The following is a 144,179-nucleotide window of genomic DNA, read 5'->3' on the forward strand; positions in this document are numbered from 1 at the left end:
TTTTTAACTAATCTTTACGCCTATATTGATTTTTTAAACATGTGTGCAAAAAAAAAACCCCACAAAAAGGCTTTGTCAGGTAAAGGGTTAAAGCGTACAAGTGCCCTACATCTGGGTTATATGATACGGGCCTACAGCTTGGTATAATTTGGGTTCTGGAGATGATGCTGGTGTATAAAGTAGGAAAACGGTCACCTTCATGTGTGAATTGTACACATGTGCTGGAGGTGAGAAGAACGCATGCTTTTTTTTTTTAGTGGCAGCCGTATGATGTCATCCGGGAACGAATTTAGTGAGCACTTAAGATCACAGCTGGCGAGGAGCTAAACACTGCTGTCCCCTTGGAATTGGCGCACATTTAGATGCTGAACAGATAAAGCACATGTGCTCTGAAATGGTCTGTTTGCATTAAAGGCTGCCGTAAGCATGAAATACAACAGTTGTGTCAACTCTCACTTTGATATTAACCTGCTCTGGTATAATGCAGTGGAAGAAACAAGGAGACCTGGAAACCAATATGTAAACAATGACCGTTACCTACTGTTTCTTGGCATACCTCCATTAACTTGGATTATATGCCAGTTTGTGCCCGCAAGCTAACCATCCTGCACCCCTCCCTCCTACCCAACTCTAACATTAAAATCACACTAACGAAACATGACATAAAAGCTAGACATGGCACACCATAGCGAAGGCCAAAAGAAGCTGCTCTACTTCATTACACCTAGAATTGCCAAATAGGGGATTGGGCAAACCCTAACCCTACTCTGCTAGCAGCTTGGTTTTAGGGGAAGGCTAAAGCCTCGTACACATGCAACGATTGTTGGCCGTGAATTTTCGGGCCAACGTCCGATCGGCCGATTATCGGCTTGTTAGTATGATGATTCCGACAACCGACTGCGACTTTTCGGCCGAACAAAATCTGGTGTGCATGCTATAAAATTTTTGTTGGCCGTCAACAGAACGGCCGATTGTTCGTCAGTCAGTACAGATTTCGGCAGACAAAAATCAGATGAGCAAGACTGGGCATGCTCAGAGAAGAAAAAACACACGGAAAGTAAACCAGAACATGACATCACTTCTGAAGTTGGTTGTTGTTGGCCGAAAAAATTTGTGTGCAGTCTAGAGCACATTTCAACCAACACAACAACACTGGACAAAAGACGGCCGATCAGTCGGCCAACAATCGTTGCGTGTGTACGAGGCATTAGGTTAACTGTAAGTACCCAGAATGCTGGACCAAGAGAAGAATCTGGATGTCCTGACTCATCAAAGGCTTGGTAACAACATGCAATGGCAAGTCACAGCTTTTAAAGTAAGCAAGATATTTTCTTGTATTAAAATATGCATCAGACTTAAAGAGTTCCACCCTAAAAAAAAATTTTTACCTAAAAATATTCCCGGGACAGTCAGGGCTAGTGCATTTAAGCAACTATAGCCTCTGAACTGTGCCCTGTTTCACTTACCTGTAAGAAGAAATACTTACCTTGAAAATGTCTCAGATGTGGGCAGCTGAAGCCGGAGCGTCCATCTTCGTGTCCTCTTCGGTGAAGTTGGAGTCCTAGAATGCCCCGCTCGTCACTTCCGGGGCAGGTGCGTCATCCATGAACAGCTTCTGGGCATGCCCAGAAGCTGTTAAGCAGGGATTTACTACACACCCGCACAGCTGGCTCGCATTTACCCGGGATATTCTGCTGGCAGTGCTCACATACCCCTGCAGATTTCGGGCACATTTTCTGAGACTGCCCGGTGGTTCAGGATTTCTGGACTGCTGTGCTGGGCTGTATTGAGGAGGTGGCGACGGTACAGGTTCCTAGAACTGTGGACGTTTGCCTGCTGGAGTTAGTTGACAATTTGATTCCCACTAGGGCCCTCAGCACGTTATTGAGCTTGCTGCTCTTTTATGCTCGTAATGCCCTGCTCCTACGCTGGAAAAGACCGATAGCTCCAACCGGCCTCTTTTGGAAGGGTCTGGTGAACAAGGTGACTCCGCTCTATAAGGCTACATATTTGAATAGGGGTTGCCCGCGCAAGTTTGATATGGCTGGACTCCCCGGCCTCGACCTCCTGATGACCGGTGAGTATCCTATTTATACTGTCTGTCCAAGCTGCTGTTAAGTATCTGCTGCTGGACAATTTCCTCGACTGAATGTTGCACGGTGACGGGTATTGTATTTTATTACTGTATCCAAGGGTGGGTGCTGGAATATGCTGCCAAACAAATTCTGCAGGTTGCAGAGTGCCGTGAAGTGGCTCTGCAGCTTACACATGCGTTTGCAAATGTGCTAACTAAACCCCTGTTTTTAACACTGTTACACAGTTTTATTCGGTTGGTAAGCAAACTGGTTGGTACATTTAGCTGGGAATTTTTTTCTTTTTTTCTGTTTTTGTCTCGCATGCGTTGCCCTTCCATGGGCTCTTTGCTATGGAGGCCAGTTATAAGTGGGGGCAGGGGACATTTTGTTTGTTTTCTGTTCTAACAGGACATGGTTTGGGGACTGTGGAAGAAGGGGAGGATCAGCGAAGACAGGATCAAACAGCCTTTTTGCACAATGCAGATGATTAACCCCTTAGTTTCTACATTGAGTAAAACAAGCATGCTTTTTTTACTGCATATACAGACTGATTTTACTGTTGTGGGTTTAGTAACACTTTAAAGGAGAATTCCAAGTATTATATTTTTTCATAGTTACATTGGTCTTAAACCAGTGTAGCTATGCATACACACCTGGTCGATGCCCCTGAAAGCTGAAAATCACTGTAGAAGACACCAATACTTAAATGATCCCCACTTGCTTACCTAGGCCAAGCAGCTGTCCTGCTGCATTGTGAAACCAGGAGGTTGACCACTCAGAGATTGCTTTGCATTTTCTCAATGAAAGCTTTCTCTGACTGGATGAGGTGGAGAGGCGGGGTGGTGATGTCACAATCTCCACCTTATCCAATTAGAGAATGCTTTGCCTTCATTGAGAAAATGCAAAGCATTCTCTAAATGGCACCCATGCCAAGCTGGTAAACTCCAGTGTTCCATGGCCATGTATGATATATACATAGTTACATTGGTCCAAGTTGGAGGTGGTGGCAGGCGGTGATGAAGTTTCTGTCGGAGGGGTGGATTAGTGGTTGTATGGTCTATCCTTTTAAGCGTCAGGGTCCCTATGTGAGGGCCCGCTGTGTAAAGAAACCCTTGTATGGGCTGGGCCTGGACCTGGGGTGTGCAAGGTCTCAACAAACTTCCCTCCATGCCTTCGGGTTGAAGCAAGTAAAATGTAATTTGTAATGTGTGAAATTAGCTGGTGGGGGAAAGTGAGTGTCCAAAGCTATTTCCCTCAAAATGACTCTGTAGCCAGTGTTGGAACAGGTCTCACTGGCAATTGAAAAGACATTATCCTTTTGGTATGGGGCCAGGTGGAATAATTTGGCCACCCTGCAAAAAAGGGGTGCTAACTCCACATTGGCCATCCCACCATGCTAACTCTTAACATAAGTAATCATAGAAAACTGACAGCATGCGGTTCCCCCATACTGTCAGCACCCTCTACACCAGACTGTTATCATCATCCATCATCCCTATTAGAGATCAGTATGATTTTCAAGACGTCAGTAGGGATGATCGAACGGTTCGGGTCCACCATCGGTTCGACCCGAACATTGGGTGTTCGAGGTTCGGCCGAATGTAGAACTTTTTGCCCAAAAAGTTCGGAATTCGGCAACCAGAACCGCCCAAAATGCAATGCTTCAGGAAATGGGCTTTAAAAGGCCGTGATTGGACCAGAACCATTAGCAAAAGCCAATTGAGGGGGCAGGAGAATGCTAGGAATGTGATTGGAGTGACTAGGGGGTCCCTAGACCAATCATTAGTGAATACGCCCCCCAGTATATAAGATCGCCCCCGCCATATTCCTAGCATTGTTATACTGGACATGGAAGAGAATGGAAGCAGTTCTGTTAATTTTACTTTAAAAGTGTCATTAACTATTTTTAGTGTGAGGAAAGGGATATCTAGTGTAGTTAGAGTGCTCCTTTACACTTAAGTTAGCTTCAAAAATTGAGTTTCTGTAGGGAAAGTGTTAAGTGTAAGGGGATCGTAGTGTAGTGTAGGGTTAACTGGCAGTGACTGCTATGGCAGGGTGACAAAACCCTTCCATAGCAGGGTGACCGCTATAGAGAAATGATCATTTCTCTGAATAGCTTCGTAACTGGAATATGGCTTCCCACCAGCCAAGCATTTTTTATGCTGCAGGGGCTGCCACTGCCAGTGCTTTTTTGAGGACATGTTTGATGTCAGACATGACATCTGAACATGTGTATAGGGGGTATATATAGACATATATGTCTGAATATATACCCCTAGACATATATAGGTGTGATAGTAGCAGAAATAAATGCTTGCGCTAATGAAATAATTTACAGTAATATATTTCTGCTACTATCACACCTATATATTGCTAGGGGTATATATTCAGACATATATGTGTATATATACCCCCTATACACATGTTCAGATGTTTTGCCTGCCTCAAAAGAACCCCAAAAAATGCCAAAAAAATGCTAGCGTCAAAAAAAAAAAAAATGCCCAGGTGTGTTTTTGCTGGCATTTTTTGGGGGGTTTTGGAGGCAGGCAAAACATCTGAACATGTGTATAGGGGGTATATATAGACATATATGTCTGAATATATACCCCTAGACATATATAGGTGTGATAGTAGCAGAAATAAATGCTTGCGCTAATGAAATCATTTACAGGAATATATTTCTGCTACTATCACACCTATATATGTCTAGGGGTATATATTCAGACATATATGTCTATATATACCCCCTATACACATGTTCAGATGTTTTGCCTGCCTCAAAAGAACCCCAAAAAATGCCAAAAAAACGCTAGCGTCAAAAAAAAAATGCCCAGGTGTGTTTTTGCTGGCATTTTTTGGGGGGTTTTGGAGGCAGGCAAAACATCTGAACATGTGTATAGGGGGTATATATAGACATATATGTCTGAATATATACCCCTAGACATATATAGGTGTGATAGTAGCAGAAATAAATGCTTGCGCTAATGAAATCATTTACAGTAATATATTTCTGCTACTATCACACCTATATATGTCTAGGGGTATATATTCAGACATATATGTCTATATATACCCCCTATACACATGTTCAGATGTTTTGCCTGCCTCAAAAGAACCCAAAAAAATGCCAAAAAAACGCTAGCGTCAAAAAAAAAAAATGCCCAGGTGTGTTTTTGCTGGCATTTTTTGGGGGGTTTTGGAGGCAGGCAAAACATCTGAACTTGTGCACAGTACCACTATACACAAGTTCAGATGTTTTTCCTGACTGCAAAGATCCCAAAAAAATGCCTTCTATTAAACCGGCAAGGTGTTACAGGAGCGAAGCAAACCCCCTGTCAGAAAGTTTTCTAATACAAACAATCTTTTTTTTATGGTTCTGGACATGCTACAGAGCTGAAACTTCACATGCACACCTTTTAGACCCCCCAGATACAAAATCCAAAGTAAAAATCAAAAAATCTCTTTTTTTTTTTTTTAATTTTTCAATAATTGGCTTTTTTTTATCAAAAATGACAATTTTTAAGAACTTTTTTTGTGTGATTATTAGTTAATGGGGCATGACCCAGAACCCTAGGCACTTTTTAGGGGCATTTATTGGGTTTTAGGGCTTCAAAATGGTGTTTTTTGATTACCGAAGTTCGGGTCCCATTGATTTCAATGGGGTTCTGAAATCCGAACCGAACTTTTGGAAAATTCGGGTGTTCTGGTCGAACCGAACTTTTCAAAAGTTCGATCATCCTTAGACGTCAGTAGCTTGAATTTAACTTTATATATTCCTGGCTAGGAACAGAACAGAACAACTGAAAGAAACGTATGAAGATTTGATCATATTTATTTATAAAAATGTTAAACCACAAATACACAAGTTAGCAACAGCTAGTAAGAATTTGTGTTATAGATGTTAGAGTCAAGGTCCATTTACTGAAAATGTTACTTGAATGGCATCTGATACATCAAGTGCACTTATCCAATTTGATTTATAAGTTCAATAATGCAGAAAAGCCTGTTCCATAGAGATACGTAGTTGTGAAGGGAACCAGAACGTTTATTGCCAAGTTATGGTAAGCTCCAACCTGTTCTCAAGGAAATTGCTTGTCCAGCTTTAAAAAAAAAAAAAAAAAATCAGCTTTCTTTCTTGAGTCTTCTTAGAAGCCTTTAGGCCCCTTTCATACAGACTGGATCCGGTTTTGCTCAGCAGGGGATTTGTCCACTGATCCCCTGCTGAGCTGAGTGGCCAGATGACAGGCCTGTGTCCACTCCGCTTATGCAGAGTGGAAACGGAAACAGCCCGCTCTGCTCTACCAGAAGTCGGATGTAAATGGACTAGCTGTCCACTTACACGTGACTAACCATGGAGGAGAATGGAGTGTTCGATAGGGTCTACCTGAAAAAGGATGAACAGACCTGATGGGTCTCTTCGTGTGAAAGAGTCTTACTGCAGTGGTTCCCAACCAGGGTTCCGTGGAACCCTAGGGTTTCTCCAGAGTTTGCTAGGGGTTCCTTGAGCAATGAGCAATTTCTGCCTCTTAGATAAGTTTCCCTGACACCATGCATCCATTTCTTTAGCATGCATAAAGAAAGGGATGTATTCCAGAGATAAGTCTATAATCCTTCCACTTTATAAAACTCTGGTCCGACCGCATCTGGAGTATTCTGTCCAGTTCTGGTCGCCAGTCCTCAGGAGGGATGTGTTGGAGCTGGAGAGAGTCCAGAGAAGGGCAACTAAACTAATTAGGGGATTGGAGGACCTTAATTATGAAGAGCGTCTGCAATCGCTTGATTTATTCTCCCTGGAGAAGAGACGCCTGAGGGGGGACATGATAGCAATTTTTAAATATCTCAATGGGGATCTCAGCTTAGAAAAAAAGCTATTCAGACGAAGGGATTGCATGAGGACTCGGGGGCATACAATGCGATTAGAGGAGAAGCGTTTTAACCTCAGGCAACGTGGGGGGTTCTTTACTGTTAGGGCTACAAGATTGTGGAATTCTCTACCACAAGAGGTGGTTTCTGCGGGTAGTATGGTGGCTTTCAAAAGGCTATTAGACGTACATCTCGGGGATCAGAACATTCAGGGCTATGTGAGATGATTACGTCCACACACACCCACACAGGTTGAACTGGATGGACTGTTGTCTTTATTCAACCTCACCTACTATGTAACTATGTAACATTGATCTTTTTAGCTATCTGGAACAAGGTAATTCTTCCCAATGTCCACAAGTGTAAGGAGCATTCATCCCACTGACCATCACACTAATGTATCATGAGTTGTAAATATAGTCATTTTTTAGCAGGGGTTCCCTGAGACCTTAAAATTATTTCAAGGGTTCCTCTGTGTTGAAAAAGTTGAGAAAGGCTGCCTTACCAAATGGCCACTCATGGTAGATTTTTCATATAAGAAGGGGTTCATGATCCAAACAGCATTAATTCATTCTAATCAAATTATTAGATTCTATTTTTTAAATTATTCCGAGATCCCGTCTCTTATTCCCATTGTTTGGTTCCCATATCCTCCGAGAGTAAAGAGAGTAGAATGTTGATCCAGGAGGTAACAATTAGTCTTTAGAGAGCAGGAAGGATTTCCTTACCTGGCCTGGATAGAGCAGAGAAACATTTAAGCTTCTGTCAGGTTTGATTGCCACCTGTGTCACTATTTCGGACATTTTCCTTTCACTTCCATTTAGGACATGAATGATGGGAATTTTTTCTATGGGGGATACAAACAAAAAAACAAAATTTAGTAGTGTGGAGAAGGCTAAGAACGTCTGACAATGTTTTTATAGCTGCATATTCTAGTCCCAGCGGCGACCATTCTCCCCATTTATTGCAAAGATGTTCCAAGGACAGGAAAAGGGAAAAAAAAATCTTCCTAGCGGGGTCACAAGATAGACATTGTAACTTTTTTACCACTTTGTGCTAAACTAAAAAAAAAAATGTTTGTATTTAGAATTTTAGAAAAAGTTTTAAAATTTCAGTTCTTTGCGTTAAAATGTGGAAAACATTTTGTAATCATTTTTATCCACCTTACCAAAATGACCTAAGAGGATCTGAGCACACAGAAGAAATGATGCCGGATCTTTGAATTTTTGTATTGCAGTGAAGCGGAATGATGTGAACAGCAGATATAGAAGTGAATTGGAATTATCTGAGTAATGCATCTTATATGTGGCACAGACTTCCATTGCTAGTCTTATCCAATACGGGGCTTCATACAGATAGCCAAGCTCTCCACATGTATAATTGATTATTTATTGCCAATTTACAGTTAGATGACAGGCACCATAGGATGTAGAAGTACCATTACCCTACAGTGGGCTATTCTGTTACTCCCCACTTTCATATTCTTCTCCATGTCAAGTAGTTTGACAGAAGATTTAAACATTTCCTGCATGCAAACTCATATAATAAATCAAAAGCTCGTTGACAGCTCAGTTTCCTGGTGAGATGTCTTGCTGACCAACAAATCCTGGAAATTTATACGGATTGCTTTGAGGTCTGAGGCTAAGCTCCATGCTGGGACTCATATAGAGTCTTCTAGATGGTGCAACTTGTCTCTATCTCACATAGATAAATCCTAAAGCTGAATACATTTTTTTTAAAAGATGCAAAGATACATAGTTTGTAGAGGCTATAACTTTTGCGCAAACCAATCAATATACGCTTTTTGGGATTTTTTTTTCCAAAAATACGTAGCAGAATACAAATTGGCCTAAACTGATAAATAAATTAGAGTTTTGAAATGTTTTATTGGATATGTTTTATAGCAGAAAGTAAAAAATATTGTTTTTGTTTCAAAATTGTCGGTCTTTTTTTTGTTTATAGTGCAAAAGATAAAAACTGCAGAGGTGATCAAATACCACCAAAATAAAGGTCTATATGTGGGGAAAAAAGGACAATTTTGGGGGTACAACATCGCATGACCGTGTAATTGTCAGTTAAAGCAATGCAGTGCTGTATCGCAAAAAATGGCCTGGTCATTAAGGGGGTAAAATCTTTCGGAGCTGAAGTGGTTAATGTCTAAACCGCTGGCAACAAAAGCGAGTGCACTCCTAAGTGAAAACATCCAAATTGGGCCCAATTAGCCATTTCCCCTCCCCGATGTCATGTGACTCACTATTGTTATCGCTCTCACTCTCTTATACTTGTCACTGGAAGTTCAACATGGCACCTCATGGCAAAGAACTCTCTGAGGATCTGAAAAAAAAAAAAAAATGTTGCTCTACATAAAGATGGAAATAATAAACTTATGCACAATTTTGAGGTAAGCGATCAGGCGGATCTTCCCAATCAAAGAAATCGATGTGGAACTCCTCCAAGCAAGCAGCTGATTCTGATAGTGTCCCCACTGATCACAACGTAATTAAAAAGTTAAAGAATCAGCGCTCAACTCTCAATGAGGGGGACCACTTAATCTAATTCCAATGTGTATTGAACAGACGTGTCTTAAGATAATAAATAGTGGTCAAATTAATAAATGTGTCAATGAAAATATGTCAAAAAATGGGGTGTATAAAGTGATGATAGAATGAATAGATATATACAATAATTCAAATGAACATCCAATCAAAAAGTGAACCAAGTGAATAAAGTGCAATGCTGAGTGACTATTCATGCAAAACAAAATCATGTGCAGCTCTAATATGATCAGATAAACACAACTCCTAAAAGTGTTGAACATGAGCAAAGTGACCGAAATAAAAACACCTAAAAATATAGCAATGATGTGCTAAAAACGTGCTTCAACAGTCCATAAAATGCATATAATAATCTAAAAAATATACATGATGATAGTCCCAAATAAAGTGAATAAAGTGCAATGTGCCAAAAAATTCTTCTATATATGGTGGTCTTTCCAATCAACTCTAAAGGTGAAATGTGCTCTTCAAACACAGCAAGGTGAGTGTGTCCCGGTGAGCGCACAATCCAGACACCGAGTGCAGTGGGCACTCACCTCCACAACACTCAGATTGAGCGTTATATATAAATATCCTGGCAACCCTTTCAACTCGTTCGCCAACAGCCCAGCGTGCTCCAGCAGCAATGGATCAAATAATGGGAATATAGAAGCATAGGAAGCTCAAAAATGCCTTAGTTCCTGTGTTGGTGCTTAAAAAGAGAGGCTCTCATGGTGCAGAAACGTAGGGTAGTATTTATTAAAAAAATAGTAGTGCAGGCTACTCACATTACAGAAGATACAACAGTGCAGACAGTGTCACAAACCGCCGATGCGGTGCGATCCGAAGCTTCGGATCGCACCGCATCGGCGGTTTGTGACACTGTCTGCACTGTTGTATCTTCTGTAATGTGAGTAGCCTGCACTACTATTTTTTTAATAAATACTACCCTACGTTTCTGCACCATAAGAGCCTCTCTTTTTAAGCACCAACACAGGAACTAAGGCATTTTTGAGCTTCCTATGCTGCTATATTCCCATTATTTGATCCATTGCTGCTGGAGCACGCTGGGCTGTTGGCGAACGAGTTGAAAGGGTTGCCAGGATATTTATATATATAATGCTCAATCTGAGTGTTGTGGAGGTGAGCGGCCACTGCACTCGGTGTCTGGATTGTGCGCTCACCGGGACACACTCACCTTGCTGTGTTTGAAGAGCACATTTCACCTTTAGAGTTGATTGGAAAGACCACCATATATAGAAGAATTTTTTGGCACATTGCACTTTATTCACTTTATTTGGGACTATCATCATGTATATTTTTTTGATTATTATATGCATTTTATGGACTGTTGAAGCACGTTTTTAGCACATCATTGCTATATTTTTAGGTGTTTTTATTTCGGTCACTTTGCTCATGTTCAACACTTTTAGGAGTTGTGTTTATCTGATCATATAAGAGCTGCACATGATTTTGTTTTGCATGAATAGTCACTCAGCATTGCACTTTATTCACTTGGTTCACTTTTTGATTGGATGTTCATTTGAATTATTGTATATATCTATTCATTCTATCATCACTTTATACACCCCATTTTTTTGACATATTTTTATTGACACATTTATTAATTTGACCACTATTTATTATCTTAAGACACGTCTGTTCAATACACATTGGAATTAGATTAAGTGGTTCCCCTCATTGAGAGTTGAGCGCTGATTCTCTACATAAAGATGGCCTAGGCTATAAGAATATTGCCAAGACTCTGAAACTGAGCTGCAGCACGGTGGTCAAGACCATACAGCAGATTAACAGGACAGGTTCCACTCAGAACAGGCCTCGCCATGGTCGACCAAAGAAGTTGAGTGCACATGCTCAGCGTCAAATCCAAAGGTTGTCTTTGGGAATTAGACCTATGAGTGCTGCCAGCATTTCGGCAGAGGTTGAAGGGGAAGGGGGGTCTGCCTGTCAGTGCTCAGACCATACGCGGCACACTGCATCAAATTGTTCTGCATGGCTGTCGTCCCAGAAGGAAGCCTCTTCTAAAGATGATGCATAAGAAAGCCTGCAAACAGTTTGCTGAAGACAAGCAGAGTAAGGACATAGATTACTGTAACTATGTCCTGTGGTCTGATGAGACCAAGATAAACGTATTTGGTTCAGATGGTGTCAAGCATGTGCGGCAGCAACCAGGTGAGGAGTACAAAGACAAGTGTGTCTTTGTCTGGGGCTGCATGAGTGCTGCAGGCACTGGGGAGTTACAGTTCATTAAGGGAATCAGGAATGCCAACATGTACTGTGACATACTGAAGCAAACATGATCCCCTCCCCTCAGAGACAGGGTCGCAGGGCAGTATTCCAACATAATAACGACCCCAAACACACCTCCAAGACGACCACTGCCTTGCTAAAGAAGCTGAGGGTAAAGGTGATGGACTGGCCAAGCATGTTTCCAGACCTAAACCCTTTTGAGGATCTGTGGGGCATCCTCAAATGAAAGGTGAAATGAAAGCGCAAGGTCTCCAACATCCACCAGCTCTGTGATGTCATCATGGATAAGTGGAAGAGGACTCCAGTGGCAACCTGTGAAGCTCTGGTGAACTCCATGCCCAAGAGGGTTAAGGGAGTGCTGGAAAATAATGGTGGCCGCACAAAATATTGGCACTTTGAGCCCAATTTAGACATTTTAACTTAGGGGTGTACTCACTTTTGTTGCTAGCAGTTTAGACATTAATGGTTGTGTGTTGAGTTATTTTGAGGGGACAGCAAATTTACACTGCTATACAAGCTGTACACTCACTACATTACTATGAGCTCTGGCATTAATGAGGTGCTATGCTTTAGATAATTAAGCATCTCTTATAAAGTTTTCTTTTAGGATATTGTGAAAAAAAAAAAAAAAAATAGGATGGAAGTGGATGGCTTGTTGATAGTGTGCTAAGAATTATAATGAATTTATGCCAGCGTTACTACTTTGAGATGTTACTACTTTGATATTGTTAAAGAATTAAAATTTTAAAAGTAACCTCCTGCGGTGAATTCAAATAGTTGCCAAGCCATCTCTTTTCATTCTAAAGGTGACTCATTGCCCAGGCTTTGCATATAAATGGTCCTTGAAGTCAGATCCTGTGTCTCCAAGGCTATTTGTTTTCAATTTCCTGCTTGGTGTCACTGAGCAAACTGTGCAATCTCTTATAAATTTATGTTTGCATGAGTACTTACTTCTAGCTGTTTTGTGTGTCTCTATGTGTCCATGTACACAAGACAGCTTGAATTTCACTCCCTGCTGTTCAGTGATCACAGCATCTTAGCCATGCAAGGGATTCTCAGTTCTAGGTAGCTGCCTGCTTGGGTGAGTCAGAGGACTGCAAGCCAACCCATCTCCACCTTTGGAGGAATACAAGGCAGTTCAACCCCTCCAAGGGCCCTCACCATTGTTGCATGCGTAGACATGCTGTGTTCTCCCAAAATAGTGCCATTAGGTATCCTTCCTGTCTTAAAATTACCTGCCTTCCTGTAGGCCCTAAACCCTAGTGCTGCGACTAGCATTTATTTTGCTGCCTGCCTGAAGGCCAGAAGCCCAGTGCCGCAAAATACTCCTGCCATTCTTGTAAAACTTGTATTCTTGTCTCTGTACTTACCTGCTATTCTTGCTGAAGTCAGAATGACTCCAGACCAAGTACCAAGCGATCTCCCCTTGAAATTTTGATGGGGAGACCCGTCTCAACCCCATTTATTCTCATATCTAGAGATTTTGCAAGAGGAATATGTGGCAGAATTAATTGGAAAAATTAAACAGTGATTATGGTGATATTTCGCTCTCGTTTCGTTTGCCAACAGGTGCACCAAGCCACCCATTCAAGCCTGGAGACAGACGGAAGCCCCACCCCTGGACCAGACGAATGACTGGAGATTGTGACGAGCACCAGACGAATGACTGGAGATTGTGACGAGCACCAGACGAATTGCTGGAGATTGTGACGAGCACCAGCCGAATTATTGGAGATTGTGACGAGCACCAGACAACTTACCGGAGATTGTGACGAGCACCAGACAAATTCCAGCTGGATCTAGACAGACACATTGGTATAATGCTAACGGACACCCCTACTCCTGGAAGACTTCGCATTTGTGCAACAGTGGTACGCTTTGTAGCAAGCTGAGCACTAGTAGCCACTGTTTGGTTACTTGCAACATGTGCTCACCACCCCGAGAACCTCTCCTCATTTTGCCCTTGCTCACCCCAGGAAAAGAGAGAGACATGAGACATTCATGTCTCCACTTTACAGTCGAAGTCAAGCCGATTGGACACAAAGGACATTGTTTTTACGTTGTAGCCGCCAGGGACTTAGTCTGACCGCTCTGATGACGAGGGTCGAAAGGGAATTTTTTCCTCCCATTGAATTTGGGAGTTTATTTTTGCCCTTTCCTGGCAAAGGCTTTAGGACATGTTGAAAAATCACATGCCATAGTCAACAGGTGGTATGTTTTGCCATGGTCTATTTGTAGTGACTTTATTGCCAAAATAATGGAGTTGGATTTTTCAGGCCATGGATTCTTGCAAGCTATGACCCTCCCCATTGAACATGTCTGTTTTTGATTTGATAGAATTCTAAGAAGTTATATCCCTATGTGCACACAACCAAGTCACCAGCCTACATACACTTTAGAATATAATGTCACCTGTTTTTACCAAAGACATACACTCATACAAGAACACAACCCAGGTATGTCAAGAATGTCCAGCTCATTCATAGTTGGACATATATCCCAGGAGGGCACATAGTGCTATTCACAAGACTCTAAGTGATCCCACCGTTATGAATAAAGTTGGGATCAAAGGTTGGGTTGAAAGATTGTATTAACATGCCTTATTATATTTCATATATATTTCAGTTTATGCCCATTCTGTGATGGAGTGTGGGCCCTTGCATTTACATAGTAACGAGTCAGACTGACACTCATTCATCCACCCTGGACACCAGACAGTTGGATATTTTGCATTTAGACGACATGTTAAACACCTTTTCATTCATTCATTTGGACACTTGACAGGGTTAAGTCTGCGCATGGAAATTACTGACACCACCTAAACACATTTGACAATTGCTTGCATTAACACATGACAACTGAATACAGACGGGGCGACTCTGCCACAAAACACAGATTCAGATACAAGAACACCTCATATTGACACAGATGCATAGCAAAAACAAAAGCCCTTTCAGGTACTGTTCTGTGAGATATGTGCTATTGTTAATTTGACTGATGAAATGTAACCAGTTTGGAGCAGTCTTTCCCGCTCAAAACATGCCTTAAATATGAGCGAAACTTGCAATAAAATCAGTTGTGTCTGCGCTAAGTTTGAGTGCTATGTGTCGTCACAACTCCCAGCTGGATGAGGGGAAATTCACTATCTAGGGGGGTTAGCCACTGAAGGGCCGTATATCATCTTTTAATTGCCTCCTGACAAGATGTGAGCTAACAATTACATTGTAGCAAAGTGTCATTTCTTTAGTGTTGTCACATGAAAACATATAATTAAAATATTTACAAAAATGTGAGGGGTGTACTCAGTTTTGTGAGATACTGTAGCACACCACAGTTAAAATATAACAAAAGTCAAAGCTTGACTAGAGTAATAAAGATGGCTTGTTTCTTTTCTGCTTGACATAACTTCACTCTTTAGCCACACTTAAATAACCACACATGACAACTTGGAGTTTAATGGCCATAGAAGTCCTTTATTAACAAATTGTATAAATGACACATAAATAACATGTCAACAATAAACCCTGTATGATTGAACCTCCAAGGTCCTAGTGTGCCTCAAATGAAGCTAGCACCTCTCCCACTTAACGGTATGCTCCAGCCTCAAAACCTTCGCCGCCAAAGTCATATCCCTCCGCAGAGCATTCTATTGTCCCACCTAAATATTCCTGCTCTGCGTGCCATTGCAGTGCCTGATGTCGATTGTCCAGCTCTATCTCTGGCTGGACCAGCCTGTCCAACTCGGACACCCATTGCTCCTGGGGCCGCTCTCACAGGAATGCCACCCACAACTGCAGTTGGTCACTGGCCCCTTGCTGTGAGGTTGGAAAGTACTCGGCATGATATATACTAGTAACCTGGAGGGCTCCAGTCCAGAGGCCCACCCGAATCCGCTGTCTGAGCTTTAGGTATTGATCTACAGGTACAGTCTGTCCTGGAGTATGCTGGAAGGGTGATCTGCAGCACTCCCTCGAACTCTGATGCCAGGTCCATATCTCAGCTGGGGCGACTGAAGTCTGCTATCCTGATCTTGGATCCTGATGGAGGTTTCGATGTCCCAGCCTGCAGGAAGCATCCCACCGCTTGCCACCAATGTGACAGAATCATCCAGCACCCAGTTGTGGTGCTTCCGTCAATATACAGCTTTCTCCAGTCTGGACATAGGAACCAAATATTATCACGGACAATACAAGACTAGCTAACAAATAGCTTGTATGAGAACTGGAACCGTTTATTGAAAATTCGCACAGAATTTATATACCAAAAAAAAAACAGATCAGGGTTAATTATATTGCCCTAACATTACAAACTGTAAACAGTAAGCTAATTAAACAACCTAAGTGACTCACCCATATAATAGGGTGATAAATCAGAGATCCCACTCCAGCTCAGACTGCCGCCACCAAGCTCACAACAAAGTATATTACACATAACATCCACAATAGTATGCTAGCAGACAAACAGAGATAATATGTCTTAATAAACACAATTAACAATAGGAGAGGCATACTTAAAGAGGTTGTAAACCTCAGGAAAAAAAACCCTGAAAGACAAAGCATAATGAACTAGTATGCATCGCATACTAGCTCATTGTGAAATACTTACCTTAGAACGAAGCCCCCACAGTGCCGCCCGCTCACCGATAACACGACCGACATGTTCAACCGTCTTACTTCCAGGTTTGCTCCATCCGGCCATCTGATTGGCCGGAGCCGCGATGACGTCACTTCCATGCATGCATGCGGGAGCTGCCGTTCACGGCACAGGGCTCTGAAGGAATGGCACCGGCGGCTGTTCCTTCGGAGCGCATGCGTGGCTGATGTAATTGGCTGCATGCAATGTAAATATCTCCTAAACGGTGCAAGTTTAGTAGATATTTATAGCACCTATAGGTAAACCTGGGGGTTTACAACCACTTTAACAGAATAACACATAATACCTTAATAAACAGACTATAGCACGAGGCCACCTTCCAAAGAGTAGTGTTCTCTTAAAACCCAGAGCCCATTGATTTCTTAAGGGATATTGATGATAAATATTTCTGTCCCATTTGAAGTAATCAAAATCATGCTCTCAGCGTCCATTAAGTAATTGTCCATCACTTTCTCGATCACCATGTGCCCCTAATAGACATAGGGTGACGTACACAAAAGAGGGGCCTGGGGAGCTGAAACAGGAGTTTCCCGACCCTTTTCTAAAGTAAGCTGGGTTTCACAAGCTCCCCGCCCAAAGTGGCTATTTTCGTCACAGATATATAGACAGACAGACAGACAGACAAATAGATATATAGATAGAACTTACATGCTATACACCGAGGCCATATACCACAGGTTGCAGGAAAGACATCTCAATTCCTCCATCAACACAATCAGTGTAGTGTATTTAACCTGGAGTCCCGCTATCAGGGCTTGTTCATACCACCAGACTTGTGTTGCATTGCTCAGTGCAGTTCCAACACAGGGACAAGGCAAATAACTTTCTAATTTTCTATGATGTAAGTTCATACCAATGTGCAGATTTTGTGAGTGCTGAAAAAAAATTGGACAGGTTGCATTTTTACGAAGTGTGTGGTGAAAGGAAGAAAAGGAACGTATGCCAGTATCTGTGCATTATGCACAGGCTAACACATGTGCTGCAGTGTGAATGAGACCATGAGGTCCACTATAGAGAAAAATATTGTATTCGGAAATCTGTTGGAGTTAACACCTGTAGTGATAGAATTTAGCATATGAATTCATTTTTTATTTCACATGCTTTTATTACTATTTTTCTCCAGATGTACTGCAGACCAAGTTATCTAGCAAAGGTGACAATTACAAGGGTATTACTTAAAGTGATACTAAAGTATTGTTTTTTTTTTAATCTTAAAAATATCAAGCATGTTATCCTTACCTCCTCTGTGTAATGGTTTTGCACAGAGCAGCCCAGATCCTCCACTTCTCGGGTCCCTCTTTGGCGCTCCTGGCCCCTCTCTCTTGCTGAGTGCCCCCACAGCAAACAGCTTGCTATAGGGGCAACCGAGCTGAGCTGCCGCTGTTTGTGTCTATTTAGACATGAAGCCACGGCCTGGCCCTGACCCCTCTCTCTCATCATTGGCTCAGTAACTTTGATTGACAGCAGCCGGAGCCAATGACACCCGCTGCTGTGTCTCAGCCAATCACAAGAGAGATTCCTGATAGCCGAGCCTCTTTTGCAACATCGCTGGATCGAGATGGGCTCAGGTAAGTATTAGGGGGACTGCTACACACAGAAGGAGGTTATTTATTTTTCTTAACCACTTGCGGACTGCCGCACGACTATTTACCTCGGCAGTCAGCCCCTCACAGGCAAAGTGACGTAGATCTACGTCGCTAGCCTATGAGGGTCTAGGGAGCGAGCGCGCGCCCCCGGAGGTGCGCTCCCGCTCCCGAGTGGTCACGGACCCCCCCGCACGTGTGACCGGCGGACCCGATGTCCGCCGGTCACTCTGCGATCGTCGCTGCAGAGGGAGAAAGTCAGGCGGCTAGTGTAAACAAGCCGCCTGTCATTCTCCCCTGTGTAGAAACAGTGATCACACGGTTCTACTATGTAGGACCATTGATCACTGTTTCTACAGCTCAAGCCACAGCCAATCACAGTTAGAATCCCGCCCCTAGGGACACACACAGCCCCTCCCTCTCAAATAAAGTTAACCCCTTCACTGCCAGTGTCATTTTGCAGTAACAGTGCATATGTATAGCACTGATTACTGCAGTAATGTCACTGGTAACCCCAAATGTGTCAAAAATGTCAGTCAAGGGTCCGATCTGTCCGCCGCAATGTCGCAAAAAAAAAAAATAGCAGATCGCCGCCATTACGCGTTAAAAAAAAAACAACAAAAATTACAAAAATCTTTCCCTTTGTTAGTAAATGCGATAACTTTTGCGCAAACCAATCAAAATACGCTTTTTGCGATTTTTTTTTTTACCAAACATATGTAGCATAAAACAAATTGGCCGAAAATGTTAAAATATTTAGATTTTTACATTTTTTTGGGGGGAATTTCATATAAAAAAATTTGAAAAATCATCTAGCTAACACATTTTTTCCAAATGAAAAAAAAGCAAACCGATTGCTGTATCAGTTTAACCCCTTAACGCTGGCATCTGTATCATATTACCCACTGTGATTGGCTCTTACAGTGGTCACATGATTGGGAGTCCGTCTGATTGGCTCCCAATCAGAAGCCTTGATATTACCTTGTAAAAGTAAAAGTGACATCTTCACTATGCTAAACCTAATCTGTGCAGATAGATGGAATATGCTACAAGGATTTACCAAATGTAAATAGTACCTACATCCCGAACAATCAATTGAACTGGAATGATGTGGAGGCAAAATGGGACTTTCACTGTACTACATAGAATGTCTATCAGAAAATATATATAAAAATATAAAGTTTATTTAGTACATATAAAAACAGTACATACAATTTGTGCTCAAATGAAAAGCCACATAGGACAAAAATACAGCAATAGTACAAAACAACAGACTAAACATTTTGAATAAGACTATACATGGTCCAGATAAATTGAATGAACCAAAATACCCTACTGCTCCTCTCAGTTGGAATAGGGTTACCAATACAATACAATGTATTGTATACCAATCTGTTGTATTGTATCGTATACTCTGCTTCTAATCGTATAATGTTTTTCATAGACATTACAAACCCCCTGAGGAAGACCTTATTGTACAGGTCGAAACACGCTGGGGTCCACCATATTGGGTGTGATGATTCTTTGATCACTGTCCATTGTTTTTACCAGTTTGTGATATTCAATATGATGGATTTATATCTGTAACCAAAGCTCATATTTTACAACTTGATTTTTATTATGAATATGTTATTATTTTCTGAATAAAGATGAATATTTTTACAAATCCCTAGTCTAATTTAATTTGCTGCCTGAAAACCCCTGGGGGCTTTTTCCTTTTTCTTTTCATAAACCTTTGTTACAAGAGCCTATGAACAAGAAACACAAAAGCTGCTATGTCTGTGCATCGTATATGTCATTTTTAATTTCGCCTAAAGTTCCACTTTAAGTGTATATTATCATAATAAATTGACTCTAGCTTAGTTCTAGCATAACAAAAATAAATCTAAAATGCATGTTTGGGGGAAGCAGGGCCATATCACTGGGTTGATCTCATCAAGCAACAGTTAAAGAGATCCACGTGTCACTTCAGTAAATATTTAATCCCCATGTATTCAGTGATTTAGTTACGTTATGCTTAATGCCAAACTTTCCACAGCAGAGCGTTCGGAGTGCGTATTTCCTCTATAAAATAATATGAACCATATCTACAAGCCTGGGATCTATAGAATTTATTTTTCATTGTAATGTGTTTAACCGCAAACATTTAGCTTTTCAATCCCGTGTTTTGTGAAGCATTGCTAATTCCTTTACTGCTCTTCTGTTTCCCCATGTTTGCGGTACACTTGGTCCAAATGTAACAGCTTTCCCCTGTATAAAAGCACATATAAAAATGAGAGTTTATTTTCTCCCTTGGGATCACTGACACCACAATTTCACTGCTAGATTGGACTAGGAATTAAAAGGGTTGTGAAAGTATGATTACGCCGTATGGGATGAAACGCAACAGAGGGAGGAGCTTGTGTGGTTATACTTTGAGCAATAACGTTTAGTGGAGAACATATCTTGGTGTGCGGCTGCCATACTTCAGATGGTAATGAGCCTGGTGTCAAAATGAAGGGAGAAAGTCTGAAGGGTTAATGAGCCTATTCTATGGTGCAGATTTAAGAATTTTTAAGTATAACTAAAGGCAAAACTTTTTTTAAATAGAGCGGAGAGGGATTAGTACCCCTGTCAGTTTTTATTGCTGTCTGTGCCCTCATTAGGGAGTGTATCCAGGTGGTGATCTACAATAACATGGAGAAGGAGGCATTGCTCTTTATTTCCCTCTCTCCCTCTACTGCAGGGGCAGACTGGGCTGGGGGGAAATTGCCCCCTGGGCCACTCTGATGCCCTTTAAAAAGGCTGCAACTGCTCCCGCTGCAGACATACCTAAAGGCTTCCTGGTGAAGAGGAGTAAATAGTCCCCACCAATGTTCTACCGAATGCAAGAGGAGGATGAGGACAGAGTGCAGGCCGTTCCCCCCCAAGGTATGGATGGTGCACGCCGTGTCCAAGAAGAGGCCAGCTCATTGCCTCACCGGAGGCTCTCCTCTCTGGACCAGCTCCAACCAAGTAGCCCTGGCTCCCCCCTGCAGCCCATAGATGCCCCCTTGCCAGCCAGTTAGTTAGGGCAGTGGTCCTCAACCCTGGTCCTCAGGGCCCAATAACAGGCCAGGTTTGCAAGATAACTAAAATACATCACAGGTGATATAATTTGCTGCTCAATGACTGCAATACTCTAGTCTGCATCTCCCCAAGGTAATACTTAAAAACTGGTCTGTTAGTGGGCCCCGAGGACCGGAGTTGAGGACCACTGAGTTAGGGAACCTGAATTTGGTGCAGCGGGCACTGTCCAGCTCGACCTGTCCGGTGAGAAGAGAGTACCTGGAGCAGAGCTTCAGCCTGGGATGGGGGTCAGGAGGAGGCAGGGAAGAAGGAGGTGCACCATGGGCCTCTGAGTTGTACTTGCCCCCTGGGCCAGAAGTTGTCGGTCAGCACCTGTTCTGGGGGAGAGCTACAGCCAAGCAAGACCATAGACTTCTATGCAGAGTGCTGAGAATGCTAGGAGTTGTAGTTTGAGACAGCAGCCATATAATGGCTACACTATAATGGTTACACTACAGATCCTAATACACACTGTGCAGTAGAAGGAGTGGAGAGAAGATTTTCATTAAACTTCTAAATTATTAAAGCCAAACAAGGCATCAACAGTTCATCTGCCCCAAGACATTTCAATCTCCACAGGAATTGGCCAGACAGTTCTGTTTGCATTAGAGGCATTGATAAGTGAGGTTCACTACATCTTTCCTATGGCCAGGGGTCTCCAAACTTTCTAAACAAAGGGCCATTTTACTGTCGTTCAGACTATAGGGGGGCCGTACTTTGGCCAGTGGGGGTTAACAATGCTTTAGGCTTGGAGGTCAATGAGAGTTAAAAACATTTACATAGTGCCTGTTTTCAGTAGGAGACCCCGCCATTGGTGTTGTTGGAGAAAAATGTCCCCATCGTTGATGCCAGTGGGAGGAATAGGGACCTGTCATTACTGTCAGTGGGAGGAACAGTGCCTGCTGCTGGTATCAGTGGAAGGAATAGTGCCCCATCTATGGTGTCAATTGGAACAATAATGCCCCAGCAGTGGTGCCATCGGAAGGAATTATGCCTCATCATTGGTATCAGTGGGAGGAATAGTACACCATCATTGGTGTCAGTGGCAGGAATAGTACACCATCATTGGTGTCAGTGGGATGAATAGGACCTTGCTGTTGGTGTTAATAAAAGGAATAGTGCCCCATCTTTGGTGTCAGTTGTAACAATAGTGCCCCATCAGTGGTGCCAATGGGAATAAATGTGCCCCATCATTGGTATCAATGGGAAGAATAGTACCCCATCATTGGTATCAGTGGGAAGAATAGTGCCCCATCATTGAGGTCAGTGGGAAAAAAAGTGTTTCATCATCTGTATCAGTGGGAGGACTTACGCCCCAGTGTTGGTATCAGTAGGGGGAATAGTGCCTAGTAATAACAAGGGGAAGAGTGCCCCAGGGACCAGATAAAGATAGGCAAAAGGCCCCTAGGTTGCAGTTTGGAGACCACTGGTTTATGCAAATGGGGGAGAATCTTTGAAACCCACCAGATACTGGGGGATTTACTAAAATCTGGTTCAGCTCTGCAAGAAACCAATCAGTTTCCAGGTTTTATTGTGAAAGCTTAAAGAGGTTGTAAACCCACCTCACAAACTTTTACCTATAGGTAAGCCTATATTAAGGCTTACCTATAGGTGCTACAAATATCTCCCAAACTTGCGCCGTTTAGGAGATATTTACAGTGCATACTGCCGATGACGTCATCGTAGCATGCGCTCTGAAGGAACGGCCACCCGTGCCGTTCCTTCAGAGCTCAGTGCCGTGAACGGCGGCTCCCGCGTGCACGCGCGGGAGTGATGTAATCGCGCCTCCGGCCAATCAGATGTCCGGAGGACGCGAACCCGGAAGCAGGACGGCCGGACATGTCAGCCGTCCTGTCGCTGAGCGAGCAGCACGGCGGGGGCTTCGTTTTAAGGTAAGTACTTCATAATGAGCTAGTATGCAGGACCACCAGCCCTCTTCTTGTAGGGGGTCCGAGCACACAGGGGGGCCCACACAGAGAGTGGGATTAGTGATGGACAACAAATACAGAAATCTTCCTCCAGCACCTGAATCTGATCTGTCCCTCTCCCTGCTATCAGCTTTTATCTGCTGAGAAAGAGACAGTTGTCCCTCACTAATCCCCCTCCCTTGTGTGGGCCCCCCTCCCAGCACTCAGGAGTTTATTTGTAAAATGTAACTTTGTTTCTCTCTCTCTCTCTGCCTCTCTGATCACTGAGCTCCAACTGCCCAGCCTGTATATTTTTCTCATCTCATCTTTTTTATTTAACAGTTTTTTTTTTTTAGATTTAGCAGGAATTATGCGAATTATGTTATATTTGTGTCTGATAATAGTGATTTTGTTGTAATTTTAGCTAAATATTTCTTTAATATTTTCTTGGGGGGGCCCTGCCAGGTAGTCTGTACGGGGCCCCGCGATTTCTAACAGCAGCCCTGCTAGTATGCGATGCATACTAGCTCATTATGCCTTTCTCTTTACAGGGCTTTTTTTTTCTCTTTTTTTTTTTAGGGACTTTACTTCCTCTTTAACTGAATAAGATGAAGTTAGAAGCTGATTGGCAACCGTGCACAGCACCAGATTCCAAGTTTAGTAAATCTCCCCCAATATGGGTACAATCCCTCTCTCTTTGTCAGGGTACGGATCCTGATTTCTATGTGCTCTCCACAGTGTCATTTTATAATTAGAAACATAAGCAGATTAAACAGATTTACTACTAAACTTGTTTCCCAATTCCCCTTGGGTCTCAAACTCTAGGACTTATTTATGACGTCCCATGTAAAGCACAGCAGTGATACAGGCTTTAGTCACTATGCTGTAATGCAGCTTGGCCGGTAATAACCTTTCCTAATAAACTTAGACAAATGTTCAGGAGCAGCCTGCATAAACCAGGATGTGTCATTTGTTAAGAAGGAACTCCAGGAAAAAAAGTCACTCTTCACTAAGTTATAACTTTACTCGCATAGCTAAAGCCCTATTTAGACTACATGTGGATAGGCTGTCTCAGGAAAAAGATAATGCAATTCTGTTAGGACAATCTTGTGACCCAAGCACCCCTGCCAGACAGCACAACTTAGGTAAGTGACCTTGCCTTTCTCCGCTGTAATTATGTTTTGTCACTGATACCCTCCCAGCCTGTAGATTGGATGACACGGAGTGTGATAATACTGATGAAGTCATCACTCTGTTCAGTCTTTTCTTCTCTCTGCTATTTCAGTTTGCATAGTTAGACAGCACTGTGCAAGGCACCAATCTGATTGGCTCATGTTACTTTTCCTCCTTGTCTTTGTCCTGATTCATGCTAACTGTAATTCAACCACTTCTGGACCGGAAGGCTTTGCCCCCTTAATGACCAGGCCGTTTTTTGCGTTAACTTAATGGACAATAGTGCAGTCCTGCGACGCTGTACCCAAATAAAATTGATGTCCTTTTTTCTCCCCACAAATAGAGCTGTCTGTTGGTGGTAATTGATCACCTGTACGATTTTTATTTTTTACGCTTTAAACAAAAAAAGAGCGACAATTCTGAAAAAACAAAAAAAATATTTTTCACATTCTGCTATATAACATTCCCCAAAAAAAAAAAAAAATGTAAAAATTAAAATTTTTCATCCCTTTAGGCCAATTTGTATTCTGCTACATATTTTTGGTAAATAAAAAATCGCAATAAGCGTATTTTGATTGGTTTACGCAAAAGTTATCAGGTCTACCTACTACGGGAAAGATTTATGTCATTTTCATTTATTTATTTATTTATTTACTAGTAATGGCGCCGATCAACGATTTTTAGCAGGACTGCGACATTGCAGCAGACAGATCGGACCCCTAACTGACACCCACCGTGTGCTGTGGCTCCTCCCATTGGCTCAAGAATCCTTACAGGATGTGTGAGTCAAGGGGAGAATCCACAGCGTGCTGCAGGGGTAACAGGTATTCAACCAATCTTATTGGTCCACTACCTGCTGCGGTGGTAATTAAGCACATTTGCCTCTGAATGGGTAGGTATAATTCTTTTTTTTTTGGTTGAAATAATGTTGACCTTGTGATGACAGGACCACTTTAACCTCCCTGGCGGTATTCCTGAGTGTGGCTCGGGTGGAATTTCAGCGCCATTAGCGGTAACCCTAAGCCACACTCAGGGTACCGCCAGGGAGAAGTCGCTGGATCCTGGAAGAGGTTACTTACCTTGTCCCCAGGATCCCGCGATGTATTCCAGCAGTTTACGGCGGCCGGATCTTCCGTCTGATGCTCTGTGCCCCGGCTTCCGTTCCCTGCGATCGTTGTGTCATGTCACAGGGGTGTGGAACCAGTGGCAAATTCAAAAAGTAAAACACACAAACACACTGATATATTGTAATCCTATTGGATTACATTACTATATAAAATAAATTGACCTTAGTTTGCCCCCCAGTGCCCTTGCCTGCAGTTTTTCTGTACTATATATATATATACAGTGCCTTGCAAAAGTATTCGGCCCCCTTGAACTTCGCGACCATTTGCCACATTTCAGGCTTCAAACATAAAGATATAAAACTGTAATTTTTTGTGAAGAATCAACAACAAGTGGGACACAATCATGAAGTGGAACCAAATTTAATGGATATTTCAAACTTTGTTAACAAATAAAAAACTGAAAAATTTGGCACAGAGAGCATCATGAAGAACAAGGAACACCAGGCAGGTCCAAGATACTGTTGTGGAGAAGTTTAAAGCCGGATTTGGATACAAAAAGATTTCCCAAGCTTTAAACATCCCAAGGAGCACTGTGCAAGCGATAATATTGAAATGGAAGGAGTATCAGACCACTGCAAATCTATGAAGACCTGCCCGTCCCTCTAAACTTTCAGCTCATACAAGGAGAAGACTGATCAGAGATGCAGCCAAGAGGCCCATGATCACTCTGGATGAACTGCAGAGATCTACAGCTGAGGTGGGAGACTCTGTTCATAGGACAACAATCAGTCGTATACTGCAGAAATCTGGCCTTTATGGAAGAGTGGCAAGAAGAAAGCCATTTCTTAAAGATATCCATAAAAAATATTGTTTAAAGTTTGCCAAAAGTCACCTGGGAGACACACCAAACATGTGGAAGAAGGTGCTCTGGTCAGATGAAACCAAAATCAAACTTTTTGGCAACAATGCAAAACGTTATGTTTGGCGTAAAAGAAACACAGCTCATCACCCTGAACACACCATCCCCACTGTCAAACATGGTGGTGGCAGCATCATGGTTTGGGCCTGCTTTTCTTCAGCAGGGACAGGGAAGATGGTTAAAATTGATGGGAAGATGGATGGAGCCAAATACAGCACCATTCTGGAAGAAAACCTGATGGAGTCTGCAAAAGACCTGAGACTGGGACGGAGATTTGTCTTCCAACAAGACAATGATCCAAAACATAAAGCAAAATCTACAATGGAATGGTTCACAAATAAACATATCCAGGTGTTAGAATGGCCAAGTCAAAGTCCAGACCTGAATCCAATTGAGAATCTGTGGAAAGAACTGAAAACTGCTGTTCACAAACGCTCTCCATCCAACCTCACTGAGCTCGAGCTATTTTGCAAGGAGGGTTGGGCAAACATTTCAGTCTCTCGATGTGCAAAACTGATAGAGATATACCCCAAGCGATTTACAGCTGTAATCGCAGCAAAAGGTGGCGCTACAAAGTATTAACTTAAGGAGGCTAAATAATTTTGCACACCCAATTTTTCAGTTTTTTATTTGTTAACAAAAATTGAAATATCCAATGAATTTTGTTCCACTTCATGATTGTGTCCCACGTGTTGTTGATTCTTCACAAAAAAATTACAGTTTTATATCTTTATGTTTGAAGCCCGAAATGTGGCAAAAGGTCGAAAAGTTCAAGGGGGCTGAATACTTTTGCAAGACACTATGTATATATATATATATATATATATATATATATATACTTTAACTTATTTATAGTTATTTATTATATCATAATTTATGATTTTGTGTTTCAAACTTTATCACATCTGTGATGTCTACTAGAGTCTTGTTTTGCTCAGGTTTAAGTCAGTAATTACTAAGAATTGTAGGCCTACAATACATAACACCAAATTTCCATGCAAAAAATTGTACAGCTTTTGGTACAAAATTCCTGACATAATTATACCGCCAGGGAGGTTAATAAGGATTGCACACTGGATTAAATGGTGGTTTTTGTATATCTACCTGAAGATCATTAGTCATTTGAGCTTTCTATTGTCAATTTAGGATTTATCAGGCTTTTCTTTTACAGTGTTTCATGGCTACTTCATGCCAGCAGTACTAGAAATTGCCTGATACTCACAACAGAGATACTTATTGGTAAAAATCAGAACTTTCAATAGATTGGTCTGCTATAAACAAAAAGTTGTTAAGTGAACTTAACCTCCCTGGCGGTATGATTCTTTTGGATTTTAGGTGCTGAAAGCGGTACCATTATTTTAGGTGCTGAAAGCATGTAATTCTTGTGAATGAGCAGCCCAAACCAACTGTATACATTTATTATACATATTATATATATATATATATATATATATATATATATATATATATATATATATATATATATGTATGTATACATATATTATGTATACATATATTATATATATATATATACGTATATATATATATATATATATATATATATATATATATATATATATAATGTATACAGTTGGTTTGGGCTGCTCATTCACAAGAATTACGTGTGTATATATATATATATATATATACGTGTGTATATATATATATATATATATATATATATATATATATATACATATATATGTATATATATATATATATATATATATATATATATATATATATATATATATATAATATGTGTGTGTGTGTATATATATATATATATATATATATATATATGTATATGTGTATATATATACGTATATATATACTGTATATATATGTATATATATATATATACTGTATATATATGTATATATATATATATATACATATATTTACATAAAAAGTACAGTAAAACTGCAGGAAAGGGCACTGGGGGGTAATGTAATGTGATTTTATTTTATTTTGAACGATATCAGTGTGTTTGGTGCATTTTACATTCGAATTTGCCGCCGGTTCCACCCCCCGGCGGACGTCACGTCGCCGGAGACGGAAGCCGGGGCTCGCAGACGATCGGGAGAGAGCTCCGCCGCCGCACACCGCTCGCAGACATCGCTGGATCCCGGAGAAAAGGTAAGTAAAACCTCCTCCAGCATCCAGCGATCTTCCTAGCGCTACCCCGAGTGTGACTCGGGGTTACCGCTTTTGGCACTAAAATCTTACCCCGAGTCACACTCGGGAATACCGCTAGGAAGGTTAATATGATGGCTGTGTGTTCAACCCAGCCCATTGTAGGCTCCTTGCAGTTATTGATGACCTGAATTCACCCAACTGCTCTTCGGTTTGAGTATTGATTGTATATTCTGTTTTTATTTTAGTTAAAAAAAACAAACATGTTATACTTACCTCCTCTGTGCAGTTGGTTTTGCACATAGCAGCCCTGATCCTCCTCTTCTCGGGTCCCTCTTCGGTGCTTCTGGCCCCTCCCTCCTGTTGAGTGCCCCCACAGCAAGCAGCTTGCTATGGGGGCACCCGAGCCAAGCCACGGCTCCCTGTGTCCATTCAGAGATGAAGCGGTGTCCCGGCCCGCCTCTTTTTCTCCTCATTGGCTGACTGACTTTGACTGACAGCAGCGGGAGCCAATGGGGCCATGCAGCTGTCTCACCCAATGAGGAGGGAAATCCCGGGTAGCCGAGACACTCCAGCAACATAGCTGGATCTAGATGGGGGCTCAGGTAAGTATTGGGGGAAGACTGAGAGGGGCTGCTGCACACAAAAGGCTTTTTATCCTAAAGCATAGAATGCATTAAGATTAAAATAAAAACTTCTGACTTTACAATCACTTTAAATTGAATCACATTTTAGTCAATGGGAACTGAATCTTTAAAATCAATTTTGGCCGCATTGAAGGCTAATAGCCAAGGGATTGTCAAACAAAGGGCATGGAGAGCTGAGACTACCAATGCAAAAAACTAAAAAAAAAAAAAAAAACATTCCGTTTAGGAGGCAGCAGCTCCCCTAAAAATGCTTAATGTGAAACATAAAAAATACAAAATTCCTTTTCATGCTTGGCAGATATTCTAAAGTTCCCTGTGAAGTGGTGTATCTGTACAATGTATACAAAAAGTGACTTTTACAAAAAAAATAAAAGAAAACTGGTAAATTATGTTTCCCAGTCACCTCATTCTATTTGCAAACAAAGTTGCTTGGAATTCCCTTCAGCTATACCAGACCCTTATCCTACATGAGGATTTGATATAGATTTTAAGGGGAGACCCCAAACAAAAGAAAAAAAATGGGGTGGGGTTTGTTGTTATCTGTTGGCTTGCTTATAAGCTGGCAGATGGTGGGATAGTGGTTGCTAAGATGCCGGCAGCCGAATTCCCCTTAGCAACCAATGACACTGTGCAGCCTGATGCACAAGATATTGTATATCTGTTAAGACAATCTTGTGACCCAGGTACCCCTGGTAGCACAACTTGGTCAGTGACCTTTCTTTTCTCCACTGTAATTAGATTTTGTCACTGCCACCCTCCCAGCCTGTAGATTGGAAGACATGGGAGTGTGACAATACTGATAAAGTATGACGAACTGATGATGTTTTGCAGGCAGGCAAAACTCCATCTCAAAGCTCCACCCGCCAGTTCCGGCTCCTACTTCCAAGCTCCCAGTGCTCCTGATGGGTAAGGATTATTCCCTAAAATCGCTGGAGAGGAGCTACCCTTTTATACATGTGAATTTCCATCTGGGTTGATCGGTGCCATAGTGCTTGGGAACATCTGACCTTGGTTATTGGCTGTATACTTTCAACCCCTGTAGGGGTTCTTCCATCCGGTGAGTTTGGTCCTATTGGGGGAGCAGCATTACACTACTGCACCTATCTGCACGGATTGACTTTGAGAATTATGGACAATTTTTTGCACTATTTTTGCACTTTGCACCATTGGGATTATTATTATTGTTATTAATATACAGGATTTATATAGCGCTGACAGTTTGCGCAGCGCTTTACAACTTGAAGGTAGACAGTACAAGTACAATACACTTTAATACAGTAGGAATCAGAGGGTCCTGAGGGATTATCTGGACTTTATCATTTATTTATTTATGTGATACGAATTCAGAATTGGCCTTGTGTTTTTTTTTTAGCACTGTTTATATATTTATTACCATCGGATTTATTGATTTTATTTATTTATTTATATTTATGATTTTGTACATATGATGAATTGATCTTCCGCACTACGGATCATTTTTGTACTTTTGCATTTTTTGCACATTGAGACTATTGGACTTTATGTTTATTTATTTGATATTGATTCAGTATTGGTTTTGTATCTATTTATTATTAGGTTTCAATTGATTGATATTTATTTATTTACATTTATGATATTTTCAAGGCACATTTGAACACACTTTTGTTCACACACATCACATACAGAATTTTTTTTTTTTTTTCTCTGTTCTTTTTTGCATATACCGTATGTCAATTTGCCTTTAGGCAGCACCACCATACCTTTTTTTATTTTTATTTTTATTTTAAAACTGATAAAGTTATCCTTTTTTTATTGTGTGGGGTCTCTCTTTAACATCAATATCAGATCTTCATGTAGTATAATCGTCTGGTGTAGATTAAGGGCAGGCAGTGAGATAGTGGTTGCTAAGACGCCAGCAGCTGAATGCATCTTAGCAACCAATGAGACTATGAAGCCTGCACAGTGGGAAGTAGTCATTTATTGGTGGTAGGAATACTAACAATGAATAAAGCCTGCTGGAGAAGCAGCAAGACCTGCAGGCTGATGAACTGGTGATATGGCTGGTCTTTGAACGCTGAACATGCAACACTGCATGCAGTGAGCTAGGCCTGAACCTCATCCCTACTTGCCCTATCAAAGCTAGGAAGCTTGCACAGCACAGTCATGTGACATAAAGCTGTATTCTCATGCAGAGCCAATGATGAGGCGCTTGCAGCGCCAAAGCTTAAATTAATTTAATAAATTTAACGGTCTTTTTGAATTCATCACAGTCTCAGTGTTTCCTGGATAGCATCAGCAGTACACTGGCTGGATCACTGACTGCGGCCTGGAGCTGCTCATTAAATAGAAATGTTTCATGTTTGACTTTTCCCGAAAAACAGATGTGTGCTCTAAAATCTGCATATGAAATATCCTTACTTGATGCAGAGCGGATGCTTAATTATAAATATCTTAAAGAGTGAGCATTGAATAAAAGTTAATATCTGTCCCTTGCAGCTTATGGGTAGTAATGAGAAACACACAAACAAGTGGTTTCAGTTAAAATGACGGCCTACAACAAACGCCATGGCAAGTCACAGACTATGTCATTCGTACCACATTCTGTAAACACTTTGATCCAAGCAAAACTTCTGTGTGACTTGCTAAAACTCTCATTTGTTTTTGAGAATTGTAGCTGAGCGAGCACTAACATGTCAAAACTGGGATGTGCAGCTAGCAGGGCTTTTTTTCAGTGAGAAGGCGGGGGAACACAGTTCCAGCACCTCTAGTGCTGAATGTATGTAACGGCAATGGGTACTGGGGTATGCTGGCGGGAATTTATTTTTGTGTGGGGGGTCTTTTGTTGCTGGGGAGGAGGGGCAATTTTTGAGGGAGAGGTCTATTGTTGCTGGCTTCTGGAGGGTCTATTGGTGCTCACTGCTGGGAAATCTATTGTTGTTACTGGGGGTCCATTGTTGCCGGGGTAAATCTAATGTTGCTGGGCCAAATCTGTTGTCGCTGGGGTGGTATTATGTAATGGGCAGTCTATTGTTGCTAGGGGGAGGGGTATAATGTTTTGTGGGGGATCTATTGTTGCTGGGGTGGGTCTAGTGTTGCTGGAGGTATCTATTATTGCTGGGGGATCTATTGTTGCTGGGGGAACTAATGTTGCTGGGGTGGGTCTAGTGTTGCTGGGGGTGTCTATTATTTCTGTGGGATCTATTGTTGCTGGGAGATCTATTTTTGCTGGGGGGGATTGTTGAGGGAAAGGTCTATTGTTGATGGCTGCTGAAAAGTCTATTGGTGCTGGCTGCTGGTAAATCTATTGTTGTTGCTGGGGGTCTATTTTTGCAAGGGTGGTTCTATTGTTGCTGGGCTGAATCTATTGTCGCTAAGGTGATATTTTGTAATGGGCAGTCTATTGTTGCTGGGGGGAGGGGTATAATGTTTTGTGTGGGATTTATTGTTGCTGGGGTGGGACTAGTGCTGCTGGAGGTATCTATTATTGCTGGGGCAATCTATTGTTGCTGGTGGAATTTTTTTGTTGTCGCTGGGGGATCTATTGTTCCTGGGGTGTCTATTGTTTCTGGGGGTATTTATTATTGCTGGGGGATCTATTGTTGCCGGAGTGGAGTCTATTGTTTCTGGCTGCAGGGGATCTATTGTACTGCCTTTCTTGTTATCATTAACAAATTCCATACAAATTACTTAGCACCACAAAATAATACTTGGTTATGTATTCTCTAAAAGGGCTGGTACTGGGAGGTGGGTAGGGGTGGAACCAAGGAACGGTGCTCAGGGGTGGGTAGTGGGCGGAGGCAAGGAGTGACTCAGAAGGGGGTAGTTCCTGCACCTAATCGCTGAGAAAAAAAGCTCTGGCAGTTAGACTTGGGCCACAAAAGGCATGATACATTTCCCAGGAGCACAGAAATGTAAGAGTACTCTATAATAAGATCTCTGTGCTGTGACATCTTGAGGAAAGACTGTGAACTTTTGGCACCAAAGCTTGTTGCCCCGGATATAAGTTTGGTACTTTTTAGGTTATACACTTAATAGAAATAGTAAAAATCAGCGCAAACTGGGAATAATTGACCTCAAAATAAATAAATATTCTACACAATAAAAACGTGATATTAAATATAGTGTTGAATATCAGGTGCAATCAGTGGAGCGGCTGCTATCACTAAGTATGTTTCACTGCATACCAAGTATAAAAACTGATCCAAAAGAGTGCAGCGCCACTTGAATGAATACATATATATTATAAATAAATTTCATAAATATAAGCAAATCTAAATGAAATAAATAAATATTTCATTCATATTGAATAAATACAAATAGTGAAAAAAAAGTATTTTAAAGTGAATAAATATTGAAAAAAAGTCTTTCAAAAAGAACAAATATATAAATATAAAAGTCCTGTGCTATAAAAGCCTTGATGTGCCGGGGGGTGTGTCTGGCCAGCAAGGAAGATGGCCGCGTAACTGCAGAGCTCCGGCGGACCTAGCGCACAGCAGCCCACAGCGACGGCGATCCGGGACAACTACACACCCGCTTTCAGCTGCCGCATTCCCCGCAGTCACAGCCGGCATGTCGAAGCGCCGCAAGGCGGTGAAACCGCCTCAGAGGCTCACGGACTTCTTCCCAGCCGGTCCGAGGAGAGGTAGGCAAGATGGCGCCGTCCTCGGCGTGGAGCGATGCATACAGCCTATGGAGGGAGAAGAGGAGGCAGAAGGGGGCAGTTTGGGGACTATGGCGGACCTGGAGGAGTGCTCCCCTCCCTCTTCACCCGCATCTCGTAGCCCAGCCAAGTCCAGACAATGGGTAGGGGAGGTGGAGAATCCCCCAATCGCCCAGCATGTAGCAGGACAGGGTCCTTTCAACTTAGAAGCATTCCCAGCCTCTGACCAGCCCATATCTGAAGCTACACTGAAAAAGATGTTGCTGTCAATGCGGGACACTTTGTATAATGATCTATCTGCCAGGTTTGCTCCCCTACATGATAAAGTTGTACTCCATGAGGACAAGATCAACCACATAGAAACAAAGATGGCGGACCTGTATGTAGCCCATAATGATGTAGCGGATGCGTACGCAGACCAGGAAAGTGAAATTCAGCGTCTTCAGAACAAAATAGCGGACCTAGAAGACCGCTCGCGACGCAATAATATAAAGTTTAGAGGCATCCCTGAATCGGTGACGCGCGCGGATCTCACTAACTTTATACAGCGTCTGATGAAATCTCTGATCCCGACGTTCAGCGACATTGAGCTATTTTTTGACCGTGCGCATAGAATCCCTAAGCCTAAGTTTCTCCCAGATACGGCCCCTAGGGATGCACTAGCCCGAATCCACTACTACCACGTTAAAGAACGTGTTATGTGAGCTGCCAAGCAAAGTCCAGCTGTACCAGACGAGTTCATGGGTATCTCACTTTATACTGACATTTCGCAGCAAACAGCGATCAACAGGAAAAAGCTTGCTCCGCTTACTAAGATCCTGCGTAATCATAACGTGATCTACAAGTGGGGATTTCCTACAAAGCTCCTGGTTACGTGGAATGGGAAGACCTACCCGATCTTCAGCGTGGATAAAGGCATCCTCCTGTTCAAGCAATGGCACCTCCTGCCTTCAGATGCTCCACCACCCTTCGCTCCATCTCCCACGCGCCTGCAAAACGAATGGACCTGAGTCTACTTACTGCAATCACCCGGTCTCTGTCTTGTGTTCCCTCAACTGCGCTGAGGTCTGCCGGGAGCCTGCCTAAGACTGTTTGGTTCTTTCCACCTGTTCACCTGAGTTGCTGGAGGAGTCCACTTGGACTTTGAGTTTTTTTTTGTCTTTTTTTTTTTTTTAAGTTCCCTGCAACACAAGAATTGCGACAGGTCTACATTGTTTTTTTTTTCCTCCACTTTTTGTTTTGTACGCTTCCACGGGATTTTTTCCTTTTTTTTGTTTTTTTCTTCCCTTCCTTGGAAGCTCCTTGCCTGCATAGCACAATGCCCAGTATAAGGCTGAGTAGTGTGCTATCCCCCATTTGCCTCAGCGGCTCGTCTTGCAGCCGCCCATGGTGCCTGTGTTTTTTCGGGCCTCTCTTAATTTTTTGGTGTCTGTCTTGTCTGTCTTGTTTGTCCCCCCCTCTTTTCTTTGCAGTTGCTCCGCTTCATCGTCCTGCCGAGCTACCAATCACGGATTCTTCAACATCACCGATTTGGCATCGACCACCTCTCCACTTCCTCACCACTGCCGAGCATCTCACAGCTCAACAGGATCCTCAGTACACTAGGATATGTGCACCTTCCCAATCAGAGACTCTCCACATCAGGTACTGTTTCTACCTTCCCTATGAAGTTGCCAACGCACTCCTAATCGCACTTTTCAAGCACCTACTATGCCCCTACGATTGATTTCCCTGAACGTTAAGGGCCTTAATAGCCCGTACAAACGATGGGCCCTCTCAAAAGAAGCCAAGTCACTCAAGGCGGACGTTCTCTTTGTCCAGGAATCACATTTTGCTATTGATAAATGTCCTAAAATGTCCCTTTCGGACTTTCCCCACATCTACATGGCGAATGGTCCTAAAAAAACATGCAGAGTTTTCATCGCCATAAGACACTCGGTCACCTTCAAATGTATTCAGACTGTGGCAGACCCTGAAGGACGCTTTCTTATTATAGTTTGCGAGCTTAATCATTCCTTATTTACCTTGGTGAACCTATATGCTCCGAATACGAAACAACGTAAATTTTTGGCCCCTTTGTTCTCCCAAATTTCAGAAGTACGGCAAGGTTCCCTCATTATAGGGGGAGATTTTAACACTATCATAGATCCATCTATGGACTCTACCACCCCTTCTAGACGTCCTATCCACTCCATTACTCCGTTGTTACTCAAATATGAACTGTATGACATATGGCGCTGTTTCAATGGAAATGAAAGAGATTATACATTTCTGTCTGCTGTACATTCATCTTATTCACGCATTGATCTGTTTCTAACTACTAAATGCATGTTGCAAAATGTGCTTGCGGCCAAGATTGGCGCAATCTCTTGGTCCGACCATGCCCCTATAATTCTGGAAATCGATGATGGCCTGCGTAGTTCCCCTCCTCACATTTGGAGACTTGACTCCACGATTTTGGCGGACGAGAAATTGCGCCAGTCGATTCTGCAAGAACATGACACTTTTTGTGAGTATAATGACACTCCGGGTATTAACAAATTCACATCGTGGAATACCTACAAGGCCTATATGCGCGGGGTCATTATCAAACTGACTTCCATGCTTAGAAAGCAGAGGAGGAGGCGAATAGAAGAGGTACTGGCATCTATAACGACCAAGGAAAAGCTAAATAAGTTGAACCCGTCCCCCCCAACTCACACAATTACTGACCTCTGAAAGGCAAACCCTCAGATCCCTTCTATTATACAAATATGAAGCGCATCTGAAATACATGAAAGCACGTTTTTATGCCCTCCACAATAGAGCAGGAGCTTGGCTAGCCAATAGGTTTAAGTCCAAACAGGCTAAGCAACGTATCTTATCCTTACGGTATCCTACCCAGAACGACCTCCAGTCTAATCCAAAGGACATTGCCAATGCCTTTGCGAAGTACTACCAGTCCTTGTATGACCTGCGCAGTGATGTGAATACCCCGCAACCGACACCAGAACACATTGCCAAGTTTTTGTCTGGCATTAAGCTGCCAACCTTATCCACTGACCAGCTGGCGTCGATTTCCCACCCCATCACTTCCCAGGAAATCTGTGATGTCATTGCCACACTTCCGAATAATAAATCCCCGGGGGAAGACGGGTTTTCTAACGAATACTATAAAAGCCTCTCTACTAACCTTGCTCCGCACCTACAGTCCGTCTTCGCTCTCGCCTCCTCCACTGCTTCTTTCCCACCTGATATACTATGGGCGGTAATTGTTACTCTTCCCAAACCTAACAAGGATCCATCATCCCCGGCAAACTACAGACCCATATCTCTTCTTAATACAGATATCAAGATTTATGCCAAGATCCTGGCCATTAGACTGCAGAAAGTCCTCCCCCTCCTGGTCCACCCGGACCAAGTGGGGTTTGTCCCGGGTCGACAAGCACCAGACGGAACTAGACGCCTTCTAAATTTGATTGCGTCGGTCGGGCCCTCTCGAACGCCTTCTCTGCTCCTCTCCTTGGATGCGGAGAAGGCGTTTGACAGGGTCCACTGGGGATATTTACAGAAGGTCTTGGACACGTTTGGCATACGCGACTGGCTCCAGGCTGCTGTAATGTCTCTGTACTCTAACCCGTCAGCTGTTGTTCTGACGTCTGGCATCAAATCAGTTCCAATACACATCTCAAATGGCACTCGTCAAGGGTGCCCTCTCTCACCCATTATTTTTAATCCTTATGGAACCGCTGGCCCAAAAAATCCGCTCCAACACCCACATCAAAGGTATTACCATGAATGGTCAAGAGCATAAGATCGGCCTGTTTGCGGACGATGTCCTGCTCCTACTATCCGACCCTTCCACATCCCTGGAGGCGACTTGCACCTTGTTACAGGAGTTCAGTGCGGTTTCATATTACAAGTTAAATGCCAGTAAGTCCCAATTACTTGAGCTGCACTTATCTCCTTCTCAACGTCGGGCTATAACCCAGCAGTTCCCCTTTACATGGGCCAAGCACTCCTTGAGCTACTTAGGAATCCATCTGACTCCACTCATGTCCCAAATGTACACCAGTAATTTTAAACCCCTCTTAGAATCCCTCCCTCAACTCTTAAATTCCCTGAAAACCCAGGAACTCTCTACTACGGGCAGAATTGCGAGCTTTAAAATGATAGTTCTCCCGAAAATACTATACTTTTTCCGCACCCTGACAATACCTCTCCCTCAATCTTTCTTCGCGGCCATCCAAAAACATATCACCAAATTTATTTGGAATCATAAACCCTCTAGATGCTCATTCCGCATTATGACTCGACATAGACACCTAGGTGGCATGGGGGTCCCTGATGTTAAAGCCTACTATAAGGCCTGTGTTTTAGATCAACTCAAACATTGGTGGACGCCTTCACCTCATAAATTATGGACTACAATTGAAACTGACATGACACCTCTGAAAGACCTAAGACTCGCACTCTTAGCTGTTAAAATAGGGGCCAAATCTCCTCCGACCCTTTCCCCAACGATACGAGCTTCACTTGCGACGTGGAAAGATCTTTCACTAAAGCTACCTCCCGGGGACAAGGGTCAACAGATCCCGTTCCCGCTTACTCTTTTGGCGTACTTTATCCCTCAGATAGATCTTAGACGTTGGTCCTCTAGTAACCCCTCCTGCCCACAAATTTACCTCCAAGACCTCTGCCCAGACCGGGAACTAGTTCCTTTTGCTGAATTAGTAAGGAAATTTAACCTCCCCCCAAAACGTTCCACACTTACCTCCAAATCCGTTCCTTTCTTCGTGCCTGTCCTCTACCCACACATCTTTGTATACCCACGGCTATTATGCAATTTTTCCAAAATACGCATAACCTTTGTAAGGGCATAACCCTGTTTTACCAGATGGACTCTCGGCAAAACTCCACTCCCAAAACCACCACGATGGAGAAATGGGAGGGTATTTTTGGGGTGTCCTTCCCTGTGGCATCTTGGCTGAAAGCATTTTCCATTACTTACTCAGCTACTAAATGTGCCGCCCACTGGGAACAATACCTCAAAACGACCCACCACTGGTATCTGACCCCTTTTAGACTCTCCAAGATATATCCATCACTTCCAGCCTTGTGTTGGCGGAAATGTGGAGAACAAGGTACCCTATATCATACGATGTGGTCCTGTGTTTCACTTATATCCTTTTGGAACCGAATATTTTCCTTGATATCAGACATCTATGGTCAACAAAACCGAATATTTTCCTTGATATCAGACATCTGTGGTCGACAAATTCCCTCCGACCCTGCCCTTGCTCTACTTCATCTCAATATCCATACTATCTTGCCTAAGTATAGAACTATAATAGTACACCTCCTCCTAGCTGCCAAACTTACGATTACAAGACTTTGGAAATCTACCGACTCCCCCCTGATGGAGGATACCATTCTCACATTGAACTAACAATGTGAGTTGGAATTCATCCTAGCCCGCATGTACTCTAGTGTGCACTCCTTTCACAGGAAGTGGGATGCTTGGTTATCACATTGCACAGTGACACATGTACTGTCACTATATGATATATACCTGCATATAACTTACGATGATTTACCTTTCTGCATTATCTACCCTTGCGTTTTCCTCTTGTTTCTTCCCTTCTTATATGTTCCCCCCCCCTCCTATTGTGTGACCCCCCCCCCCCTCCGATCCCCTATGGTGTAACAATGGGTCTATGCCAAGGAACTGACATTTTGATGTGTGTATTGATGTTTCTTTATGCTATAGTGGGTTCCCCTCCCTTGGGCACAGTGTGATCCCTATGGGGTGCCCGGGGGAGCGGAAATCCCACGACCCAGTAGAAGCGATTTGGTTCATTCTGTTAAATATGATTCTACTGGTTGGTTCCTCTATCCATTGCAAATTGTGCTTGTTACCTGTTTGCTGTACTTACGCTACTGTACATTGCGACTTATCGCATACTGTTATTGTTATTGATTTACTAATAATAAAAATTATTGAAACTAAAAGCCTTGATGTGCCTTTTAATGTGAGTCTGTTACTTTGTAATTTGTTTTCCGATAAATTTTGTTACACGGAGAGCACTAGATCTGTACCGTTTTTTGTCTTATACTGGAGACACAGCTAAGGGGATACAAGATTGGAGGTTGAAGGATCATCGGCCAGTCATCATCCTTAGGAATATATCCCTCTTTGGGAACAGCTATTTCTGACCCACTGGTAACACAAGGGTCAGAACGGGAGGTGAGCAGCCACTTTTTATTGGTAAAGGATTGCACCTCAGAAGATTCACTTTCAAGCCCTGGCACTTTTATATTTTGTGATATTTTTGGTCATTTTGCACCACTTTTGCACACTTTTATAGCACAAGACTTTTATATTTATATACAGTTGTGGTCATAAGTTTACATATAAACAAAAAAAGAATTGATTGCATTGATCCAGGGATGGAAGTGCTCACATGGTTGGTCACACGGCCAATATACAATTTTAATATTTTTGTTTTTATATAATATGTTAGGTTCCACAGCATGCTATCTGATTGACTACTATTACCACCTGTCCCTTACCATGGCCAATGGATCAGTCATAGGTTTTGGATTATTGCCTATTACTCTTTATTACTTCTTATATTTTGGATGGTCTGACCTGTCCTCTGTGTGGCTCTTGGTTTGCTCCCCGGGAGCTGCGATGCGTGCTGTGCGTCCTCTCTCTCTCCCTCTGCTCCTCAGCGTAGGGGACTGGGTGAGCGGTACCACCACGCATCGGCACCACGCCTCCCGCCGAGGCGTGACGTCATTTGGCGCCATTGCGCCGGCGGTGTTTGATCCATCAGTGTACATAAGCCAGACCATGGGACGGTATTGCCTATGGCTTTTGCCCTTCCCGTGGTGCATTAGGCTGTGCACTATCGTGACGCTGGGCTCAGTATTAGGGATGATCGAACGGTTCGGGTCGACCATCGGTTCGACCTGAATATTGACTGTTTTTGCTGAAAAAGTTCGGAATTCGGCAACCAGAACCGACCAAAATGCAATGGGACAGGAACTGGGCTTTAAAAGCCTGTCATTGGACCAGAACCATCAGTAAAAGCCAATTGAGGGGGCAGGAGGATGCTAGGAAACTGATTGAAGTGACTAGGGGGTCCAGAGGCCAATCACTAGTGAATACGCTCCCCAGTATATAAGATAGCCCCGCCAAATCTCTAGCACTTTAATACTGGGGCTGTGGAAGAGAGTGGAAGCAGTTCTGTTACTCCTGCTTTAAAAGTGTCATTTAGCAATTATTAGTGTGAGGAAAGCGATATCTAGTGTAGTTAGGGTACTATTTCCCACTATAGTTAGATTTAATAATCTAGTTTCTGTAGGGAAAGTGTTAAGTGTCAGGGGACTGTAGTGTAGTGTAGGGTTAACTGACTCTGACTGCTATGGCAGGGTGACCAAACCCTTCCATGTCAGGATGACCGCCATAGAAAAAAGATTGCTTCTATTAGAATTGCAATAGAGCAGGATAGTGGCTTCGCTCCTTTCACACCTGGCCGTTTTGTTGCAGGTGTTTTATTGGGCTTTTTTGTGGACGTGTTTGGAGGCAGGCATGACATCTAAACTTCTGTGTAGGGGTAAATATACACACACACATGTATGTATATATACACATACACACATATAGGTGTGAAAGTAGCAGAACCCTATGGCTGCGCTAATGAAATTATTAACAGCCATAGGACTTCGCTCCTTTCACACCTATATGTATGTATATGTATAAATACATATAAGTGTGTGTGTATATATACCCCTAGACACAAGTTCAGATGTCATGCCTGCCTCCAAAGACGCCCAAAAAAAATGCCCAAAAAAAACACCTGCAACAGCACACCTGGGCGTTTTTGTAGCAGGTGTTTTTTTTGGGCATTTTTTGGGCGTCTTTGGAGGCAGGCATAACATCTGAACTTGTGTATAGGGGTATATATACACACACACTTATATGTATTTATACACATACACACATATAGGTGTGATAGGAGCGAAGTCCTATGGCTGTTAATAAATTCATTAGCGCAGCCATAGGGTTCTGCTACTTTCACACCTATATATGTGTATGTGTATATATACATACATGTGTGTGTGTATATATACCCCTACACAGAAGTTCAGATGTCATGCTGTCCTGCTCTACTGCAATTCTAATACAAACAAACTTTTTTTTCTGGTTCTGGACATGCTAAAGAGCTGAAACTTCACAGGTACACTTTTTAGATCCCCCCCCCCCCCCCCAGACACTAAATCCAAAGAAATCTCATTTTTTTTAAAATATTTTTTTCAATAATTGGCTCTCTATCAAAAATCACAATTTTTAAGAACTTTTTTTTGTGTGATTAATAGTCCCTGGGGCATGACCCAGAACCCTAGGCACTTTTTAGGGGCATTTATTTGGTTTTAGGGCTTCAAAATGGTGTTTTTTCATTACCGAAGTTCGGGTCCTCATTGATTTCAATGGGGTTCTGAAATCCGGGCCAAACTTTCGGGAAGTTCGGGTGTTCTGGTCGAACCGAACTTTTCAAAAGTTCGATCATCCCTACTCACTATGCGAGGCGGCCTTTTGGTTGACACGCACTATCTCACTCGGTAATTGGGACTCCATTTTTGCACCTTGTTTTTGGTAATATCCACTCACTCTCTTTCAATTCCCTTCCTTCCTATTTTCCACTGGCTTGGATCACCACTATTTGGTCTCTCTCCTGCTTCTTCCAGGGTCCTTTCCATTCCTTTGCTCTGCAATGGGCAGTGCTATCATCCAACCTCCCTTCACCATACCTACTCTCGGGCATGGCACCCGACGTCCCCATATTCCTTTCCTTCACACCCTTGCTATATTCACTCTGCATTTCTATCATACTCCGCTTAGGAGTACTACGACATACTACTTCGTATACAACTATTTATATTTATTTTTATTTTTATTGTTACAATTTTACATATATATTTTTTTTCTACAGTTATCTTATACGCCTACCTACTTATGGGTATTCATTTCATACATCCTAGTACGGTTTCACCATGCTATAACATGTCCCTTTTGCCTGCCTGCTGGTGTGCCCTCAGCTCCCATGGGGGACATGCTAAGCCTATACAGTTTCAGTGCCAAATTCAGAACTATCACATAAGTGTCGGGGTGAAATGGGGTTTTTTGGTTCCCCTGTTTCTTCCCCCTTCTTCTTCTCCTCATTCAAATTGGCATTTATGATCCTTTTTCTAACTCATATTTTTCTTAAAATTATACAAACATCTACTGCTGATGAAGTGGCAATGTGCGTCCACGAAACGCGTTGAGGTTATGATGTTTACTACACACCCAACTATCCAATTACTTGGAATTTTAACATTATATGATGTGAACATATTCAATATTGTACCATCTTCCGGAATCAGCATTGCTGTCTGTCAATATCATGAATTTGGAGATGCCTTACCAACTTGTCATTACTTGTGCAATACCTATTTATTTCATGCTGTTTTTACTGTAATATTTTATCCATTACCATATGTATGTACCTATGCCCTATGTGGATATTTGTATGATTGATGACCTATATCATTAAAGTGCTTCTCTTTGTTACCATGCTGTGGACCGAATTTCATATTCAATACAGCCCTGTTATATATCCCAACCATTTGTGTGCACTTCATATAAAGTCCCAACTGTCCCCCTTTTTTACCCTTCTCCCCTATTTTCAGGGATGCTAGGGCATCGGCTTTTTGTATTGTATTACTATGTTGTGGAATGCTCACTCGTTATTTATTTTATTATATGTTACATACCATGCCGATAGCCCTATTACATTTCATTTTTACTCCCCTTCCCCCAACTTCTTCATGCATAAGTTTACATACCCTGGCAGAATTTATGATTTCTTGGCCATTTTTCCAAGAACATGAATGATACCACAAAAACTTTTCTTTCACTCATGATTAGTGTTTGGCCAAAGCCATTTATTATCAATCAACTGTGTTTACTCTTTTTAAATCATAATGACAACAGAAACTACCCAAATGAGCCTGATCAAAAGTTCATGTACCCTGGTGATCTTGATAACATGCACACAAGTTGACACAAAAGGGTTTGAATGGCTATTAAAGGTAACCATCCTCACCTGTGATCTGTTTGCTTATACCGTATTTATTGACTTATAACCACCCGATCCCCGCCCCCCTCGTTGAAAAAAAAAAAATATCGGCGTATAACTCGCACCCGCTGTTTGCACTATATTTTCTGGGGAAAAAAGTGCGTGTTATATGCCGATAAATACGGTAATTAGTGTGTGTGTATAAAAGGTCAATGAGTTTCTGGACTCCTGACAGACCCTGGCATCTTTCATCCAGTGCTGAACTGATGTTTCTGGATTCTGAGTCATGGGGAAAGCAAAAAAATTGTCAAAGCATCTGTGGGAAAAGGTAGTTGAACTGTATAAAACAGGAAAGGGGTATAAAAAGATATCCAAGGATTTGAGAATGCCAATCAGCAGTGTTCAAACTCTAATCAAGAAGTGGAAAATGACGGGTTCTGTTGAAACCAAACCACGGTCAGGTAGACCAACTAAAATTTCAGCCACAGCTGCCAGGAAAATTGTTTGGGATGCAAAGAAAAACCCACAAATAACTTCAGGTGAAATACAGGACTCTCTGAAAACATGTGGTGTGGCTGTTTCAAGATGCACAATTAGGAGGCACTTGAAGAAAGATGGGCTGCATGGTTCGAGTCACCAGAAGAAAGCCATTACTATGCAAATGCCACAAAGTATCCCGCTTACAATACGCCAAACAACACAGAGACAAGCCTCAAAACTTCTGGCACAAAGTCATTTGGAGGGATGAGACCAAAATTTAGCTTTTTGGCCACAACCATAAATGCTACATTTGGAGACAGAGTCAACAAGGCTTATGATGAAAGGTACAACATTCCTACTGTGAAAAACGGAGGTGGATCGCTGATGTTTTGGGGACGTGTGAGCTACAAAGGCACAGGAAATTTGGTCAGAATTGATGGTAAGATGAATGCAGTATGTTATCAAAAAATACTGGAGGAAAATTTGCATTCATCAGCCCGGAAGCTGCGCATGGGACGTACTTGGACATTCCAACATGACAATGATCTTAAACACAAGGCCAAGTCGTTCTGTCATTGGCTACAGCAGAATAAAGTGAAGGTTCTGGAGTGGCCATCTCAGTGTCCTGACCTCAATATCATTGAGCCACTCTGGGGAGATCTCAAACATGCAGTTCATGCAAGACAGCCCAAAAATATACAGGAACTGGAGGCTTTTTGCCAGGAAGAATAGGAAGCTTTACCATCTGAGAAGATAAAGAGCCTCATGCAACCAATTACAAATTGGTTGTATGGATGAGAACAAAATAAAAATATACCAGTATGATGTTTACCTGCTGAAGATAAACCCTGTTTCCAGAATAAAGTTGACTCTGCGTTTGCATCAGTCTTTTCTACAAAGGGAGGCCCGGAGTTAAGAAAATAAGAACATGAATGGAGGGCTGGCATGACAGGGGTTAAAGGGTTTGTGTGCCGGAGTCCTAGGTAAAAAAAAAAAAAACGAATGCAGTTTTTAAATGATTCAGGATTGGGTACAAATTAGGGAGTGGGAGGAGCTGCGGGGGGGCTGGTTAAGCAGAAGTGGGGGCAGGTCTACAGTCAGCTAGGGGAAAATTTCCCTCCCGTCCGCCCTGTTAATTTTACCCCCTTTTCTGTTAATCAACTTATTGTTGGATTGGGGGGTTGGGATGATTGTTGTCAAGCAGTTAGCGGGGTGTAAGGTTCTTGTAGATTACTGTTGGCACTAAAAAAGGTACTTGGTAGGGACCCACCTGAGTTACGGATCCCAGTTGTTCTAATGGAGGTATATGCGGCTGGTTGTCCCTGAGTCGGTGGTGTTGTGGCTGAAGGCCTGTTTTAAGTAGGTTGCAGGTATTTTTCTTGTGAGTGATGTCTACGAGGACCTTGAGGCTCCAGTTCTACTGTATTTACATTGTATTCATGTTGTTATGTTTTTATGTGTTATTTATTACTTTGGTTAATAAAAGGCTGCTTTGGCCATGAACTCTAGCTGCTTGTCCGAGTGCATATTAAAGGGTTGGAGGGTGTGATATAGGTCAAAGCGGAAGGGGACAAGACATTTAGGTGTCCTTTTATGAACGGGTGAATTTTTTTCTCCGTTGGCTTCTCTACAGTTCTCCGGGGAAAATGATCACATCTGGCACCCATTTTATGAATCGGAGAACTTCAGTTCGCCCAGGGTGATCAGAGGAGAACAGTTTTCTCGGAGATCTGTGTAGAAGTCAATGGAGCATCTGAAATCTCGTGAGACAAAGCGAGATTACAGTAGTATGAAAATCCCTCGCGCGCTTTAACAAGCAGAGATAAATTATCACTGCTGAGTACAGGAGGTTATAAATAATAGTCCCCTTACATAAATATATATATATATACACTGAATACACACACACATACATTGTATATATATATACACATTAAATAGATATCTACGTGTATGTGTGTATATATATACATGTATATATATATACATAAATATGGCAGGGGGACATGATTACTGTGTTGGGGGGTCTGAACGAGGAAGAAGGAAGTCCATAATCTTCCTTTTTCCCCCTCAGTTCTCCCCCGATTCTGTCTTCACTCCCCGCTTCACAAGCTCCAGGCTGGTGAACCCGGGAGTGTGAATTCTGACCCAGATCACCAGTGAAGTGCGGGGATCGCAGCTTCATAGCCTGGCCATTTCTGTGTCTGTCAATGACAGATTCCCATGTGAAGAGATGATCAGCGGAGAACATGTTCTCCTGCGATCATTTCTGTTTCATAAACTGAGAATGATCGGAAATGAGCTGTGATCAGCAGGATCACTGCTCATCTCCGTTTCATAAAAGGACACCTTAGTACCCTAGTCAATTTCATTTTTGTAAGTCTGTTATTCTTTTGTTATTTTGGAAGATTGAATATATTCATTTTAAAGTGTTACCAATAATAAGTAGGAGATGAATCCTCTTATTTCACTTTTATAACTTACTGTTTTTCTTGCAATATGTTTCAGTTTCATATGTAGTGTATTTTTTATAATAATGAAAAATGTTAATGCAAAAAGAATTGGCTGATTATCCGAGAATCAAACACTATCGCATTGTTCTTATCTGAATAAAACAAATTAATCTGAATAAATATATATCCATTCGTTATGTTATTAACCACTTCATGATCAGGCAATTTTTTGAGATACGGCACTGCGTTACTTTAACTGACAATTGCGCGGTCGTGCCACACTGTACTCAAATAAAATCAATGTCCTTTTTTCCCCACAAATAGAGCTTTCTTTTGGTGGTATTTGATCACCACTGTGTTTTTTTATTTTTTGCACTATAAACAAAAAAAAAGACTGACAATTTTGAAAAAAAAAAAACAAAAAAAAAAACAATATTTTTCAATTTCTGCTATAAAACGTATTTAATGAAAAAAAAATAAATAAATAAATAAGAAAAAAATTCTTCATCAATTTCAGCCAATATGTATTCTGCTACAATTGTTGGTAACAAAAACCCAATAAGCGTATATTGATTGGTTTGAGCAAAAGTCATAACATCTACAAACTAGGGGATTTATTTATTTATTTTGTTACTAGTAATGGTGGCGACCAGTGACTTATAGAGGGAAACCTAACTGACACTTTTGATACTTTGTAGGAACCAGTGACACTAATACAGTGATCAGTGCTAAAAATATGCAATGTCACTGTACTAAAAAAAGATGGAAGAAGTTGGGACTTTAAATGAGGTGCGCAACTAACAAAGGGTAAAATGAATCACGTGGTCACAAAAATTTGTAAGCAACAAAAAAGACTATTATGAAAAGCAGGTATTTATTTATTAGCCTCCTTGGCAAGTTATAAAGCCTTTGAGTGCATAATGATTGTAATTGCGTAAATATACATAATGAAACAGATACATCACAAATGGTGAAGTCATAGCACACGATCTAATGACTGTAAATGGCTGGTACATAATAAACAATGATTAATGTACAAGTAAAGATATGTAAGTATAATTGGACATAGAAGTTGCATCCTAAATTGCTTGATGCATTTCGTGGAACACACTCCACTTCTTCAGGAGAAGCCCTCGACTCTTAGCACCATATACACAACTCTTAGCTGGCTTTGTAAGGTACATTTGTGGAGGGGATGATGTTTATCTGGTGGGGATTTAGTTTCCCTCCCTTCCCCACCCTTTTAAATAGAATTGAATAACATAGACTCTTTGCCAACTATTCAATCATATTGTTGTTTATATACTTTTTGTAGATATATTTGATTGCACCTGCTCCTGAAGAAGTGGAGTGTTCCACGAAACGCGTCAAGCAATTTAGGATGCAACTTCTGTGTCCAATTATATTTACATATGTTTACTTGTACATGAATTATTGTTTATTATGTATCAACCATTTACAGTCATTAGATCTTGCATGTAACTATCTCTGAGTAATCCAGTTTTATGTTCATGTGCTATGACTTCACCATTTGTGATGTATCTGTTTCATCATGTATATTTATGCAATTATTTATTTTATTTTATTTTATTTCAGGTACTTATATAGCGCTGTCAATTTGCGCAGCACTTTACATATACATTACACATTCACATCAGTCCCTGCCCTCAAGGAGCTTACAATCTAAGGTCCCTAACTCACATATATACATAGTAGGGCCAATTTTATACAGGATCCAATTAACCTGCCAGCATGTCTTTGGAGTTACAATCATTATGCACTCAAAGGCTTTATAACTTGCCGTGGAGGCTATTAAATAAATACCTGCTTTTTATAATACTCTTTTTTGTTGCTTATGAATTTTTGTGACCACATGTTTCATTTTACCCATTGTTAGTTGCGTACCTCATTAAAAGTCCCAACCTCTTCCTTCTTTCTTCATATAGCCAGGGATGGAGACACATGGTTTAGCCATGTGCCTTATTCAAAGTCCCAACCCCCCCCTCTTCTTTGTAGTCACTGTACTAATGACGCTTCCTGGGAAGGGTTTAAACATCAGGGGCAATTAAAGGCTAGACACACAAGCACTGTGTGCCTAGCCAGTGTTTGTGCACAGTGTGGGAGGTAAATTGATGCACTATAGGGGAAGGCATTGATCCATGTCCCCGCTTTGCAGGAACACAGGATCAGTGCCTTCCTTACTGACAGAATGACGATATGCCTTGTTTACATAGGTAGATCGCCATTCTGGGTCTCTGCCTAATGATCAGCGGGTGCTGGCGCACATCGAGTATGCGGTACCCGCAGATCAGCTCCCTCTGTGTCTAATCACAGTGGGAGTGGGTTGCCGGCAGCGCACATGCGTGCCCTAGACCCGGAAGTATCAGGTCATGTGCTAGGTACTTTATTGGGCAGAGAGCGGCTGCCGTGCCGCAGTATGGTGGGTGGTTGTGAAGCAATTAATTTGAATTAATTTCCCCATTCCCAACTGACTTTGATTGTTGGGCCACGCACATACAAATTAAATGACTGGTCTCGCAAGTTCAGCCCCAGTATAAAAAGAACCTTAAAGCAAAACTTCCCTTTTGTTGAGAAAAAAACATTCCATTCTGGGTGATCTCTGTACATTGCAGGGATTTTAACAAACTTTAATGCAGATTCCTACCCTTTGTTATTCTGAAGAATGCATCGTTTGTTCCTCTGTGCCTCTGTGCTGAGTGGGTCAAATGGGAGTGGTTTCATAATTATCAATCAGCTGTGGCAGCTGCATGGCTCTAATGAGGAAATCTGTTGTGCCTGCATCCCTTTAGACATGCTCCTATTGGGAGTATCTCACCAAAAATGAAATTTTTATTGCAGGGGATGCCAGAAACTTGACTTGTATCTTAACTACCTGCCGCCCGCCCACCGTCAAATTACGGCGGAGTGGTGCGGCTCTCGTTCTGGGATGCACCAGAATAGCTTCTCTCGTGCGCCCGCAGAGGCGTGCAGTGCGGCAATCGTGGCCGTGTCATGTTGCTAGGACATGGCGCAACCCCGATCTTGGTAAGGTGCCAATGACATGGCTCTTTACCCATGTGATCGGCTGTGTTCAATCACAGCCGGTCACATGTAAACGAGGAAGTGCCATTTATCAACTGTCAGAGTGTGTGGTGAGGAGAGCCAATCAACGGCTCCTCCTCAAAGGGGAGCCTAGGAAAGGTAATCAGGGCACTGATTACTGTAAAGTAAAAAACAGTGCCCATAAGTTCCCCCAAGCAATGCCCATCAGTGCCCACAATCAATGCCCATAATGTTGCCAGTCAGTGCCTGCTATTCTGTGCTGCCCATCAGTGTCCATCAGTGCCGCCCCGTCAGTGCTGCCAGTCAGTGCCGCCTCTCAGTGCTGCCTATCAGTGCCACCTATCAGTGCTCATCAGTGCGGCATATTAGTACCTCCTCATCAGTGCCACCTCAACAGTGCAAATGAGTGCCACCTCATCAGTGCCCATAAGTGCCACCTCATCAGTGCCCATCTGTGCAGCCTATCAGTGCCCATCAGTGAAGGAGAAAAATTAATTCTTTTCAAAATTTACTCACAGAAAATAAGAAAAACTTTTTTTTTTTTCGAAATTTTCTCTTTTTTTTTGTAAGAAATAAAAAACCCAGCAGTGATTAAATACCACAAAAAGAAAGCACTATTTGTGTGAAAGAAAAGGATAGAAATTTCATATGGGTACAGTGTAGCATGACCGCGCAATTGTCATTCAAAGTGTGACAGTGGTGAAAGCTGAAAATTGGCCTGGGCAGGAAGGGGGTGAAAGTACACTGAATTGAAGTGGTTAAACAGACTTCTGGGAAAATCAGTGAGCCAATCACACAAGCAGGAAATTATGTTTCTGGGGTGTGGTCAGTATACATTCTGTGTACAGAACAGCTCCAGGTAGCCATATTGCATTGGAATTTCAGAAAATACAACAGCTGCAGATTGAAAAGGAAAGGTCATTTTTAATAACATTCAATTACAATATGATTTGTGTCGCAATTGTATACACTATATTGTTTTTTCTTTATTTGCTATTTTTTTCCCCATGAAACTGGAGTTACCCTTTAATGCATTCTATGCATTAAGATAAAAAATGTCCTGTGTGCAGCAGCCCCCCTAATACTTACCTGTGCCTCCTCTCTGTCCAGCGATTTCCACGAGTGTCTCAGCCATCAGAGATTGCCGCTGCTGTCAATCAAAGTCAGCTAGCTAATCAGGAGAGAGAGAGGGCGAGCTGTGACTCGGCTCGGGCCCCCCAGCCCCCCCCCCCCCCCAGAGCAAGCTGCTTGCTGTGGGGGCACTCAACAGAAGAGAGGGGCCTGGTTTACAGAAGAGGGACCCGGGAAGAGGAGGATCCGAGCTGCCCTGTGAAAATCCACTGCTATCCCTATATCCACTGTTATACAGATTTTAGTAATGAAAATGGTATCATTGGTAGTAATCAGCATGGATTCATGAAGGATCGTTCTTGCCAGACCAATCTATTAACCTTCTATGAAGAAGTGAGCTACCATCTAGATAAAGGAAGGCCTTTGGATGTGATGTATATGGATTTTGCAAAGGCATTTGATACAGTTCCCACAAATGTTTACTTTTCAAACTAAGCTACATAGGTGTGGACAATAAGGTGAGTACCTGGATTGAAAACTGGCTTCAGGGAAGAGCCCAAAGGGTGGTGATAAATGGGGAGTACTCAGAATGGTCTGGTGTGGAAAGGGGGGTCCCCCAAAGATCTGTCCTGGGACCAATCCTGTTTTATTTATTCATAAAGGATCTAAAGGATGGGATGACCAGCTCAATCTCAGTATTTGCAGATGATACAAAGCTAGGCAGGGCAATAACTTCTACGCAGGATGTGGAAACCTTACAAGAAGACCTGAACAAAATAATGGGGTGTGCATCTACATGGAAAATGAGGTTTAATGTTGAAAAATGTAAAGTAATGCATTTGGGTGCCAAAAATACGAACGCAAGTTACTCACCTAGGGGGTGAACCTCTAGGGGAATCAAGGATGGAAAAGGACCTGGGGGTCCTAGTAGATGACAAGCTCAGCAGTGGCATGCAATGCCAAGTTGCTGCAAGCAAAGCCAACAGAATACTGGCATGTATTAAAAAGGGGATTCACTCCAGAAATAAAATGATAATTCTCCCTCTCTACAAGACTCTGGTCCGGCCACATCTGGAGTATGCTGTCCAGTTCTGGGCACCGGTCCTCAGGAAGGATGTGCTGGAACTGGGGAGAGTCCAGAGAAGGGCAACAAAGCTAATAAAGGGGCTGGAGGATCTCAGCTATGAGGAAAGACTAAAAGCATTGAACTTATTCTCTACAGAGAAGAGATGCTTGAGAGGGGGATATGATATCAATGTACAAATACTGTACTGGTGACCCTAGAATAGGGAACAATCTTTTCAGCGAGAGGGAATTTAGGGCATGTGGCCATTCACTAAAATTAGAAGAGAAGCTGTTTAACCTTAAATTGCGTAAAGGGTTCTTTACTGTCAGAGCGGTAAGGATCATCATAGGTTGAACTGGATGGACTGGTGTCTTTTTTCAACCTCACTAACTATGTAACTATGTAACAGAGCAGGTAAATATAACATGTTTGGTATTTTTATAGGAAAAAAAAAGGAGACATTACAATCCCTTTAAGCACTTTCTGGCTGGACCTATCGTACACTATAGACCAGTTTCTTTCCTGGTGCCTCCATGGCAGCATACATATGGTGGTTGCTCCGCCCTCAACCAACCCACAGGACCTCCTTAACTCTACAAAAGTAAGAACTGCCCCCCCCTACGCCATTCTTTTTTCTGTCCTCAAGCCTGCAGGATCACGATCAGCCCTTACTGCACCTTCACATGGTGTTACCATTACAGGGTCATCCTCCCCTGTAGGATGGAGTCCCAGGTCTTAGGCTGCTAAAAGCGCCAACAAGGCTGGGAGCCTGTTTTTCTGTGTATCTTTTTCCAGGTAAGGAGTCTAGTTCAGCCATGCTCCTCCCGGGAACCCCCCCCCTCTGGTTTGGGGGCTGCCCCGGTAACATTGATGCCTCTTGCATTAAATTTAGCCTGTCCTACTTACAGTCTGTCCTCATGTGGTGCGCTGGGGTGCAGGATCGCTAGCAAGCCCCTCTGGAGCCCCTGGGGCGCTTCGCGCCCGCCGCCTAACCTCTGTTTTACTGTTCTGGGGGCGGATCGATGGCGCCGCCCTATGACATCACCTGTACATGCCCAGTAGACAGATGAAGCCATCGGCGCTCCTACTACAGAGTATGGCAGAAGTTTTCAGAAGTTGCCGAATCCAACAAGTTTAATCCATTGAAGCCAGCTGTGCAGGACGTTCTACTGTTTCTACAGAAAGGTCTGGATGTAGGTTTGGGGCTCAATACCCTTAAAGTGCAAGTTTCAGCATTATCAGCTCTGACAGACATCAGATGGGCCTTACATCCTCTCATAGAGCGGTTTATGAAGGCAGTACTGAGGTAAAGACCACCTAGAAAAACATTGTACCCGAAGTGGAATTTACCCTTGGTGCTGGATACTCTAGCAGCACCGCCATTTGCTCCTACTGAGGACTGTTCTCTGGAAGATGTTACTCTTAAAGCAGTTTTCCTTGTAGCTGTCACTTCAGGCCGTAGGGTTTCTGAAATTCAAGCCTTGGGGGCTCAAGATCCGTATATTACGTTCTTCCCAGATAGGGTTGCCCTACAACCAATTCATCAATTCGTACCTAAAGTGCCAACTACCTACCACTTTAATCAGGAATGGGTTCTCCCAGCCTTTGAAGAAGATCCAGCTACATCAAAGTTGCATGAACTGGATGTTGCAAGAACTCTACGTCGGTACATTGATTTAACGCAATCTTAGGGAGCAACGCCTATTTATCATTCCAAACGGAGGTAGAAAGGGCTTGGCAGCATCAAAAAGAACAATCGCAAGCTGGATCGTACGTCTGATTCAAAGGGCTTATCGGGCTAGCGGTCTTCCAGTGCCTAAAGCAACCAATGCTCACTCTACGCGGGGGATAGCCTCTTTTTGGGCAGCTCTAGCACATGTCTCTCCGGAAACAATTTGTCGTGCAGCCAGTTGGTCCTAATTTCATACCATCATGGTCCATTATAGCCTGGATCCAGCTGCTCTAACTTCCCGTGATTTTGGGAAGAAAGCGCTGCAATTGGCGGTTTTGTGAATCCTAATAAACTATATTTCTGTGCAGTATCCCTCCCTATGAGCGAGTTATTTACCATATGTATGCTGCCATGGAGGCACCAGGAAAACGGAAAATTGAATACTCACCTTTCCGTAATTTTCCTTTCCTGGTGCCTATCCATGGCAGCATACGCCCTACCTTTACGTAATCTGCATTTTTGAGTCTAGTTACAAGAATGGCGTAGGGGGGGGGGGGCAGTTCTTACTTTTGTAGAGTTAAGGAGGTCCTGTGGGTTGGTTGAGGGCGGAGCAACCACCATATGTATGCTGCCATGGATAGGCACCAGGAAAGGAAAATTACGGAAAGGTGAGTATTCAATTTTCCGTTTTTTCTCTGCTGTGGCACCAGTTGAAGTTCAGCTTCCCCTAAGCCTATGGAGATTTTTGTTTTTAATGGTTTGCATGATATTGTATGTTGCATGGAGCCAGTCTGCATTTCAAAGCACAAAACAACCCATTTACTACAAATAAATGTCTCTTTAAGAAGAACAAATTGCGGTTAAGCATTGTCCCCGATGCTTTCTAACAGATATTGCGCTGAATTCATACAAAAGGCAGTTATTAAATTATTGTTGACAAAGGTAATCACTTCCATCTGTCTCTTTTTTTTACTAAACAGCAACATTTTGCAGTGGTTTCCTTCATGTGAATCTGGGTCTTTAACCTCTTGTGTGTTGGCTGAGAAACCCATCATTGAAAAGTAGCCTAAAATAATACAAAAACTCGACAACACATCCGCCCGACACCTACTGGCTATGGCCAAGTTTAGAGAATTTTTATAGCGACTTCGCCAATTTACGAGACCTAAAGTATATATAAACCCTAACAATGCTCCATTTTGGTCTGTTAAATATAATACTGAACGTGCTTTGTATTATCTGGTATTTAAAGTGTATTTAAACCTGAAAATAAAAATGTAATAAAGTGCAGCTCACCAGTTCTAGGAAGAGGTGACTGCATTGGTTTTCTTTTTCTCAGGATAAAAACATTTTCAGCAAGTACAGGAAATGCCTGTTGATCCTGCCAGAAATGCAGTGCCCTTGCCACTTCCAGTAGGCTGAAAAAAAAAAAAAAAAATCACAGATGTCCTTATCTTTATTTTGTAAACTGCTCTTCCCATCAATTCCCCATGTTATGGAGATCAACAAAGGCAGACATTTTGAAGTTCAGCCTGTAACAACCGTGGCTGTCTCCATAGATACAGTAAGTCATTGTACATGTAAAGGGACAGAAAGTGTGTCATTCGCAGCATTACCAGGTAAAAATTAAAAAAAAAAAGGCTCCACTTACCTCCGTAGGTGATGGAGTTTCACCATGCACACGACTTGGTGCAGTAATCCAAGGGCTTTTGCAAAGCACAGTGTTCTTCCTCTTCTTTCCCTAATGACACCAGGACAGATCAGAGCAGTTCTGATTGGTCAGCACCAGCATGTGACCACATTGGCTAATGAGATCTGTTCTGATCCATCCTGGCGTCCTTATGGATAGAAGCAAAAGAACAGGGCACCAGAAATGCTGCACCGAACTGCGTGGACTGTGAAGGACGAGATGTAATTTCCTCCTTGTGTGATTGGCTCACTGATTTTCTTAGATGTCTGCACTAATGCACAGGAAAAATTTTACTCATCCTGCCCCCCGCTCGTTCCCTGCCTAGCCAGCGCGTATGACCGGTGGCTCCGATGGCCGCCGGCCACTCGCGATCTCCCACAGGAGAGGGAGAAAGACAGACGGCTGATGTAAACACAGCCATCTGTCATTCTCCCTGAAGTGATCACAGAGGCTATGCAATCCTGCTATATAGGATCGCATGTCTCTGTGGTTACTTCACTAGCCACGCCCCCTAACAGTTAGAATCACGCCCCTAGTGACACACTTAACCCCTTGATCACCAATAAAGTTAACCCCTTCCCTGCCAGTGTCATTTTTACAGTAACAGTGCATATTTATAGCACTGGTTACTGTAGTAATGTCACTGGTACCCCCAAAAGTGTAAAAAATGTCAGTCAGGGGTCCAATCTGTCTTCCGCAATGTCGAAGTCCCGCAAAAAAAAAAATCGCAGCTCGCCGCCATTACTAGTTAAAAAAAAACAATAAAAATGACATAAATCTTTCCCGTAGTTAGTAAACGCAATAACTTTTGCGCAAACCAATCAAAATACGCTTATTGCGATTTTTTTTTTTACCAAAAATATGTAGCAGAAAACAAAGAAAAGTGTGTATGACGGTCCTGCTTGTCTTTTTCTTTCGGATTTCACTGGATTTATGGACTTTTCACCATGCTTACTTCACTAGACTGTTTTTCTTTTGAATTTTGGAAGTGTTTCTGCCACCTGTTTTTATCACCTCACCGGGACTGTATATAGTTATATCCATTTTCATTTTGGAGTGTACGGGGTGTGTCCGGCTCTTATTTTCTTGCCTACACCCGTGGTTGGAGGTGATTTGCAGGGGGAGTTTATCCCAAGGAAGCGCATTGGAGCTGGAGGACATACACCTACAGTTGGAGCCTAATCGTAGTGGAGTGAAGCCCCGTACACACGTACCGATCGTCGGCATACAAACGTTCGTCTTTTCTCCCCGGGATGTCGGTGTCTGTTGAAAAGTGCAAAGACTGCCCAAGAATTTTGTCCGCCGACTACAGCCGACTGCAGAAGTGATGTCATGTAATGGTTAACTTTCCCTGTGTTTTTTCTTTTCTGAGCATGCCCAGTCTTGCAAATCTGCGGTCTGTCGGCAGAATTCTGTACTGACTGGCGAACAATCGTCCGTTCTGGTGTCGGCATACAAAAATTTAAATGCTTGCAAGAAAGACTCTTGTCCGCAGAATGTGCGCAGACAGCTGTCGGAGGCACCATACTAACAAGCGTACAATCGGCAGATCTTTCGTCCGCCGACGTTTGTATGCCGACGATCGGTACGTGTGTTCGGGCCTTGATACTACAGAGGGGCGCCTTCCATCCCCAGGGAGAGTCTACTAGAACCTAGGAAAGGTTCCTTTCAAGCACGATCGGTCCTAGTGCCGTAAGCCATAGGACCCACACCATCTGGTGAGTTGGCAATTTATATATTTCTACAGCGAAGGGATTGTTTAAGGAAAAAGGAAGAAGCACTTGGCACCTTATGAATTAATTTTGGACTGTTCACAAATTTTTCACAGTGTTTTTTATATATTTATCACCAATCACAAGTGGGTTGGATTATTTTGTCAGAAGGACTATTGATTGTCATTTATTCATATATTTATGCACAGTAACCTTATTGAATTATTTTTATATGTATACTAATCTATGTATGAACCGTGCCTAATAAGGTTATAACAACATTACCTGGTTTACACTCAGCAAGTTATCACATTTTGTGATCACATTTTTTTCACAGAAAAGAAATTTGCCTAAAATGTTAAAACATTTTGATTTTTACATTTTTTTTGAGAATTTCATATAAAAAAATGTGAAAAATATTGTTATTTTTTCAAAATTGTCGCTCTTTTTTTGTTTATAGCGCAAAAAATAAAAATCGCACAGGTGATCAAATACCACCAAAAGAAAGCTCTGTTTTTGGGTATAAAAAGGATGTCAATTTCATTTGGGTACAGCGTTGCACGACCGCGCAATTGTCTGTTAAAATCACGCAGTGCCGAATCGCAAAATAGGGCCTGGTCTTTAAGCAGCCAAATCTTCCGGGGCTGAAGTGGTTAACTATTTTATATTAGAGCGACCCATCTAAAAGCAACTGGCTTATGAATGTAAAAGAAGTGATGACCGCGATCATAAAATACATATACACATCAAAGTTCAACGTGCATTGTGAATACTGTGCTCAAAGAAAGTCCCACAACAATTCCATATAAAAAAGCTTTGCTTGAATATACCGTATTTTCCGGCATATAAAACGACTTTTGAACTTTTGTAATCTCTCAAAAGCACTGACTGTCTGTGCCCTATTCATCTGCAAGGTACCGTAAGTAGCGTAAATGTAATCTATCATATATCTCCAACGTATCGTAAGTATTACCGGTAGATGTAATCTCAAGGCGCTGGCTGTGTGGGAATCCTGAACCAGTATACCGTATGTACCGTAGCTTCGGCTACATACAGTGTACTGCGCTGAGCCAATCACGGTGAGCGAAGTATTCTATTATTGAATGCAAAGCCTGCTCAGATTGGCAGAGTAACATCAGCCCGCCTCTCTGACTCCGCCAATCCAAGAAGGCTTTGCATTCAATAATAGAATACATTACTCACCGTGATTGGCTCAGCGTGGTATACTGTATGTATAACCCTTTGATCGTCCCTGGTGTTAACCCCTTCCCTAGCAGTGTAATTAGTACAGTAACAGTCAGTGCCGATCCTGGGCGGGTGCGAGGGGTGCACCACGCCCAGGCACTGTGTGAGGGGGGGGGGGGCGCACATAATTCTCTCCCACAAGTCGTGGGAGCTGCAGTGAAAGAACAGAGCCGCTACATTCTTTGTAGTCCTGGCTCACAGGCAGAGTGATATCAGATGCCTGTGAGGAGCAGTACAGAGGAAGCAGCGGCTTTGCTCTCTACTGCAGCCGCATGCTTTCCCTGTATGGCTCCTCCTCTCACAGGCAGAGTGCATTTGATATCACTCCGCCTGTGAGCCAGGACTATGGAGGAAATAGAGGCGCCGTTCACACAAGAGACAGCACCACAGAGCCAGCACCACATAGGCCGACACCACAGAGCCCAGCACCACAGAGCCCGGCACCACAAAGCCCGGCACCACAAAGCCCAGCACCACAGAGCCAGCACCACAGGGCCCGGCACCACAGAGCCCGGAAACCACAGAGCCCGGCACCACAGAGCCAGCACCACAGAGATCAGCACCACAAAGCCCGGCACCACAGAGCCCGGCACCACAGAACCAGCACCACAGAGCCCGGCACCACAAAGCCCAGCACCACAGAGCCAGCACCACAGAGCCCGGCACCACATAGCCTGGCACCACAAAGCCCAGCACCACAGAGCCAGCACCACAGAGCCCAGCACCACAGGGCCAGCACCCCAGAGCCCGACACCACAGAGCCAGCACCACAGAGCCTGGCACCACAGAGCCCGGCATCACAGAGCCCGGCACCACAGAGGCCAGAACCACAGAGCCCAGCATACCACAGAGATCAGCACCACAGAGACAGCACTACAGAGCCCAGCACCACAGGGCCAGCACCCCAGAGCATGACACCACAGAGCCAGCACCACAGAGACCGGCACCACGGAGCCCGGCACCACAGAGCCAGCACCACAGAGGCCAGCACCACAGAGCCCAGCATACCACAGAGATCAGCACCACAGAGCCAGCACCCCAGAGCACGACCCCACAGAGCCCAGCACCACAGAGCCAGCACCACAGAGCCCGGCACCACAGAGCCCGGCACCACAGAGCCCGGCACCACAGAGCCAGCACCACAGAGCCCAGCACCACAGAGCCCAGCATACCACAGAGCCCAGCACCACAGAGCCGGCACCACAGAGCCCGGCACCATATAGCCTGGCACAACAGAGCACGGCACCACAGAGCCAGCACCCAGGAGCCCAGCACCGCAGAGCCAGCACCCCAGAGCACAACACCACAGAGCCCAGCACCACAGAGCCGGCACCACAGAGCCCGGCACCACAGAGCCAGCACCACAGAGCTCAGCACCACAGGGCCCAGCCACAGAGCCCGGCACCACAGAGCCCGGCACCACAGAGCCGGCACCACAGAGCCCCGCACCACAGAGCCCAGCACCACAGAGCCCAGCACCACAGAGCCCGGCACCACAGAGCCAGCACCACAGAGCCCAGCACCACAGAGGCAGCACCCCAGAGCACGACACCACAGAGCCCAGCACCACAGAGCCAGCACCACAGAGTCGGGCACCACAGAGCCCGGCACCACAGAGCCAGCACCACAGAGCCCAGCACCACAGAGCCCAGAATACCACAGAGCCCGGCACCACAGAGCCCGGCACCACAGAGCCCGGCACCACAGAGCCCGGCACCACAGAGCCCGGCACCACAGAGCCCAGCCACACAGAGCCAACACCACAGAGCCCAGCCACAGAGCCCCGCACCACAGAGCCCAGCACCACAGAGCCGGCACCACAGAGCCCAGCACCAGAGAGCCCAGCACCGCAGAGCCAACACCACAGAGCCCAGCATCACAGAGCCCAGCACCACAGAGCCAGCACCACAGAGCCCAGCACCACAGAGCCGGCACCACAAAGTCCAGCACCACAGAGCCCAGCCACACAGAGCCGGCACCACAGAGCCAGCACCACAGAGCCCGGCACCACAGAGCCTGACACCACAGAGCCCGGCATCACAGAGCCCAGCACCACAGAGCCCAGCACCACAGAGCCAGCACCACAGAGCCCAGCACCACAGAGCCAGCACCACAGAGCCCAGCACCACAGAGACAGCACCACAGAGCCTGGCACCACAGAGCCCGGCAACACAGAGCCAGTACCACAGAGCCCAGCACCACAGACCCAGCACCACAGAGCCCAGCATACCACAGAGCCAGCACCACAGAGGCCAGCACCACAGAGCCCGGCACCTCAGAGCCCAGCACCACAGAGCCCGGCACCACAGAGCCCGGAACCACAGAGCCCAGGACCACAGAGCCCGGCACCACAGAGCCCAGCACCACAGAGCCCATCACCACAGAGTCGGCACCACAGAGCCGGCACCACAGAGCCCAGCACCACTGGCACCACAGAGCCAGAACCACAGAGCCAGCACCACGGAGCCAGCACCACAGAGCCCAGGACCACAGAGCCAGCACCACAAAGCCCGGCGCCACAGAGCCGGCACCACAGAACCCAGCTCCACAGAGCCGGCACCTCAGAGCCGGCACCACAGAGCCAGCACCACAGAGCCAGCACCACAGAGCCAGCACCACAGAGCCCAGCACCACAAAGCCGGCACCACAAAGCCGGCACCACAGAGCCAGCACCACAGAGCCCAGCACCACAGAGCCCAGCACCACTGGCACCACATAGCCCAGCACCACAGAGCCCATCACCACTGGCACCACAGTCAGAGCCCGGCACCACAGAGCCTGGCACCACGGAGCCTGAAACCCCGGAGCCCAGTACCACGGAGCCCAGCACCACAGAGCCCAGCACCACAGAGCCAGCACCACAGAGCCTGGCACCGCAGAGCCCAGCACCACCAGCACCACTGGCACCACAGATCCCAGCACCACAGAGCAGCACCACAGAGCCAGCACCACAGAGACTGGCACCGCAGAGCCCAGCATCACCAGCACCACAGAGCCCAGCACCACAGAGCCAGCATCACCAGCACCACAGAGCCCAGCACCACTGGCACCACAAAGCCCAGCACCACAGAGCCCAGCACCACCGGCACCACAAAGCTTAGCACCACAGAGCCAGTACTACAGAGCCAGCACCACAGAGCCTAGCACCACCAACACCACAGTCAGAGTGCAGCACCATGGAGCCCAGCACCACAGAGTCCATTACCACAGAGCCGGCACCACAGAGCCAGCACCACAGAGGCAGGCACCACAGAGGCCAGCACCACAGAGCCCGGCTTACCCCAGAGCCCAGCATACCAAAGAGTCCAGCACCACAGAGCCTGGAACCGCAGAGACCGGCACCACAGAGCCCAGCCTACCACAGAGATTGGCACCACAGAGCCCAGCATACCACAGAGACCGGCACACCACTGAGGAGCCAGGAATCAGGACAAGCAGCCAAGAATCAGGACCAACAGCCAGCCCCAAGCCCCAGCAGCCAGACCCCAGGACCAGCAGCCAAGAATCAGAACCAGAAGCCAGCCCCAAGGCCCCAGCAGCCAGACCCCAGGACCAACAGCAAAGCCCCAGGAGGACCAGCAGCCAGGCCCCAGCAGCAAGACCCCAGGACCAGCAGCCGGAATACAGAACCAGCAGCCCAGCCCCAAAAACCAGGACCAGCAGCCAGGAATCAGGAGGACCAGCAGCCAGACCCCAGGACCAGCAGGCCAGCCCCAGCAGCCAGACCTTAGGACCAGCAGCAAAGCCCCAGAAGCCAGGATCCAGTCCCAGAAGCCAGGCCCCACGACCAGCAGCCAGCCCCAGTACCCATTATTTAAGGTAAGTGAAGTCTTCTAGTCTTGGGCCTGGGCATCAAAGTGCTATTAATTAATATAATATTGTTTATTTATCTATTGTTTAGTGACACTCTAATGTAGTCTCTCATGGGGGCTGGAGGGGACTCTTTCTATCAGAGACTCTCCAAAAGGCACAGAGAGGGCCTCTGTAAGATAAACCCCCCTCCAGGTCCCATTAGACTCCGTTGTAGTCTCTAATGGGGACCTAATAGGGGGTCCTTCTAGCATAGACTTTAAATTGCACACAGAGATGACCTCTGTTCGAGAGACCCCCCTCCAGGTCCCATGATACGACCCCATTGTAGTCTCTAATGGGGCCTGGTGGGGGCTATTTTTAACAGACTCTCTAAAAGAGGCCCTCTCTATGTTCCTTGGAGAGACCCCCTCCAGGTCCCATTAGGAAAAGGGGAGGAGTTAATAAGATGACCACGCCCACGTGGGGGCGCCATAAATATTTCTGCACCCAGGCGTCTGTTACCCTAGGATCGGCCCTGGTAACAGTGCATATTTTTAGCACTGATTACTGGAGTAATGTCACTGGTCCGCCACAATGTCGCAGCCCCGCTAAAAATCGATGATCGCCTCCATTACTAGTAAAAAAATAAATAAATGAATAAAAATTACTAAATCTTTCCCCTAGTTTGTAGACGCGATAACTTTTGCGCAAATCAATCAATATACACCTTACAAATTGGCCTAAAATGATGAATACATTTAATTTTTACATTTTTTTAATTGGGAATGTTATATAGCAGAAAGTAAAACATAATGTTTTTTTTTTTTTTTTCTTACAGAATTATTGCTCTTTTTTTGTTTATAGTGTAAAAAATAAAAAATCGCAGAGGTGATCAAATACCACCAAAAGAAAGCTCTATTTGTGGGAAAAAAAGGACACCAATTGTATTTGGGTACATCGTCACACAACCGCACAATTGTCAGTTAAATTAACGCAGTGCCAAATCACAAAAAAATGGCCTGGTCATTAAGGGGTAAAACCTTCCGGTCCAGAAGTGGTAAATTTGCTACACTAAATTCCTGACACATGGTGTCAGCCCTACCTAGTAGTATGTTGCGTAACCACAGAATACCTTCCCCTCGCCTCATCTCTATAACATAGTGAGGAGGTGTTCTGTAATCCAAGGAAAGAACTGAGAGCACAGAATAGCTCTGGATTTCTGTCAGGATCAACAGGAATTTTTGTATTTATTAAACAGATATAACAAACACTTTACACTAACAAATACAAGAGTCATGTGTATTTTTCTATTTTTCTTTTCATGCATGTGACTCCTGAAGACGTCAGACGTTTGCTGACGAAACGTGTAGAGTCTGCGGACGCCGCTAGGTCATTTCCGATCGGTGGAACGCGGAAATGCGTTCCGGTTCCTGCTTGAGTTGGAGGCAGGGGCGCAGCGCAAGGTAGTGAACCCAATAGCAGACTGCTGCGGATGGACCGGAACGTGAGCCCAAGATTCCCCAGGGCGCGGAGTCTAAGACCCAGCAGGTGTTCACCAGAGCCTCTAGTGGTGAGGATGGACTTGGCTGCAGCTGGGCCCAGGTCGCGGCCCCTGGGGTCCCCCAGGTCACGCTCCATAGGGAGAGAAGGGAAGCAGCCACTCAGGACACACAGAATGGTGATGGGTAAGCCGAGGTCGGGGTAACAGGCAGACAAGGGTAGTCAAGGGACAGGCCAAAGGTCAGGGTAACATGCAAACAGGAATAGTCAGAGACAAGCCAAAATCGGTACACAGAAGAGTAGTTCAAGCACACGGCAAACAGGAAACAGGAAACTAACACTGTTGAACAGCAAAGCAGACCTGCAGTGCACTGGTTAATATAGACTTCCTGTGATGACCTGGGCGGGACAGGAACAGGAAGTAGAGGTGATAAAAAGGAACCAGAAATGCATTCTGACCTCTAATACAGACATGAAGGTCCCTTGACATGAAGGTAAGCTCGCCAAGCTCTATTGCAAGTCCATGACACATTGTATCAGGTATATTGGTTTTGAGCGCGGTCTTTATCACCGTTGAAGTGGTTAAATATAAGTTTTTGTGTTCGGAGTTCAGCTTTAGGATGACAAATTAGATCCCATGTTAGGTCCACTTTAGATGTCCCGCCTTGCCTTTACCAGGCATCCCCCCCACATGAAAGAGAGATGGGGACGGCGGCGGCTTGCCCACAGAATCTTCATACACGCATTTACGGTTCAAATTACACCAAGACCATTGTAACTGAGCCTAATTAAAACAAAAACTTTTTTTTTCTTCTCTTCTGTTGAACGAAGGAACATCTTGGCTTCATGTGATTGAAGAACTGTACAAATGACTCAAAACCAGGAAATAATTTGTTGAAACAGATGTTTGTGTATTCGGCACAGATGTTTCATGATAAGGGGCTTTACAAAGGAAGACAAGCTCGGTAAACGGGCATGCAGAGCCGGAGAAAAAAAATACAAATAAACAGCAAAAGGAGAAACAAAACTATATGTGTCAAATGCTGTCACTGTTACAGGGCTTGGCAGAATGTCATAGGGCGATGGGTTGAAGAGCGGGGCATAGCTTGGTAATGGTTGTGCCCAGGCATAGGTCTGTGGTGGACGCACACCTAGAGGTCGCATCTGGCAATTTACAGAAGTTTTAAGGGATTATCTATTTTACAAACAATTCCACCAAACATGTGAAATCATTCAGTGATCTATTGATGCTATCCAGTAAAATTAGCAGCTACGCTAAAGCCAGACAACTCTTTTATTGTATGTTAACCACTTCGCCCCCGAAGGTTTTACCCCCTTAATTAGCTTGCTAAAGGAGAGTAGTTCACAAGAACTAATGTTTTTTTCAGGCTCCGTTCACACTTGCATGACTCCAAAGTCGTGTCATGCAACTTGTACAACCTCTGGCACTCAAGTCACATCAAGGTAGTGCAGGAACCTTTTCACGACTGATGCGACTTTAAGTTGCATAGATTTCAATGTGTTCCATTATAATCAATGGGCTGTAACTTGTCATACGACTTTATGTGTCCAAATAGAACCACAGAGAATAACGCACACATACAAAAAAAAGGTTACTTTCAAATCTTACAAGGCTACTTAAAAACACCAGATCTTAAAGCGGAGTTCCACTCGTTTTTGTGTTTATTAAAAGTCAGCAGCTACAAAAGTGTATCTGCTGACTTTTAATAAACATACTCACTCACCTGTCCCATGGTCCAGCGATGCGGCCGGCCGAAGCCTCGATTCTCTCCCTCTCCTCTCGGTGGCGTTGGCATCTCTAGAGTGGGCACCTGGCTGTGACAGCTTGCAGATTCACAGCCGGGTGCGCACTGCGCATGTGCCAGTCGAGCTGTGCGTCCTGAATGGCTAGGCAATCTTTTTGGACCTGTGGCGTGTCCCAGAAGATTGCAGAGACGGAAGGGGAGAGGAGAACTTCATTTCAAGCCGCCTAGGTGGCCCGAGCTGAAGTGGGGAAAGGTACCTGTCAAATCTAGGTACCCACTCCCCCCCCCCTCCCAAAAATAATTACATGCCAAATGTGGCATGTCAGGGGGTCAGGAGTATTTAAAGTGCAAATTCCACTTTTGGGTGGAACTCCGCTTTAAGGCCTCATGCACACTGGATGTTTTTATAGCTGCTGTTTTCTGGCTTCAGGCATTTTTTTCTACAGCCAGTAAACTCCCCAGCATACATAGGCTGTTAGCAGCAGTTTTTGGCAGGGCGTTTTCTAGTTGGACTAGTGGGTTTTGAATTTATCAGCTGTAAAAATGCTCTAACTCTGAAAAAAGCTTAAAAACGCTGAAAAACGCCAAAAAAACGCTAAAGAAAAGCAGCTATTCGACCTTTATCTACATTTTTGAGCCATAAGCTTTTGTGGGAATATAATTTTGCTAAAAAAAAAAACCTAAAAGAAAACACTACAGCTGAAAAAGCTGAAAAACACTACTGCAAAAAAGCTACAGATTTCTACTGGAGTATTGATAACGTCCAGTGTGCATGAGGCCTAGTAAGTAAATATGGGGATTTAGTCACTCCGTATGGCCAAACCGTGCTTAAGCCCACCATTGCGTCAAAGTCAGGGCCGGGACAAGGGGTGGGAAAGAGGGGAGGCTGCCCTGGGCACTGTGGTATCATGTGAAGTGGGGGGGGGGGCACCGCAAGGAGATTGGGAGAGAGGATTTGAGTTGGGAGGGGGAAATTGGGAGTTTCAGGAGGTAAGAATTGTTCAAGGAAAATACATTTGGGGGCGTGTGTGCTAGGAGTGGTATTTTAAGCAGATTTTGTTAGGGGGGAGGGATTTGTGATAGGAGGAGGGATGGGGGAGGTTTGTGCTAGAAGAGGTGATATGGTAGAGAAAATGTGTGCTAGGAGTGAAATTCGTTTTTTTTTTTTTTGGGGGGGGAGGGGGTGTGCTTGTAGGGATGATTGTGGGGTATTTGTGCTAGAAGAGGTACGTTTGTGGTGGGAGGATTTGTGCTAGGAGGGGGGATGAGGGGAGGGAATTTGTGCTGGGAGGGGGGTTTTGGAGGGGGGGATGTATACTCAGAGGTGAAATTTGAGGGGTAGAGTATTTGTACTAGGAGGAGTGTTTTTTTTTTTTTTTTTTGAAGGGGGATTTGTGCTGGGAAGATTTGAGGAATGGGGGGGGGGGCAATATTTGTGCTGAAAGGGGGGATTTTAGCATGAGCGGTGGGTTTTTAAAGGGAGGAGGGGGAATTTTTTCTTAGGGGTAATGCAGATTAGTGCTCGGTTTTTGGGGGGTTGGGGGGAATTTGGCTGATATATTGTTTATACATCTTGGGGGGGGGGCAGTTTGACATGCTTGCCCTGGGCTCTAGATGACTTTGCTAAGAGGATTTGAGGAGTGGGGGGGGGGCAAATATTTGTGCTGAAAGGGGGGATTTCAGTGGGGGGGGGGATTTAAAGGGAGGAGGGTGATTTTTTTTTCTTAGGGGGTATTGTGGGATTGCAGATTAGTGCTCAGTTTTTTGGGGGTTGGGGGGAATTTTGCTGATATGGTTTTTTAAGTAGCCTTGTAAGATTTGAAAGTACATTTTTTTTTTGTATGTGTGCGCTCATCTCCGTGGTTCTATTTGTATATTGGTCTTTATAGCAGCACCAGCTTTAAAAATGTATGTTTTGGGTGTGTTCCCCCCCCCCCCCCCCCCCCAACCCTTTGTTTATGTGTCCAAGATCACATGACAAGTCGCACAAGTGTGAACAGAGCCTCAACATGACCAATACATAGAGAGGGTGAATTCAGAGCCAGATTTAGACCTTGGGGGACCAGGGGCACTTCAGGTTTGGGGGGGCCTTCATACATAGAGTTAGTTCACAATGACAGTCACACATTTTTTAACCACTTGCCGACAGCCCCATGTATATGTATATATATATATATATATATATATATATATATATATATATACTGCAGGATATCGGCTCTCCTGTGCAAAATCACATACAAGTAGGTGATATCGCTCTTCCAGGTCTGCATGCCCTGCTGGTGATTGGACACAGCGGGAGCCAATCAGCAGGTCCGGCAGATTCAATAAACGCAGAGACCCGCCGATTGCTAACAAGGCAGATCGCCGTTCTGCTAGAAGGGAAGACAGAGATCCTGTGTTTCTGCTAAGAATATGGATCTCTGTCTTCTCACAGCCAAAGCATCCCCCCAACAGTTAGAAAGCACTCTCTAGGCGCACATTTAAGCCTTTGATTGCCAATGTTAACCCCTTTGCTGCCAGCATCATTAGTACAGTGACAGTGCATTTATTTAGCACCAATCACCAGGGGGAGGACTGGGCCAGGGGGCAGGGTGGCAATTACCCCCGGGCCGCTCTGATGCCCTGTGAAAAGGCTGCACTGCTTCTGCCACAGACATGCCTAAAGGATTACTGGTGAAGAGAAGCAAAAAGTCTCCACCGCTGACCTACTGAGTGTGGGATGAAGACAAGGACAAAGCTCTGGTCTCCCCCCGCCCCCCAGCATGGATGGTGTTAACTGTGTCTGAGCAAAGGTCGGTTCCATGCCCCATTGGAGACTCTTCTGCCCCGGCCAGTCCCAACCGAGCTCCCCCAGCTTCCCCCAACCTCCCCCTGCTGGCCAGGTTGGGAACCCAGATTCAGCAGGTAAGTAGAGAGAATCTGGAGCTGGGTTTCAGCTTGGAATGGGGGTGAAGAGGAGGATTGGGAGAGTGGGAGGGGGGGTGAGGGAAAGTGGGAGAGGGGTCCAGTTGCTGCACCATGGGCCTCTGGTTTGTACTTGCCCCTTGGGCCAAAAGTTGCCAGTCTGCCCCTGCCAATCACTGTTTTGGTGTCACTGGTCCCCAAAAAGTATAACTTAGTGTCAGATGTGTCATGTAGTTCTGCTCGGTGGAGGTCCTGAGATATTGTATTTAATACATGTGAATGTGGATTCTAGCATCAATACAATCTATGTAATTGTTTATTCAAATATTGATTTGACCTTTGTATATATGATTTTGCGCAGTCTTTTGATTATTTTGTTTGTGTTCCATAGAGGATTGACATATGTTACAACCCTGAGGAAGAAGCTGTACAAGCTTTGAAACGCATTGGGTAACTTTTACATTAAAGTGGAGTTCCACCCTATTTTTATACTTACCTCCATCTTCTCGCTCCGGGTCACCTGAAAAACAAATGGATAATCGCATATTTTTTTTTTTTACTTACCTCGTAGCGAAGAAAATATACTTACCTTACTTCCTTCTTCCTCCTTCCTCGGCCGCGGCCCGTCGTCACTTCCTGGCTCTGCAATGATTCCTGGGAGCTGGACGTCATAGCTCCCAAGAATCATTGCGCCTGCACCGGCCCCGACGTCAGTTCCGGGTCGCGCGCGTCATCCCCTTCTAAACAGCTTCTGGGCATGCCCAGAAGCTGTGGAGGGATGACGCGTGCGACCCGGAAGTGACGTTGGGGCCGGCGCAGAGCATCGTGGGACCAAAGAAGGCGGAAGAAGATGCCGAAGAGGACGCGCTGGCTTCAAGCTGCCCACATCTGAGATGGCAGCGCTGGACAAGACGTTTGCAAGGTAAGTATTTGTCCTAACAGGTAAGTGCAACCCGGGACAGATCAGAGGCTAGCCAATCCACGTGGTTTGTTTCTGTGTAAATATATGTACTGATGTTTCAAGCTATATACATCTCATGTAATTTGCCCCTGAGGGGGTGTGTTGTGTGTGTGTATATATATATATATATATATATATATATGTTTTTATATCTTTGATATTTAATAAAAATATGTTTTTACAATACTATACTACAATTAAACCTTATTAATGCCTATAAAGTCCCAAATCTTTAGGGGAATCTTTCCACTTTACAGCGATGTGCAGAAGAGCAGTAGCTTTCCTGGGTCTCTCTCTCCAACTGGCTCACACAGCAGCTCAATCACAGCTAATTAGCCAATAAGAAGAGAGCTGGGGGCGGGTCCGCGCTCTGTATGTGTATGGACAATGTCCATTCACAAGAACGTGGCTCGGGAGCAAGTCTGCTTGAGTGCCCCCATAGCAAGAGGCAAGGGGGAGGGGCCAGGACCGCCAGAGGGGGACCCAAAAAGAAGAGGATCGGGGCCACTCTGCAAAATTATTGCACAGGGCAGGTAGGTATAGCATGTTTTATTTTTATTTTATTTTAACCTTACTGTGTGGTTTCTATTCAATCATAGTAAAAACACGTACATTTTGTTATCATATGTCTAAAATCCTGTCTGGAATGAAGTAATATCACTTTGGTTGGGATTTCCTTTAACGCAGCTAATTACACCTATTAGGTAAATGATTTGGAAAGCGCAATTATGATCCAATAATTAAAAGTTCTTGCATGATTTCCATCCTAAGAGTACCTTACATTATATATCTTTCTATATAATTCTAAGGAGATTGGATATTCGTAGTATATAGGCTTTCAATGTTTTTAAAAAAACATTCAAAAGAAGTCAGCTTAAAGCAAATCTTTCAATCAGTGTGTGTTAAAGTTTAAAATGTTATTTTGATGTATAATTAATTATATAGGTACATGAGGGCAGCCATATTTGCCTATTATGCACTTTTGTTGTTTAAAGTCTTGGACAGAATGGGGAACAGTTAGGCCCCGTTCACACTGGGGCGACGCTACTTCCCGGGGCGACCTCATAGGTCGCGGCGCGCTGTTCGCACCGCGACCTCGGAGCGGCCGGCACGGACTTCATAACATTGAAGTCTATGCAGGTCGCTCCGGGTCGCCCCAAAGAAGCTCTGGACCCTTTTTCTAAGTCGGAGCGACTTGTGTCGCTCCTATTAGAACGGGTCCACAGCTTCTCTATGCCAGGCGACCTACGGCGACCTGTCAGGCAACCAGGTCGCCTGACAGGTCGCCCCAGTGTGAACGGGGGCTTAGAACCTCTGTCAGATTTTAAATACTGACTCTGTAGAGATTTCTCCCCATATGCTGTTATGTCTGACATTCATCAACAGGACAGGAAGTAAGAGTAAATCTCCCTTATAGGCCTGAGCAAAATTAACACACTTTTTCGTCCCTAAAATTTGGCAAAATCCATTGATGTCAACAGGGGAGGACTGGGCCAGGGGACAGAGGGGCAGTCCCCCCCCCCCCTGGGCTGCTCTGATGCCCCTTAAAAAGGCTGCACTGCTTTTGCCACAGACATGCCTAAAGGATTCCTGGTGAAGAGATGTAAAAAGTCCCCGCTGCTGACCTACTGAGCGAGGGATGAACAGGACAGAGGGATGAAGGACAGAGCGCAGACCTCCCCCCTCCCAGCATGGATGGTGCAAACATTTTCTGAGCTGAGGCCAGTTCCATGCCCCACTGGAGACTCTCCTCCCCTGGCCAGCTACGACCGAGCTGTCCCAGCTCCATCCTGGTGGCCAGGTCAGGAACCTGGAAATCGGCCAGTGAGTAGATGGTACCTGGAGTGGAGCTTCAGCCTGGAATGGAGGTTAGGAGGAGGCCAAGAATAGAGATGGCCTTGCGGTTCACCCAGTGGTCGGTTTGCGGCGAACTTTGCTCGTTCGCTGTCCGCCGATCATCCGAACATATGGCGATGTTTGCAGCGGCCATATTCTTTTACATTGTGAAGAAATTTGACCCAGAACACATCCATCAGGTGGAACAGGACAGCCAATTGAGACATTTCAGCATATGGACATACCACCTACCTTATAAATAGACCTGATCTGGCTGCCATTTTACATTCTGCTTTTTGTCAGTGTAGGGAGAGGTTTGCTGTGGGGAGCAGGGACAGATTGTCAGTGACACAGATAGCTCTGTTATAGGTCCACAAAAGTCCTTTTAAGGACTGGTATTTGGTATAGGTGTACTATCTATATTCTGTCTTTTGTCAGTGTAGGGAGAGGTTTGCTGTGTGGAGCAGGGACAGATTGTCAGTGACACAAATCGCTCGGTAATAGGTTCACAAAAGTCCTTTCAATGATTGGTATAGGTGTACTATTGTTTGGTGTGCAGTATATAGGGGTGTAATACACATAATATACTTTCTAATATAGAAAGCATATTATAGTGTATTTGGGTACTGTAGAAATTTTGCCTTTTTCGCTGCGTTAACTCTGCTACACACAGTGACAAAAGTTACTAGAAAATATTTTTCATAACTGGTGTAATAAACCACTGGCCCCCCAAAATGGCAGATTGAAGCGGGGTGTTATATAACAATATACTTTCATAATAGTGTGTTTGGGTACTGCAGAAATTTTGCCTCTTTCGCTGCATTAACTATGCTACACACAGTGGCAAAAGTTACTGGGAATTTTTTTTTTAAAACTGGTGTGATAAACCAGTGGCCCCCCTGTATTCTGTATCCTGTGTATGCCTAATGTACCTCCAGCCACAGAAAACCAAGTTCTTTGCTGTCAGGTGAACACCTGTTGGCTAATTTTTGGGGCCTGTACTGGCCGACACTTACTTCTGTATCCTGTGAATGCCTAATTTTTCAGACTGGCATTGAAAATCAATGGGTCTGTAAACGTTCCGCTAAATTGTGGGACGGATGCGGACCCATTTTACAGATGTGTGAATTGACCCTATATGTATTTGACATGTATTTACCGGCTGCTGTCAGTTCTGGCTGATTTAGAAAAAAAATAAATACATTTTTTGGCTGAAAAAAAAAAAAAAACTTTTTTGTGGCAACTTTTCCAATAGCAATACTTCTGGTATGTCAGTGTCCATGTTGTGGGACTATTTGTGCACAGCTAGTAAGTATTTTGTGGCTGCAAATATGACCTAAAGGTTTTTAATGTTCGCCTGCCATTAAAGTGAATGGGGTCCGCCGCGAACTTGCGGTTCGCGAACATTTGAGAAATTTTGCGGATGGCATTCGCAAACCGCCCCATCCAATGATCGTCCATCACTAGCCAAGAAGAAAAGAAAATTGCCAGTCAGCCCCTGGATGTCAATAGGGAAGGTAAAATTATGGTGGTCTAGGTTTTTAACCACTTTACCACCGGAGGATTTTGCTGTCTTACGTCTGGGCCACTTTTTGCGATTCGGCACTGTGCAATTTTAACTGACAATTGCGTGGTCATGCAACGCCGTACCCAAACAAAATTTATGTCCTTTTTTCCCCACAAACAGAGCTTTCTTTTGGTGGTATTTGATCACCTGTGCGATTTTTACTTTTTGCGCTATAAACAAAAAAAGAGTGACAATTTTGAAAAAATAACAATATTTTTCACATTTTTTTTATATGAAACTCCCCCCCAAAAAATGTAAAAATCAAAAATTTTTAACATTTTAGGCCAATTTGTTTTCTGCTACATTTTTTTAGTAAAAAAATTTGCAATAAGCGTATTTTGATTGGTTTGCGCAAAAGTTATTGCGTTTACTAACTAAGGGAAAGATTTCTGTCGTTTTTGGTGTTTTTTTTTTTAACGAGTAATGGTGGCGATCTGCGATTTTTTTTGCGGGACTGTGACATTGCGGCGGACAGATCGGACCCTTGACTGAAATTTTTGACACTTTTGGGGGTACCAGTGACATTACTACAGTTATAAATATGCACTGTTACTGTAAAAATGACACTGGCAGTGAAGGGGTTAATTTTATTGGAGAGGGAGGGGTTAATGTATGCCTGGTGCTTACTGACGTGTGTGGGGGGAGCTATGCTGAACCCTGCAATCTGACCCTGCCTGTCACTTAGGAGATCCGCCCGCTTGTGTTTACACAAGCAGACGGATCTCCACACTAGATCCCCGACGATTGTGTAAGAGCAGCGGCGATCGCCGCTGCTCCTACCCTGGCTCGACTCCCGCTGTGACTGAACACAGCGGGAGCGAGGCCCCGGCGGCGCGCGCGCGCCGCCGAGAGGGGGTGTGTGTGTAGGTCTACGTCGTCAGACCTACAAGAGCCACTTTGCTGCAGTACAGCTCTATTGAGCAGACGGCAAGTGGTTAAAGCATGTACAGTATTTCATATGCACATGTGGCATATACGCAATGCAGTGTACACCCCAGGCTAATTTCTGTGCTCATGCAAACTTAACCACTTGCCAGTGGCTAGAGGGGGAGCCAATCACATCCGGTGGATGTGATGTCCGCCGGCCACCTGCGATGGCTCCCCAGAGAGACAGAATGGCGGTCTGCAGACGTAAACAAGGAAGAACGCCATTCTGTCAGAGATGAACACAGAGATCTTGTGTTCCTGCTATTTAGGAACACAGATCTCTGTGTTCATCTAGTGAGCCCATCCCCCACACAGTTAGAAAGCACCCTCTAAGCACACATTTAACCCTTTGATCGCTCCTGGTGTTAACCCCTTCCCTGCTAGTGTCATTAGTACAGTAACAGTGCATATTTTTAGCACTGATTACTGTAGTAAAGTCACTGCTCCCCCCAAAAATGTCAGTTAAGTGTCCAATCTGTATGCCGCAAAGTCACAGTCCCGCTAAAAATCGCTGATGGCTGCCATTACTAGTAAAAAAATAAATAAAAGATATAAAAATGCCATAAATCTATCCCATAGTTTGTAGACGCAATAACGTTTGCGCAAACCAATCAATATACACTTATTGGGATTTTTTTTTTACCAAAAATATGTAGTAGAATACATGTTGGCCTAAAATGATGAAAAAATTAGATTTTTTTTATTGGATATGTTTTACAGGCATACCCCGCTTTAAGTACACTCACTTTAAGTACACTCGCGAGTAAGGACACAGCTTGTTCAGCTTGGCATGACACTACTCCCGGTTTTTAACATTGGCGTCTATAGGAAATCTTGGTCAGCTTGACATGGCACTGCTCCCAAACCATAAGTGACAGGGATACCAAACTTAGGGCTGGCCAGCTTGCATAGGTAATCTACTATGTCATAGTCCTGGATCCCCCTTAACATGCTCCCCAAGCTTGGTGTCCTTGTCACATGGTTTGGGAGCAATGCCATGTTAAGCTGACCAAGATTTCCTATGGAGCTAGTGTATTTACATGCATTGAGAAATGAAGAAAGGTATTGCTTCACTTTAAGTACATTTTCGTTTTACATACATGCTCTGGTCCCATTGTGTACTTAAAAATGGGGTATGCCTGTATAGCAGAAAGTAAAAAATATTAATTTTTTTTTTTTCAAAAATTTTTCTTTATAGTGCAAAAAATAAAAATCGCAGAGGTGATCAAATACCACCAAAAGAAAGCTCTATTTGTGGGAAAAAAAGGACATCAATTTTATTTAGGTTTAGCATTGCACGGCCGCGCAATTGTCAGTTAAAATAACGCAATGCCGTATCACAAAAAATAGTCTGGTCATTAAGGGGGCAAAACCTTTTCCGGGGCTAAAGTGGTTAAAGAGCCGAAAAGGCCTATGAGTGTTTTTCGTTGTGTTTTCAGTATTTTCACCTTTTTTTGGTATTTTGTTGGTTTTTAGGTGTTTTAGTTTAGGGAACCATTAATAAACAAGTCTATTTGTTAGATTTTGATTCAGAATAAAATTTCACAAACTATTTGGGTTTGGTAGCTAAAGCTGGATACACACTTGTAGAATTTTATTCAATATCTTTTGTTTTAAAAATGTTTGTCTGTTTTTCTAGTCATTAGTGGTCTCAAATCGCATTCTTTTTCAACCACAGTAAGGGGAACATTCGAAGAAGCAGGATGGACAGTGTTGTTTGAATGTTAAAGCGGAGTTCCGGCCCCAAAATCGACATAGTCGATTTTGGGCCATCCGCTTGCTATAGGTCACCTGAAACAAAAATGGATAATTACGATTTTCTTTTTTTTTTACTTACCTTTTAATTGCAGAAAAATATACTCACCTTTCTTCCACTTTCTCCCTCAGGGGCCACGGCCCCTGCGTCACTTCCGCTTTGCAATGATTCCTGGGAGCTGAACGTCATCGCTCCCAGGAATCAATGCACCGGCCCGACGTCAGTTCCGGCGCAGGAGCGTCATACCTTGCTAAACAGCTTCTGGGCATGCCCAGAAGCTGTGCAGGGATGACGCTGCAGCCCCGGAAGTGACGGCGGGGCCGGCGCAGTGCATCGTGGGACCGAAGAGGACAGAAGAGGACGCAGAAGAGGATCGCGCTGGCTTCAGATGCCCACACCTGAGATGGCAGCGCTGGAGAAGAAATTTTAAAAGTGAGTATTTCTTCTTGCAGGTAAGTGCGAACCGGGACAGATCAGAGGCTAGCCATTGGGGAATGCACTAGCCCTGACTGTCCCGGGGGTATTTTCATTGAATTTTTTTTTTTTTTGTGGCCGGAACTCCGCTTTAAAAGCAAATAAAATCTTGAACTACTTTCAAACAAAATTCAAATATACTGAGAATTTTCACATAGGTCCCAACTATCCCTCTTTCCTCCTCATTTTGGTCTGATCTCTATAGTTGTATATAAAATGCACTATTTTTCTTTCAAAAAGTGTTTCCCAGTGCTAAACCTTTTATCCCATTTCTAAATTGCTGCATTTGTAAATTTCAAAAGCCAGTAAAAAAGAATAATAGTGGTTAAAAAAAAAAAAAAGCATTCCACTCTGGGTGATCTATATACATTGGAAGGATTTTAACAAACTTTTTTGCAGATTCCTACCTTTTGTTAATCTGAAGAAATCCCTGTCTGTCCCTCTTTGCCTCTGTGTTGAGTGGGTCTAATTAGAGTGGTTTTATATTCATCTATCAGCTGTGCAGCTGCAGAGCACTGATGAAATCTGCTGGGCCTGCATCCCTTTGGATGTGTTCTTATTGGGAGTATCTCACCAAAAATGACATTTTTGTTGCAGGGGATGCCTGAAATCTGACTTGTATCTTAGGCAGACTTCTGGAAAAATTGGTGAGCCAATCACACAAGCAGGAAATGGTGTTTCTGGGGTGTGGTCAGTATACATTCTGTGTACAGAACAACTTCAGGTAGCCATATTGCTACATGAATCATCTGCCCTAACTCAAGATGGCCACGGCTAGGAATACTAAGGGATGTTTTTCAAAATAAAGCATGGAGACATAGATGGTTGGGTGAATTTGTTTTGAATATTATATCTAAATTATTTCAATCATTTCCCTTTGGGATTAATAAAATATTATGAAACTGAATTAAAATCTGTTTTTGGTTTGTGGGTCCGCTTCAAGAGATCTAACTTCCATTTTACTATAAAGAGGAATTCCCGGTATGAATATTTTCTACACATTTATAGTGGTCCAAGCTGGCTCATTCCCCTGGAAGCTGGATCACTAAAGTAGACACTGCTAGTCCAGTGGTCTCCACTAGCTTCTGGGTCCAGCGCCAAGTGGCTCCCCTACTGCAATCTGAACGCAAGAGGTTGAAAACTTGGCACGGGTACCATTCAGAGAATGCTTTGCATTTTCTGAATGAATGCAAAGTGGTCTCTGATTGGATGAAGTGGAGATTGACATCAGCAGTCAACCTCTTCACCTTGTCCAATCAGAGAATGCTTTATATTTATTCTGAAAATGCAAAGCATTCACTGAATGGTGCCTGTGCCAAGTATCCAACCTCCTGTTTTGCATACAGTAGGTATATGCATATTTATATTGGTCCAAGCTGGACCAGTGTAACTATGTTAAAATATCCATTCCTGGAATTCTTCTTTAAAGTTAATGGGGTTGAGGGGCCCATTTGCAAAGAACCATGTCCAAGTTCACAAGTGTGTGCATTTCTGCAAGGCTTGGTGCAGCACATATGCAGCAGGACTCGAAGAAGATATGTTTCTCACTCCTGGTCACATTTGTTGTGTGTCTTCCGGCAGCATGTGTGCAGGGTCTGTGCAGGATCTCCTTCCAATTCCTTAAATTGCCTTCAAGATGAATTACTGTACATAACTTGCGTTCCAGGGAAATGTGTTCGCTCCCAGCTTTCCACAGAGCGCTTAACTTTCCCTTCAAAGCCGTAATAACTGTGAAGACCCCAAAAAAACAAAAATCTTAAACAGATTATCATGCTTGTCAGTGACTTACCAGATGCTGAGGCTGAGCTGGAAAATTGCCAATTGCCTTTTAATGGTTCTCAGGTGAAGCGAGTTGGCCCGGAGCCCAGTATGGTTAATGCCATGCGGGAGGGTGCATTCCTCTCTCAAGTGTGTCCATTGGACTTTACAGCCGAAAATGATGGTGGTCATTTTAAAAGGTCAGCGTGGATAAGAAATACATAGGAGGTCAGCAGTTTAATTGTTCACTACAGAGGCAGCTAACTGTAAAATATAAAATTTAAATAAAAAATGTAGGCCCAAAATTTTAAAGGAATGCTTTAAAGAAATTTGGACATCTTGTCAGTTAAGCAGGCAGTAGGGACTTAGGTCCGTGTTTCTTAACCTTTTTTTCAGTCAAGGCACCCTTTAAAATTATGGACAATCTCAAGGCACCCTTTAAAATTATGGACAGTCTCAAAACACCCCATTCTAAAATATAAAGAACTATTCTTATAGTTTTAAGAAAAAGCAGCAACTTCCACTCCTAAGAAACCCAACGTTAGAGGTGACTTATTCTTCCAAAGCAAATAAACTTTTGCATACTGATACTAACTAGTATTCCAGTGTTTCTCTTCCCAATTTATTTCAGTAAGTCAGCTAATGTGACCCCAGTGCTGAGGGAGAGAGGCACAGGAGGATCAAAAAAGGATGGGATGGTGTTGAGGCAACAGACTTCTTCATCAACTGTTGACATCATTGGTTGTTAGGATGCCAGTGCCTAGAAGAGAGTTTTCTCAATTCCGGTCCTCAGGGCACACTAACAGGCCAGGTTTGCAAGAAAACTGAAATGCATCACAGATGATATAATTTGCTGCTCAGTGATTGCAGTATTCTAGTCTGCATCTCCCCAAGGTAATACTTAAAATCTGGCCTGTTAGTGTGCCCAGAGGACCGGAGTTGAGAAACACTGGCCTAGAAAGTGGCTTTGTGCAACTTAAAGGCAGGCTTGATCCACCTGCTGGCTTGTGTACAATTTTTGATCAATTTTTAGGCATTTTGTTTGGGCACCCCTGAAGAAACCTCAAGGCACCCCGGCTGAAAAAGGTTGGACTTAGGTCCAGAATTTTTTGTTTTGCTCTCATTTTGCAGATCTGGAAATTATTGTTCTTCTGAAACTCATGAAATGATGCAACCTGATGTGTGTGTAATAGCGCTGGACTGAAAAAAGTGGTGCACGCTGCTCTGGTCTCAGGCTGTTACCTTTCTGACAGCAAAAAAGAATGCGCTCGCTGGACAGTAAATTCCTGGGTGTATGTCTGAACACCTAATACAAAAGGCTACAGAAGGATACATTTCACTTGAAGGACTTATTGAAACATTTAATAATTAAGAGCATCAAATACAGCCAACCAATGGCGGGACAAGATAATCTAGAGCCCAGGGCAAACATATCAGACTGGGTCCCCCAATATGTATGAGCATTAGCATCAGCAAAGTCCCCCCCCCCAAAAAAAAAATCGAGCGCCAATCTGCATGCTTACCCCCTAAGCAAAAACTTCCCTCTCCTCCCAGTACGAATCTTCCCCTCTGCTGAAATCCCCACTGCCAGCACAAATCTTTGCCCCCCATCTCCCTTCAAGCCCAAATCTTCTCTCTCATCAAATCCCCCTCCCAATGAAAAAAAATCACCACTCCCAGTGCAAATCCTCTACCCCTCAAATTTCCATTCTGAGCACAAATCCTCTCCCCCCACTCTCATTCCCCCTCCTAGCACAAATCATTCCCAATCATCCCTTCTAGCACAAACCCCCCCCCCACAAAAAAAAAAAATCCCCCTCCTAGCACATACAGTATTCATTCCCCCCTCTACCATATCACCTCTTTGAGCTTCCAGCACAAATTCCCCAAATACCGCTCCTAGCACAAATCCTCTTCCTCCTTTCCCCCTCCCAACACAAATCCCCCAAATCATCATTCCTAGCACCCCTCCTAAAACAATTCTTATCCTCTGCCACCCCCCTACTTCCCCCTCCAAAAACAAATCCCCCCCAATCGATTCATGGTGCCCCTGTGCCACAATGCCCATAGCAGCCACCCCTCCTGTCCACCCCTTGCCCTGGAGCCAACACATTTCAGAGAAAGCCTCTCCTTCTTACGGGCTTGATCAGTCTTTTTTAATAAAATCACATCAGAATGCATTGGGGTCCTGTGTAAAGGCATGATGAAGCTGCCTTTAGTGCTGTCAGGAGACGTTAATCTTCATCAAGCCTTTATACAAGTCCCCTAGTGCATTCTGTTGTGATTTGATTAACATTGACTGGTCAAGGCCTGAAGAAGGAGGAGGCTTTTTTCATCCAAAAGATGTTGGCTGTATTTGAGGGATGTCCAACATTTTGACATTTCCTGGGCCACAATGGAAGAAGAGGAATTGTCTTGGACTACAAATAAAATATACTAACTACTAATAAGGATAGCTGATAAGCAGAAAAAGTTGGGCAGATCACAAGTTAATGATCACTCATATAGATAGGGAACCTATCTAAGTAGTAAAACTTCAGTTTTTGTTATATTTTTAAGTAAAAAAGGACAACATAAAACAAGTTCGATATTTGCTGCTGTTTTCGATAAACTAATGCATCAATATCTGGTTGGATGGATATACTAGCAATTCTCAATGAATTCTAAAGGAGAAATATTGGTTCTAATTTTGCCCTTCATGTGCTTCATCCTTGATAATAGTTGCTCACAAATATAGGTGCTACCGAAAACTAATGGCATGAATAAGGTGTGATTGTGAAGAGTGGAAGATTTCTCTTTGGGAAGTCCAGTAAAGAGACACTGTCAAAATTTTCTTCGGCCACATGTGTTCTCTAAGTGTAAATGCATTTTTACATAAAATTCCAAAATAAAAAAAAAATAATTTTTCCAGTAAAATTATTGATTTGATATGATTTTGTGCTGATAGCCATCTTGGTTCGTAGGTTGGACATCCCTGTCAAAATTTTCCCCTATACTGAAGTTCAGATGTCATGCCTGCCTCCAAAGACGCCCAAAAAATGCCCAATAAACGCCTGCAACAAAAACGCCCAGGTGTGAAAGGAGCGGAGCCCCATCCCTGCGCTACTGAAATTCTAAGAAAAATTATCTTTTTTTTCTGGCGGTCACCCTGACATGGAAGAGTTCTGTCACCCTACACTACAGTCACCCTGACACTTAACACTTTCCCTACATAAACTAGATTATTGAATCTAACTATAGTGGTATATAGTACCCTAACTACACTGCATATCCCTTTCCTCACACTAATAATTGCAAAATGACACTGGAGCAGCAGAAATGCTTCCACTCTATTCCACAGCCTCTGTAATACAGTTCTAGAGATTTGGCAGGGCTGTGTTATATACTGGAGGGCGTATGGGGGGCGTATTCACTCCTGATTGGCCTCTGGACCCCCTAGTCACTTCAAATTGCTTTTACTGATGTTTCTGGGACAATCACGGGCTTTTAAAGCCCAGTTCCTGTCCCATTGCATTTTGGGCGGTTCTGGTGGCCGAATTCCGAACATTTACAGCAAAAAGTTTGGAATTCGGCCGAATTTCGAACAGCCAATGTTCGGGTCGAACCGATGGTCGACTTGAACCGTTCGACCATCCCTAATGGCGGCAATCAATGACTTATAATGGGACTGCAATATTGCGGCAATCAATCTGACACTAAAAGACGCTGGGGGGAACTGACTAACTGCCACTGACATCACCAGTGACATTAATACAGTGATCAGTGCTAAAAAAATGCACTGTCACTGTACTAATGACACTGGCTGGGAAGGGGTTAACATCTAGGGTGAATAAAGGGATTAAATAGGTGCCTGACAATGTGTAATGTGTGTAAAGTATGCTGCTTTTTACTAATGATCTCCCAGTTTCTCATTCCTGCTTTACAAGACCGATAAACTGACACAAGTCGCTCTGTGTTGAATTTTAACACAGAGCTCTCTGCTGTGAATGTACAGAGCTGATCAGCACGTGGTGGCTGTGAACCATTGGCCAGGACTTGCTGACAGGCTCCTGCTATGTGCAATCACAGTGGGAGCTGGTCGGGGGGCGCGCAAGCACACACCCTAAACCCAGAGGTAGGCAGCGACGTTCCAGTATGTCACTTTGCCTACAGCACTGCTCTCCCGCAGTATAGTGTGGGCAGAAGAACACAAAGAAAAGCGCTCTAAGTGCAGACAATATTTATTAAAAAGTATGAAACATCAACTGCAGCAACTCACAAGAAGCCACGATATAAGGGCTGTAAACATCAAAAGATGAATAACGCTCCTCTAGATGGTGCCATCCATCCACACATGGGACAGTGCAAAGTTCAGCCGTCCGTCACAGGAGGAAGGGTGCCGGCTGCCTCCAGCGGTGATTGTCGTCCCGAACAATGCCTGCGATGTGGAGGTGGAGGAGAAGATGCGGCAAAGTCACCAGGAAGCTTGAGGCGCACAACGCGTTTCTGAGCATGCGCCAAGTCCCGAACGGACATGCGCGCTCTTTCATCGGGTGCTGAGGGGCCGTGAGTAATGTAAGTAATATGTGGTGACTCTGGGAGGTGTTGTGTGAAAAGGAGAGTATGCAGATCTACATCATCATTTTCACAAGGTTCATAAGTGCTAAATGACCTGCTTTACTAAAGAGTTTGGCCATTAGATAGCTGTGCACTCTTCTTTTGGGCCGCCCATCAGTGGAACACATTTTCCCTATATCAACTCTCCGAACATTACGGCCCCTCAGCACCTGATGAAAGAGCGTGCATAGGTGGCACTGATGAGCACTGATAGGTGGCACTGATGGGCACTGATAGGTTGCACTGATGGACAATGATAGGCACCAGTAGGTGGCACTGATAGGTGGCACTGATGATGAGGCACTGATGGGCACTAATTGGCGGCACTGATTAGCATCACTGGTGGGCACTGATAAGTGGCACTGATGGGCACTGATGAGGCGGCACTGGTGGGGACTGATCAGGAGGCACTGATGAGGCTGCACTGATAGGTGGCACTGATGGGCTCTGATAGGTGGCACTGAAGGGCACTGAGATGTGGCACTGATGGGCAGAACTAATAGGTGGCAACTGATAGGTGGCACTGATGAGCACTGATAGGTGACACTGATGGGCACTGATAGGTGGCACTTATGAGCACTGATAGGTGTCACTAAAGGGCACTTATAGGAACTACGTTGATCGTTGCTGAGAGAAGCAGAACCGCAGTCTGGCTATATAAACAAGGCAGATCGCCGTTCTGTGAGAGGGGAAGATAGAGATCTTGTGTTTCTGCTAAGCAGGAACACGGATCTCTGTCTTCTCACAGTCAGAGCACCTCCCCCACACAGTTAGAAAGCAGTCCCAGGGAACACATTCAACCCTTTGATTGCCCCTGATGTTAACCCCTTCCCAGGCAGTGTCATTATTAAATGTGTATCTTGCCTACAGTCAAGCATGGTGGTGGGAGTGCCAAAGTCGGGGGCTGTATGAGTGCTGCCGGCACTGGGGAGCTACAGTTCATTGAGGGAACTATGAATGTCAGCATGTACTGTGACATACTGAAGCAGAGCATGATCCCCTCTCTTCAGAGACTGGGCCGCAGGGCAGTATTCCAACATAATGACCCCCAAACACACCTCCAAGATGACCACTACCTTGCTAAAGAAGCTGAGGGTAAAGGTGATGGACTGGCTAAGCATGTCTCCAGACCTAAACCCTATTGAGTATCTGTGGGGCATCCTCAAATGGAAGGTGGAGGAGCGCAAGGTCTCTAACATCCACCAGCTCCGTGATGTCATCATGAAGGAGTGGAAGAGGAATCCAGTGGCAATCTGTGAAGCTCTGGTGAACTCCATGCCCAAGAGGGTTAAAGCAGTGCTGGAAAATAATGGTGGCCATACAAAATATTGGCACTTTGGGTCCAATTTGAACATTTTCACTTAGGGATATACTCACTTTTGTTGCCAGCAGTTTAGACATTAATGGCTGTGTGTTGAGTTATTTTGAGGGGACAGCAAATTTACACTGTTATACAAGCTGTACACTCACTACTTTACATTGTAGCAAAGTGTCATTTCTTCAGTGTTGTCACATGAAAAGATATAATAGAATATTTACAAAAATGTGAGGGGTGTACTCACTTTTGTGAGATACTGTAAGTTCATTATTGGTAGAGGACTGAGTCTTCGAGGTGTGTGGGAACTGTTGTGCAGTTTATAAAAAAATCTCACTCCTGGAGTCCCAGCGTGTAACTCACCAGACTTCATCTATAACTGGAATAATGCTTTTGGCTGGTCTGGCCCATCAATATGCGCTTACACATAATAGACAGGTCCTCTTTAAAACCTGGAGCTGAAATAGACTGGGTCATCACTGAAAACCTGTACAGAGAGGTAAACAGCTGAAAGGCTTCCTTTATTGCAGCTTATTTAATCACTTCCAGGAGCTCGGGGTTTTTTGGAAGTGGCCGCTGTTCTGAGATCCCTCGCAGCACTGACTAATCTTTGTGTGTATTTGGACCAAATGTAGCGAGACCTAAAGGAAGAAGGCTATTCATTCAAAGTTGTCAGCACATCTTTATAACAGAATAATTCTTCTTATCCTGCCACATCCCGTCCAACCCCCCCCCCCCCCCCAACAATGAAAGGGTAACTCAAAGGATGAGGCCCTGCGAGGGTCTTTATATCACGGTGTAAAGTACACATCTCAGATCACGTATGCTTTGTGCCATGTGTTCAATTAAGGATATGCAATTGAAGGAGGAAGCAATACCATGCTGTATGCTAAAGGCTAACTTCACTCATCACATTTTGTTCCTGTAGTACTGTAGTATATTAACCACTTCTGGACCGGAAGGTTTTGCCCCCTTAATGACCAGGCCATTTTTTGCGATTCGCCACTGTGTTATTTTAACAGACAATTGCCCGTTCGTGCGATGATGTACCCAAATAAAATTGATGTCCTTTTTTTCCCACAAACAGAGCTTTCTTTTGGTGGTAATTGATCACCTGTGCGATTTTTATTTTTTGCGCTATAAACAAAAAAAAAAAAAATAGCAACAATTCTGAAAAAAAAAAATAAATTAAAAATTTATAAATATTTTCATCATTTTAGGCCAATTTGTATTCTGCTACATATTTTCGGTAGAAAAAATCCCAATAAACATATTTTGATTGGTTTGCGCAAAAGCTATCACGTCTACAAACTAGGGGAAAGATTTATATCATTTTTATTTATTTTTTACTAGTAGTGGCGGCGTTCAGCGATTTTTAGCGGGACTGCAACATTGCGGCGGACAGATCGGACCCCTAACTGACATTTTTGGGGAGACCAGTGACCTCACTACAGTAATCAGTGCTAAAAATATGCACATTTCCTGTAATAATGACACTGGCAGGGAAGGGGTTTCCCCAGGGGCGATCAAAGGGTTAAATGTATGCCTAGGGGGTGTTTTCTAACTGTGAAGGGGATGGGCTTATGGAATGAACACAGAGACCTGTGATCCTAAATAGGAGGAACACAGGCGCTCTGTATTGATTCCAGAGAGAACAATGGTCTGCAGTGTTTACAACAGCAGACTGTCATTCTCTCTCCACAGGGGGCGATCGCGGGTGCCTGGCGGCAATCCTGGCAGCTGGCCCTGGGAATCAGCTTTGCCATTGGCAAATGGGGACACGCTTGTGCGACAAATTATAGTACTTAAAAACTTCCATAGGCGACGCTTTAATTTTTTTTTACCAGTTTAGAGTTAGAGGCAGTCCTTTGCTAGAATTATTTCTCTCGCTCTGACAATCGTGGCGATACCTCACATGTGTGATTTGAAAACCGTTTACGGGTGCAACTTACATATGTGTTTTCTTTGGTGCGCGAGCACACGGGGAAGGGGGTGCTTTAAAATTTTTTTTTTCCTATTTATCTTATTTTATTTTTAATTTTTTTCACTGTTCCTTTATAAAAAAAAAATAAAAGATCTGATCACATTTATTGCTGTCACAAGGAATGTAAACATCCCTTGTGACAGTAATAGGCAGTGACACAGGTACTCTTTATGGAGGGATCTGGGGTCTAAAAGACCCCAAGTCCCTCCTTTGTACTTAAAAGTATTCAAAATGCCAAAACCTGCATTTTTGAATACCATCATTTTTTTAATATCGATGCCATTGGCAGCCAAGTAAACTGGAAGTGACATGGTGACTGAAGTTAAGTTACTTAATAAGAGACCCATTTGAAGCCGAATCCAGCTTTGTTTTGGTCTCTGCCTAGCCGGCGGACATGCCGGCTGGTCGCTTGGGTCTCCCGGTGGGACGGGTGACACGGGAAGAGCGCCGGAAGGCGGCGGGAGGAGGGGCGTCCCCTCCCACTCCTTATGATAATGGCTGAGTAGCTGCTGAGCCCCATCGGTTGTTATCATCAAAAAGCCAGCTGCTGGCTCTAAAAAACGATATGGGGGGTGATGCCTCTAGCTGCAGGCATCACCCTGGTAAAACCTCTTCTTCAAGCCGACGTACAGGTATGTCGGTTTGCAGGAAGTAGTTAATTTGTTATTTCATCAAAGGTTTACTACTGCAGTACTAAGAATAAATCTAAGTCATTGATAATAGGCCATCCAAATCCTTGGTTTAACTTTTTTATTCAGTTTTATATAAATATACTGCAAATTATTTGATAAAGGACTTCTTTATAAATGGGCTTGAAGTCCATTCATTAGAATCGAATATTGTGAACAGGAAGATGAACTGAGGACAATGTCTCACCATCGACCTTGATTTGCTACTTGGTGAAAGTTTAATTAAGGTACTATTATGAGTGAATTAAAGCAATTGATGATGAGTCATCAATATCCTTGGCCTACTTTTTTTAATTCAAATTCTAATAAATATACTACAATTTAAATGATACGTATGTTTCATTCATTTAGAATAGGACTTATTTATCAATGGGCTTGAAGTCAACTCATTCGAATCTAGAATTCAAAAAAAGAAGATGAACTTAATAAATGTTCCTTTGTTGGCATAAAAAAAATAATTCCGCCTATCTTTTTAGGTTTCTTTTTTAAACACATCACATGCTGTAGTGAAAAAAAACATAACATAACTCACCACCCTTTAAAAAAATTAGTAAAAATGTACAAAAAAAGTCATCCTTTTTCTGTTTACTTTTTAAACACTAGAAAAAAAAAAAAAGCATTTAGAGCACACAAAAACCACTCAAAAGTCATTTAAAGCCATTGGAAGCAGTGCAAGAGCAAATAACATTATGAGCCTAAAGCCCCGTACACACGTACCGATTGTCGGCCGTAAATATTCGGCCGATTGTAGGCTTGTTAGTATGATGCTTCCGACAGCCGACATCGCATTTTCGGCCGAACAGAATCTGTCGTGCAGACTTTAAAATTTTTGTTGGCCGTCACCAGAACGGCCGATTGTTCGCCAGTCAGTACAGATTTCGGCCGACAGACAGCAGATTAGCAAGACTGGGCATGCTCAGAAAAGAAAAAAGACAAGGAAAGTTAACCATCACATGACATCACTTCTGCAGTCGGCTGTTGTTGGCCGACAAAATTCGTGTGCAGCCTTTTGCAGTTTTCAGCAGACACGACAGCCCTGGACAAAAGACGGCCGATCGTTTCGGCCGACGATCAGTACGTGTGTACGGGGCTTAACCCATAAATCTTGTTTTTGGATAGAGTAGTTAAGAATTTTTGCAAGGGGCTCTTTTGGGGAAATATTGCTTCACATTCTGTCCCTGTGACACGAGGATAACAAATGGGGGCAGATGTAGACACCGAGACAGGAAGGCACAGAACATTTTAACTCGAAGTGGAACTTTAGCCAGAAAATGAAGCCCTGCTAGGCCACTTCAGGATGGCCCCTTTTGCAGGTATAGATATGTAAAACATTAAAAATGAGTATATTTAAAATCCAGTAATACATTGCCTCACTCTGCTCTGCAAGTGCTCAGTTGCTCTCCATTTTTGGCATTGTGCCAATCTGATGACAGCCCAAAGATTTACAACTGTTCAGGGGGTCTGGACTTCGGCAAAATGGCAGCCTCCAGCATTGCTTCTGTTTCATGCTGGAGGCTGCCATTTTGCTCAACTTAAAGCACACACTAATTGTGGTAGCATTATTATTAATGTGGAATCCATGTTTCTTGCTGAAGAACATTTTTTTTATCAAGTAGTTACATGTAAAGCTCTGCTTTAATGATGTGTTTGGTTTGCAAATGTCGATGACAGGAAGTGAGGCATAATCTGCCCAACAGAGCCACTCCTTTATTATCCTGGCTGTGTGCTTAGGGTCGTTGTCCTGTTGGAAGATGACACACATGATAGCCTGCCTGGAGTTTGTAAAAAGGCACCCGAAGAAGTCTCAGACCATGAGAAACAAAATTCTCTGGTCTGATGAAACAAAGATTGAACTCTTTGGTCTGAATGGCAAGCATCATGTCTGGAGGAAACCAGACATCGCTCATCACCTGGCCAATACCATCTCTACAGTGAAGCATGGTGGTGGGAGCATCATGCTGTGGGGTTTTACAAAGTATTTCAGCGGCAGGAGATGGGAGACTAGTCAAGATCAAGGGAAAGATGAATGCCGTAATGTACAGAGACATGCTTGATAAAAACCTGCTTCAGACAATTTGGACCTCAGGCTGGGGCAAAGGTTCATCTTCCAACAGGACAAAGATCCTAAGCACACAGCCAAGATAACAAAGGAGTGGCTACAGGACAGCTCTGTCAATGTCCTTGAGTGGTGGCCCAGCCAAAGCCCAGACTTGAGCCTGATTGGACATCTCTGGGGAGATCTGAAAATGGCTGTGCACGGACAACCCCCATCCAACCTGATGGAGCTTGCGAGGTCCTGCAAAGAAGGATGGGAGAAACTGCCCAAAAATAGGTGTGCCAAGCTTGTAACATCTTTTTAAAAAAGACTAGAGGCTGTAATTGGTGCCAAGGTTGCTTCAACAACGTATTGAGCAAAGGCTGTGAATACTTATGTACATGGGTTTTTTTTTTTTTTTTTTTATTTCTTTTATCTTTAATAAATTTGCAAAGATTTCAAACAAACTTCTTTTAATAACAAAATGTGGAAAAAGTGAAGCACTTTCAATATATATATATATATATATATATATATATATATATATATATATATATCTATATGACCCAACACATCAAGCATCTCCTTCGAAGTAAGAGCTACGAAAGTTTATAAAAATCTTGAAATTGATCCCCCAAAGGGGATTATATATTTCCCAATAAAATTGGAATTACCCTTTAACAACAAAATCTTTACAATGCGAGCATTGTCCTCTCTTATATACTGTACCACAGAGATGTTCAGAAACTACAGTCTAGATCTGCTGAGCTTATTTAGTTGTTTGAAATGTATGCTGAAATGGTATTAGAAAGCATGGAGTCCTTGGGAATTACCAACTATGCATTTAAAGGAAGAAGAGTAAGTTTTCTTGGAAAAAGACAAAAGCTTGGGGCATAAAACAAATCTATAGACATGAGATATTCCTATGACGTTCTTTCTATAAACTTTAACCCTCAGGACTGCATAACATAATTTACTAAGCAAATCAGCAGTATTGCCATATTTACAGCAGAGCAACTCAACAAATTAAACTGGGCAGTGAGTTTTTTAAGTCCAACTGTAGTCAAAACTCTTTCTTAGGTATTGGATAAGGGTTTGACTACAGTAAGAATAAGCTGATTGTGTGGTCTGAACCTAGGTTCAGACCAAACTTTGGTTGTTCTGACTTTTGGATGAATGCAAATTCGGCTCCTTGTTCAGCAGTAGCTGAAAATTATATAAATGTAACACCCTCCTAGTCAAGTGCTAGGTTAGTTAGGTAAATTTTGTTTTTTTGGCTCCTCTGTAGTCAGTGGAGCAGTGTGTGATTGCTCTAGTCTGCTCTGAATTTCACTGGCTGTGGGCTTGACTGCTTCCCCCTGCCTCCTGGATAGTTCTAGAATTTAGTGACTGGATGAAGGAAATCAGCAGCTGAATATTTATTTTGTCTCAGCCAATCCCTGGGTTGAGGGTGCCCAGATGGTGGCTGAGCATTAATAGTCTGAAGCCTCGAGTTGCCCTGGTCTTGTCCAGGAGGAGAGGTTTAACTGGATGGACTATTGTCTTTATTCAACCTCACCTACTATGTAACTATGTAAGGTTCCCAGCCGGATGGCGACGGGTGTCAGTCAACATGTGTCAGCTGACATCCGCCGCTCAATAGAAAAGACTGGAGGGTTTAATCAGGTCCGCCTGAAAAACTGATAGGCAGACCTGATCAGATTGCCCAGGCCTAATTGTTTATGGTGTCCCAGTGCTGTCCATTCCCTGAGCTACTGTTCAAAGGATTTTTCTAAAAATTAGCTGCAGAGTGAGAAGCATTCTCTTGTTACTGTTCAGCGTTCTGGAGTATCCTATTGTTCCTGGTACCCTATCCAAGTTGTTCAGCAATAAATACAGAAGAAAAAGGCAACCCCTAGACTGTTTAATTGAGCCAAAAGAGTGAATGTTGCTGTGTGCCTGGCTGCTGCTACACTGGGTGGAGAGGAATGTGGGACAAATCAGCGGCCCTTTTGGGGGTGAGCGCTACAAATAGAAGGGGTATTTCTATAGCTTTTAAATATGATTGCTTTCTGCTGTCACTAGTTCTTAAGGAAGCCACAGGTGCCTGCACCCACCAGGTCCCAAGGAACCACTGATATCACAAGGAATCTCCACCACTTAAGCAAAGGGGCTAGGATAGCAGTGACATCACTGCCAAAATATGACCAAATTATTTTTGCATTAGTACATGTTCCCCAGGGCAGTGGCAGTTGGTGGCAGTGGCAGTTCCCCATGCTATTTTTGACACCATCTTGCCTAAAAATCTAGAAAATGGGCATTTTAATTTGCAAGATTTGGCTCCTACTGATTTCAAAGTTGTTTGGGTTCCTTGAAGTTCGCCAAACCCTGTTTGAACCAAACCCAGGACAGTCTGGATCATGCCTAGTTAGAAACGCTATCAACACCTCCTTTTTGCTGGGAGATTACTCATTTTATGTCTATTTAATGTGTGTGTTAGGCAGAACAGGGAGTGAGCAGAAGTCCCTTGTAGAGAGGCAAGCCCATGCCATGGTTTATTTGGCAGTTTAGGCCATGGTTTGCACAAAACAGGCACAGTAATGAGCCAGGTGTGCACTGGGCTTATGTTAGAGCTGGAATTAGAGGTGAGTGCCCCCCCCCCCTCTTGAGGGGGTCAGTCTCTGAAAGGGAGTTGTTAGGAGCACGTTGCTCCATACTGTTCATGCAGTGAACAATGAAAGGCCGAGCCTTTAAGGATGTAACAACAGGGAGCTGCAGGAGAAATGGTCAGAGCTGAGGAAGGTTTAGCGGTTAGTGTACAAGCACTGGAGACTGTGCTTGATGGTTTGGAGGACCAAGGCAGGAGGCCCATGCAGAGATACTGCAGAGAAGAGCCAGGAGGTGGAGCTCTGTTTGTTTTGACACATTGATGGCGTGAACCCATGCAAGGGAAGTTATTTTGCTTTGAATCTTAACTTTCGTCAATAAAAGTGGGCAGAAAAAGCCCTAAAACGAACTTTGCGGAGTGGACTCACTGTTTGGCGCTACCAACGAGCTAAAATACCCCTCCAACAAGACACCACACATCAATAAAAACAAATTTCCTTGTAGAATGAGTAAACAAGGTTTAAAATCACCGTCAAGATTGTATTGCTTATATGGAGTTAAAATGTGAGAGAGTAAAGCCATGGGGATCGGTCCAGTCATTAATTTTTATTTGTCAAAATAAGAGCATCTTTCAAGTTAACATCCAAAGCATTTCAGGGGTTATGCAGTATGCACCAGTCTTCATCAGGGCTAAGATTTAGTGTGTGAAAAGGATTTGGACAGGTGATTGCTCCTGCATTTTCACTCCGTGAGCAGTCATTAGTCAGTGTTGGGGTCTGTTAAGTTAAGTTGTCTGGAAGCTTAACCAACTTCTCACTTATAAATAAAATCTAGGAATAACTAGCTGTGCAGATCCCATTCGCACAATAAATGTAGGCCCTGATAGAGTGGGATTTGTTCATGACTCCTCAAATGCACTGGTTGCTAACTCCTAATAGACTTTTATTGGAACAAAAAAATACCCTATATGGACCAATCCCTATGGCTTGGCACACTTCAGCAATCATTTGAGTTTTTTAAAACTTACATCAAGTTTGGAGTCCAGTGCTTTACCATCCTAACTCCATGTTTTTATTGCTGTCTGTGTCCTCATCAGGGAGGTTTCCTCTAACTTCCTGCCCAAGTGTTCATGAGTGTAAGTCAAATGGAAAGACAATACAGCATTTAAAGTATGACTAAAATGTTTAATTAATCGGGACACAGGTAACATTTGAAACCTAGCAGAAGTTCTAATTCTTTGCTGATTTCCAAAACTGGAAAACTGTTTTGGCTAGTGTTAGCCTTAAAGTGTATGTTACCCCAATATTTCATATTCCTGATATGTGTCTGTTGTCATATAATTGTGTTAAAATGTATCCTGTTCTTTTTGCATCGCTTCCGGCCGGTGATCCCGCCAGTCCCCCTGCTTTCCTATTTCAAACTGACCACGCTAGGTATGGAAGCCCATCCATCCAAGTGTGTTCAGTTTTCTTCTTTGCATTCTACTTGAGAGTAGGGTTGAGCGAACACCTAGATGTCCGTGTTCGACGGGTTCGGCCGAACTTTAAAAAAAAGTCCGGGTCCGTGTCCCGGACTTTTACCGAACTTTTCCCGGACACCGAACCCCATTGAAGTCAATGGGGACCCGAACTTTAAGGCACTAAAATGGCTCTAAAACACCAAAGGAAAGGGCTAGAGTGCTGCAAATGGCAGCAAAACGTAATTAAGAGCATGGCAAGTGCTCTGCAAACAAATGTGGATAGGGAAATAACTTAAAACAACAAAAAAAAAACAGAAAAATAAAACAATGTTCTTCTTCATCTCTGAAGGACGAGGCCCATATGGAGTAGGAGGGAGGTTGAGGTGGTGGTGGATGTGGCGGTGACATAGGCGTGCGCACAGGGTGTGCTGGGTGTGCCTGGGCACACCCTAATCACCTAGGGCACATAGCATTGCCAGTGAGGAGATGGGAAAGATCTCCCTGGGACCTGCTCTGCTCTATTTCTCCTTGCCTACAGGTACATGGCCCCGATACATTACTCTCCCTGCTGGCAAACACATGCATGTGTATTTCAACTTTGGGGTGCACACCTTAATGCAATAGGCTGCGCACACCTATGGGCGGTGTAGGTGGAAGCGGCGGTGGAGGAGGACCAGGGCCGGATTAACAGCATCATGGGCTTGGTGCTGAGGATTTTGAAGGGCCTTAAGGGCCGTGCCTTGCCATGCACCCAGAGGAGGAAGGGTGCAGCCATGCATGCCTAATTCAACATGGGATGCTGTCTCTGAAGCCCATAAACACATCCATGCATCGCCAACTGTCCCTCCTTGTCCGGCCTTCACGCTGTGTGGGGAGGTTCTGAGGGTGCTGCCTGGGGAAGCGAGCATAGAAGCCAGACTTCTGTGTTTACAAGTGACAGAAGAGCGGTAACAGTGAATATGGCCAACCCGGGGCCTATATAAAAGGTAGGGGCCTGGAGCTGCAGCTCCAATAGCCCCTACATTAATCTGGCCCTGAGGAGGAGGACGAGGTAGCCAACACTGCTTCTTTTCAAAAATTTTAAATGAGGGTACACCCCAAAAGAGTGAGAAAGAGCAAAAATGGAACAATGGGTGGGTAAGGTCGGTATCCATTGCTATTCTGCATAAGGTACGGAAAAGTCCCGTGGGATCCATGCCTGGTTCATTTTAATGAACGTGAGCTTGTCCACATTATCTCTGGACAGGCGGCTGCGCTTGTCTGTTATAACGCCCCCAGCCGTGCTAAATACCCGTTCAGATAATACACTGGCTGCAGGGCACGCCAGCACCTCCAAGGCGTAAAGGGCAAGCTCAAGCCATGTGCCCAATTTGGAGACCCAGAAGTTGAAGGGGGCAGACCCGTCATTCACTACATGTAGGCGTGTGCACACATACTGCTCCACCATGTTGGTAAAATGCTGCCTCCTGCTAAGACGTTCCATCTGAGCTGCTGGTGCTGCTGTTTGTTGTGGCGTGCTGACAAAGCTTTTCCACATTTCGGCCATGCTAACCCTGCCTTCTGAGGTGCTGGCGGTGCCCTGGTTGCGTTGGCGACCTCCTCCTCCTCCTCCTCTGCCTTGTGCTTCCACTGTGGCCCCGCTGTCAGATGGGAATGCCAGCAGCATGGCGTCTACCAGCGTGCGCTTGTACTCGCGCATCTTGCGATCGCGCTCCAGTGAGTGAATTAAGGACGGTACGTTGTCCTTGTAACGGGGATCCAGCAGCGTGGCCACCCAGTAATCAGCACAAGTTAGAATGTGGGCAACTCGGCGGTCGTTGTGGAGACACTGCAGCATGTAATCGCTCATGTGTGCCAGGCTGCCCAGAGGCAACGAAAGGCTGTCCTCTGTGGGAGGTGTATCGTCCGTGTCCTCTGTATCCCCCCAGCCACGCACCAGTGATGGCCATGAGCTGGCCTGGGTGCCACCCTGCTGTGAACATGGTTCCATCTCCTCCTCCAGCTCCTCCTCCTCCTCATCCTCCTCATCCTCCAGAACTGTGCCCCTGCTGGACAATTGCGTCCCTGGCGTTTGCGTGTGCAGGAACCCACCCTCGGAGCCCCTTGCGAATGACTGCCCTGAAAGCCTTGGAAATGTTACCTCTTCATCCTCCTCCTCCTCCTCATCCTGTGCCACATCCTCTTCCATCATCGCCCGAATTGTTTTTTCAAGGAGGCATAGAAGTGGGATAGTTAAGCTGAGAACGGCGTCATTGCCACTGGCCATGTTGGTGGAGTACTCAAAACAGCGCAACAAGGCACACAGGTCTCGCATGGAGGCCCAGTTAAATTAAATAGCGGAATAGAAAATATGATCCAAAAAAAGTGTATGTATATCACACGTACACAACCACACTGGGCCCCAATTACTATTGTTTGTACCCCTAAAAGGCTAGATGAGGAGTAGGGGGAGTATGGAACAGGCAGCACCCTCAAACCTTCAGAAGTATGAGATGAACCCCAACAACTTGGAAAGGTGGATCTCTCTCACACGTACCGACACAGACTATCCCGCAATTCAATTGATCCTCAAAGGTTTTTATTGAATAGCGGAATAGGAAATATGATCAAAAAAAGTGTATGTATCTCGCACGTACACAACCACACTAGGCCCCAATTACTATTGTTTGTACCCCTAAAAGGCTAGATGAGGAGTAGGGGGGGTATGGAACAGGCAGCACCCTCAAACCTTCAGAAGTATGAGATGAACCCCAACAACTTGGAAAGGTGGATCTCTCTCACACGTACCGACACAGACTATCCCCCAATTTAACTGATCCCCAAAGGTTTTTGATTAAATAGCGGAATAGAAAATATGATCCAAAAAAAGTGTATGTATATCACACGTACACAACCACACTAGGCCCCAATTACTATTGTTTGTACCCCTAAAAGGCTAGATGAGGAGTAGGGGGGGTATGGAACAGGCAGCACCCTCAAACCTTCAGAAGTATGAGATGAACCCCAACAACTTGGAAAGGTGGATCTCTCTCACACGTACCGACACAGACTATCCCCCAATTTAACTGATCCCCAAAGGTTTTTGATTAAATAGCGGAATAGAAAATATGATCCCAAAAAAGTGTATGTATATCACACGTACACAACCACACTGGGCCCCAATTACTATTGTTTGTACCCCTAAAAGGCTAGATGAGGAGTAGGGGGAGTATGGAACAGGCAGCACCCTCAAACCTTCAGAAGTATGAGATGAACCCCAACAACTTGGAAAGGTGGATCTCTCTCACACGTACCAACACAGACTATCCCCCAATTTAACTGATCCCCAAAGGTTTTTGATTAAATAGCGGAATAGAAAATATGATCCAAAAAAAGTGTATGTATATCACACGTACACAACCACACTAGGCCCCAATTACTATTGTTTGTACCCCTAAAAGGCTAGATGAGGAGTAGGGGGAGTATGGAACAGGCAGCACCCTCAAACCTTCAGAAGTATGAGATGAACCCCAACAACTTGGAAAGGTGGATCTCTCTCACACGTACCGACACAGACTATCCCGCAATTCAATTGATCCTCAAAGGTTTTTATTGAATAGCGGAATAGGAAATATGATCAAAAAAAGTGTATGTATCTCGCACGTACACAACCACACTAGGCCCCAATTACTATTGTTTGTACCCCTAAAAGGCTAGATGAGGAGTAGGGGGGGTATGGAACAGGCAGCACCCTCAAACCTTCAGAAGTATGAGATGAACCCCAACAACTTGGAAAGGTGGATCTCTCTCACACGTACCGACACAGACTATCCCCCAATTTAACTGATCCCCAAAGGTTTTTGATTAAATAGCGGAATAGAAAATATGATCCCAAAAAAGTGTATGTATATCACACGTACACAACCACACTGGGCCCCAATTACTATTGTTTGTACCCCTAAAAGGCTAGATGAGGAGTAGGGGGAGTATGGAACAGGCAGCACCCTCAAACCTTCAGAAGTATGAGATGAACCCCAACAACTTGGAAAGGTGGATCTCTCTCACACGTACCAACACAGACTATCCCCCAATTTAACTGATCCCCAAAGGTTTTTGATTAAATAGCGGAATAGAAAATATGATCCAAAAAAAGTGTATGTATATCACACGTACACAACCACACTAGGCCCCAATTACTATTGTTTGTACCCCTAAAAGGCTAGGAGTAGGGGGAGTATGGAACAGGCAGCACCCTCAAACCTTCAGAAGTATGAGATGAACCCCAACAACTTGGAAAGGTGGATCTCTCTCACACGTACCAACACAGACTATCCCCCAATTTAACTGATCCCCAAAGGTTTTTGATTAAATAGCGGAATAGAAAATATGATCCCAAAAAAGTGTATGTATATCACACGTACACAACCACACTAGGCCCCAATTACTATTGTTTGTACCCCTAAAAGGCTAGGAGTAGGGGGAGTATGGAACAGGCAGCACCCTCAAACCTTCAGAAGTATGAGATGAACCCCAACAACTTGGAAAGGTGGATCTCTCTCACACGTACCAACACAGACTATCCCCCAATTTAACTGATCCCCAAAGGTTTTTGATTAAATAGCGGAATAGAAAATATGATCCCAAAAAAGTGTATGTATATCACACGTACACAACCACACTAGGCCCCAATTACTATTGTTTGTACCCCTAAAAGGCTAGGAGTAGGGGGAGTATGGAACAGGCAGCACCCTCAAACCTTCAGAAGTATGAGATGAACCCCAACAACTTGGAAAGGTGGATCTCTCTCACACGTACCAACACAGACTATCCCCCAATTTAACTGATCCCCAAAGGTTTTTGATTAAATAGCGGAATAGAAAATATGATCCCAAAAAAGTGTATGTATATCACACGTACACAACCACACTAGGCCCCAATTACTATTGTTTGTACCCCTAAAAGGCTAGGAGTAGGGGGAGTATGGAACAGGCAGCACCCTCAAACCTTCAGAAGTATGAGATGAACCCCAACAACTTGGAAAGGTGGATCTCTCTCACACGTACCAACACAGACTATCCCCCAATTTAACTGATCCCCAAAGGTTTTTGATTAAATAGCGGAATAGAAAATATGATCCCAAAAAAGTGTATGTATATCACACGTACACAACCACACTAGGCCCCAATTACTATTGTTTGTACCCCTAAAAGGCTAGGAGTAGGGGGAGTATGGAACAGGCAGCACCCTCAAACCTTCAGAAGTATGAGATGAACCCCAACAACTTGGAAAGGTGGATCTCTCTCACACGTACCAACACAGACTATCCCCCAATTTAACTGATCCCCAAAGGTTTTTGATTAAATAGCGGAATAGAAAATATGATCCCAAAAAAGTGTATGTATATCACACGTACACAACCACACTAGGCCCCAATTACTATTGTTTGTACCCCTAAAAGGCTAGGAGTAGGGGGAGTATGGAACAGGCAGCACCCTCAAACCTTCAGAAGTATGAGATGAACCCCAACAACTTGGAAAGGTGGATCTCTCTCACACGTACCAACACAGACTATCCCCCAATTTAACTGATCCCCAAAGGTTTTTGATTAAATAGCGGAATAGAAAATATGATCCCAAAAAAGTGTATGTATATCACACGTACACAACCACACTAGGCCCCAATTACTATTGTTTGTACCCCTAAAAGGCTAGGAGTAGGGGGAGTATGGAACAGGCAGCACCCTCAAACCTTCAGAAGTATGAGATGAACCCCAACAACTTGGAAAGGTGGATCTCTCTCACACGTACCAACACAGACTATCCCCCAATTTAACTGATCCCCAAAGGTTTTTGATTAAATAGCGGAATAGAAAATATGATCCCAAAAAAGTGTATGTATATCACACGTACACAACCACACTAGGCCCCAATTACTATTGTTTGTACCCCTAAAAGGCTAGGAGTAGGGGGAGTATGGAACAGGCAGCACCCTCAAACCTTCAGAAGTATGAGATGAACCCCAACAACTTGGAAAGGTGGATCTCTCTCACACGTACCAACACAGACTATCCCCCAATTTAACTGATCCCCAAAGGTTTTTGATTAAATAGCGGAATAGAAAATATGATCCCAAAAAAGTGTATGTATATCACACGTACACAACCACACTAGGCCCCAATTACTATTGTTTGTACCCCTAAAAGGCTAGGAGTAGGGGGAGTATGGAACAGGCAGCACCCTCAAACCTTCAGAAGTATGAGATGAACCCCAACAACTTGGAAAGGTGGATCTCTCTCACACGTACCAACACAGACTATCCCCCAATTTAACTGATCCCCAAAGGTTTTTGATTAAATAGCGGAATAGAAAATATGATCCCAAAAAAGTGTATGTATATCACACGTACACAACCACACTAGGCCCCAATTACTATTGTTTGTACCCCTAAAAGGCTAGGAGTAGGGGGGAGTATGGAACAGGCAGCACCCTCAAACCTTCAGAAGTATGAGATGAACCCCAACAACTTGGAAAGGTGGATCTCTCTCACACGTACCAACACAGACTATCCCCCAATTTAACTGATCCCCAAAGGTTTTTGATTAAATAGCGGAATAGAAAATATGATCCCAAAAAAGTGTATGTATATCACACGTACACAACCACACTAGGCCCCAATTACTATTGTTTGTACCCCTAAAAGGCTAGGAGTAGGGGGAGTATGGAACAGGCAGCACCCTCAAACCTTCAGAAGTATGAGATGAACCCCAACAACTTGGAAAGGTGGATCTCTCTCACACGTACCAACACAGACTATCCCCCAATTTAACTGATCCCCAAAGGTTTTTGATTAAATAGCGGAATAGAAAATATGATCCCAAAAAAGTGTATGTATATCACACGTACACAACCACACTAGGCCCCAATTACTATTGTTTGTACCCCTAAAAGGCTAGGAGTAGGGGGAGTATGGAACAGGCAGCACCCTCAAACCTTCAGAAGTATGAGATGAACCCCAACAACTTGGAAAGGTGGATCTCTCTCACACGTACCAACACAGACTATCCCCCAATTTAACTGATCCCCAAAGGTTTTTGATTAAATAGCGGAATAGAAAATATGATCCCAAAAAAGTGTATGTATATCACACGTACACAACCACACTAGGCCCCAATTACTATTGTTTGTACCCCTAAAAGGCTAGGAGTAGGGGGAGTATGGAACAGGCAGCACCCTCAAACCTTCAGAAGTATGAGATGAACCCCAACAACTTGGAAAGGTGGATCTCTCTCACACGTACCAACACAGACTATCCCCCAATTTAACTGATCCCCAAAGGTTTTTGATTAAATAGCGGAATAGAAAATATGATCCCAAAAAAGTGTATGTATATCACACGTACACAACCACACTAGGCCCCAATTACTATTGTTTGTACCCCTAAAAGGCTAGATGAGGAGTAGGGGGAGTATGGAACAGGCAGCACCCTCAAACCTTCAGAAGTATGAGATTGTGTTCACTGTACCCCACAAAGATTGAGTTCACTGCACCCCACAATGATTGTGTTCACTGCACCCCACAAAGATTGTGTTCACTGCACCTCACAAAGATTGTGTTCACTGTACCCCCCAAAGATTGTGTTCACTGCACCCCACAAAGATTCTGTTCACTGTACCCCACAAAGATTGTGTTCACTGCACCCCAAAAAGATTGTGTTCACTGCACCCCAAAAAGGATGTTGTTCACTGCACCCCAAAAAGGATGTTGTTCACTCCACCCCAAAAAGATTGTGTTCACTGCACCCCACAAAGATTGTGTTCACTGCACCCCAAAAAGATTGTGTTCACTGCACCCCAAAAATGATTTTGTTCACTGCACCCCAAAAAGGATTTTGTTCACTGCACCCCAAAAAGGATGTTGTTCACTCCACCCCAAAAAGATTGTGTTCACTGCACCCCACAAAGGATTTTGTTCACTGCACCCCAAAAAGATTGTGTTCACTGCACCCCAAAAAGGATGTTGTTCACTGCACCCCAAAAAGGATTTTGTTCACTGCACCCCAAAAAGATTGTGTTCACTGCACCCCACAAAGGATTTTGTTCACTGCACCCCACAAAGATTGTGTTCACTGCACACCAAAAAGGATTGTGTTCACTGCACCCCAAAAAGATTTTGTTCACTGCACCCCAAAAAGATTGTGTTCACTGCAGCCCAAAAAGATTGTGTTCACTGCAGCCCAAAAAGATTGTGTTCACTGCAGCCCAAAAAGATTGTGTTCACTGCAGCCCAAAAAGATTGTGTTCACTGCAGCTCACACACAGAAAAATGGATGTGGATCACTGACACCTGCCTATCTCCAATCCCACACCACACAGCAATATCGATTGTAGTTTGTAGAACACAGTTTCCCTAAAATTCAGCAGACTCTGTCCCTAACAGGATTGAGAAGAGATCGTAGATCAGGATTGAGTGCAGATTCACCCCACCCCCCACACAGCAATATCGATTGTAGTTTGTAGAAGACACTGACCCTATAATTCAGCAGACTCTATCCCTAAAATGCCTACAACTCGCCCTGCCTAAACACTCCGACCTGTCCCTCAATTCTATCCGGACACAAATGGTTTTTTCCTGCCTATCTTTCCCTAATCAGCAGCCAGCACGTTGATGTGTGCTCTGTCCCTGAATCTAAGCAGCATAATGACGCCGCTGCGGCTGCCTCGAACTTATAAAGACTTGGTCACATGCTTCAGACGGCCAATCACAGCTACTGAGACATTTGCAGGCATGGCTGGGATGGCTTAAGGCACACCAGTTAAACGATTGTTGATTGGCTGTTGAAAGCCCGCCATGAAAAGAGCGCCAAAGCATGCAAAACCCGGAAATAAAACGACCGAACACGGATTTTTACCCGAACATACAGTAAAGTGTCCGTGTCCGTGTTCGGGTACAAAAAATCCAATTATTCGGTACGAACACGAATAATACAGTCCGTGTTCGCTCAACACTACTTGAGAGCTATACGCACACAAGTTTCAAAAAGGTTGTCAAGGCTTGTTTTCAATTCTATATTTTTTTACAAAATAACAAACAGGTATATACTTACCTGCTCTGTGAACTGGTATTGCACAGAGTGGCCCCAAGCCTCCTCCTCTGGGGTTCCCCACCGGTGCTCTTGGCTCCTCCTCTTATGCATGCATCCCGATATAGGCCACTTGATATGGGGGCTCACATGCAGGCTTGTTCCCTAGCCGAGCTGTGTGCATCCATAAGCACACACAGAGTGGCTTGGCCCTGATTCACTGCATTGCGCTTTTTAAATGCATTGCTAGCTGGTGATTGGCGAAAGCATGCACCTGACCTGTATGCTTTGGCCAATCACAGCCTAATGTACTGTGGGAGCCATGATTGGCCAAAGGCAGAGTGCCTTTGGCCAATCATGGCTCAGGGGCTAAGTCCACGTCCCACACTATATAAGACTGCTGCTTACATGGTAGCCCTGTGTAGTGTGAGACTATGGAGATAAGTCAGGCAGTTAGTGGATAGTGTGTATAGTCAGTTTAGTGCAGTCATTGTAGTGTACAGGCATACCCCACTTTAAAATGTAGGGATATTTTGTAATCCTGGGTCCCCTCTTGGTGCTCCCCAAGTGTGGTGTCCCTGTCACTAATGGTTCAGGATCAGTGCCATGTCAAGCTGACCAAAATTTCCCATAGAGACTAATGTTAAAGACCGGGAGCAGTGCCATGTCAAGCTGACCAAGATTTCCCATAGACGCCAATGAGCACTAAAAGCTGAAAATTGGTCTGGTCAGGAAGGGGATACAAGTGCCCTGTATTTAAGTGGTTCAGGGGAACCCTATGACAGAATAAAAAATAAAAAATGGAGTGGGATCCCCCCTAAATCCATACCAGACCCTTATCCAAGCTTGCAGCCTGGCAGGCCAGGAAAGGAGAGGGGGCGAGTGAGCGCCCCCCCCCCCTCCTGAACAATACCAGGCTGCTTGCCCTCAACATGGGGAGGGTGCTTTGGGGTGCCGCCCAAAGCACTTTGTCCCCATGTTGATGGGGACAAGGGCCTCTTCCCGACAACCCTGGGCTGTGGATGTGGGGGTCTGTGGGTGGGGGGCTTATCAGAATCTGGAAGCCCCCATTAACAAGGAGGCCCCCAGATACGCCCCCCATGTGAATGGGTTGGGGTACATAGTACCCCAACCCATTCACCAAAAAAGTGTCAAAAAGTAAGAACCAAAGGAAACTGTTTTTGACAAGTCCTTTGTTAAAAAATAAAAAATTAGTGTCCCTCTATATAAATCCATCATTATTCATGACAGCAGCCGCACCTGAAAAATAGAAAAAATAAAAAACACGTCCCGCCTCCTGCCCGATTTGAGCTTTGACAGCTCTTATATAGGCAAGGAGTGGGGCCACCCGGCCATGTCACCCGTGGCACCGCTCCTTCTGACGTCGTATGACATCAAGTGATGTCAGAAGGGGCGGTGCCATCGGGTGACATAGCCGGATGGCCCTGCCTTTTGCCTATATAAGAGCTGTCGAAGCAGAGAGAAGGCAGACAGCGGGAGGCCTCCCAGGAGGCGGAAGCGGTTTTTATTTTTTCTATTTTCGGGTTCGGCGGGCATCGTGATTGACGATGGATTTACATCAAGGGACACTTTTTTGGTGAATGGGTAGGGGTACGATGTGGGGGCCCATTGTAAAAGGGGGCTTACAGATTCCGATAAGCCCCCACCCTCAGACCCCAACAACCACATCCCAGGGTTGTGGAGATGAGACCCTTGTTCCCATCAACATGGGGACAAGGTGCTTTAGGATGGGGGGATGCTCGCTCGTCCCCTCCCTTTCCTGACCTGCCAGGCTGCATGCTTGGATAAGGGTCTAGTATGGATTTTGGGGGGAAAACCCTACGCCATTTTTTTCATGTTTGTTTGTCTGTATTGCCGACAATACATTACAGCTGCGAGCGCGTTTAGATTACATTTTCTCCTTTAGAAATGTCAGTATTGCTGCAGCAGGCTCCATATATTGTACAGATGCACCACTTTATAGGCACATCAAGGGGACTCCCCCATGCCTGTTTTTTAAAGGAATTTTTCATTTTTATAGTTTTATTGTTTTCACTTTAAGCATCATTTAAATCACTGCTTCTTAAAAACCGATTGTTTTTAAAAAAAAAATTTTGCATTAATACATGTCCCCCAGTGCAGTATCCGGGTCCAAATACACTTTTTGTGGCAATAACTTGCATATAAGCCTTTAAAATTAGGGCTTTTGATTTTTCATGTTTGTGTTCCATATATTTAAATAGAGTTTGCATGTTTGCTAGAACTTTTTCCCTGTTCGAGATGTTCTGATGCGAAATGAACAGGGATGTGTTTGGCCCATCACTAGCCACTACGATAAAATTCTGCATCCCTAGCAGCCTATGATGTGAACTAAAAGTTCTTGTATCATTCCTATAGTTCTTCTTTAAGGTAAGGCTTCTTTGTTCCTCTGCAATCAGAGGAGCTTCCATTAGGGATTTCAACTACAGCCATCCCTGGTTTGTTGCTATACATTTCAGAATCTGATCCCTCTGCCCCAGTTTCCCCTGCAGTTGCCCCTAAAATTAATTTAATCCCACTATTTTGCTGCCTTTCTAGCATTCAATGAATTAAAATGGAGACTGGCATTGCGCGTCTGCCTTTACATTGCTATGGTTCCGCTGACATCTGGATTTCATGTCGTTTTTGGCATGTGAGAGCTTTGCAAGGGGGATGAGGAGACAACCAGTACTTGTGTATTTTTTATTTTATATGCAGAGCTGGAAGTCAGCAGCTCGGCCCTGAACAGAGAACACTAAAACCAAACATGAAAATCTTATGGATCTATTTTGCTTTAAAAAGAAAAAGTGAGAACTAAGCATACCTCCCACTGCTTCAGATGGCCAAAGATGTGCACTTCTCTCAATAAAACGCAGGCTTTATTTGTAATACCTAAAACAGATGCATTTGTGATTAAAGGAGAGGAAGAAAAGATAGTTTTGGCCTTAGAGGAATAGTTATGTTCCAGAAAAGCAAACTCTTAGTGTAACTGCATTTTTATTGCATTAGGCTTATTTTTTAACCCCCCCAGGCCGCCCCTGACAGCCTTATACTTACCTGTCCCTGATCCAGCAAGACAACAATTGCTTGGCCTTGTTATTACCACACAGCATTTTGACAAAATATTCTCTGCCACAATCCTGTGAAGAACTCTTAACTTGTTTTTTGATCATATGTTTTTCTCTTTGCTGTTTCCTGCTGGGGGATTTCACTTAACTTCCTGTCCAGACACAGAGGCGTACTAGGTCAGGGCAGGGAAGCAATTGCTCCCTGGGCTGCTCTGGTGCCCTATATAAGGGCAGCACCGCTTCAGCCGCAGACATGCCTAAAGGGTTTCTGGTGAAAAGGTATAAAAAGTCCCCATAGGTGTCCTACCAAGTGCGAGATGAGGACGAGGACAGAGCACAGGTCGCCCCTTTGATGGAATTGTCCAGCACCCAGCGTGCCTCCGTCAAGATACAGTATATACATTCCTCATGTCTGGATCCAGGTATTATAGCGGAATATGGCATAGCACCCAAGAATCTAGACGACACTAGCCTAGGTACTCTGGAACTGGAACTGACTTTGTTGTAAAATCACACAAAAGATATAACACACCAGATCAGGTGAGCCTAATCACATTATTGTATGCAAAGGAAACAGTATACATAGCTAAGGACCAGCCGACATAAACTGTATGCTAATACACCTCTGGCAACCCCTGCAAAACCTCCTAATCTACAACCCTCCCTTCCCTCAAACATGCACCTAGGTGCTTACTTACTTCTCCTTGACTGACCTACCTAATCTTTCGTTGGAGTATGGCCTTACTCAAGTCTATAGGGAGTCACTGCTCTGGCAAGCTCCTGGAAAGATTTTGGACCAGAGGAGTGTTAACAAAGGAGGAAATTACCTTATCTAGAGAAGGTTACGTTAGCACCTGAGTAGGGGAGTTAGCTTAGATTAGATTAGGGGGCTGGAAAATGTGAGCTACGTTTTTATTAAGTGAAGTTGCCCTTTAACCCCCCTGGCGGTATTCCCGAGTGAGGCTCGGGGTTAACTTTCAGTACCAAAAGCGGTAACCCCGAGCCACACTCGGGATTACCCAAGAACGTTACTCACCTTCCCTGTGATCCCCTGCCGTCCTCCCCGCCGTCCTCCTCACAGTCTCTCCCCGCTCTGTGCATGGCCGATTGCCGGCACTTGCCTTCCGGTTCCCTTCACTGCAAGCGTTGCGATGCAGGGGGTGGAACCGTCTGCAAATTCAAAAGTGTAAATACACAAATGACATAATACAAAGCTGTGATCATAACGGATTACACTGTATCATGCCAATTCACCACAGGATTGCACCTGGTGACTTTTCCAGTGCCCTGCCTGTGCTTTTCCAGCTCTTTGTACCTAGAAAATAGAGAACGACCATGGCGTCCAAAAAGCGTTTTTTTTTTGCGCAAAATCGCTTTTAGATGAACTGGAAAATGGCGACAGCGAAACAGAGTTACTTGAAGAACTGCGCGATAGCGATTCTCGGGAAAATTCGTCATCCAGTACGGAAAGTGACGACAGCGACGATTCTGATGTCTCTTTCTGGCACATAGCTTTTTAAATTTGATAAGTATATCAAATGATTCTTCAGAATTTTCAACGGAGCGATGTGCCAGAAAGAGACGTCAGAATCGTCGCTGTCGTCACTTTCCATACCTGATGATGAATTTTCCTACAAATTTTTTTAAGTGTAAAAGTATTTACACTTTTGAATTTGCTGCCGATTCCACCCCCCCCCCCCCCTGCGTTGCAACGCTCACAGGGAAGGGAACCGGAAGGCAGGTGCCGGCATCTGCCAAGCACACAGCAGAAGGATGGCGAGGGAGGATGGCGGGGGATCGTAGGGGAAAGTGAGTTTTAAAATGTAAAACACGAGATTTCTATGCAAAACAATGTACCACTTTTAGCACAGAAATCCTGACATAATCAGACCGCCAGGGAGGTTAAAGCTGGTCATACAGACCATACACAATCTTAACACACAGACTCCTTCATCCACACTATACAGCGTTGGTGAACAAATCCCTCTCACTGGAGCATTGTATTCTGACAGCCACCGTTAGCATTCTGTCTAGCTCCTTTAATTTTTCGGTTGCGGGTGTCCAACAAGAGTTGCCCATTTGGGCTGCCCACTAACCAAATTTCATCATGAATCAGTCAGAATTTGAACAGTGCATAGCCAGCTTAGGGTCTAACTATACTTTTAGTCGTTAATATTTTTCTTGGGATTTTACCACCTCTAGGTCAGACAGCTAATTGAATACTGTATAACTAATATTTAGCCAAGGAATGGAGTGCCATCTATAGGTAATGATATAACTCTCATCATCCCAAAAAGAACAATACTTAGATAGTTTTTAAACACTTTGAATATGCCATAGAGAGTTAAATTCACGTCAGGTATATCTTAAAAAAAAAAAAATCAATTTTATTTCAATCATATAAAAAGTTATAAAAAAAAACATTTGGTCTACGCGTCTCCCCCGCTTCTTCAGGACTGCTAGTATCATATATGTTGTATGTTATATGCTATATGTAATTCTGGCTAAGGTAGGAGGGAAAGAAAAAAAATGACAGTACAATAATGTCAAAAATAATAAATCACATTCCATAATACAGTAAAAAATATTATATAAATGCTTTACCATGAGTATAGAAGCCTTAATGAAAAAAAACAAAACAAATAACACAAAAACCACCACAACCCATGTAGGTAAAAATGTATGTCCATATTATATTTGGGATGTACAACACACCCCTGTATATAGCTGTTAAAATTACATCCCATAAAGAAGAACATCAAACATACATTATGTGCAACCAGTCTATGTCCAAATCCTTCCTCTCAGTTGGTAATAGGATCATTCCAGCTGCTGCGCGTGGTTTGTCATTGGATATAATAGATTTTTTTTTGTTTTTAATTGGTCTACTGGGAGTGACTCTGTTTAGGATTACTGTTTTCACCCTCCTCCCCCTGTTTTTAGCTCTTGCTGTGGACAGTGGATTACAGGTGCTGGGGTTTTGTTTTGTGGATTGTGAGTTCCCGACGTGTGTCACTTTGTTTCTGATTGCATTTTGTCTTTTGGTGTTCTGTTTGATGTGGCGCCTGGTCACTTCCAGCATGGCAGACGCAGACTGTTTACATATACTAATACCTCATATCCTGCTTAGTGTATGCGCGCCGCTGAATTATGACATCACTCCTACGCATGTGCATTCTGATCACTGGACACCATTTTCTTGATGTCCAGTGTTCAGAGCACGCGCAATGGATACTTGAGACGCCATTTTGTCCACCACATGGTGGCTAGTGTTTGGGGAGGTAAGGCCTGCTCTGGACACGGGGCACCTCCTAACAGGTGTGGGACATTATCCTAGGTGCAGGGCGGCCCTTGAACATGCCCACCTTTTCTAATTATAGGCTGAGTTTTTGCTAGGGCAGCTTCATTCTGTTAGAACCATTGGAGAGTGAGGTCATTTGTCTGCTCCAATATTATGGGGTAAGCTTTACTTGAATTAATGGCCTACTTTGCTATATATCATGACACAGACCTATTTTTTCATATTGTGTTTCTAATGGACATTTAAGGCCCTGTCCTAGAGGTGGCACCACATATTGGTGATGGTTGGATCAACCTTACCCCCTCTTAGATTGTCTATTGATTGGAGCACAGTATTATATCTACACACATACCTTACCCACTCCCATCTTATAACCTTAGGTAAGAACTAACATAAACTGTTAGCTGTGCCTTTTTTTACTGGTGGTTATTCTCTTTTTATTCTATTTTGAATCGCATGTGGGTAAGTTCCTTCATTCTACTATTCTATGGTAGCTTCCTTTACCTCTTCATTGGTTATTTAATACTTTTTATATTTTTGGCTTGTTTAGATTTGGGCATGCCCCATGGGCTGGAAGGCTCAATTCTATTTGGGGACACACACAACTGTAACACCCTCCTAGGTAGGTGTTAGAAGAGAGTGTAGTTTTTGGGTCTTTCTGCTTACCAGGAAGATTGCCAGGTATATTTAGAGTGCCTCTGCCTACAAGGGAGCAGGATCAATTGATAGGGTCTGCTCAAGGTGCTCAGCTGCAGCTCAGCCTGTCTGAATGTTTCACACTGGTCCAATAGGGAGGCATATTGGACAGTGGGAGGAAAGATGACAAGTGAGGGCACAGGCATTGTTACGGCCCTGGCTATTGGCAGAGGAAAGTGTCTCATTGCATGCTGGGTGACTGTATAAAGGCCAATGGCACATGGGTTCAGGGTCTTCGGCTAGAGAGTGGGGTCCCGGGGGAAGGGGGTGTCTGCTCCTCCTCTGTTGAAGTTGCCATGTGGTCTTGGCTAGTCAACCTGAGGGCCGGAAAGTTAGAGAGAAGCTGAACCCTTAGGTCCTGCTGAGCTGACTAGAAGGGAGACACAGGGAAGGATATTATTCTGCCTACTCTGAGTACAGGTCTGTGTCATGGGGCCTGTCCTGTGAAGGCCATCCCTTCAAGTAGACAGATGTCAATCAAGGGGATGCTAGAGAGTGTCCTGAAGATAAAGTAGTTGCATCAAGTCTGCTGCTAGAGTGAGCAAGACAACTTAATTCTTCCATACAAGTGGCAGTATGGTAAAATCAGTGTGTCTGCTTCCACAAGTGATCTGGTGAGGCCAAGTGAGAGTTTTCCTTATCTACTGTGAATAGTTCAGTTGGAGTATCCCACTATTCCCTTCTCCCAGCCAAGTTCCACAATAAATACAAAACCAAATACATTGGACTGTTTATTGAGTAACGAGCAAACAGGAGTAAGGAGGGATGTGTGCAAAACCCCCAGATACTGTCTGCAGGTAATAAGAGGGAGTACTAAGAAGTCAAGACACAGCTAGCCCTACGGTAACAGTGCTACACAACCATTTCCTCCTCCTAATTGTTTTCCATAACTGGTTACTAGTTTTTACATCTCATACATTTTTGTGGATACCATCCAAGGTATGTTTGATGTTCTTCTATATACTAAAATCTCTATCGGACAGTCCACATTTCTTCAGTTCTTTTTTTTTATTTCACATCAATCATCATATAAGGTTTTATGCCTACTAATATGGTTTTGTAGCCAGTTGTGTAAGCAGGAAACTTCAAGTGGAACCAAACCCACCGATTTAACTATATCCCAAAATAGATGCTTGTGGTCTCAACTGAAATGTCATAGCCGAGCTATCCGTCAAGAAGCTGTCCCGGTGTCCCACCAATCAAGAGCAGCCAAGGAATTTTCCACTTCACACCCACACATTATGATTGGCAGGGATCTATGCCAGCTTCCTAGTGGGATAGCTCAGGTGGGTTCTGACTAGAATACAAACATATCTGAGCTTATCAATACTGCAGATCAAACAGAGGCTAAGATGGCAGTTTCCTTGGCTATAAAGTATAGGAGTGGAGGGCATAGAATATGCCCAGGTTCTCCCAAATAGTACAGAGCCTGCTAGTCACAAAATGACAATACCAGGCACCCGCGCAATTAAGGCTCAGTCTAGGGGGTCTTTTTTTGTATTTACTGCTGAAGAACCTCAACAGGAAAGGGGTTTAGGGCCACAGGATAGTCCAAAATGATCAGTAACAATGATAGGAGGACAAACTTCTTCCTATAATCTTCCAAACTAACAGTCCACAGCAAGGTCTTTACTGACAGTGTCCTGATAGCTGCCTGCCACCCAGCATTCACAGGTAGATTTCCAGTGAGGAAAATAAAAAGATCCTTCTCCAGACCTGAGTCTTTAGTGCAGTGCCCTCCAGCAAATGTAATCCCAAGGCAATCTTCCCTAGGCTATCTACCAGGAGCAACCGCCCCCAGGAGAACTGGAACCCTCTCTTGAAGGAAAGAACAATCTGCTCAGACCTCCTAGACATTTATCACCTCTCCAGCCACCTCCTTTTAGGGATTGGCTGGGGAACGATAACTATTCAACTAATCCTTTAAATCTCCCAGCCCTATGTTTTGGAAACTTTTTCCATAGGCAGGGGGAAGTGATCAAACTCTCAGCTCAGGAAACAGAGCAGACCTACACAATCAATCACTGCTTCATTCACTACAATAGAGCAAAACTGAATTTACCTAGCAACCTAGCCAAAAGAAGGTCCTACAGGAGGGTTAGATCTGCTTTCAGGGGGCTGAGTTGAAGGGTATGCAGATGAAGTGGCTGCCTTGAGCTCTACAGCAGGAGAGGGGTGCAGAATGCAACTTGTAACCTGTGTTATTGAAGTAACTCATAGCTTACAGGTCCTTTTGCCTTTTCGCCTTAAGTGATAAACGAGTCAATTAACTGATAATGACTAAAAAAATGCGGTAAAATTCCGCATGCAGTTATAATTGTGCAAGTGTTCAATTCATCAAGAATTTTCTGTCTGTTTTGCTTGTTTCTATTAAAGTAAGGTTCTTGCTTTAAAACCAGGGAAGCTTAGACTTCTGTAGTTTATCCCTGCTTTTACCAAACAGAAAAGCTGCACATACAGCTGCACTAAACACAATTCATACCTTACAACATATGCCTACAACATACACAAGCTAATTATCCTTTCTAGCAAAATAAGCATGTACAATGTGTATGCAAGTAAAGTAAACAGTTACTCAACTAAGAGATGGAATCAGAATATCATTTCCTTCATGTCTCCTTAGTTAAAGTCCAACTCAAAATGTATCCAAAGTCATTGAGCTTCCAACACTCATGTCTTGTCTCTTTTTCCTCCAAAAACCAAATCCTTTGTCTGACCACATGCTTCTTTCAAAACCTAATCCCCTCCTCCTAAGCTCCTCTAACTCATATCCTATAAAGAGCTTCCTCTTGGACTGGTACATTTGATTATCAATGGGGAGAGCCTTAGCTTGTAAAAATCTAACTCCATATTATTTCTATAAAATCACTGCAAATAGCCATGGAAACACAAGCTGCATCTTGACTTTATATCCTAATATTGGAAAAATATGAAACTTTATCATCTCTTTAAGCCTTTTTCCAGGAAAGGGCAAAATAAACCCCCTGTATTGTAAATGGGAGGACAAAATTCCAGTTCGACCCCAGTATCTTCTGGGCGATCATACTTTTGAAAGAAGGCTGTAACATTTTTAGGGTTAACAATGTCCTTGGTAGTCTGTGGAAAGAAAGAACCAGATGATGAATGTCTCTTGTACTCCTCCTGGTCAGATGAAAGTCCACTCCAATTCAGCCACCATCAGGCATTCATCTGCATCTTCCTCAGACTCTCTTCTGGTCTGTCTTCTCTGATCTGGCCTGGTCTTCTGCTCTGCTTGCTCCAACTCTAAATGCTCGGTATCTGAAAAGTGTAGGAGACAAGGCAGATTATATGTTCCTACCAACTGTAAACAAAAACATAGCTCACTGCTCACATTTCTCTATCTCCCCAGTTCTAACTGTTGTAGGGTGTCCACTATTGTCTTGTGTAACGCTCCTGCGTTTTCTGAACAATGTGGATTTGCAGCTGCAGAAATACTCCACTCAGTAGTCATGTAGAGAAACGCTGAGATACCAATCCCAACTCCCAAGACTCATCACTGTGGATAGTCTCTGATTCAGCATACAAATATACACACTCAATAAGATGTTCCTGGAGTGATCTATGTATATAGTAGTATAGTGGTGATAGGCTGAAGAGACAGGTTTAAGTAGAGACAATAGTTGACAGACACTTGAGAGGAATGTTCTTGAGAATGAGATGGTAACAGGTAGGATGCAGATAGGTTAGCAATCATGTATGGTAGTAGATGATAGGATAGCAGATGACATACAGGAGAGACTAACCCAGTGCAAGGATAGATGTTAGTAGGCTCAAGAGCTAGCAATCTAGATAGTGCAGATGATAGTAACAGTCCTTAGTATGCAGAGCTAGATAGTGTAAGCTTTAGTATGAAGGTTTATGGAGGATCCCCCTGCGGGGTACTTATCACTAGTAGCAAGCAGTAGTAGAGAGGTTCGGTATGAGCGGGTGATCCGGTAGCGGGATACAGGGATCAGCAGCGAGGTTCCGACAGCGAGGTATGCTTGCAAGCATGTGAGCTTCAAGGCAGGTTATGCGGCGTGAAGGGTGAAGGTGAAAGCAGCATGCCAGGAGTGATCGGGTGGCGAGACACAAGATCCGAGAACAGGTTCAGGTAGCGAGATACAGGAACGTGTAGATCTGGTATGCTGACTTCAGAGAGGGACGCTCTAACCATGGCGGTTGAACGAACAATGTTCGTGAGACCGCCAGCGGTTGAAATAGCCGCTCCTGCGGCGCTCAATGATGACAGCATCGGTCTTAAAGGTGTATGCGCACCTTACCAAAAGAGAATGGTGGGGCGCATACACTAAGGAAAGTGGAATTAGGGTACCAAAGGTACCAGAACATTACACCTTGTAACACTTTCAGGGAAAGGCATTGATTTACAATGGAGATATTATACCTGCATGTCTCTCCATGCTGTCCAGGGAACACTGGCCTGCTGTTGTCCAGTCTTCACATCATGTCACATTCTAGAAAAATGCCCCATTCTATGACAACAAAAACACCTAATGTGACTGAATCTCCTATTCCCAAACACTTGCTTCCACTTCTTATGTAATTCTGTTGTAAGAACCCCATCTATTTCCTCTCTAGGGACCCCCACCTTAAGTAGATCAGTCCACATGTGTCTCCTGGAGACCATAGGCCTTGCTTTCTTGTTATTCAACTAAACTGGGCCATCTCTTTTTGAACACATCGAATTTCCAGCTTCCCACTTGGGAAGTAACAGTGGCACACGTCCTACTCTTGCTTACAGGCTTAGGGCCTTTGTCCTTTGTAGGGACATCATTAGACTTGTTTATGAGGACTGCACACCGCTCATTCAAATCTTCATACAATTAAAGGTATTCCCGTGGGCCAATTCCTGCGGGTCAGACGCATTTGTAGCAATGACCAACAATTTGAACAGGAGGCCGTGTCCCTCTATAAGAGATTTTTACAACGGGGTTACCCTAGGTCAGTGATGGCAAACCTTGGCACCCCAGATGTTTTGGAACTACATTTCCCATGATGCTCAGCTACACTGCAGAGTGCATGAGCATCATGAGAAATGTAGTTCCAAACCATTTGGGGTGCCAAGGTTCCCCATTACTTCCCTAGGTGGATGCTCTTTCCATAGCTAAATGTAGAAAAAGGGGTGACCTTTAGTAAAAAGAAGCCATCACATGAATCAACAACAAAATAAATTAACGCTTTCTACCCCATTTAGCAATGAATTTAATTATATAAAAAAAAATCATCAATAGACATCTACCGATCCTATATTCTGATGAGACGTGCCAATATCCTACAGGAGTCAACATTGTTTCACGAAGGGTTCCCACCTTGGGATGTTCTCTGTCCCCCAGCTTTTTCACAGAGAGCCTCTTAAGTCACTGACATGGCTACACTTTAAGGGGAACAGTAAGTGTGGTGCAGTGGAATGTTCCTGCTGCAGCTACATTTATGGAGCTAACACATTTAGTTCAACTACAAATCAGAGAGAATTTGGGATATGCTCATTCTTTAATTGCAGTACGAGCTATGTGGTATACCTAATTACCTGTGCTAGAAGCCTGGTTCAATATGTTGGTAGGACAATGAGGCGTCTTCAGGATTGCTTCCAGGAACACTTATATAGTGTAGAAAATAATTTATCTATCAATGTGGCAAAGCATTTTAATACATGCCATGATGGTGACAAAACAGCTATACAGGTTCAAGTCATTGACAAGGTTAGGGTTATTGTGCCGGAGGGAGGTTTTCTGGATTTTATATCTCCAGTCCCGTATTCCCAAAGGACACTAAATTTTGGTATGCCCTTCCTGTGTTTCTCCCCTCAATATTCTTTTACATTTCACATTGCGTATACTTCATAGATGAAGCATGTTGGGTCATTGTGGGAGTTTATTGAGTGATGAAGTTTTTGATTGTCCTCATGTCCCCACTTTTCCTACATGCACATTCTGTGAATTTACCTGCATGAACATAATCTTATAGACATCACCCCTTTTATTTTACGTGTATGTCATAGATTAAGCATGTTGGGTAATTGTGGGAGTAATGTAGTTTTCGATCGTCCTCATGTCCCCACTTTTCCTACATGCACATTCTGTGAATTTAATTGCATTGACATCATTTAACATACAACAGGGGCCACAGTGGAGACGGAGCCTGGCTGTACACAGGGAGGAACACACTCGGCACAATCCAAGCATATGTATTGCATTCTGCCTGTACAGATTGGTGCGCTACAAGCACCAAAGACATGTGAGTGTACCCTTGTATTTATTTCAATAACATTTTAAAGAGGTAAAGCACTATTAGACTCTTTCTCCCCCTATTTATGAAACAACACTAACTACATCTTATGAGGAGCTTCGTCATCTAGAGGAGAGCACCCCCTAGAGGAGACAAGAGGAACAACAAGCCCAAAATATCCCAATGTGGATAAAAGGTGCTTCAGGACCAATAGGGATAAGCTTCGAGTTGGAGTCAAACGTTAGTTTTTTCATTTTTTAATCTGTATTGCTGGGAGCCGACAATACATTACAGCCTCGAGCAAGTTTAAATGACATTTTTTCTTTTAGAAATGTCAGTATTGCTGCAGCAGGCTGCATACATCGTACAGATGCGCCACTTTACAGGCCTATTAAGGGGGGCCCCCAGGTACGATATTTAAATGAGTTTTTCATTTTTATTGTTTCACTTTAAGCATTATTAAAATCACTGCTCCTGTAAAAACGATCTTTTGAAAATACGTTTTTTGCATTGATTCATGTCTCCCATGGCAGTACCCAGGTCCCCATACACTTTTTTGGGCCAATAACTTGCATTTAAGCCTTTAAAATTAGGACTTTTTATTTTTCATGTTCGTGTCCCATAGACTTTAATGGAGTTCGCATGTTCGCTAGAACATTTCCCCTTTTCGAGATGTTTTGGTGCGAAACGAACAGGGGACTGTTCGGCTCATCACTAATGACCAAGCTGAAACAGCAAGGTCGCAACAATAGAGGTGACAATCCATCTATAGGGGGGAGCCCCTCTTAAGGTGCCAGCACATAGCAAAATAATTGGAGGCACACCCATAGAGCATGCAGCAGCAAACAATTTATAAAAACCTCACCAAAATTGCACAAACTATATTATTGATGTTACATTGCTTTTTTTACACTGTTATATATATTATTCACTGTTGCACTGTACATTTTTTCGAATTGATCATTCTGATATAAAGTGTCACGTATTTTAATATTTACCATTTGGTGCACCAAGGCAAACACTTGGGATAGTAACTTTCAATGTATTTTGATTTTAAAGCACGGGATATTTTTTTGTATGGGCTAATAATATTTTTCACAATGTAACACCATCGTCATATTTGTATATGCGCAGCACTATAACTATATAATATTGTTTGTATGTGTATAGAGAAAACACAAAGTGATTGCAGCATACACACTAACATTATATAGCAGTTTACAGGATATACTAAACTGTTGGGTTTATTCTAGCACTCTATATTTACTGGAGGTTTTATTCAGAGGGGATTTGTTTTTATATGTTTGATTATTTGTTAGTCTTTTGTCTTGAGGTTGATTAAGTTAGTCACCTGTTGTTAATTACTACCTCCTCATTGTCTGTGACTACTGGGGACAGGGCCGCTGATAGGGGGGGACCACCAGCCCTCCTGTAAGGGGCCCAGGCACACAGGGGGGCCCCAACAGCACAGGGAATTGGTGCGGTCCGGCAGGGGGACAATTACAGAAGGAAGCCCTGTGCGGCAGAGAGAGACACAGACACAGGGCATCGTTCCTGTAATTGCTGCTCCCTGTTCTGCCTGCTTCTGACCCCCCCCTCCCCGCGTGTCCCCCTTTTTCACTGTACCAACCCCCCTCCCAGAGCACTGCAGGCTTCCCTGTCCTGTAAAAAAAAAAAAATACATTCTAAAAAAAATAATAATAATTAAACATTGTAATAAATAATTTAAGAACATTGTAAAATAAAATAATTGTAACCATTTTGAACATTTAAAAAAAATTATAATTTCCCCCCCCCTCCTTTCCTGACCTCTCAGGTTGCATGCTTGGATAAGGGTCTGGTATGGATTTTAAGGGGGACCCCACACTGTGCCCAAGGGCTTGGAATAGACTGGGGGGACCCCACAATGTTTTTTTTTTGTCATCATTTTTACTTGTCACTATGTTTTTACTACATTTAGCTGTCAGCGGAGAACCCCCGCTGTGATACCGCCAGGAAAATCCTGGTGGTAAATCTCTCATGCTTTTTTACTCTCTGGTCCATTTGTGAATTGGACTTAAGAGCTTTTTAAACGATATTTGCCAAAAAAAAATTATTTTTGTGGTCAATACCACATATTTAGTTGTTTTTTCATGAATTTGACTTAATTTACCACTTGCAATAATTTATGCAAATGAGTCATGTGGCCACGTTAGTGCATGCTGTAAGCGTTAGTGAATTGACCCCAAAGAACATTGTCCCTGCACTGCAACGGGTACATGATCGTGGAGTTCAACCCAAAAGTGGAACTTCCGTTTTAAGGACTCCTGACCCCTTGACATGCCTCATTTGTCACGTAATTTTTTTGGGGTGAAAGAAGAGTGAGAGAACCGAGGGTTCGGTGCGGGCCACATCGCTGGATCGTGGGACAGTTGTGCACACTTTTTGTAGCTGCTGACTTTTAATAAACACAGAAATGGCTGTAACTCCACTTTAAGTTCTCACCACTAGTTGGGATCTGGTGTGAGGAGAAGTGCGTCTATAATGGTAATAGAGATACTCTGCTGGGATTCTGGAACTCAGAAATGTTTATTAATTACATTAACCACAGCAGAACAATGCTAATGCCATTTAAGTATATTCCAACACTTTATTTTAAACAATTAAGTAAAAAAAAGTATTTATTTTTAAACTATTCCAGCTTATATGCCCATTTGTGGTTGGCTCTGGTTGGGGTAAAGAATGTCACCAGTTCCAGAGCCATATTCACATTTCAGCTATGGGCCTAATCACTTGGCAATAACTTTGTTATTTCAGAATAAAGAAGTGATACATGGGCTTTTCTTTGGGTAGGGGAGGGTAAAGGCAAGTAAGCCTTTTTTGGTTGTATTGACTTCCAAAAGTTGTTTAGTTTCCCTTCTAAAAAAGCAGAGTGAATAAAAAAAAAAGAAAAATACTGTGTTATTTTTTACAGTGCAAATACTAATATTATATATTATCATTATTATTGTTAATATTCTGTGCTTTTTCACTTTTACCTTAATTACCTTAACTCAAATTTGTATTATGCAAAGCACAGTTAAAAATAAATTAATAAATTAAAACACAGAATAAATCATACATTTATTTAGCTGTTTAACCACTTGAGTCCCAGGACCTTTTCCTATCTATAATGAATGCCAAAGTTTATTTTTTTTTATTTTTTAGATGTTTTGGTTTTGCACCCTAACTTGTTTTGCCTATAGAGGTTACTATAAATGATCATACATTGTTTTTTTAAGACGGATTGGCCCCCAATTTGACAGCAGGTTTGGATACATATTTCTCTTTCGTTTATTGACGGACACAGCGCTCCATATTCAGAACCATATGGTTATATAGCGCCTTACAGGAGTAGGACACTAGGCAGAAAAAAGACTTGGCTATGCCTGTGGGCAGTCCTAGCTGGTATACATCCCCCTCTCTGCTATAGGCCTTCAGTTTTTTTTTGCTTAGCCAAGAGTAAGGACCTAGTTCCCTGCTGGGATCTTTGGTACGGGCAATTTTTTTCCTTTTAAATGGCTTTTTTCTCCTGTTTTTTGTGAAATCTACAATCAACTGCTGGACTGAGCGAAGGGCTAGATATCTAGATCCAGTGGTCCCCCCAGTCTGGCCAGTGAGAGTGCAGACCAGAGATACATGCTGGGTCAGCTGCGACAAAGCCCCACTGGGCGGGGGCTGGCGTTTGAGTTAAACGCCTTGCAAGGTCGCATACGACCTGGTCTTGGCCCAAGTCATAGTGTTCCTAATGGCCGACAGCCCCCCATTTTGGTGATGAGGTGGTTCTGTCTGGGGTAGTGCTCACCTGGTTCCTGGTATGGTGAGTACATATCCCCCCTCTCTCCTTGGATGTGGTTTGGGGCGGACGCAGGCAACCCCTCCTGGGACGGTTGGACGTGCAAGTTCCCCTCATTCCCCCCAGTCCCCCCTTTATGTTGGTGGTTCCTAAATGGGCTATCCTTGTATCCCCTTTGTTTTCTGGGTTTTCTTTGTTTCCCCTGCCTCATCTATCTTGTCAGATCCTGACTCTGCCACTGCGGACGTGGACCACCCTGTGGGACCTGTAGCCATGCACCCTGATCTATCAGATAGTGAGGATGATTCCTCCACTCCTGTATCTGCACACGAGAAGGGGCTGGGTGACGCACTGATTACATCCGTGCGGGAAACTTTGAAGGTGGAGGATGCAGCTGACGCTGCTGCGGAGGTGGCTGTCCCCTTTGGCACCACAAACCATCTCGTGCAGTAAAGGTGTTCCCTTATCCATCCTATTTTGACAGGTTTGTCTACAAGGATTGGGAGCATCCAAAATGCCCCTTTGTGGTTCCTAAACGCTTTGTAGTGAGGTGCCCCTATGAAGAGTCACTCCTCAAGAAGTGGACTTTCCCACCAGTGGTGGACCCCCCTGTCTCCAGATTTAACAAGGCAACCATGATTCGGGTAGAGGAATCTCTGGTCTTTAGGGACCTGGCTGACAGAAAGGTGGAGTCTGTGGCCCACAATGTGTTTACTATTGCTGGTATGGCGCTGAGGTTGGTCCTGGCCATTGCCCTGGTGTCACAAACACTAACTAAGTGGGCTAAACTTTTGCGCCATGATCTGGGGGGTGAGCAGATTCCTTCTGCCTTTGCTGAGTTGGCAGATCCAATTGGTCCAGGGGCTGCAATTTGTCTGTGGTGCCTCTTTGGACGTGACTCCCTTGATTTCTAAGCTATCTGTTTCGGCAGTGGTGCTTAGGTATGTTTTGTGGCTTAAGTGTTGGTCTGCGGACCAGACTTCTAAAAAAGCTGACTGATTTACCCTTCAAGGCAATCATTGCCTGTTTGGGGCTACCCTAGATGACATCATTAAGAGTCTCACGGAGGAAAGAGCACCTTTCTTCCCCCAGTCTGGAAAGGGGAAAGAACCTTGACGCAGGCATGGCCCTTCTTTCTCGGTACACAAAATGTTTTTTTGTCCCTCAGGTCCACTGACAAGGGTTCAAAACCTTTCAAGTCTTCCACAGGAAGTTCCAAGCAGACCTGGTCTGGCAAGCCAAGAGCGGGATTCTCTAGACCCGCAGACAAGGCTCCTTCAGCATGAAGGTGTGCCCTCCCCTGGGGTGGGGAGACCTCTTCGTTGGTTTCTGGGCCCGTGGACTTCCTTGGTAAAGGAAAAATGGGTCCACGAAGTGATTCTGTTGGGTTACAAGATAGAGTTTAGTTCTTCCCAGCTGCAAGCTCTGTTCAGGGCAGTACAGGACCTGTTGCTTCAGGGAGTGACTGTCCTGGGTTCCAGTCTTGGAACTGTTTCAAGGTTTTTATTTAAACCTGTTTGCAGTCCCAAAAAAGGAGGGCAAGGTCTGTCCAATTCTGTACCTCAAGGCCCTAAACTTCTTTGTGCGAATACAGAAATTCAGAATGGAGTCCATTCGCACAGTAGTGGCATCCCTACATCAGGGGGATTTTTTTTAGCCTCTATCGACATCAAGGATGCTTACTTGCACTTTCCAATATGTGCCCGACATCAGCGTTTCCTCCGCTTTGCTGTGGGAGAGGAACACTATCAGTTTTCTGGCTAAACTACTAGAAGTCTGCTTTGATTCCATCCAGAAAACTGAATTATCTGGGTCTGACTCTGGATTCATTTCTAGTCAGAGTGTTCCTTCCTCTGGACAAATCACAGAAGTTGCATGCTTCAGTTTATCTATTGCTATCCAGCAGGTGGTCCTCCCTCTGGACTAGCATGCGGGTGCTGGGCATGATGGTGTCTACCTTCGAGGTGGTTCCATTTTCACAGTTTCCTAGTCTAGTGGCTTCATTCTTCAGCTCTTCGGCAGGGCAAATCCTTTCTCTACGGTCACTACGAATGCCAGTCTGTCCAGGTGGGGAGGTGTCCGTGACTGAGCTCCACTCAGGGTTGCTGGATGATGGAGGAATCCAGACTACTGATCAGTGCCTTGGAACTTCGGGTGATGAGGCTATGCCTGGATCACTGGACAGATCAGCTCAGGGGGCTCCCAGTACAGATCCAGTCGGACAATGCCACAGCAGTGGCTTATATCAATCACCAGGGCGGAACAAAAAGTGTGCTAGCGGCTCTGGAAGTAGCCTGAATTCTCAGATGTGCAGAATATTTTGTTCAGCCCTCTGCCCTGTACACATTCCAAGAGTAGAAAACTGGCAGGCCAACTATCTCTTTCGGCAGACGTTAGACCAAAGGGAGTGGTCCCTTCATCCAGACGTGTTTCATCTGATATGTTTGCGGTGGGGCACCCCTGAGGTGGATCTTTTGGCGTCTCAGCTCAACAGAAAAGTACAGAGGTTTGTGGCAAGGGCAGGGGATCCTCTGATGGACACCAAAGATGCTCTGGTGGCCCTGTGGGACCAGTATCATCTGATTTATACCTTCCCTCCTCTCAAGCTTCTGTACAGGATCGAGGCAAAAGGGATTCCGGTCACTGTGGTGGCTTCAGACTGGCCTCGACATCATCCATTCTGCTTTACAGAATTTGATCGCTTTGCTGTTGAAAGCCAGGTGCTGAAAGACAGAGGTTTGTCTGGGTCAATGTTCTCAACACTGCTGAAGGTTTGGAGGTCTACCTCTAAAAATATTTACCATCATATGTGGAAAGCGTACATTTCGTAGTGTGAGTTGATCGGTGTTCACCCTCGCTCCTTTTCGGTGGCTCAGATTTTGACTATTCTTCAATGAGGTGTTGAGCAGAAATTAGCCTTGGGTACAATCAAGGGCCAGGAGTCTGCCTTGGTGGTCTTCTTTCAGTGACCCCTAGCCACCCATTCATTGGTGCCTACTTTAATTCAAGAGGTTTGACACCTGACTCCGCTGCTGCGGTCTCTACCGCCATTCGATATGAACTTGGCGCTCTCAGTTCTCCAAAAGCCATCTTTTGAAAATATTCGGGAGATTCCCCTGCTTACGCTGTCTCAGAAGGTAGCTTTTTGCTGGCCATCACCTCTGCTTGCAGGGTGTCGGAACTGGTGGCATCATCTTACCGTACTACCTATGTGGTGGTCTACAAAGATAAGGTGGTTCTTCTTCTATGCCTGTCGTTCCTACCTAAGGTTGTCTCTGACTTCCATTTGAATGAAGACATTGTGTTGCCTTCTCTGTGTCCCAGGCACACAAAAGGAATTTCCATTGCATGCCTTGGATGTGGTTCATGAGATTGGAGTGTATCTGGCAGCCATGGAGTCTTTTCGGAGGTCAGACTCACTGTTTGTGATCACAAACGGGCCAAGAAAAGGGCTGTCCGCTTCTTCTGCAACTTTTTCCAGATAGATCAGACAGACGGTGACTCTTCTTATTCTATCAAGGGTCAGGTTCCTCCTTTCCCTGTAACGACGCACTTTACTCGGGCGCTTAGTGCTTCTTGTGCCTTCCGTCATCAGGCGTCAGTGGCGCAGGTTTGCAAGGCGGCCACTTGGTCGTCAGTACACACTTTCACTCAATTCTATAAAGTGGATGTGTTGGCATCTGCGGATGCTTCCTTTGGCCACAAGATTTTGCAGGCTGCTGTTTAGAGGGTCTGTTCCCTCTTTGGGGGTGTGTTGTGGATTCCAGTTGTTTTTTAAAGAGGTCCTGTTACTTGATTAACTCTCGTGTTTATCCTTGGGATTTTTTTTGTAGTCCCACCCCTTATGTTTGGCACTGCTTGGGGACATCCCTATGGTTCTGAATATGTGTCTGTCAATGAACCAAAGAGAAAATAGGATTTTTGTACTTACCGTTAAATTAATTTCTCTAAGTTAATTGACGGACACAGCACCTACCCCATGGAGTTTTAATACTTCTGACACTGCTTGTTACTAAACTTAAGGACTATAGCAGACAGGGGGATGTATAACAGCTAGGACTGCTCATAGGCATAGCCAAGTCTATTTTCTGCCTAGTGCCCTACTCCTGAAGGTAGCTATATAACCCTATGGTTCTAAATATGGAGCGCTGTGTCCGTCAATGAACTCATAGAAATGGATTTTAAGTTAAGTACAAAATCCTATTATTTTAACTTAAACATAGAAACTGAGGCTACACAGATATCAGGTCATGCAATGTAGTTTATTTGACTATGCTGGCTTCCCACACAGTCCCACTTGTAGCCATGCCCCTCTGACAGTTTTCACCCTGATTAGGCCTAGTTGTAAGAGCGAGAGCAATAATTCTAGCATAAGACCTCCTCTGTAACTCTAAACTGGTAACCTTTAAAATGTTTTAAAGCATCGCCTATATAAATTTCTAAGTACCGTAGATTGTTGTCATTCCACGAGCGTGCGCAATTTTAAAGCGTAACATTATAGGTATCTTTTTACTCGACATGACATCATCTTTCACAATATACAGAAAAAATTGGGCTAACTTTACTCTTTAGTTTTTAATAAATTCAGTGAAGTGTTTTTTTTTTTTTTTTAATTGCGTCAAAGACCGCTGGGCAAATACCGCGTGTGACATAAAATATTGCAATGACAGCAATTTTATTCTCCGGAGTATCTGCTAAAAATATATATATATATATATATATATATATATATATATATATATATAATGTTTGGGGGTTCTAATTAATTTTCTAGCAAAAAATACTGATTTTAACTTGTAAGCAACAAATGTTAGAAATACTGTAGGCCCGGTTTTAAAGCGGTGTTCCAGCTGGGGAAAAAAAAATAATACTGTAGCTGCTGACTTTTAATATAAGGACACTTACCTGTCCAGGGTTCCTACGATGTCGCCACCCTGAGCCGATTCAGCACTCAACTTTGGGTACAGGCGCTGACATTGCAAAGAAAGGGAAACTGACTGTGAAGTCTTCAGGCAGTTTCCTACTGCGCATGCGCGAGTCACGTTGCTCTTTCTGATATGTCCCACTGTCATCACTGACTATGAAAATTTTATGCATTTTATTTGGAAATCAAGGTCTCAGAGACTGTAGGAAGAGTGGAGAGGCACAGAATCAAAGTTGTATGAGGTCCAGTGTGAGGTTTCCACAATCAGTGATGATTTGGGGAGTTATGACATCTGCTGGTGTTGGTCCACTGTGTTTTATCAAATCCTAAACCAGCACGGCCCTCTACCAGGAAATTCTAGAGTATTTCATGCTTCCCTCTGCTGATCAGCTTGATGAAGATCCTGATATAATTTTCCAGCAGGACTTGGCACTGCCCACACTGCCAAAAGTACCAATACCTGGTTTAATGATCATGGTATCACTGTGCTTGATTGGCCAGAAAACTCGCCTGACCTAAACCCCTCAGAGAATCTGTGAGGTATTGTCAAGAAGAAGATGAGAGACACCAGACCCAACAATGCAGATGAGCTGAAGGCCGCTATCAAAGCAACCTGAGCTTTCATAACACCTCAGCAGAACCACAGGCCGATCGCCTCCATGCCACGCCGCATTGATGCAGTAATTCATGCAAAAGGAACCCTGACCAAGTATTGAGTGCATACTATACAGTACATGGACATACTTTTCACTAAGCCAACATTTCTGTATTAAAAATCCTTTTTTTTTTTTTTTTTTTTTTTTATTGGTCTTATGTAATATTCTAATTTTCTGAGATACTGAATTTTGGGTTGTCTCTAGCTGTAAGCCATAATCCTCAAAATAAAAGAAAGAAATGCTTGAAATATATCACTCTGTGTGTGACGCATTTATATAATATATGAGTTTCAGTTTTTAAATTGAATTACTGAAATAAATTAACTTTTTGATGATATTCTTATTTTATGAGATGCATCTGTATAACCAACAAAGTCTTTCAGTTAAAAGGATATCACATAATTGTAATTGTTGTATTCCTACTTTAGCTGGAGTTCACCTGCTTTAAGGATTAATATATTCATGCAGGCATTCTTGGGATACACTCGCCTCTGCTAGTTAGGATGCTCCAGGTACAGGTTCCCATTACAGCTTTTGGATCGGATCCCTGCTTTCTAGACAGAGGAGATATCACTGTCCAATAAATGGGCTGAAGAAAGACAGGTGATATGGGAAAATTAATTGCTGAACCACACAGAATTGCAAATTCCTTGACAAATAAAAAAGTAAACAATAGGTATTTCAACTGTGTATACATTGAATCTAAACCCACAGTGAAATCCAGGGCCGGGAAAAGGGGTGGGCAGATAGGGAGCTGCCCTGGGCGCAATCGTTTTTTGCATAGATGGATGAGCCCTGACCATAACCACAAAGTGATTGTAAAGGCAGAAGGTTTTTTCTCTTAATTCATTCTATTCCACTCAGCCAATGAGCAGGGAGAGTCCCCGAAGAGCCAAGGCTCTTGTGCATGTCGCTGGATTGCGATGGGGCTCAGTAAGTATTAGGGGGGCTTCTGCACATAGAACGTTTTTACCTTCATGCATTATATGCCTTTAGAACCACTATAAGCTGTTTGCCTGGAGTTTTGCTTTAGCTGCAAAATTTTCACATCTGATTACAGACATAAGTCCTCTAGCCAAATAATGCGCAAATACAAAATGATTTGAATTCTCCTCCAAAGGGGTAATTGCATTTTCTGGCAGTATTTGATTATTTTGTTTTATTTCTTTTGATTTATGGTATGATATCTGCAGTACTCAAACTACTTAGCAAGCTCTGTCGCACTTACCTTTTGCTTAGCTATCTCCCAAGGGGTTCAGCTGTAACTAGTAAAACAATCTACACACTATAAGGAACATGGATTGAGTTACATTGTAGCTACATGTGTTATTTGGATTGAACAAGAAATCAAGGCCCATGCTAAACTTCATTTAGAAAACTATAAATTGTTGCAGGGCCTGTGCCAGAGAACATTCTAACATTCCGAAATACAATTATCAAGTTAACAGACATCAACGGTTCAGGTGATTTTTTTTCTTTTTTTACTGATTTGGGCAACTTACCGACCTCCAACTGCTGAGTGAGTACAAGGCCATCATGGAAGAATGCTGGAAGTTCTGGTTCCCCAACAGTTTGAGTATGGTGGGCAACAAATAAAATGAAAAAGAAAGCTAAAATAAGCTTACAAGAGAAACGCTAACCAGAATATGGGGTAAATGGGTCAAAACATTGTGAAACCAGGTGCTGGACTACAAAAACATGGGGAAGGTGACATTTCTCTCTTTTACAACTTGTTTAATTTCAATTTCTGATGTTACTGTATGCTGAATGTTGTGTTGCACTATCCCCTCCAGTCAGCAGAGGGAGAACTATAGCCAGAAAAGTCTATGGATTCCTATGCAGAACGCTGGGGATTGACACTGCACTGCTCTTGGGAGGTGATTAGGATTTTTTTTTTTTTGCACTATGATTGCTTATTACAGTGATGATCTGATCACTGTTATAATTAATAATTTTTGTGAATGGCATCCATTCATGTGCTGTTGTGTATTAATTTGATAGCCGCGATTGGCCCCTGTACCATGTGATCACTGCGACCAATCACAGAGATCACAATAGTACAATGAATGGCTTTGAATAAAAACTATTGTGTACTATTTACATGTGATCACATAGTCCCTGGGTTGGCCCCATACAATGATCTGTCTTATGTGTGTCCAGTGGATACAGAGGGTAACAGATCACGTGCACCTGGAGGACACTCATATGACATCCACCCAGGATAACACTGCTGTTGCTAAAAACAAATTAAATTGCATTTTCAGTTTGTAATGCTCAAGCACAATTTAGTTATGTTTTAAAGAAAAACTATAATGGTCTGGAGTCAATTTTATGTATTTTTTTTTTAATAAGCTAATCATTTTCTAAATAAAATGGGCCCTTAGGTCTAGGTGGGATAAAAAATGAAAAAAAAAAACAGCTCAGGTGGCAATGTTCATCTTTAAACCATGGCTGTCCCCTACATTACTTCTATTCTGCAACAAGATGCCCTAAGGGCTTGTCTGCATGTGCAGCAGTCTCTGTCATTTTATCCATGGTGAATTGCTTTTCGGAGTTTGGTATAGGAGCATTGGATACTGCTGCCTTCTGAATGCCGGCTTTTTTTTTTTTTTTTTTTGGAAACTTGAATGTATATTTCTAATGGGAATACTGAAATGCAACCATGGGCCTAGTCTAGCTATCACATGAGAAAGGAAGGGTCAATGTGCTGTCCCGAAACATTTCTTTTCTATGTGATTATACAAGAATAAAGAACTTTGCACTTTGAATTAGGCTTGTCAGTGTGCTGACATATTTCGTCTATATAGAGAAAGAAAGGAATGGATGACCGACATTGGTTCACCTGTTGCCGACCATCACCACCACATCCCTAATATAATATCAAAGGATAAAAAGGTGTTCAATGGCCGAACTAGCCAGCCAGAGAGCCACCAAACAGTCATGGGACTTTAAAGGCGGTGTGGTTGTGGCAGAGACAGACAATCAGAAAATATTGCAGTTAAAATACAAAATTGTATTCATTTTACAGCGTAACACATACAAAAAACATGCAGAAAATATGTGGCAAATTGCAGGAAGTTATCCATGATAAAATTGATACAGATACTGTGATACTTTGAACCAAGAGATACATGGGGTCCCTGGTGACCCCATGTATCTCTTGGTTCAAAGTATCACAGTATCTGTATCAATTTTATCATGGATAACTTCCTGAAATTTGCCACATATTTTCTGCATGTTTTTTGTATGTGTTACGCTGTAAAATGAATACAATTTTGTATTTTAACTGCAATATTTTCTGATTGTCTGTCTCTGCCACAACCACACCGCCTTTAAAGTCCCATACCTGTTTAGTGGCTCTCTGGCTGGCTAGTTCGGCCATTGAACACCTTTTTATCCTTTGATATTTCGTCTATATTGTACATCGTGACCAGATGGGAGTCCTTGCAGCACCCTTTTATTCACATGGTGGGTTACAATTTGGTGTGCGAGAAGAATATACCATATGGCTTGTGCTGTGGTACGGCCCTATTCAGTTGAATAGGGGGTATGATTTTTGCCAAGGATATTAACCACTTGCCTACTGGGCACTTTTACCCCCTTCCTGCCCAGGCTAATTTTCCGATTTCAGTACTGTCACACTCTGAATGACGATTGCGCGGCCATGCAACACTGTACCCAAATTACATGATCATTTTTTTTCAGCAGTACCAGCCAGCAGTACCCACCAGCAGTACCAGCCAGCATTTCCCACCAACAGTACCAGCCAGCAGTACTCACAGCAGTACCAGCCTGCAGTACCAGACAGAAGTACACACCAGCAGTACTCGCTAGCAGTACCAGCCAGCAGCACCCGTCAACAGTACCAGCCAGCATTTCCCACCAGCAGTACCAGCCAGCAGTACCCACCAGCAGTACCAGCCAGCATTTCCCAACAGCAGTACCATCCAGCATTTCCCACCAACAGTACCAGCCAGCAGTACCAGACAGCAATACCCGCCAGCAGTACAAGTCAGCATTTTCCACCAGCAGTACCAGCCAGCATTACCCACCAGCAGTACCAGCCAGCAAAACCCACAGCAGTACCAGCCAGCTGTATGCACCAGCAGTACCAGCCAGCAGTACCCACCAGCATTACCCACCAGCAGTACCAGCCATCAGTAGCAACCAGCAGTACCAGCCAGCAGTACCAACCAGCAGTACCCACAGCAGTACCAGCCAGCAGTACCTGCCAGAATTACCCAAAGCAGTGGCAGCCAGCAGTACCCACAGCAGTACACCAGCCAGCTTTACCCACAGCAGTACCATCCAGCATTTCCCACCAGCTGAACCATCCAGGAGTAGCCACCAGCTGCACCCACCAGCAGTTCCAGTGAGCAGTACCCAACAGCAGTACCAACAGTAACCAGTGCCACCGGCAACTAACAGCCAGTTGCGAGTAGCAACATTACCAATACCAGTTAAGATCACACACCTCACCAAAGGGAAGCAGTTCCAGCCATCACATTAGGGTTGAGTTAATTAAATGTTTGACCAAATATAACAGGCTAATTTTTAATTTTACATTTTTTACGGCCCCCGGATGATTTTATAAATATCCAAATTGCCCTTGGCAGAAAAAAAGTTCCCCACCCCTGATCTACCTAAATGACTGCTGTTACTCATTTCATTCAGGCAGCAGGAGAACAGAGCACAGAGTGGGAACTGCAACAGCCGCTGGAGGGAAGATTCTACTCTCACCTCCCTTGAGCAGCAGCTTTATGTGTATAGGAGAAAGTAGGAATTATGGGCGCCCAATGAGATAAGCACCTTATTGCTGGAGAAGAGGGGGAGGTAAAACTGGATGGGCCCATTGGTGACATCATCCATGATCTCCGTGCTGCCAATCCTGAAGCTGGTTTGACTAGGGAAGCGCAAGATTTAAGAAGGGGATTATGGCCACTTCCGGTTCGTGAACTGTCAGTGCAAAAGTTTTGGCTTACAGCGGCAACGAGCTCTCTCTCTGGCAGTGCAAAATTTATTCCCCTTTGGTTGGCCACATGTTTAGGTACAGAATTTACACCATGACTTCTAAGCAGCACCAGTGGTTTTTGGAGTGTCGTCTTCCTTGTAAGTGGGATGTTTTTACTGAATCTGTTCATTAAAATTGTATAATGTGGGGCAAACTGGTAGTGTTAATGAAGAAAAAAGTCTGTCATGTCCATTAAAATTGAAGAATAACCAAAGATTCTGTGCAGGTGCTGCACCAAAAACTTCTCATGGACTTTACAGACAGACATGGATAGATAAAAATGAATTTATTGGTTACTAAAATATATAGAAAAGCATACAAAAAATTAAAAAAAATTGCAATCCTTGAACAATGAGTACAAGTAAAACATGAATAAGATTGACATCATAAAGATATGGCATTGACGTGGTCATCTGTGGTGGACCATCCGGCTAGCTGCCATAGATTATGCAAAAACACACTCTACTTTCCTACTCTTTATATGACATGCACCCCCCTTCTCCTTCCCCACCAACTCTTACCCTATAATTCCCATGCATACTTCTGATCCATTACACAACACGCATCCTCTTTTACCCACTACAAGACATGCATCTTCCTGACTCTTTACATGACATGCATTCTGCTTTCCTTGCTTTACCTGCCCTTATATTTTACATGACATTCAAGTCCTCTTTCTTCTCTACCAGCTTTAATTGTAATTAAAATATTTAATTTGTTTTAACAAAAAACTGTTTGCATTTTCATTTTATCTATTTCCAATAAAAGGCCAACCAAAATCCTCAGCACTGGGCCCATGATGCTCTTAATCTGGCCCTGGTAACTGAGTGCGCCTAATGCGCACCGCAGGAGGAGCGCAGGGAGCGAGGTTCTCGGAGGATGTCTATTGACACCCTCCCCGAACTGGACGACCATGCTGTAGCTGTCATTTGGCTATAATACGGTCGGCAAGTGGTTGAACAAAGCCTTGTGGTCATGGTCAATTGTACAACTTCATCCAGCTGCCATATTGGTGGTGGATGGTTAAGAAATAGCAAAAATAGGCATTATCAATCCCCCAACCCCCCCCCCTTCCCACCCCAACCACAAGTGTTAGTCTTTTGAGTTGAATAGATGAATGGCGCTTTGTATCATTTAACCCAGAAGACGAGGGTCATACTTAGAATGAAAAGGCATCATGGGACTGTTCTCTGATTTTCATGTGTTTTTTTTTGTTTCATTCTCACCATAATAAATAAAGAACATGTAAAAATAAAGAAAAATCACTACACATTATTTTTAAGGGAAATGTGCTGTGGCAAATGTAGAGGCTTCCATTGCTTGTCTCTCCTTCTAAAATGACTTTCTGGCTGTCATGCTGAGGCCAGAGATAGCCAAGTAGCTAGCATTTTCAGAAGGAGGGACACAACTGCAGATCATGTATTACTCTCAGCACAGGTTGAAAGATGAAGCCTCTTAGCAGTTGTCTCCTTCTCAGTTCACTTAATGCTAACTTGTCATGTTTAGTGTGTCTCTGTTCAGGCCGGCCAATATGAAGGACAGTTTACAACTTCTCCGGGTGGTCTGTAAACAGGATCAAATTAATGGTAGATTTATAGAAGTGTTGAAGACGAGTTTGTACACTGAATAAGTCATATATTATATATGATCGTGGACCCGCTAATTCCTTTTCTATTAAAGACCTTCTCTTTGAAGCATTCACATAAAAGTGTCAGGAATAATATAATATTACACGGATCTGTTTTAATGAGGATTTAATGAAAATCTAAGAACGGCTGGTGGATTCTTTTTATCCATCAGGATATTAGGTGAGCTATTTGAGATATTATTACAACATTTTGTGAGGTTGTCCTTCATAGCACATTGTTAATGTAAACACTATTGTTTCCCCTTAGAAAATATATTTTCTGTGTGAAACCTACCACGTAGCACGTCTGTACCTACCCGTCGTTTTTTCACCCGTTTCCTTGCAGTTTCCTAACCCTTTCCTCCTGCCACTGCTGGGACTACTCCTTGTGACTGCTATGACCAGAGGTAGGTGTTCCTCGCAAAACTAACTCCTCATCTGCCATGAGCGAAGCAGGAGCTCCTCCCGACGAGGCCTCTAACATGGTGACTCAGACAGAAGACTCGGAGGCAGCACTGCTGGAACAGACTAACTTTGAAGCCCTTATGCAGCCTATCACTACCTGCCAGACCGCCCTTACGGGTAAGATCGACTCCCTACAGCTTGATATTGGCCTGATTATAAAGGACATGGACAAGTTTCGTACCTGTCTATCTGAGGCTGAGCGCCACGTGGGGGAGTTGGAGGATATCCTCCAAGATCACACAGCCACCCTCCATACCCTTAACATGAAGGTGAAGGCTCTGGAGGATGCAGAGAATAGAAACAGAAGAAATAACCTTCGTATTGTGGGTCTGCCGGAGGGAGTGGAGGGCACTGACCCTGCAGCCTTCACAGAATGCCTGGTCCATTTCCTTCTCCTGCAGGCCCAGTTCTCACCCTTTTTTGTGGTTGAAAGAGCGCATAGGATGCCGGCGAGTCATGGTCCCTTCACAGCCCCACCATGAACCTTTATTTTCCATCTCCCCAATTTTTGCAGCCGTGACCTGGTTCCGAGAGAGAGTAGAAAGATAGACACCCTCCGCTACGAAGCTGTTAAACTCATGATATTTCATGACTACTCAGTGGACATGAAAGGCTTAGACATTCCGTTGACCATGTCAAGTTCAGTCTCAGAAACAGGAAGATCGAGTATAGTATGCTCTTTCCAGCCTGATTAAGAGTCCAAGACAGAGAATCTACGCGTTTCTTTAATTCCCCTGAAGATGCTTCGCAATGGCTGGAAACTTTGCCCAAAGCCTGATGATCCTGCCTGGCTAAATTTAAACAACGTGATCAGCTGTACTGTACCTATACTACACCAGATTGCCTAATAATGGAATTTTACAGGGGCCCTCCTTCACTGACAGCTGATATCTTTAATACTGAACAGTATGGCCCTTATATCCTGGAAACAAGTTGCTCTACATATTATGATCAAAATGTCTGAATATACTGTTTTGCTATTTGCAGTGTTGTAACATGTTCCAAGCACTGTGCCCCCCGAAGTACTCTGGGTGACCTTTAATACTGCAGGGACCAATGATCCTGTCTTATTCTCTCATACAGGCGGACTTCTTCGGAACGGACTAAGATAGCATGAGACTGCTATATTCTTCGGTGTTCCACTCCTCACGCCTCCGATTGGCAGTTGCCATCTCAGTTATTGGGCTAAACTGTTTGGGGGGTGATGCGGGTGTGGGGAGGTTTTTTTTCTTTCTTTTTCTATTTCTTTGTTTATTCTTTTTTTTTTTTTTTTTTGTGTAAGGCACAATCCTATATCTTGCTGCTATTGGTGGAGGGAGTTGTCCCCTTCCATTGACCACTGTAGAATGTAATATGATTACGGTTTGTAGTGTATTTGATTCTATGCCTGTGCGTCGGGTGGAGATCCAGAGCCTGATCCCATTTCTTGATTACCGATTATGGCCCCCTTATCTATAATCTCCTGGAATGTGATGGGTTTAAACTCTAAATTCAAATGGTGCCTTATGTTTACCAATTTGAAAAAAGTATCATCCCCACATCTGTATTCTGCAGGAAACACACCTTATAGGCAGCAGAACACTGGCTCTCAAAAAACCCTGGATAGGTTCACACTATCATTCTACCTATTACTACTTAGGAGAAGTCAGTATCCTGATACAAAGGTCTCTCCAGTTCACTTTCCTTTTTCTCCACTTAGACCCAGATGGGAAATATGTTATCCTTCATGCTATCTGTGATAAGCTCGGACTGGTATTTATACCCCCCCAACTAGTATGTTATTACTCTTCAAGCTTGCACCATTACTGGCCAGATACCCTACTGCAAATGTTCTCCTGGCTGAAGACTTTAATATGCCCCTAGATCTGAGTCTGGACAAACTCAGCCCCAACTCCACTACAGATTCTCCTTTATCTCGCTGGGCTGAAATGTTTGGTTTGTGTGACCTATGGTGGTGGAGACATCCATGGGAGAAGCAATTTACTTGCCACTCTACCCCATACGCCACCTTTTCTCCCATAGACCTGATATATGTTAGTAACCTCTTGCTTTCTCGCACTCAAGATGTATCTATATTACCACCTGGCATTTCATATCATGCCCCTATGCTTCTGACGCTTAGGGCTGACTCAGCCCCTGGCCCTTGTCTTTGGAGGCTGTCTCAGTTCTGGGTCGCAGATGAGAGAATGGTTCAAGAGGTGGCAGCGGAGCTGTGTGATTTTTGGGCGCACAATCGGGACGCTGCTGCCCCGGCTGAGACTTGGGGCACCTTTAATGCATATGCCGCTGGAGGAGACGGAGACCAGGGCTTAGGCTTTGGAATCCAAATATGTTGCTACGGGGATACAGAGGCCTATGGTGACCTACTATTCATTTATAGAGAAATAACACTCTTACTGTCACGTACCTTGTAACAGAGCCTGACGTGCAGAGGGAGACCTCTCGTACAGCCCTGGCTCAGGCACCACTGGAGTTGCAACAGTGGATGCGAGAGCGCAGTGGGGTAAGAGTGCCTGCGCTGGTCTTCCATTGGCAGCCGAGATGAGTGCCCGATAAGTCACATGATAGGACTGAATTGCTGAGCAGCAGATAGAAGCAGGTACAGCGGCGTGGATGCACAGCGGATGCAGGACAGCATCACCAGGCACTGGATTGAGCAGGATAGGCAAAAGACTGCAGCAGGGTCAGACAAGCCGGATAGGTCACAGATAATCAGATATGGTATAAGCAGCAGGCAGAGAATAGTCGGTGTAAAGGCAGAGGTTGGCAGCAGGATATCAGGCAGAAAAGCAGGTAAAGCAGAGTCTAGGCAAGCTGGGGTCAGGACTGGAGATTAGCAAACTTGGTCAGACAAGCCGGTGTGCCGTGAAAAAACCCTACCCGTGAAAATACCCTACTCTAGTCACTTCCGGTGAGGGTACGTCATACAACAGCTGAGCAGGTTCCCAGTGCGCATGCTCACAGCTGCGGCGGGTATGGAAATTTTACGTGGTAGTGTTTTTTCACGGAACACCGCGTCATTTATCAGCTGCTGCCGCGCGAATTCATCTCAGCTACAACCCGTCAGACTTCCCTCATCTGTGCTCCAGGAAAATTAAATCGGCAGCGGGTCTATGAAAATACAAATCACGGCTACAGTGTTTTATACTGTAACAGTCACTCATTTGGGACGCCACACCTGCTGATGAGGGAAGTCTCCGAGATGATTTAATTTCGCGGCTAGGCATGCTCAGTGGGACGCGCTGCAACAGCTGATAAATGACGCGGTGTAAGGTTAAAAAACACTACCCCATGAAAATTCCCTACCCGCCGCAGCTGTGAGCATGCGCACTGGGAAGCTGCTCAGCTGTTGAATGATGTACCCTCACAGGAAGTGACGAGGGTAGGGAATTTTCACGGGGTAGGGTTTTTTAACGTTACACTGGGTCAATACAGGAATCAAATACAGGCACAGGAACGGAACTCAGGTAAAGCTGCAGATCATACAGCACTGCCCAAGTGCAGCTGCTACTCATATATATATGCTATTTAGGTGCCAATGCTAAAATGGCTAACGCGCGTGCATGTGCATAGACATTCGCATTTGGTGAATCTTTGTGCACACATACGCATCTGCCTAATAATGGAATGTCCCTGCCCCTTACGCACTACCTCCTGCAGGAAACTCCTTCTATCCCAGTCTCAGAGGATTTTTGAACAAGGGGAGAGAATGGGTAGACTCCTGGCCTGGCTGGCTAAGGAACGCTCCACGAGTCCACAGCTTCACACATAGCCAATATTAGAGATGATGGGGGCTCCCTTTGTTCTGACCCGATCCAGATTAACACTCCGTTTGCTTTATATTATGAATGCCTTTATTCTTCTAGAGTGGACTATACTCTTGAAAACCTGGTGACTTTTCTAGACTCTGTAGACTTCCCGTTGTTGACAACTGCAGCTAGACAAGGCTTAGATGCTCCTTTTACACTGAAGGAGGTGCAGGCTGCAATAGCCTTGCTCCAAACGGGAAAGACTCCAAGACCGGATGGTCTGCCGGCCGAATTTTATACGACGAATGCCATAGTAATCAAACCCCTCTTTCATGCGTTGGTCCACACTGTGTTAGAGCAGGACTCTCTTCTACTATTGATGTCAGAGGCAATTATAGTAGTGGTGCCCAAGCCCCATAAAGACCCTGAACTATGCGCTTCTTACAGGCCTATTTCTTTGCTTAATGTAGATGCAAATATATTTTCCAAGATTTTAGCCAATCGCCTTAACTCAGTGATCCTGTCTCTGGTTCATGGCGATCAAACTGGTTTAATGCCGGGTAAGGGTACCAACATCAACCTTCGCTGACTTTACACTAATTTAGCCTATGTTCATAGTGGTAATTCCCCTGGAGTGGTGGCCTCCCTGGATGCAGAGAAAGCCTTTGATTCTGTGGAGTGGGAGTTCCTGTGGCAAGTGGCCCAAAACTTTGGCTTTGGACCCCAATTTGTGTCCTGGATCCAACTACTCTATCAGTCTCCCACTGCCAGAGTTAGGACCAATGCCATTTTGTCACCATCCTTCAAACTGAAAAGAGGTACCAGGCAGGGATGCCTGCTCTCCCCTAGTCTATTCACCTTTGCCATGTAACCACTTGCCATCCTTATCCGCTCCCTACCTACGTTTGGAGTTCTCCCAGTCGGTCCCCTATTAGAAAAAAAAATTTTTACATGCAGATAATTCCCTATTGTATCTGCCTGATGCCTCAGATTCTCTTCAGTCAGCCCTTGAGCTTATAGACCGCTTTGGAAGATTTTCCGGTATTAGAATTAAACGGAGTAAATCACAACTTTTTTACCCCCACCTTCTCCGGCCTAGACCCCTCTGACCTGGGGCTCGAAATTTAGATATCTGATGGTTGATATCCAAGGTGAACTTTCCTCCTACTTGACAGATAATGTATACCCAGTTCTGCAACGACCGACTCTTCGATGCCAGGCATGGAAGTCCCTGCCACTTTTCGTAGTGGGCAGAATTAATCACATAAAAATGACCTTTCTTCCCAAGTTCCTTTACGTTTTTCGTAATAAACCAGTCCCTGTCCCTGCTTCCTTTTTTACTAAGCTTGACCACATCATAACTAATTTAATTTGGGTGGGTTACCCCTGGGATAGCCAAGTCTACTCTGCAGCTACCCTTGCAGCTGGGGGGACTAGCGCTACCCTGTTTTTGTCCGTATTATTGTGCGCAGTTTTGGTGACAGTTCGCTGGTGGTTCAAACAGACACATACCAATCCATCGGTTAACTTAGAAGCAGCCATCTTAGGCTCCTACTCAGTGTTAAGTAACTTAATGTTTAGAGGCCCAAAGGCACACCCGAACATGACGACTTTGATGTTCATAGTATGGGGACATATATCTACTGCTAGCTCTGAAAGGAGAGATATTTCTCCTCATACTCCACTATGGGGTCATCCCCGCTTATCACATCCCTGTTCCACACCTGACCCTAATTTATGGGCCAGGTTTTGTAATAAGAAGTTGCAGCAGATTATGCAGGAAGGACAACTGCTACCGTTCAATAGCCTTAAACTTATATTTAATCTCCCCTCGGGGATGTTCCACCATTATCTACAGCTACGCTATGCTGTCCAGACACAATTTCCCACTCCGGTCACAGTGACCTCACATACGGTGGAGCGTTTCCTCATTTCCAGCAATGCAAACAGAATCCTATCCTCCCTATACCTTAGGATCTCAAGTCGTGATACAGGCAAAGGTACTCATCTATTTTACATCTGGCAGGGAGATATACCTTCCCTTACCTCTGAGGACTGGGATGAGGGACTTCAGCAATATATTCCACTGGTTATTTCAGATAGAGACAGATACATTCAACTCAAATTTCTCCATAGGGCGTATTACACTCCGCTAAAGCTCTCGAGAATCTACCCTACTCGATCTGATCAGTGCCCCAAGTGTCAGAATGAGGCTGGCACATTTATACACGTAGTGTGGTCATTCCCACTGATCCAAGTGATGGATGAGATAAACTCTGTGGGAGGACTGTCCATTGCCATGGACCCTAGGGTACTTTTATTGGGTATCTCCTACACAGTAGTTCCCAAAACACACAAGACTGTTTGTCTTTTATATAGCCTTTTATGCCAGAAAGACCATCCTATCTCAATGGAGGCAGACTGACCCCCCTACAGTCTCGCAGTGGAGATTGGCAGTTGACTCTGTTTTACCCCTTTATAAACTTACCTACATGAGTAGAAAGTGTCCCAAAAACATTTTTGAAAAATTTGGGAGGTCTGGGTGAAGGCTAGACCCCTGAGGATGTAGTGGTTTTCCTTGCTCAGTGATCAATGTCCCTCTCTTTCTTGACCACCCCCCCACCCCTCCCCCCTTCCCCCACTGGTATACAAACTAGCATACCATCCTAGAAGTAGGCAAACCATATTGTTCATATCCTAGCTAATTAAGCTCTCTCACCATTGTGTCCTACACATAATATCTTGCTTGCCTGGTTCTAAAGTAATTGTATTGCTTTCAAGTACTGCATGCGCCTTAAGCTTCTTTTGTATCTATGGTGTCATTACCCTGACATATTTTCTGGTTATTTTTATCTCTTTTTTGTTGCAACAAATAAAAACCTTCCTGTTAAAAAAAAATATTTGGTGTAACTACCCTTTGGCTTCAAACCAGCATCAATTCTTACACTTGCACAAAGTCAGAGATTTTGTAGAATTAGAGTCAGATGTAGGATTAACCAATTATACCATTATGTTCCTGTCTGCCATAGATTCACTTATAAATGGACCTACCAAGCGAGCTAACTACCCTATGTAACACAGTCTTATCATATAGGACCTGCAATAGTATTCTTTTTTCAGGCTAACAACATTTTCAATAAGTACAGGAAAATACATGTTGATCTTGTCCGAAATTCTTCCTGTGGGATGACCTGAAAGCCTAAAAAAATCCTAAATGTCTTGTATAAACTACCAATACCATCATCCCCTATGTAATTGAGATGAACAAAGGCAGACATGTTGATCTAAGGACTAGTAAACTGCAATATATTCAATTATTGCTTTTGGGTTTGGATACACATATGGGGAGAATTAAGCTAGTTTTCTCTTGAGAAGTGCCATCCATAAGTCCTACACATCCTAGTCAAATAAATGGATTGCCAAATGGTTTAGAAAGTTGGGGACTTGTAAATGAACCTTCCACATATGGCATTTTATGACACTGATGCAACACACAGACTACACAATTAACACTTGCTTTTATTGTTAAGTCATAATAGGATGGGGTAAACCATAAATTATTACTCACTGTATACTGTTACCTTTTTTTTTTTAGTTTTAACACTTCCTACAGAATGTGGATATACTCTTTAATACTGTTCCATACTTTGCATGTTAAAACTTTAGATACAGTCAATTGTTGTACATCCTAAACCCGTGGATCAACAAAACCTCAAGTGAAACATTTGATAATTAATTCTTTGGAAGAAGAAAATGTGTTGGTATAAAAATTATTATTTTTCACGGATTATATATTTTAATTTTATTTATACCTGGGACAATTTTTGATATATAGTTTTGCACAAAATAAAATGTATTGATTTATGCATGAACTTATAATATTGAGTTATTGATTAGCACAAGCATTTGCACTTTGGAATTTTTATAACCTACATCGTACACTAGAAAAATAAGAAAAAGTTTTTTATAAGTTTTATCTACGTATGGACTTGGAATATTGATTAATTGATTTGTATATCTATTAGCACATTGACACTATTTGCACATTGAGTAATTGATTTGAAAATCTATTTTGCACATTAGCTCCTTTATATATATTTATAATATTATATAAAAAAATCTTTTAGCAAGCGCTGTAGATAGCCCTAATTTTAGGACTATTTTTTCAATCTCCATTTTTTACTACTGCTGCTGCTACTTCTTACACAAATTCAAATTTACTATTATTATATTTTATATTATTTTATACACACATTTAAAGGTAATTTATATTTAATAACTCCTAGGCGCGGGGAGTATAACTTTTTTAGAAAAGAGATACTTACCTTTATAAAAATGATTATTGTTGCTATTATTAATGTTTTATATAGAGACATAAGTTTTACATTTACAAAGTAATCATTGCACACAGAGGAAAATTATACATATACAATATACAATTTCTTATATAAATATATATAAATATATATACAGTACTGTGCAAAGGTTTTAGGTAGGTGTGAAGAAATGCTGTAAAAAAATGTTTTCAAAAATATATATTTAAATTGTTTATTTTTATCAATTTACAAAATGCAAAGTGAGCGTACAGAAGAAAAATCTAAATCAAATTAATATTTGGTGTGACTACAGTTTAGTTTCAAAATAGCATCAATTCTTACACTTGCACACTTTTTACGCTTGCAGAAAGCCAGGGATTATGTAGGAAAAAAATCAGGTGTATGAATAATCAATTATACCAAGCATGTGCTAATCATTTTATATGTAGTATACAGCAATGAATTTGCCTAATTATCTAGAATTTTTTTTTTCATAGAGTGCTTTGTGGAAATCACAAATGTTAAATCAACGTGAAGGCTGTGCATCAATCTCTCTGTGCACAGAACCCACTAAGCTCTAAAACATAATTTTTATTCATACACAGATGAAAATAACCAGAGATGTATAGTAACTAAGTAGAACTACTTCACTATTGTACTTAAGTACCGAAAGGTGGTATCTGTACTTTCCTAGAGTAGAATTTTTTTCTCCTACTTCCACTTTTACTTCACTACATTTTTTCGATGATTTCAATACTTCTACTCCGATATTTTTTTTTTGTGCTGCATAGTTACTCGTTACTATTATAAAAATTACCACTGCCAGAACAGTAGATGGCAGGTTTCATGAAGCCCAAAACATGTGTATTATCAGCGCATACGAAAATAAATGCTACTGTATGTATAAATAAAAGCTGCATTTGAAATAATAAAAAACAATATAAGGGTTCAAACTTTTGACTTCTTTCTTTAATAACTACATAGTTTCAGTACTTGAGTAGCAATTTTTTTTCAAAACTACTGGTACTTTTACTTTCAGTACTTGAGTAGCAAAATTAAAAAAAAAACTACTTGCAATACTTAAGTACAAAAAATGTTGAATACTTTAGTACTTCTACTCAAGTCACTTTTTGATCGAGCACTTCCACTTCTACTCAAGTTACTTTTTGATCGAGCACTTGTACTTTTACTCAAGTATGGGTTTCGAGTACTTTATACAACTCTGAAAATAACGTATATTATTATACGTTATTAATACATTTTGAAATCATGAACCTGCATGTGGATGAGAAAAATTTCTAGGGTATTCAAAATTGTGAGCAGTTCCCTATTTATAATTTTAGGATTGTTTACACTAAGCGCTGAATTTGTGTAGTTTTCATAATCTGAAGTACTGACCTGTCCATTTGACAGTGTAAAAGGCAATGTAAGGCGGTAAGTGGAACCAACAGTTAGTGGATTTACACATGCTTGGAACAAACATAGATCTATATTCAGAAGAAAAAGTAAAAAATAAAAAAACAAAACTTGATGGACCATTTTTTTTTTTTTTTGTGACATTACTCTTCTATGTTTCAAGGTAGAAGCAGGAGAGGCTGCCACCCCGAGTTGTGCCCCTCAAACATTTGACTTACAAACGACTCCTACTTACAAATTAAGGGAAATAACAGGAAGTGAGAGGAAATCTCCCCCTAGGAAGGCAAATTCACTCCTGTAAGATTTATCATGGAAAATAGGTGTCTCCACTGAAGCTTTATCACAAATCCTTGTTTCCACCACAACCCAAAATTTTCAAAATCCAATTGTCATAGGGACAGAATGTGAGGAGAAATCTTCTGAACAGGAGCACAGACAGCAAAACAAAGGTTACAGGGGTGTTAACCCTTCCCTTTGCTGTACAAAAAAACTAAAAATATTTTTTTGACTGGAGCTACACTTAAAAAATGTACATGTTCTGACTTACAAACAAATTCAACTTAAGAACAAACCTACAGACCCTATCTTGTTTGTAACCCAGGGACTGTATACTGTATTCAAAGCCACTTATTTAGTGACTGTAACGGATCAACCTACACCCCGATTGGGTACCTCCATTGAAGGATGCTCCTAGTGCTTCCCGAGGGCTCCAAGCACTCCACCAGACACCATAACCACCTCAGACCCCACAAACTGCTGCAGTTTGGTTGGGGTCTCACTGTCTCCTACCCACCCTGGACCTACGACAAGGCTCCAGGTTCTTGTGGGTGACCCTCTCTTTCCCCAGAGAGTGAAGCAGGAACAAGCTCTTACAAGAGCTTGGTGATTATCCAAGGGAGTATGAAGAGCATAGCAATCCCTTGTAGCAGCTTCCCCCAATAAGAGACAGCACTCTAGATTGAGGGTGAAGTATAACTCTTTATTGAACAAGAAACAGAGTTTTATACAGTTTTCCCCCACAAGGTTACTGTCAGTATCAGTGTTATTACGTCGGTCCCTGATCCTGAACCCTTCTCTGCTAGCCGTATCCCTGTCTGAGCCTGATCCTGAACCCTTCTCTGCTAGCCGTATCCCTGTCTGAGCCTGATCCTGAACCCTTCTCTGCTAGCCGTTTCCCTGTCTGAGCCTGATAATGAACCCTTCTCTGCTAGCGATTCCCTGTCTGAGCCTGATCCTGAACCCTTCTCTGCTAGCCGTATTCCTGTCTGAGCCTGATCCTGAAACTGTATCGGTATCCTGTAACATGTACCCTTATCCTGAGCTCTGTTCCCTGTACCCTGCTTCCTGTACTTGGCTCCCCACTTTCCTTGTCTCTTGTTCCATTCCTGTCTTGCTATTGCTTGCTCCTTGTGTAGTTAGTTTGTTAGGTCACTATTGGGTTTGCTGTGCATTTATATTTTGGTTACTTGTTTTTGTCCACTGGTGTTGCTATTGGAATATGTCACTTGCTTATTAAATGTATTTGCACCTTATTCCTTTGTGTCCTGATTCCTTAGTGCAACCAGCTGATCTAATCACCCTTGAGGGATACCTGCAGGAGGTTTCCCTGACAGAATGCTGAAGCCATTAACTATCAGCTCTGTTACACCTGGGAATAAGGAATTTTCTGTTTGTTGCAAGATGCAGTCAGAGGAGGTTTGTTATCTTTCACTGCTTGCAACTGAGGACAGGGAATATTGTTGCCAAATTTTATGAGCTTATACTAGTGAGCAATTGGCTGAATGCATCCGTCTGGCTCATTCACTCGTTGACCAAGGCAGCGTTTTGTTTTGAGAGATTCAGCCACTCATTCAACTTTGTGTAGATTTCGTTTTTTCTAGTATCCCTAAGGGTGGTGATGATTTTTCTCCTCCTTTTAGTGTGTCTCAGGTGGAATCTCTTGTGTGGCTCTTGGAAGATGATAAACCCTGTTTCATTGAACATTATTCTGTATTTTCTCCAGAGGCTTTGCTGGATTGTATTAATGCTGTACACTCTCTAGTTAAGCAAGGGGATTGTAAATTGAGTTTTGTTCAGCCCTTACTCCAAATCTGGTTAGATCTCTTCCATCCTGAATCCGCTAACTCGCACCTAGACACTTCAGCCTCTAGACTTCAGTTTACTCAAAGTTGCCCCTCTCCGTTACCCGTAGCAACCACAGCTGCAGCTAGGTATGGTTTGCTTTCTACTGCTTGTTCATATCCTGGCTTAACGAGTTGCACTTTTCCTGCATTTAACCCTGTGAAAACTTCCTCTACTACTCTGTTGCCCCTAGCAACCTCTCAGAAATCCTCCTCTGTAACGGTCTCTCCTTTTCCACCATCTCCCAATACTGCCATTACGCTTCTATCTACCTCACAATCTATCCATAAACCTGCTATCACTCGCAAGGTTTCTGTATCCAAACCTATAAAGAGGAGATTCTTCCCTACACATACAGTTATACATGTTACTCAGCCTGCTATTCCAGTGCCCACTGTTCTGATGCCTGCTGTTTCTGTGCCCGCTGATCCTGTGCCCGCTGATCCCGTGCCTGCTGACCCCGTGCTTGCTGATCCGGTGTCTCCTACTCAGTCCGCTGATCCTGTGCCCGCAGATCCTATGCCTGCTGACCCCGTGCTTGCTGATCCGGTGTCTCCTACTCAGCCCTCTGACCCTGTGCCCTCTGACCCTGTGCCCGCTGACCCAGTGCTTGCTGATCCAGTGCCTGCTAAGCCACTGTCTGCCGCCCTGCTTGATGGGCCACTGTCTGCCGTCCTGCTTGATTGGCCACGATCTGTTTCCCAGCCTAGTGTGCCACTGCCGGATACTCTGCATGCCGCTGGCACTCCCCTGCTTTATGTCCAACTTGCCTTTGGTCCCAGTGTTGGGACATGTGCTGCAATGAGGGCGGGTATATCCCTAATGTTATGCCTTTTCAGGAACTTGACCTGTGAGGTGCCTAGACAGCCTCCAGACCCTGGCAGGGGGGCGCATCATCAATTGCTGGACTCTGGTGGCACGCCTTCCGGCAAGTTAAAGGACTTTGGCCTAGAGAGTGCTAGAAGACCCACAGACTTGGAGGGAAGACCTTTTTGGACTTTTGGGGTTGAAGCACTATGGAGCGTCCGGTGGCCGCTCCTTAAGGGGGGGAGATACTGTCAGTATCAGTGTTATTACGTCGGTCACCTGTTGGTGGCTCTGCTGTTCCAGTAACTGAAGGGCACAGGTCCTGGGCCCACCAGTAGGTGTCTCCCTGCAGTTGGAATGTACCTTAATTAGACTGCACCTGAGAACTGCTGTGGCAATATAAGCCCGCCCTTCACTAAGGTTCAGAGCTTCAGCATTCTTTGCTAGACTTGTCCCTGTTTGAGCTTGTTCCTGATCCCTGATCCTGAACTCTTCTCTGCTAGCCGTATCCCTGTCTGAGCCTGATCCTGAACCCTTCTCTGCTAGCCGTATTCCTGTCTGAGCCTGATCCTGAACCTGTAACGGTATCCTGTAACCTGTATCCTTATCCTGAGCTCTGTTCCCTGTACCCTGCTTCCTGTACTTGGCTCCCCACTTTCCTTGTCTCTTGTTTCATTCCTGTCTTGCTATTGCTTGCTCCTTGTGTAGTTAGTTTGTTAGGTCACTATTGGGTTTGCTGTGCATTTATATTTTGGTTACTTGTTTTTGTCCACTGGTGTTGCTATTGGAATATGTCACTTGCTTATTAAATGTATTTGCACCTTATTCCTTTGTGTCCTGATTCCTTAGTGCAAGCAGCTGATCTAA

This window comes from Pelophylax lessonae (genome assembly GCF_965119305.1).
Source record: "Pelophylax lessonae genome assembly, chromosome: 5".
Taxonomy (NCBI): domain Eukaryota; kingdom Metazoa; phylum Chordata; class Amphibia; order Anura; family Ranidae; genus Pelophylax; species Pelophylax lessonae.